The sequence below is a fragment of the Danio aesculapii genome, chromosome 12 (genome assembly GCF_903798145.1).
Source record: "Danio aesculapii chromosome 12, fDanAes4.1, whole genome shotgun sequence".
Taxonomy (NCBI): Eukaryota; Metazoa; Chordata; class Actinopteri; order Cypriniformes; family Danionidae; genus Danio; species Danio aesculapii.
In genome coordinates this window covers 14551371-14673962 of record NC_079446.1, presented here as the reverse complement: position 1 = coordinate 14673962, position 122592 = coordinate 14551371, and the positions used below count along the sequence as shown (strand labels likewise).

General features: G+C 35.6%; 5 protein-coding genes across 6 annotated transcripts; 2 read left to right on the top strand and 3 right to left on the bottom strand.

Annotated features, from left to right (window-relative positions):
* Positions 1–4099: 4099 nt before the first annotated feature.
* On the bottom strand, positions 4100–49716 carry drosha (drosha ribonuclease III). Of its 2 annotated transcripts, XM_056469650.1 has the most exons (32): positions 49585–49716; positions 44847–44932; positions 43819–44566; positions 38803–39109; positions 36517–36658; positions 35758–35918; positions 35286–35366; positions 34921–35007; positions 34714–34800; positions 34408–34479; positions 32952–33033; positions 32799–32870; positions 31561–31730; positions 25883–26007; positions 24972–25071; positions 24209–24316; positions 23920–24027; positions 22089–22227; positions 21939–21999; positions 18878–18937; positions 18603–18702; positions 16225–16327; positions 15473–15543; positions 13602–13646; positions 11513–11670; positions 10077–10182; positions 9424–9565; positions 9170–9252; positions 7974–8077; positions 7115–7207; positions 6525–6571; positions 4100–4403 (listed from the first exon to the last, which is right to left on the bottom strand). In XM_056469650.1, exons 3-32 carry the CDS (start codon positions 44553–44555, stop codon positions 4288–4290), a joined length of 3867 nt encoding a protein of 1288 aa, XP_056325625.1. In that variant the 5' UTR covers positions 44556–44566; positions 44847–44932; positions 49585–49716; the 3' UTR covers positions 4100–4287. The 2 variants fall into 2 exon arrangements, with proteins under 2 accessions (XP_056325625.1, XP_056325624.1); XM_056469649.1 differs by lacking the exon at positions 44847–44932.
* A 2765-nt stretch (positions 49717–52481) lies between these two features.
* On the top strand, positions 52482–59843 carry lsm5 (LSM5 homolog, U6 small nuclear RNA and mRNA degradation associated). The gene is made up of 5 exons (XM_056469381.1): positions 52482–52552; positions 53333–53428; positions 54762–54789; positions 55375–55447; positions 59428–59843. Exons 1-5 carry the CDS (start codon positions 52507–52509, stop codon positions 59458–59460), a joined length of 276 nt encoding a protein of 91 aa, XP_056325356.1. The 5' UTR covers positions 52482–52506; the 3' UTR covers positions 59461–59843.
* psme2 (proteasome activator subunit 2) lies at positions 59383–70248 on the bottom strand. The gene is made up of 11 exons (XM_056469380.1): positions 70107–70248; positions 69766–69798; positions 69609–69671; positions 69352–69438; positions 69208–69253; positions 65562–65659; positions 65403–65471; positions 63514–63581; positions 62646–62700; positions 61454–61540; positions 59383–60061 (listed from the first exon to the last, which is right to left on the bottom strand). The coding sequence occupies exons 1-11, from the start codon at positions 70152–70154 to the stop codon at positions 59981–59983; spliced, it is 735 nt and encodes a 244-aa protein (XP_056325355.1). The 5' UTR covers positions 70155–70248; the 3' UTR covers positions 59383–59980.
* Positions 70249–70735: 487 nt separating this feature from the next.
* emc9 (ER membrane protein complex subunit 9) lies at positions 70736–79254 on the top strand. Its single transcript, XM_056469514.1, has 6 exons — positions 70736–70904; positions 73117–73311; positions 78402–78478; positions 78559–78628; positions 78709–78803; positions 78876–79254. Exons 2-6 carry the CDS (start codon positions 73117–73119, stop codon positions 79054–79056), a joined length of 618 nt encoding a protein of 205 aa, XP_056325489.1. The 5' UTR covers positions 70736–70904; the 3' UTR covers positions 79057–79254.
* A 4073-nt stretch (positions 79255–83327) lies between these two features.
* irf9 (interferon regulatory factor 9) lies at positions 83328–106802 on the bottom strand. Its single transcript, XM_056469634.1, has 10 exons — positions 106689–106802; positions 105934–105990; positions 104905–105027; positions 101947–102127; positions 98044–98183; positions 97823–97895; positions 97662–97721; positions 95525–95929; positions 86474–86586; positions 83328–83851 (listed from the first exon to the last, which is right to left on the bottom strand). Exons 2-10 carry the CDS (start codon positions 105988–105990, stop codon positions 83717–83719), a joined length of 1287 nt encoding a protein of 428 aa, XP_056325609.1. The 5' UTR covers positions 106689–106802; the 3' UTR covers positions 83328–83716.
* Between the last annotated feature and the right edge of the window lie 15790 nt (positions 106803–122592).

Here is a 122592-nt window from a genome sequence, read left to right as displayed (position 1 = left end):
TGGCACCAATAAACATGCCAGGTTCAAAGTAATTTAAATTACCTTTCTTCCCCATTCTGATGCTCGGTTTGAACTGCAGCAGATCATCTTGACCATGTCTACATGCCTAAATACATTGATTTGCAGCCATGTGATTGGTTGATTAGAAATTTGTGTTAACGAGCAGTTGGATAGGTGTGCCTAATATAGTGGCCGGTGAGTGCATATACAGTATTTATACATCTATAGTATGCACAAAACATGATTTGATTTAGTGACTTATTTCAATGAACTTCAGACTTGACTCAGACTCAACGTAAAATGATATCAAATTTGACTTAAAAGTACTTGTGAATATTTTTTTAAGTTGAGTCTTTTATCCTATTTTTATGGTGCTGCATGTACGTTTTGACACTCTTAAATGTATACAAATACCATACGTTTGCAGATATTTAATAAATATGTTAAGTGAACATACTTTTTTTTTTTTTTTTAATCTGAGAGTCAGCGCTAGTCAGTTATTTTCCTTTGAAAATATGCATTCCATGTTGGAACGTTTGTCTTTACTTAGGTTTCTACAATTCACCCAATGCCAGATCACCATATTTCATTTCAGTCTTGAAGGCTGCCTTAATATGTGCATCTGTGGCTGAAAATGCGACCTCTGAAAGACAGTAGCAGCCTCCGAAATAAGATGCAGATCCAGAGTTATAAAAATTCACATGAGGTGGTTTTTAATGAGCAAATAATATAAAAATTACACAGTAAACATCACTGTAGCTGAGCAGGTTACATTGTTGTTTGGACACACATAATGCACAAGATAAGCAACTATGAAAAAAAAAAAAAAAAAAACTAAATTAAATTAAGAGGTCTCAGAATTCTGCCTAATTAAATACAGCCATTCAAGCACAGAATAGTGCACTGTACTCCAACAAAATGGTAAGATTTATAATCTCATTTCAAATTAAACCTCTAACATTATTAAAAGTACATGGTGAGTGACTGATACTTGTTGGTTTGCTCTGAGTCACAGTAATGTTCCATTTCAAACTATATATTTAATTTTTTTCAGCATTTGAGGTTAACCCTCTGCTACTGCTTTCAGTATGGCATCAAATGTCTTGTAAAAAGATATATTCAAACTAGTATTAGTAGCATTTAACACTAAATAAAGCACATAATCATAATAAGAGGGGATCATTTTCATATTAGTTTATGCTGTTGTTAAATTACAAGAAATAGAAACAAAAATTTAAGTGATGCCAAAAACATAAACTCCTATTAACATCAGGCAGGCACTCTTACTCCTCTTGGTGTTATCAATCTGGCAACCTGTGTTTGGCATGGGGTTGTAATCGAAGGGGCCGGGTGGAAAAATGTTTTGAATTTGGAATGCAATACTTAGTTAAACCATTGGGTGTCAATCTTATTATACATCTTGCACCTTTAACTACTGATATCATTAAGAGAGAATTCTGTGCATCATTGTATGCATTTATTACATGTGTGAAATTGATTTCTTTTTAGAGCTGGGCGATAAAATCGGTATCGATATTTATTGACCGAACCCTATTGTCAATATCAATAAAAATAAGATTCGGTATGAAGGCTATAGTTTTATGAAATGTGGCCGCTGAGCGCGCGCCTTGGAAGCAGTACCTATAAGCTTATAAGTTTGTCATTTCCAATGAGGAGACACGACTTGCACGACGCGATGTTGTGCAAGCAGCACACAAGTGGTGCATGCATTTTACAACCACCCTAGTTGAAAACATCTCAACTTTTCCGAATGCTGCGAGCGTAATGCATTTCATGCATGTAGAACTAACCTATCTGCTTCACGCTCTGTATGGAATATACACATTTCATTAACAGTAGACTAATTACCTGAGACAAGCGCAGCACACCCAAACACTGCAGTGCTTTTTGCTTTTCTCCATAAACTTGCATCAGAGCTGCAGCAATGGTTTCCGTTTGTCATCCTCTGAGAAGCTTGATAGGCGCCTAGTTACGAGACACCAGCGGAGCGTAAAAAGTGAAGGAAACCACACACTCGCGCCTGACACTTCAGGTCAGAATAACAACACATGCGAAAATGAGTGCCGTAAAGCAGCAGCGAGGAGAAGATTGTAAATAAAATAGCATCTAAGGATGTTGCCAAAGTGGCCTTTGGTTTCTTTTCTTGTGCATCCCAGCCACTAGCTCCCCATCTGAAAGATTTTTTTTAGCATTGGGGGTAATATAGTCTTTCAACTTCACAATTTGTAATGTTGCAATATGTATTTGAATAATGATGGTTAGTTCTTTTACTCAAACCTCAGATTTGATTATCATAATATGTTTTGTTTACAGAGTTTGAGGTTTATTGTATCATTATTATTCACACCTTACAGATTTTGATCTACCTAAAAGTTTGCTTTGATTTTTTTAGCATTTACACTTTACCACTGCACACACTTTGTTACATTTTATTTATCAAATTTAAGGGTACTTTCACACCTAGACATTTGTTTCGGAACCTGGCGCATTTGCCCAAGTAGCGCAGTTCGTTTGGCATATGTGAAACCAGCAATCGCACTCGGATCCGCACCAAAACAATCGGTCCGAGATCGCCTGAATGACCTGGACTCGGCTCAATTGAAACAAACTCTGGAGCAGATCGATTGCAGTGAGAAAGCAATACGATCTGAACCAAGCTATATCACATTGTATTATGATTATGTAACATGCATTTATATGGCTATATGAAGAGAGAATTATGAGTAGAGCAGGATGCCATCATTCCTACGGGTAGATGTGCATTTCATGTCAAATACGAAAGTGTAAGCATAGTTAACTATTACCGAGAGCTGTTTATCCGTTAGAAAAATAAACTGAACAGCAGTCTAGGTTTATCTGTTATTTATTTCTCTCTATAATGTAAAGCCTATAATGCATAAGCCAACTGCTCTGTATGAGAAAGTATTACCTCTGATTTATATTTGGTGAAAATGTCTGTGGGTGTCACCATTCAAAATTAAAGCACAGCTTTTCGCTTGTAATGTCTTATTGCACATCGTCATATATTTCAAAATAAGGATGCATGACAGCTGAGCAGGACTCTGCAAAATAATCCGTGAAACTCTGACCAATGTGAGAAGCGTTTACTCGCAAGTGACTTGTTTTAGCTATTTTGGTCCATTTAGAAACTTTGCTGCACAAAAGTGAACCGCACCAAGAACAGAGTGAAACATTGTAACAAGTTTAATCCCTATTTCGGAACAAAAGAATTGATTCACAGATGTGAAAGCACCCTCAGAGTCTACTTATTTTTATCTTATTATAAAGAGATCAGATATTTTTGAGTAAATATTTTTGTTTTTGACTATTAAATCTATTTGCCTTATTAAAGTTGGTAAATTAAAAAAAGTGGTTAAAAAAATTCTTAATATCCCTAAATGTATTGTTAAAAACATTCAATAATAATACATGTCAAATGATATGAAACATGATATTGTGATACTTTTTTTGCAATATTGCCCAGCCCTATTTCTTTTTGTCTCTTATGGTGAGAGACTCTTGTTATAGGATTTGCTGACATATATGCCTGCATATTGTTCAAAAACTCGAGAGTTTGAAATATATGGCAGGAGTCACCGTTCCTTATGTTGCCTTCCGTCCCTATGAATTTAGTTCCATAAATAATTAGGAATCTGGATCAAGAAGCGAGATGCACAACATCAAGAAATGACAACATAAATTTTCATTAAGAGCGCATCCAAGAATGTTTGTAATATTAACTGTAATGGCTAAGCAGTATAATAATGTGTCTTTAAACTTTTCTCATCATTTGTATAAAATACAAATATTTCTCTCAATTTGTGTGCTTGTGTGAGTTCATCAACATTAATTTAGTTTTATATTATTGATGTATACACCAAACACACACACATTCTTTTTATTCAAATGTGCACTCCTTTCATACAAGCACATTATTGCTTTTCATTTTGAAATTGATTTATAATTTTAACCAAACACAATAGAAGTACCAAGGCATAGTTTTGAATAAGAAAAGTGCATTAAAAAGCCAATGACCAAGACCAAGTCATTGCAACACACATAGACCAAAAAACTGATGGTTAGTTGATGTAAATTTTAATCTTTTAAAACCTCATTAATATGAATTGATTAAACAAACACAGATTTACACAAAGAATAACAAAATACCAAAATTAAAACTGCTTGCTTTCCTCAGCCTGCCGTTGTCTGATTTACTCCCTGCAACTCTACCTAGGGCATGCTTTTCCTCCTTCACTTTTAGCTGTTCTATCCTTCATCACTATCTCTCTCTTGTCTCTCCCGCTCTCTTCTCATCTCCTTCAGTTCTTGCCGGTACTTCCTTTCGATGAAGCGCTTCTGATGAGCCATCTGAGGAAAGTTATCTGTAGAGGATGAGGAAACGATCAGGATATAGAAGAAGAATTTCATAAATTTTAGGACTATAATGGCTGCTTCAAAGAATTATTTCCATATGTGGTGGGGGAAAAAACATTTCTCAGTGCATTGCAATCGTCTGTTCAAAGTTTCACTTGTATGAGCTAGAGTCAGCAGTATTTGTACTTACAGCCAATTACAAAGACACACAACATTGAAAAAGTACATAAACTTGATTGAAATGAAATTCAAGGGCAATTGTAGGCTTCACTATACAAGTAATGAACTTTGAGACAAGTGCTTTGCATGTACAGTGGGTGACACTTTAAAAAGGGCATTACTACCATGTGTGGTACCGCTGCCGCACTAGAGTAAGAACGTGTTTTTAGGCATAACTGCAGTTTGCGACTATGCCGCCAGGGGGCACAAAAAGACGGGATGCATACAGACAGAAATATACAGTAGCTGTAAATACCCTGCAACTTTTAAATAAAGATGAAACAATGAAACAAAGCATTATAATTCCTTCATAAGTCATTAAAAACTTGTTAACAAGCTTTAATACAATTGTAACCTTAAGTGAAATGAGGATTCATTTTCTAAAGTAAAATTAAAGAAATAAAACAACTAAAATGAACGTTAAAACATACATACAAATAAATAGGCCTAAATAAATAAATAGTGTTTTAGACAAGGCAATATTGACCTTTTTTTTTTAGGTTATAGGCTTTTATAGTATGCAATAATTTCGTTTTTACATATTGTATTGCATTCATTTGTATAGACGTTTTATTATATAGGCCTAAAATGAATGATTATTATCGAATGAGTTCGATTATAACCTATGCTTTTAATGACTGTTGTGGGTGTCTCAAAATACATTTTAAACCAATGTTTTCTTCTTATTATTATTATTATTTAATGAGAACGACACCTAATAAAAATTGAAATGTATTACACCACCTTATTGGAAAAAAACTGTATCAATTACAGTGCTTCCCACAGGAAGTACATGCGGTGGTAGCCAGAATGAAACAACATTTACCCACATTACATAAATATTTAACCATTTAACAGGGTGTGCACGTTTACGATTTGAGGTCATAACATCACCATGATGGTCAAAGAAATCGAAACATTCTTTTCACCCCAACACAACTTTATAGGGCACTATAAAGGCGAAAAAACTTGATTCTTATATTTGCTTTATTCTTATATTTGCCTAAGGCTATGCTTTTCACTATATATTGTTTCTTTTCTAAAACATACAGTATAGTGTAAAAGCATGTTTATTACTAAGAAAATCAAAACAGCCAAACAAAATTATACTTTAATTGAACACATCACATCACCTAAGGTACACGCAAGTACTGTCCTATCTCGTATTGTGAAAAGGCAAAGCTGAAAATCTATGGCTAAAGCGCCACCCACAGCAGCAGAGGGAACATATTGAAGTGGTGACATCTGTATGCTTTCACTTGGCGGTCTCTAATTGTTTTCCCGTGGAAAATTTGAGAATTCATGCCATTTAAATTGTACTACATTTTGCACACACAAAGCTGATAGACAACTGTTTATGCTTTGTGTGTATGTTCTTAAAGGGACAGTTCACAAAAAAATGAAAATTCCGTCATCATTTACGCATTCTTTAAAAGTTCAAGGTTTATTTGACTTTTTTTCTTGTTAAACACAAAAGATATTTTGAAAAATGCTGGCTGCAGGGACCAATTGACCTGTAAATTTTTTCCCTACTATGGTAGTGCCAGCATTTTTCAAAATATCTTCTTTTATGTCAAACAGAAGAAAGAAACTCAAAGGTTTAAAACCACATTAGGGAGAGTTTGGGTTGCAAGATATTGAAAAAAATCTGAAATTGTGATTTTTTGCAGCAATGTATATTGCCACATTGCGATATTGATGCTCAAACAATATATTGTGCAGCCCTAGGGAGAGTGAAAGTAATTTTTGATGTTGGTGAACTATCTCTTTAAGTGTGCTTGTGTATGCAGCAAATAAGGTCAAATGAACCTCTATATCAAAATTATAATTTTTTTTTCTAGTGAAAATAATATAAATACAATCACTTAGAGGTTAAAGAGATATTACTGTAGATATTAAAAGCTACTTACATTTCTCCAGAGCATCCATGGCTGCCCCCATCTCAGCTTGCTGAATACTGTTGGGATCAAATAGGACAGCATCTCAAACAATTGTGCTGACTAAAACCAGCATATATGAACCAAGTAAAAAGGGATTTTCATCTACTTTAAATTTTTAGTTTAAACATCTGACCTTTAACACTTCTATTGAAATTCTATCATACATTTACAGACAGAAACAAAGCACTTGTTACTGTGCTAATTTAAAGTAATATAATTATTACATTGTCACAATTACGAACATTGTCTAACAAATATATCACATCACCTTTTGCACAGTTACAACTTACATGTATATTTTTGTCAGTCAACAAGCACTGCTAAAGCATTATTAACCACTATGTGTTAAATCAATACATTTAGTAGTAGTAGGGTTTCTAAAATAGCCCAAAATGTACTATTTGGGATTAGATTGTGATTGGGTTAGTTTTGTTAAAAAGACCTGGCAACCCTGCACTAGTATGACATACCATCATGTTTTTTTCTATGGAGCAAGAAATTTAGAAGACATTATATGCAGTGATGTAGCAATGATATGGTTAAAGCATGTTAATTAGTACCTTGGTCCTTTTCCACAGCCAATCCTTTCACCTTTAAAATACACTGCCACTGTGTAGGTCCTGGCATGCGAGGGTCCAACAGTTTGAAGTGTTCTGTAAAATAAGATGCAAGAAAATAAATAAAAACTCACTTAAATGGCACAATTATATGGAACTATAGCTTTGTTATACTATTATTATATTAGATAAAAGAAACTAAAAGAAAAAAAGAAGAAAAAAAAAAGTAAATTATACTATCAAACACCTATCAATAAACGGTTTAATATATAACTTTGGTAAGACATTTCTTGGATCAAGAATAAAATCTGGAGTCACTGTCATGTTGGAAGGCCTCTGTTACTCTTAAATAAATACATTCAAAAATAACCAATCAATCAATAAATAAATAAATCACAACAATAGGGGATGCTTGCCTAAATTCCTTGGACTATAAAAACAAATAATCGATGCATCTTTTATTCAGATATGCATTTTAGACTTCTTATAGAATGTGAGCCTTTTCAAATTATCAAAAACTCAATAAAAATCTCAAATGGTGACCAAGGTTTTCCTTTTTTAAAAATGTAAAAGTTATCACAAATCGAATTTTGGTTTGTCATTGTGGGTATGGGGTGCAGATTGATGTAGAAAAGAAAAATAACAAAGCACAAGATAAAATGTTTAAACTCCTTCATACATAAATTAAATGGAGTTTAAACGCTTTCACAAGGAAAAAATGATTCCCTTGATGTGCATTCTCTAAGACCAGACAACTATATTCCACACACTTTTTGGGTTCATTGTAAATATCTTAAAACAGAAAGAGGAAAGAGATGAATACCAAAGAAATCATTGATGTTCATGGACACATGCTTCTTACTTGTATAAAGGAATATCTGGCTCTTTGCCTTCCGTCCGGAGAGTTAGACAGCACTGCTGCAGTTGTGATTTTGGATCGTTCCAATCCTGGTTCAAGATGAACTCCTGAAATAATAAATGAATTAAATAAACAGACGTAATTTATTTGTAACTTTTTTCAATGACTTCTAAGATAATTTTTTTACAGAAGAAAATTTTGTCTGCTATTTAGTCATATCCACTGTTCAAAAATTAAATGAAAATGTCTCAAGACAACTTTGAAAGTGTCTAAAGGGATAGTTAAACCAAAAATTAAATTGTACTTTTTATTTACTTAGCCTGAAGTGGATTCAAACTCTTATTAGTTTCTTTCTTCTGTTGAACACAAAAGAAGATTGATTCTATTCATAGGAAAAACAAATAGCATAGAAGTCAATAATTACTGGTTTTCCAGCTTTCTTCAGAATAGCTTCTTTTGTATTCAATATGAAATAAGTGAAAGAAGAATTCTCTGTTTTTTCAGTTTCACCCAAAACTCAGTGAAAACTTCTTTCAAAAGCAGATCATTAAATTTAAGAGAGTAATCATTTATATGAAAATCAGGTATGAAGAGTGTAAATGTGATTTGGGCTTAAATTTAATAGTTTATGACTTTGTTTTCACTATTACAAGAATAACATTAGCTATGGGAGAGGAGCAGGACAAAAAAAACTCTGCTTAATCCCAATTAATATTCCTCTCTTGAGTTATTACATACAGTATAATGGTTCCTTATAACCACAATAATTTAACGAAGTAGAATCAATTATTTTGGGGTACTTACTAATAATTATTCTTACTTAAAAATTACATTTAAATTGTATTATTAATATTATTTTTTCTTGAATGTTTTTGGTCTCTGAAGAGGTGAATAAGGGTCTGGCTTCAATCAGGAGTGCAACAACAAAAAAAAAGTTTAGCCTGGCTTCAAAGAAATCTTGAACATTTCTTAACTAACAAACAACTGTTAATCTAATTAAAAGTAAGTGTAGTTTAGTAATATGTAATATGTAAGTTTTGGGTGAACTTAGTGTAAATGTTCAGTTTTGGGTGAACTAACACTTAGTATAGTTCCTTAAAAGCACTGGCTTTGGAAAACATGAAAAAGGTGCCCATCTAAAAATAAAATAAAATAAAATAACCTATTTCTTAGTTGATCTCTATTCTAGTTTGACATACCTTGAGTCGTGGGAAGAAGCAAACGTTCATGAATGTGTGAACAAATTCCAGGTCTTTATCTATGTAAAGAGCTGCAATAAATGCTAGAGATAGAAAAAAAAAAAAAAACTTGATAAAAATCCACACAATAAGCATTATGAATTTCAGATTGATATAAACGCTGTACCTGAAATGATAATACTGTATAAAAGCATTCATAAATAAATAAACAAATGAATAAGTAAATAATTACACTGCTGTAATGTCACACTTACACTCCAACAAATCTGCTAAAGTCTTTGTCCGCAGGGCAACTGGTCGTTTGGTCTTGTCATTGGTGATGGCAAATTCCTGCATGCCCAACTCTTCTGCAACCTTCGCTTGAGTCCGGTTATTCACCAATGAGCTGCGCAGGAGCTACAATCAAACATTTCCAAAGCATTTTGAATATGTAAATACCTAATTCATCTATTTTATTTGCTAAAGATTCATATATAAAAATCACAATTTAACCGACTAAAAACAATGCTGAATTATTGAATATAAAATGCAAAATTATAAGAAATGATCAAAGCAAGATGATCTGGATAATACCACACATTGAAAGGATAAATAGCTTTTCAGGATCACTACAGCAAATAGGGAGTTAAAGGAATAATTAACCCAAAACTAACGATTCCTTTATCATAATGAGTTTTATTCTCCTGTTAAACACAAAAGATACCAAGAATGATGAAAACCAGTAACCATTGATTTACATACTATTTGCTTTTCCTACTATGGAAGTCAATGGTGACACATTTCTAACAGAAACTCATTAAGGTTTGAAACCACTTTAGTGTGGGTGAACCATTCCTTAAAAAGGTGACTGAAATAAAACAGGAACTCAAGCTAGGATGAAATGAAGAAATTATGTAGATATCCTCACTGTCAGATGTCCTTCGTGATGGTCTGGGAAGTGGATGAAGAGATATTCAGTTGCCACAAGCTGCATGATAGAGTCTCCAAGAAACTCCATCCTCTGGTTGTGACCTCTGCAGACAGAAATATCATCAGCATGAAGCTCTAATTTATAGTTACGACTTATGCAATTACTGGATTGCATATTCTCACTTGAAAGGTGAATAAATATTATGACTTGAAGTTGAATCCTTAATTAAGGGTTCTGGAAAGATACTCTAACCTACTATATAAGAAAAGTCACACTTAAATGTTTCTAATATTTAGAAAGAATGTAAAAGAGGCTACCACAACCCTAAATACAAGACAAGACATGTCACTCATATAGTTTTGAATAGGGAAAAGTGTAATGGTCAATATGGCGAATGACACCACGCCCACTAATACAGAAGCCAGTCAGCAATCGCCCTGGACGTTTCTCCAGGGTGAAGCTCGAACCAGACGTGTGCTTTTACGGCAGTTTGGTGGTCAAGCTTGAAATATATGCTTTTAAATGAACCAATTGAACTTGATAACAAAAGTTTTTTGGTTTTTTAATCTGTATGAAACAAACGTGAGGTACAGTCAGTCCTGTCAAACACACATCACATGACAGAAACTACTCAAATGACCACAAACTTGTAAACAAAGAGTCACTGTCATTTCTGGAGGAGATTCGCCATCAAGACCAAGTCAGGGCAATCTGACAAAGCATTATTCAGACGATGATAATGTGTAGAATGGCCATAAATGAGGTCAGTGTCATGACCTCCTTCTTTTCGAGTGCGCATGCCCATTAGCTTGGACAACCTGAAAATATGCCGATTTTGTTTGATTCAAACATTTAGAAACAAAACTTATGAGATGGTTGTTGTTTAATTTTATTGGTGGTTTTAAATATGTAATGTAATCATAAGTGTGGCTAACAGTTTTGGAGAATTTGATGTTTCCCTATTCAGATAGAATGCCCGAGTATACTGCCCAAGAGGTGTTTCAAAGATGGCCGCAAAGTGAAATGACTTGCCTTAAAGGGACTTTAGTTGGTGTCACTCATGAGCTTAAAATTTATAATGTTTTTAATCGCAATTTTTATGATTCTTTTTATGATTTTTCTTTTAAGCTGTTTTTTGTCTTTTAAAGAATTCTTTGTATTATACTTTGAAAGAATTATAAATGTTTATGTGTTTATAATGCGATTTAATGTTTATAATAGTGTATATGTATCTTTTTTTTTTTTTGCGGTCAAGTCTCCTGTGGACAGGTGTTGAGAATTAGCAAGTCTGCTAAAACACTTAATTGCCCAGTGTAATTGTGATGTCCATGCCAAAATAAACAAATAAATGACACAAAACCCTTTTTGGAGGCATACCCAGTACAGAAAGCAAATTATTATTCCAAAAATCACAGAAGGACTGGAGTTCTTACAGAGTGAGGTGGTTGAAGCCCACTGTTCGCAGAGTGAAGGCCCTCGCAAGGAGACGTACATGAGTGAACAGCACTCCAATAGCATCCTCAAAATTTGTGAGTTTCTGCAGAACTGGAGAGGATTCAATCAACTGCCTGTCGGTCAGGGGTTCTTGCACCTACACATATAATAGAACATGGAGTGTGTACCTTGATGCATTACATAAAAATAAATATTATCTTAGTACAATAACGTTTAGTCTGGGTGTTTTCTTTTATTAAAAAAAAAAGAATAAACAGCTGAAATGTCAGCAATTTATATTAAAACATAAAAGTTTGAAAAACTGATTACTTATTTACGCATCCTCAAGTCATTTATATTTATATATAAATATTCAATATATTTTTATATTTCCTTCATCCTTTTGTCAATCCACAGAATGTCTATAGGAAATCAAGATTTAGAAATTTAAAGCTGTATTACAAATTTCTTAAAGAAACTTATACAGACCATTTTAGTTCCAGTATACAAACTTCAATTAGTACAAAATGCAGCTGCCAGAGTTCTTACCAGGTCTAGAAAATTTGATCATATCACCCCAATTTTATCCTCCTTACACTGGCTGCCTGTTAAGTTTTGTATTGAATTTAAAATATTGCTTCTTACATATAAAGCTTTACATAATCTAGCTCCTGTTTATCTAACCAACCTTCTGTCTCACTACAATCCAACTCGCTCTTTAAGATCTCAAAACTCAGGGCTTCTGGTAGGACCTAGAATAGCAAAGTCGAGTAAAGGAGGTAGAGCCTTCTCATTTATGGCTCCTAAACTCTGGAATAGCCTTCCTGATAACGTCCGAGGCTCAGACACACTCTCCCAAAACTAGATTAAAGACCTATCTGTTTAGTAAAGCATACACTCAGTGCATCACTTAGCGGGTTTCCACACAGGTTTCTGCATCTTGTTTATATACACTATGAACAGCAGCTACTCTAATTATTCTCTTTATTCTCCATTTCCACCAGGGGATACTCTTCCCGAGGCCCTCAGACTATGCAGAGTCACTGATTCGATCCAAGACCAACGACGAGATGATCCCAAGGTTTCCATATCCTGTACCAGGCCGTATCCTGAGCAGCTACTGTGGTGGTCATGGAGGAGTGGAGAACATGAGACTGATTCCTGAGACGCTCCAGGGACAGACGAGTCTTCACTGAGGCCAGCTTCCAGCCTCCGCTGCTGAGACTGCAGCTCTGCACAAGACGTTTGGCCAGCGGAGAAATTAAAATGGTCGTGACCAACTGAGTCTGGTTTCTCTCAAGGTTTTTTTCTTCACTTCGCCAATTAGTGAAGTTTTTTTTCAATCTCCGCTGTCGCCACTGGCTTGCATGGTTTGGGATCTGTAGAGCTGCGCATTGTTGGATTTGCTCCTCAGTGTTTGGACTCTCAGTAGTGATTTTTAAACCACACTAAACTGAGCTAAACTGAACTGAACTTAAACACTACAAACTGAACTACACTGTTCCAATTTACTATGACCTTTTATGTGAAGCTGCTTTGACACAATCTACATTTTAAAAGCGCGATACAGATAAAGGTGAATTGAATTGAATATTTTACAGTGGCATAACCACATCATGTAATGAACTGTTTAAATTATTTTATCCAATATTTTATTAAAATACAAAATACTGCTTAACGTGCATACAGTTGGAGGCCATATTATTAGCCATCCTATGAAATAGTTATTAAATATTTAATATATAATTCTTAAAACATTTCCTAACTGCCGTTTAACAGAGAAAAGCATTTTTAGCTTTAATAACTATTTTAAGTAAATAATTTCTCTGACATGATGACATTACATAATATTTTTAAATATTTCACATAAATGGACAAGATATTTTGAAATTAAATATGTATATCATTAATAAAATTAGCATTTCTAACCATAGCGAAAAACACCAGTTTGTAGCACAAATAGTTTTACTGTTTACTGCACTCCATCATTAATCTTCTAGATAATTATTAAGGGACTAACACATGTGTATGTACATGTCTGTCTTACACAGCTACATGACAAGCATTTGAAGTCATATGTGCGCATACCTGTAAAGGATGAGGTGGGTAGTTGAGCCATACTTCCCTCAGGTCCTGCAGGACAAAAACAGAGGAAAAAATAATCTACATTAACAACATCATAGTCTACTTGAGGAAAATGAGAGTACACTAAGGAATCTGAAATAAGATAACAACCTCTTCAGTTCACAACCTTTTGGCAACAAGTGTCGTTTGTAGTTTTCTGATTAATCACTGTGTGTTTTTAAGGTTTAAATTAGTCTTTGAATTGCTGTTTTACTTTGTGAACTTACTGAATGACACTTTATATTGTACATCAGAAAAAAACATTTTAGGCTACATGTCCACTGAAGTATTTTTCTCAAGCGGATCATTTGTTTTCTGTCGTTGTCAATGGTAGGGCTTCGTTTTATGCTTCATTTGATATTTTACAGTCATTGCTGGGTGATCAAGGGCGTCACAGTGGCGGAGTGGGCAGCACAATCACCTCACAGCAAGAAAGTCGCTGGTTCGAGCCTCAGTTGAGCCAGTTGGTATTTCTGTGTGGAGTTTGCATGTTCTACCTGTGTTAGCGTGGGTTTCCTCCGGGTGCTCTGGTTTCCCCCACAGTCCAAAGACATGTGGTAGAGGTGAATTGAATAAACTAAATTGGCCGTAGTGTATGAATGTGAATGCAAGAGTGTATGGGTGTTTCCCAGTGATGGGTTGCGGCTGAAAGAGCGTCCGTTGCGTAAAACATATGCTGGATAAGTTGCCGGTTCATTCTGCTGTGGCGAATGAAGATTAATAAAGGGACTAAGACGAAAAGAAAATGAATGAATGCCAAGTGATATAGCTTTTTTTGGTCATTACAAGTTGAAAAATGCATGCTTATCAGTGTCGCTTTTGAGCTAGCAGTCCAAACACATTGGAGGAGAGGCGGGACAATACCACACAACTGTCAACAAATAATCTGCTAAAGATTTTCAATTTGTAATGGTACAGCGGGGATACGGTGTATCTGTACAGAAAAAAACTGATGCACTGCAAAAACACTCACAGATGAGCTTTTTAGAAATATCACTCGCATTTCTTCAGCGAAAAAAACAAAACAAAAAAAAAACCCTAAAGCCTCTTACACACCACATGTGCTAGCAGTGTGTAAGCAGTGCATGTTTTTTGGGCACCATGGTAACAGATGATTAGAACTTTCATAACACACACAGCGGAGCTGTAAATGCATCAATGCATCAAGCAGTAAATGCATCAATAATAGCCACAGATTTTTATATAGTGAATCAAATAAACTTGTAAAAGTAATAATGGTTCATGTTAGGCAGGGGATGATAACTAGTTTTAAAACAAGGTTTTAAAATTGCTAAGATTTTTTCTCCAGCAGAAAAAAAAAAAAAACATCCACATCCACAAAAGCTACTGGTCAGCCCACAATTCAGCAAACATTTGAATAACAAATTCACTTATGCACCAACATACAAGCATGCTATAGACCTGAACAATGCAGTGGCTTATTTATATCCATTCCAAAGAAAAGAAAGAAATCCAAAGATGCCTTTTCAAGTAGTAAAAAAAAATTAAATTAATTAAAACTATAATGAAGACGCCAGGTCAATGACTTATTTGAATTATTTAGCCTGACATGTTTATGGTTCCAAAATATTTGAAATGTTTCTTAAAATAAAATACAATGTGTTTAATGGGGAAAAAAGTGTTTTTACCCAGACATTTAAAAAGAATATATTTTAGAGCAGTAATCACAATACTGTGATATTTTTATCCAAGGTTTTCACTTCTTCATTTTATGTTTATAGTATCTAACAGGACCAATGTTGCAGATACATCTAAAGTTTACAAAAACAGCTTTAGTCCAACAAACACAAAATACACATGAACATAAAGCTCACCTCTGTGTTGAACAGTAGTCTTCCAAAGAGATCCTTTGCTTCCTCTAAACCCCCTTCTAAGTAAACAGCCCCTAAAACACACAACAAATCAATTTTAAACAAATTCAGGACCATTCAAAGGTTTAGGAAAAGAGTCAGCAAGTTTGGCATGAGACAAAAAAAATTATAATAAATTGCCATTAGATGGTGGGCCAAAACATAATAAAAAAAAAAACAATAGTTGAGAAAAATGTAAAAACAAATGCCGTGGACATACTAGTATGTTTTTTTAATAAATGGTATAAAAATTTTAATTATACTATTTAAATTGTCCGGGTATTACAACAGATAAATTAAAGCAGAGTACTGTACAGTTGAAGGCAAAGCCTGTGTCTTATTAAGCCCATTTTAGAGGGGTGTCTATGAATCCACACAAACTATTTTGAATGTCTTTCAGACCTTTTCAAAATAAAAGCTCTCAAATCATCTCAAAATAAAACATTGCTGCTAAAAAGGTGTTCTCAATCTTTTATTGAAAACAAAATTACTAAAAGACAAAGTTTTTGTGAATAATCATTTTAGTCATATGCTTTCAAAATTCCCTCTTAAAAGGAAGGGAGGATAATACATTTCCAATTTTTTATGTATACATTTATAAGTGCAAGCCCCAATGTATGTTGCAACATAAAAATCAATATCAACATTTTGAAATAAGTATGTGGATAGATTAATTAAACGAAACAAGGAGACAGACTTTATGAGAAAGAACAAACCTATAAGGGCTTCAAAACAGTTTGCCATGGCGTGCCGGAGGTCTGACTCTCTGCACAGATCAGGGCCGTGGGCATATAGCATGAAACGATCCAGTTCCAATTTCTGGGGATCCAAAACAATTATAATGAATAACAATAATAAAAAAAAGATTAAAACTCAAACATAAATACTTAAAGAAATGATGTGCTAAACAACACATTTATCTAACATTGGAAGGTAAATAAACTGTGTATGTGGATGGATGCGTCATCAATATGTTCTTGTGATCTGATGTGTTACAATACAGTCAGTATATCACAACTCATTAAACGTCCAATAGAATGAAAAAATGCATATATCTAGGCATAACTGAATAATAAGAGTTCAATAAATGGTAATGAAATTGAGTCTTAAACACCATTGTTTCCTTGTTCTCAACTTAATCCAATGAGCATAAAATCACATGCAACCTCTAAGTGGCCAATTGACTCTGACATCACTTACAGAATGATAAATATGCATGCCCCGAGAAGTGTTTGATTGCCTGAGCAAACACTGAACGTTTCCTAGTGAGATTACAATAATATATATTTATTATATTCTAAATTTATTATATTTCCTATGTATGTGGGACTAGGGCTGCACAATAAATCAGCATAAAATTACATTTGCAATTTAGCAAAAGCTGCAATTGATCCTTCGCTAAGCCCCCCTCCTTAGTTACTGTTGCTACGCCTGTCAAGCTTTCGTGCCTGGCACGTCTATTACAATATGTATGTGCCGGTGTCAGACATTATCAGGAATATAATTAGTCATTTTTGGCAAACAGTTGAGATATCCGAGAAAGCCATACAAAAAAGGACTGCAGTATGCATTACAGGGGCATACTCACAACATAATACGCAACCAATTAGAAAATAATTTAATCAAAATTGAAGCTAGGTTAGCCTAGCCGCCTCATACGCTGACCATTCAACAGCTTAGTTTATGCACAGCAGGATAGGTGAAATTTAAAAATAATCTAATTATAACAAATTAAACAGTGATTTTCTTTTTTTAGCCAAAAAGCCTGATAGACTAATTGTTGTGATAAATATAGCGTTACTAAAAGACGAGGAAACACGCATGGACAGTGGTTCTACATAATTAATTCATGGAAAGAACAGCCAGAAAGGGGAAATTGATGAATTTGTGCTGAATATTAGCATCATTGACCCCTAACAATGTACAGTACCTATAACTGTCAATATTTTTGTGTGCTTTTTATACAGTTTCTATTCAAATTTGCAGTTAAGTGGAAAAAATAAATAAATTGAAATGCAAATCAAAGTATAAATAGCAGAAGTAAACAAATAGATTTTCCCTACCAGCAAATATTAATCAGACACTAAATATAAAAGCAGACACTAACCTGCTATAACATCGTCACCAATGACTAAATCTCTAAAAGACCGACGGGAACATCGGTGAATTGTAGTTCTGACATGGACATGAGGGTTATAAATTACTGGAAAACAGCTGCGGGTGAACTATATTGATCGAAAATGCTCAGTTTGTGATCACATCTCGGTTTTGTTCTGTTGATATGTAATTTCAAATATTTGTAGCTTGAAACAGATGGAAATATGATTGCTATTAGTATGACTACTATTGCGAGGGCTTAAACGGAGCAGTGCTCATAATATCAGGCGAAAAAAAAGAGAAAATAACAGCATGGAAACATAGCCTGCTTTGTATTTTTTTTAGGAAACACAGTTTAGATCTTTTTTTTATGGTAAGAGGTGTGTGAGTTATTGCTGTTTATTACTAAATGTTCCAGGAGTATCGAAAAAAACAAAACCAACTTAACCCCACTCTTTTAGCGCCCCTTACACAGCTTGATCCACGCAGGCATTTCTTACCTTGGGTTTTAGGTTTTGAAAAGGGGAAAAAAAAGTTCCACCACCCCGTCCAAACTTTTAGGATACCAGGTATCAGATTTGCACTAACCATATGCACAACGCTTCGGCTTGTTTCCCTTGCTCGAAAGCTTGACAGACCTCATGTGCGTTGCTACAGGTGCTAAGCCACAATTGGTGTGTGGCGGTTTTCGGATGTGGCTTAGCGAAGGGTCAATTGTCTTGCAGATCTTGTGATGGAAGTACAGTAATGTGATATCTAAGTAAATCTGCTCCAAATGCCAGAGAGCAGAAACCAAGGAAATTCTTATAGCGTTTGATGAATAAACAGAAGATTGCTTTCATTAATTCAACATGATTACTAAACACACAACCACACAATTTTTTTATTACAGTTTTCGTTCATAGCTTTTGATTGTTATTCTGAGAGAGATTTAACGGCCATACATAATATTACCCTTTCTTTTCAAAGCACAGGGAACATTTAGGTAAACATTCACCTTGGCAAGCATGGCAAGATGCTGGTTCTGAACGATTGCGGTGCGATATGTGGCAAGTCCTCCTTCCTCTAGACTCGGAAATAGGTGGTAGAGATGCACACTGGAAAAGAAAGACAATAATAAGCTAATGAACAAACCAACAACAACAACAACAACAACAAAATGTCTGTATGAAAAGAGAAACAACAACTCTAAAATGAGAAGAAAACTCAGTTAGACATGTTCTGCATAAAGATATATTTAACGCAAACGTAACAGGAGGGCAGAGGTCTCACCTGGTCAGAAACTCAACAACTGCATCACCAAGAAACTCCAAGCGCTCATTATGATTGATCCTGTTTAACAGACAATTGAAAAAAAAAAAAAAAAAATCCATTTATATTTTATTAATGAACACCAAGGGTCACAGTTATTAACAGTCTGAGTATAATCCTTCTTTTAGTGTTAACAAAAAAGAAAAATTAATAATAATCTTAGACTTTACAATAAGGTTTCATTAGCACATGTTAACATGAACTACTAATGAACAATGCTTGTACAGCATTTATTACTATTAACAGTTTAACATTTACTAGTGCAGTATTAAAATCCAAATTCATGTTTAACATTAATGCACCATGCAGGAGTTAACATGATTAACCAACAATGAACAACTTTATTTCCATTAACTAACATTAACAAAGATAAATAAATACTGTATTGTTCTTTGTTTTTTTCATTATTTTTCATTGTGAAGTAAATACAATAATTAACAACCTTACTATAATGTTACCAAAGTATGCAGTAAAAAATATACAATTGAAAGGCATAGTGTTAATTTAATAGCTTCTATTTCATATATACATTTAATTAGAAGACAATAGTAAACAAATAATGCAATGTGATTTACTAAAGATTGCTGCTGTCCATACATAGATATTTCATACTGTGCCATTATTTTACACACCTAAAAAGCATGCCATAACTAGCGCCAGAAATTTTTTGCTGCTATTTCTGTGCGGAATTTTAAAAAAATCTGATTTATGAAAAAAAAAAAAAGTTGAGAGTATTGTAACGAAAAACTTAATATACGAAATAAAATATTTAACTTTTCACCTTTATTTAATGTTTACAATGCAAATCCAATTAGATTCACTTATTTCAATTCTAATTCAATTCAACTAAAAAAAAAAAAAACTTTATTTGTCCCTTAGGGGCAATTCAAGGCATATGGAGCAGCACCAAAAGAAAACAATAGTATTAACACACAAAACACAATATACAAATAGAGAAATGACAATAACAGCAATAAATATTAACAAATATATTAAATAAAAATATCTAAAATGCATACTGAAATTGGTAACAGTTAGAAAGTGTTACTTTTTGGAGTTTAAAAGCAGAATAGCTTTATGAACATAAGTGGCTCTCCTTCTCTGAGTTCTGCACACAATGCAACGAAACCGTCTTCCAGAGGGGAGCAGCTTAAATGCTGAATGGAAAATATGTGAGTGGTCCTTAATAACCTTGCTTGCTAACCTAAAAGTTTGTTGATCACATATGCATGAAAGAGATCTAACAGGCAATCCAATAATCCTAGAACACACTTTAACAACACTTTGTAGCTGATTTCTATTCTGTAGATTAATAGAATGGAACCAACAAGAAATGGAAAATGTGACAATACTTTCTATAAAAGAATAATAAAAAGACAAAAAAAATGTCTTTACAGACTTCAAAGGAGCCGAGTTTCCTAAGGAGATACTGCCGCTGCTGGCACCTCTTAAGAATCTCCTCAGTGTTAGAATTGAATTTCAGCTGGAAGTCGAAAATGGTTCCCAAGTATTTATACTCCTCAACTAGCTCCGCAGGTTTTCCATGAATGTAGGTGGTAAATGCTGTGGCCAGATCCCTCTGCTCACTAGAAAAGGTCACTACCATCTCTTTGGTTTTAGTTACTGTACATTCAAGATAAGCTGTGAGTAATCACACCATTCTACAAACTCCTGTAAAACTGGTCCATGACTTTGAGAAGAATCCGACAACAGGGACACAAGAACTGTGTCAATAGCATATTTGACCAGATGGCTATCAGGCAAAGTATTTGGTTAAAACAAATCTCTCTCATATAATATATCTACTAAAAGACAGAAATTACAAACTGTTTTGTAAATAAAACAAATGAACATTTTCATATTAGTAAATAATATTACTGATATTAATTTCAAAATGTATATAAATTTACACACATTTATACAATTAACGAGACTCGATGACAGGCTAAAAATCTGCAGATTTCTATGTGCACAGTTTCCGTGTGGGCCTAGTCATTAGTGTTGGACGATGTCGACCAATTTGGCATCATACGATGTCTAATGTGAAACATCGCGATGGACGATGGTATCATCGTCATAGGCGGAGGTGAATTAATTATTTATGAATAATTCATGAATAACAAATTAATTATTAGTAGCCTACCGTTTCAACTACCTGACCCGCATGGTCTTTGTTTTATCCATAAACAAATCATAAATAAATAAAGATAAGTTACACACAAATTACCACCTGTCAATCACTTTTTCCACGGGACTCTGGCATGAATAAGGAAAGTGAACTGTGTCCTTATAATGGCGTCCACAAACTTGGACGGTAAAAAAAGTGCCCAACCAACAGTATCTGAGGTTTTCATTAAAATTACTACTGAAAGTGAAAGATTGAAGCAGTGTACTGACGCTGTGACGTGTTTTACTGATTCAAAAGATCGAAGAGTCGCTAGATAGAGAGAGATTAATTAAATATCACATTTAACAACTATAGTGAGACGCAATCCAGCGGTACATCCTTGATAAACTGTCCGACGTGCACTGCTCTCTGGAAGCACATGACAGTGTATGTGGCTGTGTCTTGTGGTGATCACATAAAGTGCGATTTTAGCTGACAAAGGGCTGTTCAGAAATGCTAGGTAAAACAAAGTGTGGATGTGGATCATTTTCATTCTAAAATGCCATTTTAAAACTAAGACGTATTAGTGTAAAGGGACCTAAGTGTGTATTTTTCGTGAGCGGGTTTGCGATGGGGCGGACGGAGGATCGGCGATGCCGGCTCAGCATCGTGTTGTCTATCGGCCAGCGGCGACAGACGATGGCATCGTCTATCGTCCCAACCCTACTAGTCATAACCCACTTTGCACTTAAAGACAGGAAGTGTTTAGTGTGTAGTAAAAAAGAGAGGAATTTCTGCATTTCTGCTATTATGGGATTGCTGCCTTACATTAATTTGTTAAATTCTGTACATATGGCACCAAATGTTCCAAGTCACAAACTATAGACTTCAATAATATAATGACAAATGACAAACCTGGAAGGTGATGGGTCATCCTGGCCCAGTCGTGACATTATATTGATCAACGTGTTAATTCCTAATGAAAAAGAGACAAAAGAGTCAGTAAAATATACAACTTACTTTAAAAACATCTTATAACATACATTTACAAAAACATTTGCCAACCTTTTTTCCTCATGTACATATGATGCACTTTCCGGTCTCCATATTTAGGCTGCCGTATCCCACAGTTGGACAAAGAGTTGCGAGCATGGTCAGGATTCATCCCAAAATTAAGATGATGACTAGGGTGAGTCATTGCCAACTGAATAAGTAAGAAACACAAAGCAAGAATTTAAAAATAATGCACTGTATGATACTATGAAAACCATTAAAATGCTTCTAAGCAATGCTGTATTTTTAGAAATAAAAAGATAAATAAAGAATTCAAAATGGACCAGACACTTTTACTGCCTCTCTTATACTCGCTGCTGAAAATTGTGCTAATTTAAATAATTGATAAAATTGTCATTTAGCTGGCTAACAAAGACAAGGATGACAAAATTGGGGAAAAAAAAATTAGCATGATGTCTAGATGGTACTCAAAATGAAGAAAGCCATCTTGTGTTAAAAATGTAATACTTTTTAGATTTTTAAATTTCAATTATTTTTTTAGATTATGATGAGTCTTGCCTATTGTCATGAGGGAGGTCTTGATAGATTCCTTGAATCATCCACTGAATATTGATGGTAATTACGCCATAAATGGACAGACTTCCTGTCTGTCACTTTTATATGCCATTACATTTTGGGGGAATTTTTTTCTCAGATCAGATTAAATCATTTTCACACCTTTTAAAAACAGCTTTTGTATGTCAAATTCAATGACACGATGCTGAAATGGATCTCCACTTTATTTCTGTAAAGCTAGGCCTGTCAAAATAATCAAAATATAGACTTATCGCACAACACAAGGACAAATTTTCAATCATTTTTGGTGATGCAATATATATCACTCATGCATAAAAAACAACTGTAGCCACATTTAGCTGATTGCGGAACCTTTTTGTCTCTACTGAAGGTGTCAGTGTCAGTATGGTTAAAAAAACACTATAGTACTTACTATAATTTACTACAGTATATTTTCACTGAAAACAGATCTGTTACTTTTTTCTCTAGTTCTTTTTACCTTGCACAATTTATTTGTTTAGGATATAAGTTTTCACATTCCGATTCCAATGCCTAATTATTAAAATGACTATAATTAAATTAAATATTCTTAATAATAAAATATTATGTGTTCTTTGGAAGAGTGTACTTGGACTATGATGCAATTATAGTGTTAAAATTGTCTTGAAATGACAACAATATTGTTTTTCTTTGTGCTATACAATTTTTTTTGTGCTATATATTGTAAAATAGACATAACCTAAACTGAAAACTAGGTGGGACATATAATAGCTTCTCCCCTTTTTAAAAAAACAACCAATAGCATTTTGTTTTATTACAGCTCTGCAAGAGAGAGTGGTTGAGATCATGGGCATCAAATGAAAAGCAAATAAGAACCATCTTGAAGGGGGCGGAACATGCCAGCTACTATAGAGGATTTGATTAGCCAGAAGATTTGATAAGAAACTGAAATATGAGGTGAAGTCAAAAAAAGTTGTTGATCCAAGTGACATTTTTGTACTGTATGTTTATATTTCTTAATGCAAATTTGTCATTATTTTCTACTACTCTTGCTTATAGATATCCTTAAAACTAAAATCCTTTATTTTAATTTCAAGAGACCTTTAAAAGTCAACTTAATTTTGGATCAACACTGAACAGTGCAGATGTCATGATGGTCAGAGAAACAGAGATATACCTTTAATTTCATAAAAGGGACTGCCCCATAAATAACACAGATCATGTTTTTATGTTCTAGCATAGTGGCTTGACAACATGAAATAAAGCAGTGATAGCATTGCTTTTGTTCACACTGACTGATTTTCTGATTGATTTCTTTTTGTGTTACCTGCAGCAAGCATCGTTCCTTAAACATGTAACCAATCAACTTGTCCAAATGCATCAGGCACTGGTGATAGCGGATGTGATGGGTGAGAACAGGAAGCATCATAGCGTGCTGCAAAAAAAGAACAAATCCGCTGCTTTACAGAAGATAAATCTGTGGTGAACCACTTGTGCTTCACAAAATTATAACCCTGGTGTTGGTGGTTTATACTAAAACTCAACACACAGTAGCTAGGGCAGCAGATCAGACTATTCTTGAGATGTATGTGCTGAATGAGTACATGTTCACATGCCTGGCAGACGTCAGAGCGAATGCCAGTCTTCCAGAAACCCTGACTGCTGAGCTCCACTGTGACCTCCCTTCTCATCGTATTCTTCTGCCTGATCTTCTGTAGAGCTTCCTGCAAATCAGAACCATTAGACCAAAGTACCAGGGTTCCCACACATTCACAAACAGCAGATTCAATAAATTTTTAAAGCAACATTAATTTTAAATCAAGTAACTTTGGAATTCATACCCCAGCATATGTAGTGCCATGAAAGTCATTACCGTACTTAAAATTTCACTTTCAATGTGAGTATATTTTAGTAATATTTTTCAAACATCTTGACTGTTTTAAACAGTCATGTGCATAGAACTTTAATACAATTTTGATGAGTTCAATACTGGTGATATTCAAATGCAGTTTCTGGATTATTGATATAATGTAATTATTTGTCAGTGTTATTGTACAAGATTTAAATGTAAGATTTTTAATTTAAGAACTTCTCGTTTTTTTCGTTGTTTTGACAATTGAGTACAACTGTTGAAATAAAACTACAAACAAATTTAATTCAAGCACTTTCGAGGACATATGTTTGTTTTTAAGTACTTTCCAGGCCTTGAATTCATGTCTGAAATTGAAGTACTTTGGGAACCCTGAATGTATGTACACTCGATTTTCTCCATGTGTACTAGACTCTAGTTACCTTTAACAACATGCCCTTACTGTCATTGCCATATTTATTATTTTAATGCCAATTATTAGTATTTAAATCACATTTGTAGACACTTACTTCTCTTTGCATTAACTTCTGTTTGTCAATTTGTTTAACCTTTGGGCTGTTGGCCAGCAGGTGCCGCAACTTCACGTAACTCTTCCACAACTTTTGATACCTGCAATGAAAGCATATAAACAACTATAGACATATGCTGATAATCAATAATTTATTATATTGTGATAAAGGACATGCACAATATTGAAAGCATGGGCACTTCAAAATACTGTTATGTATTATTTAAAATTTTAGAGTATCTTAAGAATATTCAGACTGAAGACATATTAGAAGAATTATTTTTAAAGATAATCACTTTCATGTTAATCTGGACAAATACAAAAGCATTTATTAATTGTAGAATGTTCCTTTCTTAGTCAAAGTAGTAAAATCTAAAGTTGTAATCTTTAACATTTATTATTTACTCTGAACATGTATACACAAAGTATTTTTTTGGATACTAAACCTGTTAAATTAGTATTGTTTGCAGCTTAGGTCAATACCATGATGAAACTGTATAGCATGATGAACGCTTCAGATATGAATTGCAACAATTAATTGCAACAAGAATATCCAATAGCAGCACAAGCTTAAACTACTATTTCATCATGATTATTTTAACATTTCAATCATTATCAAGATATCTTTAAATGCTTAATCAAAACTTGAAATGGAAACTGATACAGCACAATGAAGTAGCATCTTCACAAGAGCTGCAATTTTTTAAACAATAGCAGCTAATGATCCAGTGTTTTCATGCTCTTGAAAAGGCTAAGATGATGAAAATTCCCTTTTCCGATTAGACATAATTTCTGTTTAAAATGTGAATGAAATTTGTTTAGACTCAAGTATAAGAACCACAGCATAAAACTCATCAGATGTTTCTTTAGCAAACAAACAAGAAGAGAAATGGTGAACGCTATCACACTTACTGCGGGTCTCCAGCATAGCTAAGCTGAGCAGGTCGGATACCAAAATGCACAATTATGGGGAAAGTAATGACACTGGAGTTGAACTGCTCGCGGTCCAACTGGTCGATCCTCACAGAGCTGGGTTTCTGTGTAAATGTACAAGCACAAGTATAGAAGTAGTCATATTTAGACAGTGGTGTAAAGTAACTAATTACAAATACTCAAATTACTGTGAATGAGTAGTTTTTCCTCAGGAATTGTAATTTACTAAGTAGTTTGAAAAATATGTACTTTTACTTTCCCTTGAGTACATTTTTAGTGCAGTAGCAGTACTTTTACTCCACTACTTTCCTTCAGCGCGCAGTCACTACTTTATTTTTTCTTATCTATGGGGATTAGAAATTTCAGTCCTGTGATTCCTGTCCAATGAAATCACACATAGAAGGTAAATCGCATCATACTTAACAAACTCAAGACATGGGCGCTTTATAATTGCAGCAAACTATTTGGAAGCATTAAAAGTGTCCAAGAAGATGTCCAAAATCTTTGCACTCATTGACCCAGAGATGCATGTCACTGATGAGAAGATGACGGATGTTTACTGTAGGATGACCGAAAAGGACAAATTGACATTGTACCCCAACGTCATGGAAACTAGGGCTGGGTATCGTTCCAAAATTTGAGATACCGATACAGATACCCTGAATTCGATACCGGTTCCGAACTATACTTTTATTTTAAGAAATGTATTTTAACAAGATTATTTTTTCAGGATGTTTGTGACACTTTTCACAGCAGGCTTATCTCTAAGACCAATAAACAAAGGAACAAAAGCACAAAATGAACAAAGTGTAGTTAACACAATATATTAGTGCAAACAGTTTTAATAAAGTTCAAGCAGTTTTAAGTGAATCAATTTTAAGTATTTGTGAGGCTTACTGCTGCTTAAAGGTTTAGTTCACCCAAAAATTGAAATTCTGTCATTAATTATCTACAAATGAAGATATTTTGGATTTAATCCAAGAGCTTTCTGATCCTTCCATGGATAAATCGTTGAATAAAGTTATTTTTGTTTACTTTGCGCACAGAAGTATTCTTGCAGCTTCATATAATTATGATTGAACCACTTATATCGCATGGACTTATTTTGACTGTTTTTGGTTCCTTTCTAGGCATTGAAAAATGCATATCCAGTAAATCTAATCTTTCTCCACAGTAGAAAAAGGCAGCAAACCTTTAACAATGAAATTTGTATTGGCCCTGTGGCATTCATCTTTCCTTTCTTTGTTCATTTTTACTTTTTCTGCCAGTGTAATTGGATTATCACTTGATGGTCTTCTAATTCCAGGTCAGCAGGGGCAGAGACTAAAACATTAATGTGAAGAAAACATAAAAGCTAAACTGTTAATGCAGCCAAGGATAAGGACATTTAAATTAGATAAGTTTAATATGAGGTAAACTTCATCATTTACTGTTAACCTCAAAGAATTTTAGTATCAACTTAGCCAGGTATTTAAACCCATCGAAACAGTACATAACGTTACACAGCGTACGTTAGGTCCAAAAAGGATTAATAAATTTACCCCGCACAAACTTAAACCCCGTTTATACTGTCAGGTCTTGATGCCCAATTCTGTATACATATGATACTGCCTATATCAGATTTTTTTGTCTGTCTGTTTACACGTTCTTTTAATTGTGACCCATATCCAAATCATGTCTTTACACTTGCCGTACAATTTACGATGCATGAATAAACGCGGGTTTTAGCATATGTGCCACACTAGCCACGATGGAAGAAACTGTCTTGTTTATAGCTCTGCAAAATATGTGAAGCGTAGTATAAGCAGTGAATAGTTCGGTCCAGATTTACCCCCACGCAGTTTACGTAATGGTATGGCCTTGATGTGTTTGTGTAGTTGAAGATGTAGCTGTTGCCTGTGTGTGCACTGGTGTTTTTGGAGAGAATAAAGTTGTTCTATGTGTAGCCCACAGTGAGTGTATTATTAGCGACAAAAAGCAAAAGTTACAACATGAAGTTCGCCCATCTTTAAAATGATTTTGAGGCGGAGGAGTATGATGTCCTCCACCATTCAGAGGAATGTGTGGGTATGAGAGAGATCTCAGGTCTGGTGGGAGCAAATTGTGGCGCCTGACCACTTTCCTCCATGTTTCCTCTGTTGTTGTTGTTTACCGCGTCGGAATCTCCACACACGCTCTTCCTTCTACATCATTAAACCGCAGAGCAGCACCACATTGTCAACAGAACACCTCAATAAATCTGATCTGCCTGTTTACATGACAGTCGCATTGTCACATATCCGATTTATATCCGATTTATTTCCACATATGAAGGAGACCTGAAACCGATCGCTGAATATCCGAATGCATGCATTTTTTTTTTTACACGGTCATAGAACAGATCCGATCTGTGTCACATATGAACAAAAAAAAAATCAGAATTGGGTCACATTTAACTGCAGTGTAAACGGGGCCTTAAACTTAACTTTAACGGTACACAAGCAAGAAGTGCTAAAAGTTAACTGATTTTGGATGTCTGTTTGACAATTTGACAAGCTCTGAGCGAGTGGGCGTAACCGCCGTAAACTATTCATTTTCAAGACAGCCTCGCTGCAGCCAATCACCAGCATTTGATCCGGGCACGTTAAGGATGCAGGTTTTCTCCAAGTGGTGCTCACTGACGTTGACAAGATTATACCCTTGGGTATCGAAATTTGGTACCGAATGAAAATTATTTTTTCGATACTCGATAGTATCGAGACGATTCAGTCGGTGCTTAAAAAGTATCGAACTCAATACCCAGCCCTAATGGATACATTGCATTTTGTTTGAATATGAAAATCATGTTGACGTCAGAACTCAACGTCAGGCCAACGTCCAACCTAAAACAAACCAAATATCAATGTCTTATGATCTTACAGCTTGACGTTGTGTTGACGTTACCACAATGTCTATCAGATGCTGGATTTTGGTTGCCATACCTGACGAATAAATGTCAGTATTTGACGTCAATATGACATTGGTTTAAGATGTTGGCACGACGTTGGATTTTGGTCACTTTCTAACACAACTTAAAATCGACCAAATATCAACGTCATTTGATGTCATTATTGGACGTCAAAACAATGTTGTCCTTAGATGCCGGTTAGACATTGAATTTTGGTCACCTGACGTCACAACCTAAGTCTAACCTAATATTAACATCTTATGGTGTCATGTGCCTGCTGGGCAATAACTAAATGCACTACAGAATGTTACGTTTACACACATCCACTAATTACATATAAATGCATCAGCTTTTTACAGCGTAATACTCACTACTCTTGAGTACTTTTGTTGGGGCTACTTTTTACTCATACTTTGAGTAATATTTACAAGAGATACCTTTCCTCTACTTACACTACATTTTTAGGCAAGTAATGGTACTTTTACTTGAGTATGATTTTTCAGTACTCTTTCCACCACTTTATTTAGAGCACTAGAACAGTGGAGATCCTCATGGAAAAACTCCATGTTTCCCTTTCTCCACAGGGAAACATATTTGAATTGGTAACATATCGTCATAGGAACTTCTGAAACCTATTTTTAATTTCTCAAGGTTGTCAGTAGTTTGTATATGTCATATATTGTCATCTTAAATGTTAAAAGTTGTATATTTCTATATATATAACAGTTAATGTAACAGTTGGATTGAGAGTTGGATTCAAAACTATGTAAAACTATGTTAAAGAGCCCATATTATGGGTTTTTGATAATGCCCTTGCATGTAGTGTGTAACATAGCTCTAAGTGAAGTGAAATATCCAGCTAAGGCTTAAATCTGAAAGTGTACAGTGTTTAAAACTATTGATTCATCTATAAAAGATAGATGAATCACACACACACACACACACACACACACACACACACAGACACCGGTCGAATGAAGTCACGCTGTGCAGATGGATATTATTGACAGTCTACTTAAAGATGAAACCTCAGCAATATAGCCCAGCCTTGAGCAGATCGAGTGCTTCTGGAAATAGAAGACTTCATCGGTTTGTAAAAGGGAGGATCAGTAAAGACTGTCAGAACATGGATCAGTGCATCATGGTTCAGTTTCTTCCCCCATTTCACAAGTGTAAGTACGTGCGATTAAAACTGTTGCCTCGTTTACTCTAGCTTGCAAATTATGCATTTAGTTGTGTTTTGTTACTTGTAACAGCGTGTACTGTATCAGGTTAACTCTTTATTTTCTCATATCACGTGTAAAACCACGTTGAAAACGCGACGCGTGCCCCTTTGTTTACGGATCGCCAGCTATTCCTACACACATGCAACGGTCAAGTTTCAAAATAGTTCAGCTCAGATTCAAGGGAGCTGTCTAAATTGCACCCAGCAAGCTGAACTGGCGCTCTAGTCTAGGCGAACGGTGAGTGTGTGTGTTGTGTGTGTGTGTGTGTGTGTGTGCGTGTGTGCATGTGTGTTGCGCAGGGCCGGTTCAGCAAGCTGAACTGCCGCTCTAGGTTAAGGACTATCACGCCGCCCTCAACCCGAAAGTGAAAACGAAAGTGACCCGTTAGCAACGTGAGGACCGGGGGGTGTCGCAGATATAACCGAGGACGCGGGTGGTGAAGGAGGTGTCGCGGACGTCTCCCTCTCTATTGGTGTTGGTCTTCTAAGGAGGAGGAGGAGGAGGTGTTTGCGTGTGTGTGTGTGTGTGTGTGTGTGTGTGTGTGTGTGTGTGTGTGTGTGTGTGTGTGTGTGTGAAAAGAGCAGGTGAAGGGCTCCTCGCCAGTTCTTGGAGTTTTTGTTCAATAAAATAGTTTGTCGTCTGTTTTTTTAAGTCCATCGTCTGTATTTACATTCACCCACTGGCAGCCACACCTTACACTATAAAGCGTGTATGCACTGTGACTACTTTTATATTGTTGATTAGCTGCTGGGCATTTCACTCTGTCTCGCGCTGAAGGCTGTCAGTTTCGACCAATCACAACAGGCTGTCATCGGTCCAATCAGCACAGATTAGCTTCGCGCTGAGGACTGGTTTGGGTACAAATGAATCGCTGAACGATTCATATGGGAGTCGCTGGGATAATTAGGTAAAAATAAATGCAGATTATAAGACCATCAAAGTGTTTTTTGACCTTGCATGCATATTAGACTGTTGTTGGAGACCCTTACAACCTAAATATGACCCTATTTCATGTATAATATGGGCTCTTTAAATGCCTGTTTACATGTGATCTCTTTACGGCAATGTATCTTTATTTCTCTGGAAAGGTCTGTAGGTGTGAAAGAGGCTAATGCTTTGCATTCCTTCTCTGCACCATTGTTGTCAATGGAGAATGAGGATTTGTGTTCAACAGATAAAAAAAAATTGATAACAGAATTTTAATTTCTGTATTAAGAAACCCCTTAAAATGAAATGGGATTACTTTTTGTAAAGAAAAAAAGAAAACGGTTGCACTATTTCACTCTGTTGACACCAAAAAATTTAATAAGTAAAATAATCACACAAAATGAAAATGTTTGGCTAATAATGTATAAAGATTCACACAGACTGATCTGTCAGGTTTTATTATTATACCACATCATTTCCTCACATAAAAGCTTCATATCTTCATTTAATTAATTATTATTTTAGAAAGGTTTTTGAGGCTTCTGACATAATATCGTGATTATGTAAATGTGTCTTACCATGCCAGGGTTGGTGACAATCATGCCCTTGCACTCCTCAGCATATTTCTGCCACTCCAGCTCCTCCCACTGAAGCATATTTGCAATCTCCTCTTCTGGAACCAGAGGTGTGCTGCTGTGTAACAGATAAAGCAGCACCTGATGCATTGACAGCACCTCCTTTCCTCCATCTGACAGACAAGCCAACAGGAAACAACATTAATTATACAGATATAAATTACGCCAAATGTTCAAACAATACTTAAAAGGAATTAATGAACATTATGACTCATAATAACCTTAGAAAGCAGTGTCAGCAATAAGCTACATTTTGATTCGATTATTAAATTAAATGACCAAATGGCTAAAATTATTTGTATAAATTTTATTTTAGATTGAACTGACATAAACAAGCTACATCTTACAATACTAAACCTTAGACTGAAAAATTAAGCATTTAAATCTTACTATCTTTTTTTTTTCTAAAAATTGCTGAACATTCTTCAAATGACTATAGTATCTACGTGTGTATCTGACACACACGTTAACGTTATTTTTCGAAAGATTTCATAATAAAGTATAATAAAGGGGATAATGAAATAAATCAAATGTGTCTAGAAGGATTTCATAATGAAATACGACAAGAAAATAAAAATGTATTCTTACATTTTCTCTGTGTCCTGAAAGAGGACATATACTATTAATTATACTAGCCCTTATATACAATTATAGAAGCCTTTTAATGCAAAAAATATTGTAACCTATCAATCAGATGACAGAAGGATTGTAGCATGCAATTGCTTTGTTGTGTAGTAAGATTTACTTTAATGTGTTACAATAATGTTTTTTCACAAAAAAAAAACTGTTCATCTAGTCCAGGGGTCACCAAACTTGTTCCTGGAGGGCCGGTGTCCTGCAGATTTTAGCTCCAACCCTAATCAAACACACCTGTATGAGCTAATCAAGGTCTTACTAGGTATACTTGAAACACCCAGCCAGGTGTGTTAAGGCAAGGTGGAGCTAAACCCTGCAGGGACACCGGCCCTCCAGGACCAAGATTGGTGACCCCTGATCTAGTCTATAAAACAGTATTTTATTCATTAAATTTAAGGAAGTTTTCACAAAGAAAATAATAAAATCTATTTTAATAAACAAAGTCAGTAATTAAATAATATGTCAGTCTTTGTATTAATCTGCATATTTGCTAAATCATATTTTCATTTTTTTTTTTATCAGCCAGACAGGCATTTAAAGCTCACCTGGTAGGAACCGAACAAACCGTGGCATGAAATGAAACCTCTGACAGCCTAATGGGCCATTTTCTTCAGGATCTGTAAAACAAAAAAATTATATTCTATGGCTATATGCTTATAGTGTGCTTGTGCATAATTATAGATGAATGTGTACGTTACCTGTGAGATTCCAATCATACAATTCCAAGATGTCTTTAAAGAGGTATGAGGAAAACAGTTCCAGGCCTTTAACACAGTAGTTCTGGAAAACACAACAGAACACAACTGCAGAGTATAAGGGTTACTTCACCCATGTTAGATGACCTAAATGAACTACAGTGTGTGCATAATCATAAAAAATAAGCTAAGCCAACTTAACAGTTCAAATGGATTTACTCACTTTTTTAAAAAGGAACACCTTTTCTAATCTAGAGATTAATGGTTGAGTTTTGCCATTTTTGAATCCATTCAGCCGATCTCCGGGTCTGGCGGAAGCACTTTTAGCTTAGCTTAGCATAAATTGAATTGGATTAGAGCATTAGCATTTCCCTCCAAATTTTTTTAAAAGAGCTTTGATAGTTTTCCTATTTAAGCTTGACACTTCTGTAGTTACATAGTGTTTTTCTAGGTTGATACAGCTAGTAACTACATTCATTCCAGCATAATCATCAAGGAACTTTGTTGTTGTACCTTGGCTGCAGCAGGTGCAATGCTATTCAGCAAAGCTCTAAAAAAGTAACCCCAGCTAGGTACCTAGGTAACAGTGTTGCTTGATATCATTGCACCTGAAGAAGGCCAGCAAACACGCCGTAGTTTTCAGTTATGATGAACACAGTTTCCATAATTATACTTTATTTATAGATTATTTTAAAGGTCTATAGTTATGCAAACAATTACTTTATCATGCTGGAGTATAAAGCTGTATAATTTAACTTCAGGATGCATCAATGCCATTCTGTAAGTCTATTGGAGACATTCATAAAAGTTTCCAGCAAATCTAATAAATGTTAGAGACAAAGTCGTTACATAAATGCACTAAATCGCACGACAGCAGCTTTTATTTGAGAGTGCACAAGAAAATCTGCACTTAAGCAGCGTATATTTGAGGGCGTGCAAGAAGATTTGTGCACGAACAATGGAAATCGGATCCCAAGCAAAGAGATTATCATGCTCGTATTACATAAATGCGATCAACTTAATCTTCAACTTAACAACTTCATAGGTTGTTGGAAGATCTGTGTAAAAGGCCTGCCACCACAGCTAAAAAAAAAAAATAATAAATCGTAGAGCAAACACTGGAAGAGTCAAGCTTTATATAGAAAAATGATCAAAACCCTTTTTAATTTTGAGCGAGATGCTAATGCTCTAATCTGATTCAGTGATTTATGCTAAACTAAGCTAAAGTGCACCTACCAGCCATGGAGATGAGCTGAATGGATTCAAATTAATATATTTCCAAAAAAGTCAACTTTTCTCTATTAAAGCAACAGTATTAGCTAATTAAAGTAACATCTCTTTTTACAGTTCATAAGTCCATTAAAATGTTATTAATTTCAATTAACATTACAAATAATAACCATCTAAATTAGATAAAATGAAAACAGCGTGAAATATAATGATGTGTAGCATCACAAACCTCAGGTGCCATCTCTTCTATGAAGTGGATGGTGTAATCAATGTTGAAGCGAATAACCCGACACAAAGGGATCTAAAAACACAAGGGAAAAAAATCAGTTCAGAGTATACGCAATACGAACATTCTTGTTTCAAGTCAAAATATCTAAACATTCTTAAATCAAGAAGCATTTTCTAGATAAAAATATTGTTTTGTTTTCAGAAATAATGTCAAAACTAAAGGTGTATTTTAAAAAATAGTGTAAGCAAACAATCTTGTTTTCGCTTTGAAATAAGATTATTTTGCACTTTAAGAGGGCTTACTTACACTAGTAAGTGGAGTGTGTGAAAAGCAAGAAAAGCCCTCAAACAGGTACTCATGGTCATCATACTCAATAACCGTTGGCCTATCTGTCTGAAAGAGGGGGAGAGAGAGAGAGAGAGAGATCAACATTCACATGATGAACATACAATATAAGAATACAAAACAAACAATTAGCTAAAGTGGATAAATTAAAATGCCACAGAAGCCTACCAGGAAATTGGTGGGTGGGGACACAGTTATTCTGTAGTGGAACAGTTTTCCAGCATTGTTGTTCATTGGCCGACACTGTTTTACTGGCTATAAAGAAAGAATCATCAATCCAATAAGTTTAATGTCCCAGAGATCTAATCACAAAGATGACATTTTTTTTCAGCCAAAGTATAAACAACATTTTATTGTTCGAATAAAACAAAAACTAAGACTGTGCAATTATAATAATACCGTAAATGTATTTATTTATTTATTACTAACATTATTAAATATAAATGTCAAAACAAGAAAAAAAAAAAAAAAAAAAGACAAGTTTTAAAAACTATAATAAATGGCAATTACACTGGGAATTCTAATATGTATACCTGTTCACCAGGGTAAATGCTGTGTCGGATTCCAGTTCTTCTGGCTTTGGCACTGCACTTGCATAATGGTCCATCATTCATCTGAGTTTTCAACATATGAAATAAGAACAAACACACGTTCATTTTAAGCCATAAATGTGTTAAACAATAAAAATAACAATAACAATAACAAAACAATAATTAAGCAGACATCATAAATTTAGAATGTGTTGACTTGCATTTAATTTGAATAACTAAAAAAATCAGTAACGATTAAATAGTATTTGATATGGATTAACACATTTTGTTCTAAAGAGAACACTGCAGAGCAACTTAGTATATAATACCAAAGTATATAATATTAATAAAATGCATTAAGTTATTCCACATTTTAAAGAAATATTTCAAACCGTTGATTTAAAATTTTTAATGTAGAATTTCCTTTTTTTTTTTTTTCACTACAGCCTCTTTGCTGTAATGGAAGGTGAAGCACCTGTCCAGGGTCATTGTACCACAGCTCGTCATGAAGGCGGTCTGGATGAGCTTTCTTCCTCTTGATCTCAGCGATGACATCAAACACCTCAGAGTCAGAGCTGCTGGAGCAGGTGCTACCACCACCATCAGACTCGCACTCGGATTCACTGGAACTCTCATCTGCACATAACAACACATAACAAATTGAACTTTGGAGTTTTAAAAATATTGGTGTTTTCTTCTATTTTTCTTTTGCTCTGAAATGAAAACAAACCATCAATAGATGAGCATTAACTTTCCCCGCTGTTGATGTTTACACATAATCTGATTAAATATTCAAATAAATCAATTTACTCTTTTCATTTCCATTCCTTGCCTTCACATCTCAAAGCTTGTTATAAATGTTATTATCTATAAAACCAGCATAATCTGACTCTCCAACAGGTGATCTAAGAATGCTTCTATTTTGTTTAACAGAATTAAGAGATTATCTTCACTCAACTACATTGCATTCAAATGCAGTCTCAAAACACTGAGTAAAAACAGTATTTCGCAGTTGCTTTACCTAACCTTTACATTAAATAATTATACAAACTATTTTGTAAGGGAACTACAAATAAAATTGTTGAAAGACTGATTGAAACCATTAAGTGTGATTAAAATTGAAGTACTCTATCGAGGTTTTAGTCTGCAATAAAAACAGGCTAGATGTACATGATGCCTTAATTACATTACAATACTCTACATATTTGAAAAAATACAATCTTGCACACAATACCCTGATCTTGGTCCAGTTTGGTCTTTGGTGGTTCCCATTTAGGCCTGATGGATTTGGCACGTTCTTGTCTTTGACCAAGTTCTTCCTCAAAACGCTCATACAGATCTCTCAACTTACTGGTTCCAACGACAGTAGAGTCGCCCTTCGGGTCAATAAAAACAGATGGAAGATGAGAAACATCCTTAACATTTTAGTGATTGTCACTACAAGGTCATTCCATGTCAACCCAATTAAAAAAATGTTAAACATGGTAAAAGAAATAAATTATGAAGAAAGCCAAATCATAAACCCAGTGGATTAATATTTGCTGAAAATAGTTTTTGATCACCAGTGCACAATTAAATTTTTGAAGCAAAATTAAAAAAAAATCATCTCCCTAGAACCTTCTAAAAAAACACAAAATTCCCCCAAAAATTAAAAATTCTTTTAAAGAACTAGGCTCTAAAAGGACATTATACCTGTAACTCAAAAAGTATCATCTTACAAACATTTGAAAAAAGCATTTTATCCAGATTTTCGAAATATCAATATTGAAATCACTATCAATATTTGTTCATTCTCTAACAAGATTCAATCAATCAATCTTTTACATTCTTATTACAGACTCAAGGTCAAACATCTTAAAAAATATCTCCATAACTATGGTGTCGAATACAAACCCTAATATGTGATAAACCCACAATAATCTCATTATTAGAAGCATTAACCTGTCTGATAATTTTAATTTCATGCAAAAATTATTCTTTAATATTTATTTGTTAATTTTCTTTTAGCTTAGTCTCTTTTTCAGAGGTCGCCACAGCGGAATGAACCACCAACTATTTCACCATATGTTTTACGCCGCAGATGCCTTTCCAACTGCAACTCAGTATTGGGAAACACCCATACACACTCATTCATACACACAATCATACACTACGGATAGTTTATCTTACCCAATTCATCTATAGCACATGTTTTTGGACTGTGGGGGAAACCGAAGCACCTGGAGGAAACCTACGTGAACACAGGGAGAACGACACTGCTAACCACTGAGCCACCGTGCTGACCATATTCCTTAACAGATTTTACTAAAAGTCATTTTGGAATCTGTGTGAAATTATAGTACTGACACTTCTAAAAGTTGTCTTCCAGTAAACTGGCCCACCATCTCAGGTTAAAATGATACATTTGGGCACCTTTTACAAAATAATGTATAATTTTTGTTTTATTAACAATTATTAACCAAATCACATATTTTAGCTGCAGATGTTTATGATATTTGGTTAATTTGACATGGAACAACCATATAAGAAAATCATTAAAAATGCCTGGTTAAATTTCAAGTGAAATAAAAATAATAACTAATTTCAAGTAGGGGGTAACACGGTGGCGCAGTAGGTAGCACGATAGCTTCACAGCAAGGTCACTGGTTTGAGCCTCAGCTGGGTCAGTTGGCATTTCTGTGTGGAGTTTGCATGTTCTCCCTGTGTTCCCATGGGTTTCCTCCGGGTGCACCAGTTTTCCCCACAAGTCCAAAGAGATGCAGTACAGGTGAATTGGGTAAGCTAAATTGCCTGTAGTGTACGTGTGTGAATGAGAGTGTATGGGTGTTTCCCAGTGATGGGTTGCAGCTGGAAGGGCATCTGCTGCATAAAACATATGCTGGATAAGTTGGCGGTTCATTCCGCTGTGGCGACTCCTGATGAATAAAGGGACTAAGCTGAAAAGAAAATGAGTGAATAAATGAATACAGCTTACTAAGGCTAACTTCCAAGATTTTCTGTGACTCCGCATGTCTGCCATCCGTGTTCAAAACTAAACCAAATGTGTAAATACTTAATAAGCTATTTAATTTCAAGAATTCTAAATTTCACATGCTAATCTCATTGAAAATTCCATTTATATGCCTTTTGTTTGTTAACTCTGTATAGTAAGTCTCTATTTGTAAATATCAGTTCTTTTACCTAAAGTCATAATGACAACTACAAAAGCATTTATTAAATGTTAGATGATGTTAATTTCTTAGTTATTGTCTAATAACACATTCAAACCATAATCATTTTATTCAATGGAGTTAATAACTTAAAATCAGCAGATTTTTTTAAATTAACTTGTATAACTAGAATAAGGCTATTTCTCGCTGCTGATTTTAATGCATTGACATTTACTGTTTTACAAGTATGTAACAAAGCAATACAATATACGTATTAACATTGTAGTAATATACCATTATAAAAGCTTCAGCAATTAACTGAAGCAAGAAAACCTGAAAACTAGCAGAAGCCTATTCACTACTGTGTTTACCACTTGGTCCATGGGATCATTGGAGTAGTAGTTCTCAGCATGTGTGCAGCGGATCCAGGCAGGTTTGTGTAGCTCCTCCGGTCCTCTTTCCTCCTCGTGGCGGTCGATGGTTACCTCCTCAGCATCTCTGCTCCTGCTGGAGTTCACAGACCTTTCTCGACTGCTTGAAGATCCATCTGTTCTCCTCTCTTTATCCTCTTCCACACGGCGGCGCTTTCTCTCTCGACTGGCTGAGCGATTGCGAACGTGTTTCCGATGTCTGTCTGAGGGGGGTGAACCTGGATCGTCTCTGTGCCGATAGCGTTCTCTAGTGGATGGAAATATATACAGCTGAAGTCAAAATTATTAGCCCTCCTGTGACTTTCTTTCTTTCTTTCTTTCTTTCTTTCTTTCTTTCTTTCTTTCTTTCTTTCTTTCTTTCTTTCACAATAATATGTTTCATAGACAAATATATAAAATATAAATAAATTAAATTCACAAAAATATATTCATAGTTAAAATATGATTTTTTTAGTTAAATTTTTGATAAATAATTTAAGATTCTTCCTGGTGGTACCTTTTAAAAAATGTCCATCAAAGTACTCTCCTTATAAAAATGTTGTCTAATTGCATTCAAACTTCCACATTCCAACAAAATATGTTTCATGGTAAGAGCAGTCTGGCAGTAATTGCATTTAGGTGGTGCTTCGTTATTGAGTAAATACAAATGAGTCAACCTAGACTGTCCAATTCGACATCTAGTATAGACCGTTTGATCATGCCTGGTCTCACAATTACAACTTGCTAAGTGTCTTTCATTTATTTTCAGGGTTAATTTCATGTAATTTATTATTTATGCAGTTGCCCCATTCCCTTTGCCATGTTTCGTTTATGTACAAATTAATCGTGGGTTTCAGGTTCTCAGGAGGAACTAAATATTCTGTCACTTTCCTTTTTCAAATAGTTCCCAAATTATGAATTACAAAGCAAGGACATTTTCACAGTATTTACTATAATTCTTTTGTTTTATTTCGGCTAGGATAAAAGCAGTTTTTAATTTTTTAAAAACATTTTAAGGTCAGCTTTATTAGCCCCCTTAAGCAATATTTTTTTCAACTCTCTACAGAACAGACTATCGTTATACATATTTAAGATCTGCCTTATTACCATAACTTGCCTAATTAACCTAGTTAAGCTTTTAAACTGCACTTTAAGCTGAATTCGTGTTTCTTGAGAAATATGAGAAAAAAAAAACAGGGGGGGGGGCTAAATTCAGAAGGGTTAATAATTCTGACTTCAATTGTATACATTACACTTTTCTTATTTTTCTATTCCAGTTAAACTAAAGGAAATATTTGTAGTTTTACCAACTGCTAAAGACAGTATTATTATTGCCCTTAAGATTTTTGGAATCTTTTGGAAGATCTAAAGATTGGCAATGTTTAAACGTGCTGGGCAACGTTTAAACAGTTTAATCTGAATACTAGTATCTTGCAAACTAACTAGTAAAATATTGGAGAATAAATTCCCATACACACACGCATACATACACACATATTAAGGCTGCAAAATATTGTTTTAGCATCGATATCTCAATGTAATCATTTGCAATAGTCACATCGCAGGATTTGCAATGTGGATTACAAATTACAATTCATCATTTGCATGCATTTTTGAGGCCTGTGACTGTTTAATGATTTTTAAAGCAAACAGGCAACAAGAAATTGTACTGTTTGTAACTATAATAAGGATTCATTTTATTGAATTATTGATAAAATGAAGACTACAACTATAAAACCATAAAACACGGTTTATTTATATCTTATTGTATTATGTATGCTTGCTTGTAGATTATTGTATTGTTGTTGTTTATTTTATTTTCTGCAGATGCACTGCCCTACAGAATCATCCCAATCAATCTAGAATTATAAATTATTTCTAAATAGATATAGTCAAGTCATCTGGTGAAACTGTATTCATATTGCAATGTATGCACAATAACAATACATACATCCATAAATGCTAGGCCTGCATGATATCGGAAAAAAACTGACATTGTGATATTGAGTTTTTCTGCAATATATTGCAATTTAAATAGAATTTCACTGGAAAGAATTTATCATTTTAGGGGAATGCATCTGCATAAAATATACAAAAATATGCCAAATAAAATTAAAAGCACAGATAAAAACAATAGAACAAAGAAAAAAATGAAATAAACAGAGCTTTATAGTTTTCTGTGGAGTCTAACAGCGTTAAGGTTGAGAAACTAATCAAATGTAAGTTAACACTGTATAGTCATTACGATTCATTTCTGTTAAAGTGGCAAACTTTTTTTGTGAATTTCTTGTGCCCAAGAAATGGTTTAAATTAGCTTGAAATCTAACAATCGCAAGGCCTAAAAATACTATAAAATGAAAGCCTTTTACACTATTAAAACCAATAGATTATGTCAGGTTTTATGTATCCCAACATGACATTGCAGATCCTGGAATGTGACTATTGCAGATTTGAACATTGTGATATCGATGCTGAAATGATATATTGTGCAGCCCTAATACACATACAGTTGAAGTCAGAATTATTAGCCCCCCTTGAATTTTTTTCTTTTTTTAAATATTTCCCAAATGATGTTTAAAAGAGCAAGGAAATTTTCCCAGTATGTCTGATAATATATTTTTCTTCTGGAGAAAGTCTTATTTGTTTTATTTTGGCTAGAATAAAAGAAGCTTTTAATTTTTTAAAACCCATTTTAAGGTCCCTTTAAGCTATATTTTTTCGATAGTCTACAGAACAAACCATCTTTATCCAATACCTTGCCTAATTACCCTAACCTGCCTTAACCTAATTAACCTAGTTAAGCCTTTAAATGTCACTTTAAGCTGTATAGAAGTGTCTTGAAAAATATCTAGTAAAATATTATTTACTGTCATAATGGCAAAGATAAAATAAATCAGTTATTAGATACGAGTTATTAAAACTATTATGATTAGAAATGTGTTGAAGAAATCTCTGCATTAAACAAAAATTGAGGGAAAAAATAAACAGGGCGGCTAATAATTCAGGGGGGCTTGAATTCTGACTTCAACTGTATGTAGTGAATTACAATGCAGTCACTTTAATAAAAATAACACATTCTATTTCTTTCTTAGCTATTTATTGAGACACTTAGTGTTTTCAAGGGTATCCATTACCTACTGTTTACAAGGGTACCAAACTGAATAAGGTACTGACGATTTATAATGTCCCAAACGAATAAAATGCTGGCGATTTAAAACTAATAAAGTGCTGATGATTTATAAGTTCGCAAACAAATAAAATACAGGTGATTTATAATGTTGCAAACTAGTTACTCAAGATTTATAATGTCATAAGCTAGTGAAAATACCCAAAATTCATTGTCGCAAACTACTGAATTACTTGAGATTTATAATGTTGCAAACGAATAAAGTACTGATGATTTATAATGTCGCAAACAAATAAAATACTGGCGATTTATAATGTTGAAAACAAATAAAGTAATGACGATTCATGGTGTGGAAAACAAATAAAATGCTGGCGATTTATAACGTCACAAAATAGTTAAAGACTCAAGATCTATAATGTTGTAAGCTGGTGAAATATCCAAAATTCATTGTCGCAAACTAGTGAATTACTCTAGATTTATAATGTCACAAATGAATATAGTACTGATGATTTATAATGTCGCAAAGAAATAAAATACTGGCAATTTATAATGTCACAAACTAATTCACTACTCAAGATTCATAATGTTGTAAGCTAGTGAAATATCAAAAATTCATTGTCGCAAACTAGTGAATTACTCGAGATTTCTAATGTCGAAAACAAATAAAGTAATGACATTTTATAATATCGAAAACAAATAAAATGCTGGTGATTGATAATGTTGCAAAACAGTTAAATACTGAACATTCATAATGTCGTTAGCTAGTAAAATACCCAAAATTCATTGTAGCAAACTAGTGAAGTACTTGAGATTTATATTGTCGCAACTATTAAAGTTCTGATGATTATGATGTCGCAAATGATTAAAGTACTGATGATTATAATGTCGCTAACGAATAAAGTACTGACGATTTATGATGACGGAAACAAATAAAATGCTGGTGATTTGTAATGTACTGATTCATGATGTCGAAAACAAATAAAATACTGGCTATTTATAATGTTGCAAACTAGTTAAATACTCAAGACTAATAATGTTTTAAGCTAGTGAAATACCCAAAATTCCTTGTTGCAAACCAGTCAATTACATGAGATTTATAGTGTCGCAAATGAATAAATTACTGATAATTATAATGTCGCAAACGAATAAAGTACTGACGATTTATAATGTCACAAATAAATAAAATACTGGCATTTTATAATGTCGAAAATAAATCAAGTATACTGACGATTTATAATGTCGCAAACGAATAAAGTATTGATGATTTATGTCACAAACAAATAAAATGCTGGCGATTGATAATGTCGCAAACTAGTTAAATACTCAAGATTTATAATGTCGTAAGCAAGTGAAATACCCAAAATTCGTTGTTGCAAACTAGTGAATTACTCGAGATTTATAATGTCGCAGATGAATAAAATACTGGCGATTATAATGTCGCAAACGAATAAAGTACAGGCGATTTATAATGTCGCAAACAAAGAATAAATAAAAATAAAGATAAAAAAGTACCAAACTGGATACAGTATATTGCGACTATTTTGTGTGTATTTGCTTATTCAAGAGCTTATAAAGGTTTATGAGTTTGGATGTCTTAAAATTCACTTAAATGTTCAAATTGCGAAGGCTTATCTGGTTATTTTGGTCAACGTAACCAAAATGATTTACACTTAAAAAGGCTCAAATGCAGCAAAGTGAACAAGACAAACTTATTTGAGCATCTTTAATAAAGGTCTATAGCATGTTTAAAGAGGAATCTTATGCGCAAGTGAATTATCAGATGACCCCAATAAAACAACATCATTCTATATCAATAGAAAATGAGAAAAATGAGAGGTGAAGCACATTACCTGCTGCGGTGTCTCGAAGGCACACGTCCTCGGTCATAGTCGGATTTACACCGCCGAGGACTGTCTGAGCGCCTCCGTTCTGAACTACACCCCCTGTCCCGTTTCTCTCCTCCAAAATCTCGGTTGTGTCTGCTTCCATATTCACTATAACTGTGGCCCCTGTGCCGGTGGTCATCATGGTGTCGTCTCTCAGGTGAACGTGAACAGGAATCCGTCTTGTATTGAAGAGGCGGGCGGGAACGTTCAGGTTTGAAGGAACCACTAGGCTGAGCATAAGCTGGGTTAAAGCTGGGTGGAGGTGGAAGCTGGGGCTGTGGAGGGTAGCTCATGGGGTATGATGGTGGGTAGGGCATGGAGGGTGGAACTGAGGGGGGCACAGGTGGCAGGGGTGGAGGAGGGATATTGGGCATCATGTAGGGATAAGAGCTCTGAATCGGCATTGGAGTTGAGCCATCTGAGCTATGAGGAGGAGGTGGTGGAAAAGGGGGTGGTTCTGTGAAGACTGGTGGACGCATGGGGCACTGAGGCAGGGTGTTAGAAGCCTGTGATGGTGGAGGGAAGTGGAACTGCATGAAGTCAGGATGAGGTGGCATGTAGCTGCTGCCGCCCTGGGGGTTATAGACAGGTCCGGGAGCAGCGGGAGGGTCGTAGTGATATCGTGGGGGAGCAAGACGATACATTTGGCCCGGAGCGGGTAGTCTACCCCTCGGGCATCCACGGCCAGCATGGAAAGACATCTTTAAGAAAGCTATAGATGTAAAAAAAAAAAAAAAAAAGATATAGACATAAACTGAAATATTCTTTCAAAGACATTAAAACATGGGGTCCACAATACTAATAATTAGGGCTGCACTATATATCGTTTCAGCATCGATATCGCAATGTGTGCATGCGCAATAGTCACATCAGTAAGATATGCAATGTCCAGTCTAAGTTATAGTTAACCAGGAGCTACAGAATTGTATTTAAATCACTGTATTTATAGGCAATTAATATGATTTATGCAAAAAAAAAAAAACATTTCTTACTTTGAATGTTTGTCTTGTTTTTAGTCCAAATATTTACATTTCAAAGTGAAAATGATTCTTTCCCTTGCGCACTGGCAGATCAGTTCCTTAAAACAAGCAAAAAACTCTAATTAATTTTTATATTTAGATTAGAAACAAGACAAATGTAGGAAAAGATTTTTTGCATTGTGATTATTACATTTATGTACCCAATACTGTTAGACTCCCCAGAAAACTGTCAAATAGAGCTATTCAAACCATCTTCTGAAACTATTGACCTTATTCTTCATAGCGGAAGTGTGCTTGTTTTTGCTATTGTTTTAGAACTTCCGATTAGGTTGCCTGTGGGAGAAATGACTAGGAATAATAAACGACAAAAAAAAAAAAAAACTGTCAAACTACTTGCTCTACAAACAGGCTAGTTCATGACAAACAAAGCAGAATAATATAATAAGAAAATATCAATTTGCAACATCAAGCAGCATAATGAGCTGTTTTTATTGTCTAAAAATTAATGGAAGTAAATGAGACCGCAAATCTCAAGCCAAAAGGATTCAAATGGCTGCACTCATACATGAAGAATAAGGTCAATATTTATATCGCAATATCAGATTTTTCTAATATTGTGCAGCCCACTAATACAGGGTTCCCACGTAAATATATTCTGATTTTTTCCTGGGTTTCACTGACTAAAAGCTGAATTTCCACAATCTATAATGAACAGAAAAACAGGCCACTGTTGTGCTGTGCATAATTTGAAAATGGTTTTATATTGAATACCTTTTTGCAGGAATTTAATAGCCACTATGAGTACAACAATGAAGAATTTACTTACATTTCCTTACTTACTTTTACCTTAATAAACTTACTTTTACACTTGCGTACTTTTGGTGTGGCAAACTTGGAAGTGGCCATTCCATAGCCAAAGCTCTCAAAATTTGAACTATCCTGACATGCTAGCCTATGTTAACATCTACAGTGAGCATGATATTAATAAAATTGAGATAAAAAATAGCCTAACCATAACAACAGATTGTGCACATCTTCATTCTTTTCCTCATATCTTTTAAAAAAATTAACAAGAGAGACAAATCCCAAATCCCATGGATGAATATTTGCTGAACATGGTTTTTGACCACCAGTGCACACTTTAAACACTTTAAAAAGTAAAAACATCTCTCTTGAACTACATAATATAAAATAAACTAAAACAGACATTCTTTTAAAGAACAAGAATCTAAAAAAAAATATTAAGATAATACTTTTTCAGTTAAAAGTAGTCTATACAAACATTTGAAAAGGGTTTTATCCAGATTTTCAAAATATCAATATTGAAATCACTATCAATAACTATTCCTTTAGGTACACGGATTCAAAAATCAATCTTTATTACAGACTCAATGGCAAAATCTACAAAAAACTAAAAATATATAATCCATAAAATCTAGCACAGACATACTAAGCCCTATTTGTGATAAATCCACAATAATCTCATTGTTTGAAGCATTAATCTGTCTGATAATTCCTAATTTTAATATTATTCCTCAACAGATTTTTATTAAAAAGTCATTTCAGAATCTTTGTAAAAATAAAAAATTCCAGTAAACTGATCTATAATGAACAGAAAAACAGGCCACTGTTATGCTTTGCATTATTTTAAAATGGTTTTTACCTTGAATATCTTTTTGAAGGACTTTAATAGCCACTATGAGAACAACAATGAAGAATTTACTTATTTTTTCCTACTTACTTATAAATTAATAAACTTACTTTTGCACTTACTTTTGGTGTGGCAAACGCTGAAGTGGTTATTTTGAAGCCAAAACTCTTAAAATCTTTATTATCCTGACATGCTAGCCTTTGTTAACATCTACAGTGACTGCATTTAACTTAAGTGACTGCAAGTAAATGAGCATGATATTAATAAAATGGAGATGAAATATAGCCTAACCGTAACAACAGGTGTGAAACATTACAATTAAAATATATATAGAATAGACGCATTACATTTTAATCAATGGAAACTCAAATTGAAATCCTTGAAATTCCATGACATGAACAATAAAATACAAATTCCTGACTTTCAATGTCTGGCTATATGAAACAGACCTTTTAGAAATCCATGATATTCTAGAAATTCCATGACCCATGACCCTGCTAACACAAAATAACTTCAAGACTAAAATACATCAAAGATCTTCTGGAAGACCTTCCAAGCAGTATGATAAATACATTGCAGATTATCCATAATGTGGCACCACAACTAGACACTCCTCCTGACCTCTTTGATGCTGCTTGTTTCAAGACTGCCACTTAGAGTAGATCCACCTAAACTGTACTATAATAATTATTGGCTCATTTGTGAATTGATTTCATTCATTCATACATTCTGCTTCGACTTAATCTCTTTATTCATCAGGGGTTGCCACAGCGAAATTAACTAAAATACTTATAAAAATTTGCAGCAAAAATAACTATTAAGTAATATCCATATTATGAAATATGATGACTTCACCCTACCCTAGATTTATATATTTTTATATTTCTCTTTCTTTATTGGATGTGGCAAATACTTTTGGTTAAATTTATAAGTCACAAAAATTTTTACTTCATCATAATTTACTTACCTTCACGTACTGTCAAAACTCTATGACTTTATTTCTTCTGAGGAACATACAATACATTTTTCTTCATGGAGGCCAATGTAAACAAAACCATTTGATTTTTTTGCATTATTCAAAAGTACGTTATCTATTGTGTTCCGCTGAGGGGCAGATTTTGTGATTTTGGGGCCCAAAAGCCCTAAAATGCACCTTTTGCAATTTTTAAAAAATATTATTTTTTCTCATATCGTTCCATTTCCTTTTCTACATTTTATCTTAATGCAAAACAATAATAACATGTAAAGCACCTTGTAAAAATCAGGGTATCTTTCATCCATTCCATATCTGTTTTCAAACAAAAAAAAGGAAAACTAAAAAACTGCAGTTTTTCATTATTTTGTTTGCTCACAAAAAAAATTTCTATTTTGGCTCGATTTTAGTTTTTTTTGATTCAGGGTAGGAAAATTGATAAACAACTTTAAAATTCATTATACACATGTAGGCGGTGTTGAAACGCCCAATAATACTGCTAATTGATCAAATGATAGAATATGTAAACTTAGTTTATTTATATATATACATATATATATATATATATATATATATATATATATATATAATTAAATAATAATAATTAAAAGGGGGCGACGCAGTGGCGCAGTGTGCTGCACGATCGCCTCATATCAAGAAGGTCACTGGTTTGAGCCTCGGCTGGGTCATTTGGCATTTCAGTGTAGAGTTTGCATGTTCTGCGTGTTAGTGTGGGTTTCCTCCGGGTGCTCCGGTTTCCCCTACAAGTACATGTGGTATAGGTGAATTGGGTAAGCTAAAATTGGCCGTAGTGCATGTGTGTGATTAAGTGCATATGGGTGTTTCCCAGTGATGGGTTGTGGTTGGAAGGGCATGCTGCATAAAACATATGCTGGATAATTGGTGGTTCATTCTGCTGTGGCGACCCCAGATTACTAAAGGGACTAAGCTGAAAAGAAAACGAATTAATAATTAAAAGGTTGGAGCTGATTTGTAGAGGACTATTATTTTGAGGGTGACATCACAAGCTCAGATTGGCGTTTCAGCACCGCCTACATGTGTATAATGAATTTTAAAGTCGTTTATCCATTTTCCTACACCAAGTTGAAAAAAAAAAAAAAAAAAAAAAAAAAAAAAAAAAAAAAAAAAAAAAAAAATCGAACCAAAATCTTGCTTTTTTTTAATGGATTTTTTTGTGAGCAAACCAAAAAATGAAAAATTGACTTTTCTTAGTTTTCCTTTTTGTGTGTGTGAACACGCATATGGAATGGACGGAAGATAACCTGATTTGTAAAACTTTTGAAACGATTTGTTTTCCTAAGATTTACAACTAAAAATAATAAATGAACTATTTTGTTTTTAAAACTAAATCTTTAATGATTTGACTGCTGGACTGGTCTATTATTGAAGGTTGTGGACACATTTGCACAGATGTAATAATTACATTCAAATTTACATTTTTAGACCCCCACTCTACAAAATATGACATAAAGCAATGTTATATATAATTTATAGGTATCATTTATATTTCTAGGTATTTATTTGGGGGGTCCTCGGATTTCCTGTGGTTAAATCCACAGGAAAGGATACCTTATTGGTTAAATCCACCTCTGATTCCACTGAAGAAATAAACTCATATCTAGGTTTGAAATGAAGTGATGGTGAGTTTGGAAGCATGTTCATGATCGTGTGAACTCTCCTTTTAATAAAATAACCTGGTAAAGTGTACAGCAAAATTTCTTCTGACATAGTGGCAAATTCTAATTATTTATGAGGCAAAAATAATACGTTTCTCGAATCACGGAATCAGTCATTTACAAGGGTCAAGAACAAAGGGAGGAGGTCAGCTCATTTTTTGACAGGCAATTGAAAATCTGCCTGTTGGCCCTGCATGTCTGCCTCATATCAAGGATCTTTGGACGAGTCACGTCTTGGCGTCTCGAAAACTGATTTGAAAATTTAGACATTATCCATGTCTCATGGATTTTTTCAACAGGTGTTACAACACTGAAAATGCATTCGAAATTAACTGTTATATCAAACAGTTACACTGCAGTTTTAGCATGTTCTATGACTGTGACTAAGACAGAATTTTAATTATGAAAGCAAATAAAGATAAAACTTACCTTTAAAATAGCTCTGCTAACGCTCAAGAGCTAAACCAACGATACTATTTAAAACGTTTAAACAATGTTTACAGCGGTAAAAATTCTTAGGTTATAATGCAGCCCATCAGCTCTTTCACGACGCGATGTGTGTTACAGCCAATCAGATTGCGGCTTCACGACAAACAGCCAACGAGAATGCGACAAATGGTACCTCGCTGAAATAATGTTCCTCGTGTTCATTTGGCGCATCACTGCCACCAACTGAACTGGAGAGTGAAGACCAATAAGCAGAAATTCACAACCTTCATGATGAAAACATTGTGCATATTTCCTGCTGTTATCGTTTATATTTCCTAATGACCCAGTTTGAATTCTTTTTATAGTATTTACATTGTTTTGTGCTGTAACGTTACAGTGGATTAATTTATTTAATGTTCTGCTTAATCTTCACAATAATCTTTAAACCCATTTGCATTATATTGCTAAGTTATATATACAGCATTTAAATCACAAAATCATTAATTTAATAATATTGCCTTTGTTCACCCTATTCTTCATGATAACACGCATTCTATGTATCACATCAGAGTTCTTTGGTAATGCTGATCCAATCCAGGCAACCAATCAAATTGGAAGAGGGTCGGAAAATGTTTTAAATGAAGTATGTCTTGGTCCAGACATTCATGATGAGCAATGACTTTTTTTTTTTTTTTTACACTTTGTCAGCAATTTTCCTATTACACTATGTGTATTTGTCCAGCAAATGCTCAAATTTGTCACCAAATAACCTACATAGCTGAAGCACAAATTAAATATTATTTTATTTAGAAGAAATACACCACTTTTTTGCACCGATAAGTGGCCAAAGAATAATCAGTTTTAATCAGTGGTGGAAAGAATGAAAAATCATACTCAAGTAAAAGTACCATTACTTGCCCAAAAATGTAGTGCATGTAGAGTTAACATATCTGTTGTAAATATTACTCAAAGTATGATTAAAAAGTAGCCTTTTTAAAAGTACTCAAGAGTAGTGAGTATTATGCTGGGAAAGATTGATGCGTTTACATGTCATTTGTGTGTGTAAATGTAACATTCTGCATAGTTATTGTTCAGGGCCATTTCGGTCATCATACTGTAAACATCCATTATCTTCTCATCAGTGACATTCAGCTTAACCGGTCATTGCGTGTAAACTATCTTCTTGGATACTTTAAACACTTCCAAACAGTTTTCTGCATGTCTTAGTTCTGTATGATGTGATTTACTTTTTATGTGCAATTTAATTGGACAGGCATCGCAGGACAGATTTGTCTTTTCCTAATAGACAGGAAATTAAGTATTGGCTGCAGGTTGATGGAAAGTAGTGGGGTAAAAGTACCAATACTGCACTAAAAATGTACTCAAGGTAAAGTAAAAGTCCACATTTTCCAAACTACTTAGTAAATTACAATTTCTGAGAAAAACTACTCAGTTACAGTAATTTGAGTATTTGTAATTTGTTACTGTACACCACTGGTTTTAATTCATTGACGAAAATTAGATAGACACCAGATATACATTTTTTCATCCCCCTGACTTAACCTTTTAACTGCCCCACCACCAACAACAACAACAAATTTGGATTGCATTTCTTAACTCCTAATTTCACTAGTTAACACACTCAATGCATTTTTTCAACACATTCCATCATTTCTGAAACATCAACCTCTATCAAATGGTTGATATGTTGGTTTATGGTAAAAGTACCGGAATTAATAAATATATTATGAAAAATCTGAAAATATGAAATGTAAAACCAATTTATTTTACGTAAATAATCAAAATAAAAAATTTTAGAATACTAAAAGATCTTTATTTTTTAAAGTATGTCCTAAAATAATTCAACTTCTCATATTACATGTTTTCTTGTTTATTTTCCAAATCAAGTGTAGTAGGCTAGTGCAAAGGATTATGTTTGTTTGATTTTCTTGTAAACCAACAATGCTGTGTGTAAACCTTTATTTAAAATGGTTTCTTTATATTACTTTAACAGTCATTATTTAAAACAGTCAAAACTTGGTCAACCATTTGGTAGAGCAGGCAGTTAAAGGGATTTATAGGTACTTTTATTTAATCAGCATGTTTTTAATTTTGACCTGAGATGTTTCTTTCAAAATATAAAAAGATTCAATACAATAAGCCTCATTGTGAAGATGTTTCTCAGCTTTCGTCATTACCAAATACCAGTGCAAAAAAAGTCAAGTTTGACCAGGCAATTTATTTTATAGTACTAATTACATGTTGTCTATTGATGTTCCAAATCTGAATATAACTGTATAATATTTGTTTTTTACCCTGTACGGTTATAATATTGTCAAGTTTTACAAAAAATATGAAACCCTATTGTGGATGTTTACTGTCTTCTGTGTGAACATGTTTTGATTACCAATTTGGTCCACCATTCCATCTGAGAAGAGAGACTAGGAGGTCCATTATGTCACTGGCCCATGAACATTTCCTGCTTGTTTTCAAACTATTTTAACAAATGTAACAAGAGGCAATTGAATCATATCCTAACGTTAAAACAGCTGTCGTAACATTATTTATCAATATGTGGACCTTTCAGGATTCTCGGAAGCTATGGAAATGAAAAATGTAAAACAGGAGATAAGTGTGAACCATTGTTATTTACATTCCTCAAAATGGTCTATAAAACTTTTGCAATTACCATGACATATACAGTTACGCAACATTTTGGCTCACACACAACACTCAATCCAATAATTATAACTTTTTTTTGCTCTTCGTAAGAAAAACGTGGGCAACCCTGCTCTAATGTTACAGCTATAGACTGTAAAAAAAAAAAAGCCAAGCCCCTCGTATGCTATCGATGTGTGCTGATATCGATTATCCATGCTTGTAATCGGCTTCCGGTTCCGATTATTCAGGTCTGTTATCAAAATGGCGGCAACCACAGCAACGAATCCTTCGCAGCTTTTACCACTCGGTTTGTTTCACTTTCTTTGAAATTACTTATCATTTACTGACACAACTTTTGTATTATTGTACGGGACAGAGATCCCAGTCCGTCGCGTTCGTAACTCACTATGTTTTTTTTATTTAATTGAATACACATGTGCACAAACGATGTAACCCTAATCATCTCAATGTGTTTTTATTTTTTATTATTTAATTCCATTGCTTTATACATCAATGTGAGATTGATTATATATGAACGGAAGCCAGTCCCTTCAGTTAGTGTGGGCGAAAAAAATAATAATTCACTGATATGTTTCAATCTGTTGGAGTTTAAAATATTGTAATTGTGACCTGGGAACACATTTCTCATTAATAATTTTCATAAAGATGTATTTACAAGTAGGGAACTCTGAAATGAGTTGTGACATTGGAGATATTTATTACACGGTTAAAAGCCACTTCACTCTAAATATCTATTATAGGCTACAATTAATTTGATATAATACTCGCAGGGAATTTCTTGAGTAAAATAAGCCTAAAATAAGAACTTTAAAGAATAAATTTGGTATAAACATGTTACTCAATCACATACCTAGTAGTACATCCAATTAAATACAGTTTTATTAATGTGGTTTTGTAAAAGTTTACCTTGGCTGTATAGTTTTATTAACGTCTATCATAAATGCTTGTAAAGAGATTTTTGAACTTGTCTACATGGTTTTACACTTGTTTATCCCACTGACCACTCAAAATGTTTCCTATCACAGTCAATGATTGTGTTTATGATTGTGTGTATGCTGTCTTTCAGAACTGGTGGATAAATGCATTGGCTCTCGTATTCACATCGTTATGAAGAACGATAAAGAGATTGTGGGAACTCTGCTTGGGTTTGATGACTTTGTCAGTATCCTTTACCTGCTGGGGTAAAAATAATAATAATATGCTGGCACATATTTGTAATGTTTATGATTAAGTTTTAGATTCAGGTTTATTCAGTAAATACTTGTAGATAAAGATGTAGTTCCACATTTATATTATTCCACATAAATTGTATTATAACAGTAAGACTCTCACATTTGGAGGGCAGTTAAATAATAATAGTGTTAATAAGTCCAGATGGTGACATATTTATGTATTTACATGATAAAGTGTTACTTTGTAGACATTTAATTCTTTACTACTGTTTATTATATAAATGTTAGATTCTTTGTAATAATACTATTAAATTGACTTAAAATCATTGGCAAATTTCAAAGCTGTCACATAAGAATGCTGTAGCGGCAACATCGGTGACTGAACAACAACGTTATGGAATCAGTTTGCCTAAAGAATGTTCAATATTCACAGCTGAAGCCTGTGCTTTACTTTTAGCATTGGAATATAAAGAAAATGTCCAACAAAAGAACTCTTTACAGACTTTAAATCATGTCTCCAAGTGATGGAATCTTCAAAAAATTATCATCCTTTGATTTGATAATATTTTAACTAAAGTTGATCATTTACAAAACCAGTTTTATCATATAATTTTTTGCTGGGTTCCTGGACATGTTGGGCTTACAGGAAATGAGCGAACTGATGCAGCTCTAGCAGCTTTAAGGATGCTTTGAAATAAGTAGTGAACGAATGTCAAATTCCTCATTCAGAGATGAAACCCTTGTATAAACGTTTACTTTTTAAATAAGTGGCAAGAGGAGTGGAATGCATGGGAAAACAATAGACTGTATGAAACACAACCTGAAATCTCGAACAGAATTAAAGACATTTTAAGACTAGAATTGATCTAGTGATTTTTACCAGATGTCGTATTGGACATACAAGATTAACCCATGCATTTTTGCTTAAAGGTGAAGACCCTACTCAGTGTTTGCACTGCACACTTTCTCGTAGAGTAAAACTGATTTTACTGGACTGTCCTGCTTTTAATGATTCCAGAAGGTTTTTTTTAAATCAAATGATCTCTCTTAAGGACATTTTTAGCAAATTGACACCAGGAAAATCTTAGAATTTTTAGTGCTAAGAAAGTTATTTAATTTAAGTATTCATTTGTTGTTGTTGTTTTTTTTTGTATATTTATTATTGAAATGTTCTTGCCATGAAAATAGCCTTGGTTGCTGACATGTCATTAAATAAAAAATAAAAAAAAACATTACATCACATGTTGTCAACAAAGAGAAATGTAAATGTTTATGTAATATTATCTTAGCGATGTTGTACATTTCCTTGATACTATAAATCAGACATGGTCCTTGAGGATGTGACAGAATTGTAAGTATATTTTCCCAAACAAAAATATCAAATATGTGCCTAATTGTCTTTACACAGTGTATTATCGAATTGCTTTGACTTAAAGCATATTTCCCTCAAGATTTTAAATTCTGTCAACATTTACTCACCCTTCTAAACTGTGTTTGAGTTTCTAACGTTCAGTATCCTGTTTCAAAAATTTCAGGTGTCTGTTTTATTATAATAAAATTTATTATTTTATTCTGGAGATTAACTAAAGCTCAAGTTTATACTATTAAACTATTTATACTGTATATATTTATACTATAAACTATACTGCATATAGAAGGCATTTTCTAAAATTTTTTTTTTAAAGTATGCCTAGTTAGAGGTCAATTTAAATAAGTAATCAAATTTAAATTTAAATTTTTATTACTATTGAAACCATTTAAAAATTTTGTGACATTATTATTAAATAATAATTCCTTAAATGTACACTCATGTATTCAAGATGTAAGTAAAATTAGATAATGAAGTATATTTTCATAAACATTTTGTAGATGTAGATTACATTTATGAACACTTGGTATTTCATATTTCTTCATCTTGGACTTGTTTGTATCACAGTGAAATCACACCAGAGGGAAGAAGAATCACAAAATTGGATCAGATTCTGCTTAATGGCAATAACATCACAATGGTAAGACAAAAAAGTCCATCTGCAAGTCACCTCATGCATGCAACAATGAACAATATTTACTTTAAATGTAATTTACATTTTAAAAAAAAAATTAAATGTAATTTTTAATGCAAGTTTATGTAAATATGCTGTTGGCGGAGGTGGTCTGTTTTGTTTACTTTTATTACTATTTTACATGTTTAAAAAAAAAAAAACGAAGGTTGCATCTGTAATTTTAATTTGCTTTTATGTAATTTCAGTGTAATTTATTCATTCATTCATTTTCTTTTCGGCTTAGTCCCTTTATTAATCTGGGGTCGCCACAGCGGAATGAACCGCCAACTTACCCAGCACGTTTTTACGCAGCGGATGCCCTTCTCATCTCTGGGAAACATCCACACACACTCGTTCACACTCATACGCTACGGACAATTTAGCTTACCCAATTTACCTATACTGCATGTCTTTGGACTGTGGAGGAAACCCACATGAACGCAGGGAGAACATGCTATTGGCATGTGTGCGCCAGGTTTATATATTTATAACCGCCTCAGAGAATATTGCAGGTTGTGAGTCACTGCCACTGTTATTTTCAAGTGGTGCTCACTGCAGAGCCACTTGGGCAGAGCTGAGCTCCAGCAAGGGGGAGCTTGAGCTCCAACTCCTCCTTCCTTGCACTACTTCTACGAGTGATGTCACTGGGGGTTAGGGGTGTGGTGTACGCATTAAAGCAGCTTACAGGAGGAGGAGCTCAAGCTCCCCCTCGCTGGAGCTCAAATGGTTCTGTAGCGAGCAGTGTCTCGTTGTTTTTCGCGGTTGCGGGCTGAAAAGTTTGGCAACCCCTGCTCTAGATCTGCCAATTTCTGACGGCTGAATGAATGTTTTCTCATATAACGGTTTGGCTTCATCATAATGGTATGAACAGTTATAGAGGTGGCCAAATGTATATTTATATTATTTATTATTTTAATAATATTATTATTGAAGATAAAGATCAAAACAAATTGTTTCTCACTATTTAAAAGACTTGACCCCGTGAAAATTTTGTTTTGACGTCCTTCTGGGAGGATTGAGCGTTAGTTAGGGCAATGGTCTCAAACTCAATTCCTAAAGGACTGCAGCTCTGCATAGTTTAGCTCCCACCACCCCCAACTCACACCTGCTTAATAGTTTGTAGTACATTTACATTTAGTCATTTAGCAGACGCTTTTATCTAAAGTGGCTTACAAATGAGGACAAGGAAGCAATTTACACAACTATAAGATCAACAGTGAATAAGTGCTGTAGGCAAGTTTCAGGTGTGTAAAGTCTAAGAAGCAAAGCATAAGTAATGTAAGTTTTGTTTTGTTTTTGAGAGAGAGTACAGTTAGTGGTGTAGCCAGAGTGGCAATTGCAAATTAGGAATGAAAGTGGAGACTAAATAGTTGAGTTTTTAGTCGTTTCTTGAAGACAGCAAGTGACTCTGCCGTTCTGATGCAGTTAGGGAGTTCATTCCCAAAACTGGGCAGATTGAATGCGAGAGTTCGGGAAAGTGATTTCTTCCCTCTTAGGGATGGAACCACGAGGCGACGTTCATTCACAGAATGCAAGTTTCTGGAGGGCACATAAATCTGCAGAAGTGAGAGCAGATAAGAAGGAGCAAAGCCAGAGGTTGCTTTGTAAGCAAACATCAGAGCTTTGAATTTGATGCGAGCAGCAACTGGCAGCCAGTGCAAACGGGTGAGTAGCGGAGTGACGTGCTCTTTTGGGTTCATCAAAGACCACTCGTGCTGCTGCGTTCTGAAGCAGCTAAAGAGGTTTGATAGAGTTAGCTGGAAGCCCGGCTAGTAGAGTTGCAATAATCCAGTTTGGAGAGAACAAAAGCTTGAACAATGAGTTGAGCTGCATGTTCAGATAGGAAGGGTCGGACCTTTCTGATGTTATAGAGTGCGAATCTGCAAGATCGAGCAGTTCTAGAAATGTGGTCAGAGAAGTTTATTTGGTCATCAATCGTTACTCCAAGGCTTTTTACCATTTTGGATGCAATAATGGTTGCCCCATCCATCTGGATTGAAAAGTTATGGTGTAGAGTCGGGTTGGCAGAAACTTTTCAAGTAGCGTTTGATCCAGGTTGGGTTTCTTTAGCAGTGGGGTTACCCTAGCCTGCTTAAATGAAGTAGGGAATAGACCAGAGTCAAGAGATGTGTTAATTATGTGAGTCAGTGTTGGTATGACTGCAGGAGAAATGGCTTGCAAGAGATGAGAGGGAATGGGATCAAGCAGACAGGTGGTTGCATGGCTCGATAGCACGAGATTGGACACCTCAGACTCAGAGAGCTGAGAAAAAGAGGTGAGTGTGTGTGGTGTTGGTGGTGTATCTTGCGTGTTTGTTGTAAGTGCAGCAAATTGAGCACTGATTTTTGCAGTTTTTGTGCAAAAGAATGTAGCAAAGTCATCAGTAGTAAGTGTGGAGAATGCGGGTGGAGGAGGTGAATAGAGGAGGGAGGAAAATGTTTTAAAAAGTAAGCGAGGATTGGTGCCACTGTTGATTTTCTGACGGAAGTTTGTGTGCTTTGCAGAAGTAACCTCAGCCGAGAAAGAGGACAGAAGAGTTTGGTATGTTATGAGCTGTTCAGGATTTTTAGTTTTTCACCAAATTGTCTCTGCAGCCCGAAGTTTTGAGCGATGCTTACGGAGAACATCAGAGAGCCAGGGTGCAGGAGGACTGGGACGGGCTGGCCTGGATGTAAGAGGACATAGTCTGTCTAGACATGATGCTAGTGTGGAGCAAAGTGTATCAGTGGCACTGTTCGTATCAAGTGCAGAGAGTTTGCAAGATGGAGGAAGAGAGTCTGAAACAATGGTGGATAGTCTATCGGGTGAGAGAGAGCGTAGGTTTCTGCGAAAGGCAACTAGTGTTGGAGTGTGTGGTGGCTCAGGAGTAATGTGGATGTTGAGAGACAGAAGGAAATGATCCGATGTTTGTAGTGGAGTTACTAGTGTTTGATCAGTCAAGCAATGTCGAGTGTAAATAAGGTCTAGCTGATTACCTGATTTGTAAGTAGCAGAAGTAGGTGCTCTTTTGAGGTCAAAAGAGGCAAGCAGTCTGGAAGTCAGCAGCTTGAGGTCTTTCAATGTGAATGTTGAAGTCACCTAGCACCAACAAGGGAGTGTCATAATCAGAAAAAGATGAGAGAAGAACATCCAGTTCATCTAAGAAGTGACCTAATGTACCCGGTGGGTGGTAGATGACGACCACATTTATGTAGAAGGGGTGGATAATGGTGACTGCATGGAATTTAAAGGAGCTGATTTTTGGCAGTGACGGTCTCTGAGTGAATTTCCATTCTTTGGAAATCAGTAGTAGTCTTGAACACCTTGATTAGTTGGATCAGCTGTGTTTGATTAGGGTTGGAACAAAACTGTGCAGAGCTGCAGCACTCCAGGAATCGAGTTTGAAGCCTTTGAATTAGGGGAATCAACCCCCCTGTAATTTGCTTCCTGGTAGTATCTTGAATTAGTGTACTGGATATAAAGCAGTAATGCTTTTGAGTTAAATAATTTTTTTATATGGAAATGTGCTCACATCTACATTATACTAAAATATCTAAAATGTTGTTTAGGGATGATGGATCATTCAAGCAAATCAGGGTTTTGAATTGAATGGAAATGTTTTCCAAAATCTGATAGAAATGGACTTAAAAGTTAACTCTAAAAGTTCTCAAACAAGCAGACCAAGAGACTAATAGGAGCAAGTTTTATTGCCTGCTTTAATATAGTCACCGTCAAAGGTGTAATCTGCAAGTTGTGGATTACAAAGTCTAGAGAAAGATTGGTTATTTATTGTTGGGTCATTTGTTATAAAAGCGTACATCAGTCCAAAATTTTATTAACTGGACCATATTTTCATCTTTTGTCTTTCCTGAAGCATGACACAAGGAAATTGCACATTAATAGAACAAAACACATGAGATTGCTTCATTTCAAATATATTATAACCATTTGTTTATTCTGTTTTCCAGCTGATTCCAGGAGGAGAAGGACCAGAAGTTTGAAAAATGTGTAGTGACTTTTCAAAAGTATACATTTTAAGTTTTCATTCTCTGAAAGAAACATCATGTCTGGTTTTCAAAGATATGTTTGTTTTTCACATTAGTTCTTTTATTACTTAACCCATCTAAAACATTTTTGTAAACATTTGTTTCATGTTACAATAAAACAAATACAATGAATCAGTGTTGGAATTAATTTTAAGTTGTAACAAAATTTGGTATGATATGTTATGAAAGTGAGGATAAAGAAACAGGATATTTTGTGAAATCATCGTTGCTTTTATTGTGGTTGTTTGCTTTAATAACACGTCCTGTTTGTAAATTTGTTGGTCAGTTTTGCTGATTTATTTTTTGTATATGCTGAAATAAATGCAAATTGAGCTGTACATCATCTCATCATTTGTACCACAACGCACTGTATGTTTATGACTGATTTATGTTCAGTAATGTATCTCTAGAAAGTCTGAAAACAGGTCTAAGTTGTGCTACTGCATGTTTATTTCTGTCCTGGTAAACATCTGTCTCAGTACATGGAGGGCTTCTCTTCTCCTTTGGGATTCGTCACCTTCTCCAGGTTCTTGCTGATGACGTCATACAGTTCCGCCTAAAAACAAAAAACAGCCATCTTACACTAAAAATCACACACACAAAAAAATTACAACGTGTTTTTATGTTACTTTAAATTTAATAACTTAATCAGGTTAATCAGGCTAAACAAACTACACTCACTGGCCACTTTATTAGGTACACCTGTCCAACTGCTCGTTAACGCAAATTTCTAATCAGCCAATCACATGGCTGCAGCTCAATGCATTTAGGCATGTAGACATGGTCAAGACAGTCTGCTGCAGTTCAAATTGAGCATCAGAATGGGGAAGAAAGGTGATTTAAGTGTCTTTGAACATGGTATGGTTGTTGGTGCCAAATGGGCTGGTCTTATTATTTCCGAAATTTCCAATCTACTGGAATTTTCATGCACAACCATCTCTAGGGTTTACAGAGAATGGTTAAAAAAAGATCACATCCCGTAAGTGGCAGTTCTGTGGACCCAAATGCCTTGTTGATGCCAGAGGTCAGAGGAGAATGGCCAGACTGGTTTGAGCTGATAGAAAGGCAACAGTAACTCAAATAACCACTTGTTACAACCGAGGTCTGCAGAAGACTGAATGCACACATGTTGAACCTTGAGGCGGATGGGCTACAGCAGCAGAAGACCCCACCGGGTGCCACTCCTGTCAGCTAAGAACAAGAAATTGAGGCTCAAATTCGCACAGGCTCACCAAAATTAGATAATAGAAGACTGGAAAAACATTGCCTGGTCTGATGAGTCTCAATTTCTGCAGCAACATTTGGATGGTAGGGTCAGAATTTGGCATCAACAACATGAAAGCATGGATCCATCCTGCCTTGTATCAATGATTCAGGCTGGTGGTGTAATGGTGTGGGGGATATTATCTCGGCACACTTTGAGCTCAAACGCCCCAACCTACCTGAGTATTGTTGTGACCATGTCCGTTCCTTTATGGCTACAGTGTAGGATAACGTGCAATGAGTTCACTGTACTCAAACGGCCTCCACAATCACTAGAACTCAATCCAATAGAGCACCTTTGGGATGTGGTGGAATGGGAGATTCACATCATGGATTTGCATCCGACAAATCTGCAGCAACCGTGTGATGTTATCATGTCAATATGGACCAAAGTCTCTGAGGAATATTTCCAGTACCTTGTTGAATCTATGCCACGAAGGATTGAGGCAGTTCTGAAGGTAAAAGTGGTTCCAACCGGGTACTAGTAAGGTTTACCTAATAAAGTGGCCGGTGAGTGTATATTTTTACTTTATTTGATTGATGAAAATTGAAATTACTAAAAATATAAATTTGATTCAACAACAAAAAAAATAGGCAGAATCTTTTTACAATGAAATCTACAGCTGTGTCCACAGTTATGGTTAATTCGTATTTTCAATTTATAGCAAATAATCGAAAGACTTACATAGAAACCGCATATATCAAGCACAATCACTCGAATCTCAGAATATGCTGCTTCATCCTTCTCATGCACCAGAGAGCGATAATCCATCTGTCAAAAAGAACAAGTGCTTCATATTACACAATGGTAAAAAAAAAAATCAAAGTTTTAAACATTATTTAAAATTATATTGTATTATTATATTGTATTAGAGTTACCCGCAAAAGAGTTCAAATTAAATAAAAATGTTATGTTATTAGTTAATCACCATTATGTAGTTTCAATCCCCTCAGACAACACAAATTAAGATATTTTAGACGAAATCCTAGAGCTTTGTCATCCTCTATAGACAGTAACGGTCATGAGGCTAGAAAAAAAACCAAAAAAGAACAAAAACACTAAAAACATTCTATGTTATTTCATATGAAGCTACAAGAACACTTTTGTGTCAAAAAAAAACATGGAAATGACTTTGTTCAACAATAACTTCTATTTGCTGTCAGGTTGTTTTTTGGGGGGGCACAAAAGTGGAGATTCTTATGATTACAGTTGAACCAGTGAAGTCCTATGTAATGGTCTGACAATGTTTAGGCTCCTTTTGGACTTTGAATGCCTTATGACTATTGCTGTCTATAGAGGACAAGAGAACGCGGATTTATTTTAAAATGTCTTAATTTGTGTTTCTAAGATGAATGAAGGTCTCAGTAGATTTTTATAACATGAGGTTGAGTAATTAATAACAGAATTTTTATTTTTGTGTAAATTAACCCTTTAATATTACATCATGGAACAATTATTTTATAGAAAACTTAAGACTGAATTGCGAATAATAAAATAAAATACACTTAATGATTAAATAAGTTTGACTTCTATGAACATTTTAATTTAAATTCTCTGTTCAGTTCACCATTAAAGATTCATATGTCTTCATTAAATACGCCCAAACCTTTCAGAGTACATATAATGAAAGTGATTATTGTTCTTGGTGGAGCTGTGGTTATAATTTACACATTAAAAAATGTGTATGCGTCTTTATTCTGACACCTTTATCAGACATTTTGAAAAACAATTTTCATAGTATTTATTTTTAAGTATTTGCACCATAGATCAAAGGGTTAACTGGCAAATGGCAAAATGAAAATATGATTTTGAAATCTTACTTAACTGTAGAAAGAAAGAAAGAAAGAAAAATACACCAAAAAGTTGATTCTCTCACCACATGGGTGTCTTTGGAAGCTTTGGCCACTGCATCACCTCTCTCTGAGAAGTACCTGCAGATAACAAATCTTATTACCAACATCACACTGTGGAATAAATGAGTGTACTTTAAAATATTGCACATCTATGTTCAGTAAGATGATCATTGAACTGAAATTGTCAAGAATTGCTCATACGTTATGCTAATTGAGGGCTTCTGGGAGAGATAACCCAACACTATGATTGACTGGGGAGCTAGCTGTCTCTGAGGATTTTGTAACTTCAAAAAAAAAAAACCCAGCTCACCAAATGATTCATTGTAAATTCATCTTTAAGGCTTTTGCTACCACTTGCCTGTTATTTAAAATGAAAAGAAAATCAGACCGTTTTTGTCACTTGTGTAACAACTTTGCACAAGGTACTAATATACATATGTTCTGGGAATGTCCTCAAATCGCATTATTCTGGTTCAGGTGTACGAGACCTATTAGATCTAATGAAAACTCAGATCCAATGTGATCCATTACTTCTGGATGATTCATCAATCTGCTTATCCATCAACCAAAGAAAGGATCTATCAGTTGTTCTGACTGCTGCGGCAACAAGATCCTGAAAATAAGGCTGGATCCATCTACTCCAATTGAACTTTCTCGGAAACTCTATCTATTGGACATTTTGCAATATACCACAGCCAAAATATATGGCGCCAGTAAGAAATCATCTCAGAGAGATACTGTATCAATTGTTTCAGTCCTGACTTTGTACCTATTATTGCACTATTACTGTTTTTTTTTTTTTATATTTGACTTTGCTTTACTTTGCTTTGTTGTATATAATTCAAAACCTAAAATGTTCAATAAAAAAATACATTTAAAAAAGCCTCATACTTGTTAATGTTTGTCTGGAATCCCTCCACTTTGGTCTTCACAGCAGTAATCCTCTCAATGATTTTTTCCTAAAATATCAAACAGTCATTTTAGCCACTGCTTATCTTAAAGTTTCAGAATCAAAAATGTGTCGAAGAATATGAATGCACTGCAAAAAATGCTTGTTTGTAGTCCAAATATCGAAAACAAAAAATTAAACCAGGAAGCGTTTTCTATAGACAAGCAAAAATTGTCTTGTTTTCAAAGATAATGCATCAAAATTAAGGATAGTATTTCCTTAAAACAAGCTGTATAATCTGCCAATGGCGTAAGAAAAATAATTTTCTTTTTACTTTGATATAATATAATTTTTCCTACCACACTGGCAGATTATACAGCTTGTTTTATGGAAAGTCACTTAAAGATGCAGTAGGTGATCTTCCAAAATGCTATTCGTTAGCATATCTTTCAAACACAGTCCCTCCACTGCCATCTAAAGCCATGCTTCCTGAAACACGAATGTGCGCAACTTAAAGATGACCATAGACAACCCACTAGATCATGTCATTCGCCAGTTAGAAAACTTTATAGTACTACAAATCAAACAAAAAACTGTAATATATCTAGCACGAGTTGTGTAGCAAGCAAAACTTTGTCATAATGTGCAATATTTCATGCATGCAAAGTTCGCTGGTCTCACTCTCTCTTGTGCTTTGTCCTAAAATGACTACTCTATGCTTAGTGGTTGGCTGATGGGGTGCAGGAATTACACTTATTACTAAGCCACTGTACTATCAGAATTTCAAAATCAGTCTCTGGTTTCTTTCCATTTAAAGATGTTTACTGAATTTTCAGCATCATAACAAACTCCGGTCAAAAGATTGTGTTGCTCAGTCTTTCTTCTTTTCACTTTTCTATATCGTAATATAACTCAAACATGTGTAAAGTGTACATAAAGTAGAGCACTATTAAGAAATTTATATGAAATCAAATTATGGCTCTTACAGCCATACTTACATGAAATTTCAGACCGAATATTCAAAGTAGCATGGTAAACAATATAGGGGCTGTGTCAAAGGTTGTCATTGTTAAAAAATTAACCAATGTGAAACCAACTTTACCTCAGTAAAACAGGCTTGGCGGAATAGCCTTATTTACTTATGTTTCGTCGTTAAAACTAAAAACTAAATAAAAAAAGGTTTGAAATTAAAAATATTCATATCAATCTTTTGTCGGAACACTTCTGTGCATATAGCCCAATCATAAGACGACAAAATCTACATCTGCTTTGCGTGACTAAAATAGTTTAAAATCAGAACATTACCTGTCTAAAAGAAATACTTCAGCCATGGGGTCATCTTTCCTCCAGCGTGCAAAACTAACTCCAATATTGATTCAAGATTTTAAAAAGTTTTGATTGAGCAATTGTTTTTACCTCTCTCTTGTGTGCACATGAACGCAGCACGCGTGCACGCACAAACGGCGGATCTGTGTGAACGGGCTGCGCAGATGTACAAATCTAAGTTTGTTGACAGACAGTTTGGGCTACTTATCAGAATTATGGGAATTGTCGGCCTAGTAAATTTTAATTGGATGAATATTTTTTAGTATTATGCCTTACCCAGAATATAAAAATACATATAAATATATTTAGATCATTTATTTTCATTACTATTAACCAGCACAACAAAAAAATGTTTATGAAAACAATCACCTACTGCACCTTTAATTATGATGTATCATTTCTGAAAAGAAGACAATATGTTTTGCTTGTCTATAACACGCTTCTTGATTTAAGAGTTTTATATACTTGGACAAGAAACAAGGCAAAAAACTTTAAGTAAGGAACACATTTTTAGCAGTATGTATATAAACCAGTGATCTTAAATTAGGTGTTAAAATTTAATAACCTGAATTGCAACTCCAAAGTCATTTCCATCTTCAATTTTGGGAATCAGATGAGCAATCCAGCAAGAAACCTGAAGAAGAAAAAAAGATAAACTACTGCAAAACGACTGTATATCTAGGAAAAAATCTGATAATTTTTCTAAAACGTTTTGTCCACTTACAGCAATGCAGGTCTCCTTCAGACCCATTATCTCTGGTTTCACAATGTCAAGTAACTTCACAATCCTCTCATTTCCTTTGATGAAACCACACTTTGGAGCTAAAAAAAAGTCACATTACAATTAATATTCCATATCTCCACAACATTTTACAATTATTATTGTTTAGCATGCATACATACAGCACACAGGTTTAAATTGTGAGCATTGTGATGAACACTTAATTTTATATGCTAAGCAGGTTCCTTAATTTTTTAGGTGTAACTTTTTTAACAAGGTTATTTGGTGCTGATACCTTGTGAGTTTTAAATATTAATTTAATTTTTGAGTTTTATTTGAACACACATAATGTGAGGTAAGAGGAAATATTGCAATGTCAATTTTATGGAATTTTGTTGTGCAGTCGTTTATTCACTAAACCCTGCTCAAGTTATTTTATAATTATTTTGTCATTTATCCCTTTCTTTCTGCTCTTTAAGGAATAGCTTACCCAAAAATTATGTACTCACCCTTAACTTGTTTCAAAGCTTTACAAGTTCTTTCTTCTGTTAAACACACATAAACTTTGACTTAGTATTTGTTTTCCTCCTACTGAAAGTTGATTGTTTGTTGCGCTTTCAGTTTTCTTCTAAATATCTTAATTTGTGTTCAACAGAAGAAAGAAACATAAATAGTGAGCAATTTTTCATTTTTGGGTGAACTATCCCTTTAAGTCAACCTCCCAGACCTTTAAGGTGTGTTCACGTTTGTAGTCGTCTTGGTTTGTATGGTCTGAAAAAATGAAATTATTAAATTTAGCCCTGGTTAAATTACCTGTCATTTTTGGGACTTAAGCTAAAGATAAAAAAGGAAAATATGTATATTTATTATCCATATTGTAAACTTCCTTTGTTAAGAACTTGTGAAGAGTTTACTACATAAAAAAACAGATGTGCTCAAGCATTCTGTTTCTTTTAGGGGTGAGAACCTTGTGACATTCTATCCTGTTGTTACATTCATATTCTGTAAAACACAGTAGAGTTTCTTTGTTTAGTGTGCACCAAGTTTCAGATGACAGTGTTCACACTGATTCAAATTAAATGTAGCACCAAGGTAATCACACCACAGTTTAACATTACATAGTTCTGAGCGTGCTTCACATGCTTTAATAAAAGTGTCTGCTAAATGAATAAATGTAATACGATATGCACTTATACACTAAACCATGTGCTGTATAAATTTAGTCGCTTTCCAAATGGAACACTAACATTTTTTAAGAACTCATGTTTGGACTGTGTTTGCCCAGTACCATGTGGTTGTGTTGTGTTTACTTCTCCATGTGCTCCATGTTAATTCGATTTAGGTGTGTTTGGTCATGTGGTTCCTTTTTCTGTTTCCCTCCTTCGTTATCTTGTAGTATGTTCACCTGTTATTGTCATTAGTTTGTGCATTAAGTTCCTTTTTTCTCTTCCTGTCTGGTCTTGAATGTCTACCCTGTGTTTATCGGCACTGGCTTGCTTGGTTTGGGACTTGTAGAGCTGCGCATCGATGGATTTGCTCTTCAGTGTTTGGACTCTCAGCCAGGGGTGTAGCAACCGGGGAGGACTGGGGGACTACGTCCCCCTCACTTTTAGAGACAGACCATTTAGAACCAGGTAATTAATAATTATATGAACGTATGATCTCATACAGCCGTCCCCCCACTTTTAAAATGTCCGCTTCGCCCCTGCTCTCAGCAGTGAAAATTAAACCACACTGAACTGAGCTAAACTGAACTTAAACTTTGAAAACTGCACTGACACTGTTTCAATTCACTATACTTTTCTATGTGAAGCTGCTTTGAAACAATCTACATTGTAAAAGCGCTATAGAAATAAACATGAATTGAATTGTTTATCCTCCTGTGCTGCGTTCCTTTTTACTCCTAGAGATACTGTTAAATTAACTAAGATGTATTATATATGTCGTTTTTTTTCAGTCAACATTTAATAGTTTCCATGAATTAGCAAGCTACCAAATAGTACCTGAATACAACCCCAGTCACCACCAGGAGGTGGTGTAAAAACTATTTTGCTTGCACAATTCAAAATAATTACTCTAAATTTCAGAGCTTGATAGTGCCTTCCATTCCACTAGCAAGCTGTAAGTGTTAAGTGCATAAAGTTTTTAAATTGACCCTTTGTTTCAGCTGAATAAGGCCCAATACCAATTCTACCCCTTAGTGCTTCTCCTTACCCCCCTTACTAAAGTTCTCTTTAGATTGAAGGCTAGATAGCCCTTGAAACAGAAATTTTTCGGGACCACACTCGGAACCAATGGGTACAAAAATTTTCCAGAATACACCATTTACAACGGCAGCTTGGCTGCACATGGATGTCAGGAGATGCACGAATTATTTTTTTTTTTTTACCAACAAACAAACAAGCATATGTTTTAATACATTCATAACAGCATTTGTGTTTTACCGTCATGCTTTTTAAAAAACGATAACCTCCAACCCCCACCACAAAATTTTCACTATCTATAATCCATAACAATAAATCCTGTATAGTAGTCCCACAACATACATTCACATCTGTCACTTGAATACCCTGTCAGAAAAGTCTGGTGACTGGAAATGAACTTTTTACAGGGTCTACCACTGGAATAACTACAGCAGTCGCCATCGATCTCATGAAGTAAGAAATCATGACAACATATGATAACGTGTACAGGTGCTGTAATGGTGTCCCAATTTTTATGGGTAAAATTTGAAGCCTTTCCCTTTCACACTCAGTTTCAAGGGTCAAGGGAAAGTGGTGGGGGTACAAAAATAGAATTGGGATTGGGCCTAAGTGCATGATGCAGGTATTTAAAGTGTAATTTTTCTAGAATTTACAGTGTGGCTGCACTACTCACAATATCTATACAACAAAAGAACTGAAAAGTGTGTATTTGTGCAATTTGGAACACACCAATTTATTTGGGGAATCAGACAAGACTTACTGGTAACTGACCTTTGGGTCCCTGACAAAACTTTGCTGACTGGTTTTGACTATTCCTACACAGATCCTATAAATCTACATTGTCATCTAACACCAGAAACAAAACATTGTCCTTATTGAGCTCACATGACCAGCCAGATACAGCTGTGTGTGTGAGTATTCTTGGCTGTGTGTATAATGACATAGGTATAACGAAATTAACATGGTTTAACTACAATGTTTGACGAAAAAATAATTGCAAAATTTGATGCTCATTCTTGCAAATATTGCAACCGAACATGCTTTTCAAGAATTGGGCTCTGTAATCACAGCAAGTACTGTAACCCAGCAAATAAAGGTCCCATGGTATAGATTACATTGTCTTACAAGATAGAATGATGCCAATAATTAGTTAAAGACATATGGTTCTAAGAACTAGCTACCAATAGCAAATGCAGTTAACATTAGCTTTTAGTACTGTATGTGTGTGTCTAGTAACACTAAAATACTGTGCCAGTTTTTTTTTTTTTTTTTTGCATGTATTCAGCCAATCAACTTACACTTACATCACTGGTAGTTCCTATTATTCCTCTACTAAAAATAGTTTGTAGTTCATGTAGTGCAAACATGCTGAAAAGTAATAGTTGGAGAAACTGTGAAGAAGTTCCTCTGGTGTGAAGCCTTTTAAGTGTGTGTGTACACATTACCTTTCTTCTTTTTCTCATCATCTTCATTTTTATCTGTCTCCATCTCCTATTAAAATATTTTATATATATTGCCATAAATTCTTTTTTAATATTATTGTTATTTCAGAAAGCATCATTATTATGAATATTGAGCTGGATGCCAACCTCTTCCTCTGGGGCAGGGGGGTCAGGAATGGGTATGTCCAGGGGTGCATGGAGAGATGAGAGGTCAGTGATACTAAACTCATCCCCCTAAAACCACACACACACACACACACACACACACACACACACACACACACACATAAATAATAATGCAGCAGGAACAGGGTATTGATGAGTTCATTTAAGGACACATTTAGCCTAGTGCTGATTTGCATGTAGTCACATCTGCCAAATGATTAAATGTACGCAAAATATACCTTTAGCAGGTTGTCAAGCTGTGAGATCTTCAGCGGTATGTAATTAGAGAACAGGTCTTCTGCCTGTTAACAAAAGAACTATCAGTCAACACAAACAACAGTGCAGCAACAAGACCAAATATAGCCCATGTTTGAATTATCTGAAGTAAACTCATACCTGCTTATACAGTGACTGGCGGTAGTTTTCTATCTGGATGAAGATAACACAAATGTTCAATTACAATTCATTTATCTTAGAAATTCTTTGTTCTACAAGCATGGCGCCTTCAGGTAAAGTTACTTTCACTTTCACTGTGGATGAGGAAGTGTGACTCAGGATTTTTGTAACAAATAAATTGAGATATTAAGCAGTTGGTACGCTCGATAATATCCATACATTCGACAAAATGACCTTTAAAACGCCCTACAGGATCCAAACTCAATGCACAGCTCAAACAAACGGGTTTTACTTCGAGTTTGTAGACGGAGAATATATAAAGATTATAAAGATGAACTTACCCTCAATGCATTATCGGAGTTTAGCTTCAGTACGTTAGCTTTAGACATAATGAAAGCAATTTGTCTTAATAAGAGAAGCAGGTCGCAAGCAGAGAGACGCAGACGTTTAGATGACAAGTTTCCCTTCGCGATACTTTCGATTTCTAAATGACGCCCACTAAGTTCACGTCAGGACTCTGGGTAAGTACCGGTGAACTATGCATTTCCATATTACTGTAGAAAATGTTACAACACCTATTTTCTTCTGTTTTGATTTATTTTCCTCTCAGAAATGCAGTAATATGAACATTTAATTTGAAATAAGAAATCATTTGTCAGTCAACCAATGCCTTGATAATTACCATTTTTACAGCAATAATTAGCTTTGTTAAACATTATGTTTATGTAAAGGCAGAGACAGAATACAAGATACAAGTTTAAAGAGAAAAAAATCAAATAAAGTCTGAGAGCCACAAAATCCTAATGGAATATGTCCCAACATATGCACTATTATTAATTATTTATAATTATTATTGATTCTTTAACATTGATTACTGTTATGATGGCTTCTCTTTTTCTTCAAGCACGGTGTTTTTGGAGAATATCACGCCCTGCAGGCGGCAGTAATGCGTGACTTGTGCAAAAGCACGACCATGACGTCACGAAGAAGAAACAACGCTGCAGTCATCCTCAATGTCCGTTCGCTTTTATGAAGTGTTTATGAAGTAAACAGCAAAATATTTCTGTTTTAATGTGTTTGATTTAATCAGTGGAGTTTTTTTTTGTTTGACTAATACGAAAGGGAAGAACAATACAAGGGTAAGTGTATTCTTACCTAGCTTTATATGAGGAATAAAACGTTTACTGTTAAATTAAATGATGTCTTCGGTTGACATAATGAGCCCTGATTTGCTTTCGTATATTTTGATTTTATTAGGCATTTTTTTGTTGTGAAATGCTTGGACTTTTTGCTATTTTCTTTTCATCCTCCATATAAAACGCTTGTCCTAAGGGAATGTCTGGGATGCTGGAGTTTATCCGTCGTCCTGGGCTGAAGGCTGGGAAATATCCTGGTCAGATTGGCAATAAATCACTAGACTGACGTTATATCAGACACATTCACATTTCTACACACGAGCAATTTACTGTTACAAATTAATCTAACCTTCACCTGGAGGAAACCCACTTCAACATAGGAAAAACATAAAAACTTAACATAATAAACGGGCCTCGAGTCAGTTTGCAGTTAAACTAGGCAAAAGATCACCTTGATATCTGAAATAACATGGTGTAAAAATTTTTGATTAAATGTTCAACAAGCACCTGTTACTGTTAATATCTGAAAAAAATATTTTCTTGACAGTTCTGACATACAAACCCAAATGACAAGTCTAAAATTAAATGTGAAACATTTGTTTGAAACAATTAGTTTGAAGCTCACAACAAGAAAATGCAGTTTTTTTTTTAAAGAGCAGAGTTAATTAAAACAGTAGCTCCACAAAAATGGAACAACAACATTGTTAGGATAAATTTGTTAAAAAATATAATTTGTATTGCATTTTCCCACTTTTCTGTTATTCAGACAACAATGATATACAAAACCTACTTAAAGACACAATATGCCTGCCATGTACACAAGCATGCTGTCACAGTTTTCACAATTTGGGATTTAGTATTTTAAATGGTTTCATTTTCAAAAACCGTGTATAAATTGAAAGTTCTTACATCAGACGTTTTAACAGCTATAGCTGTTAACACCCCCTTAGAAATTGCTCAAATTCAGCCTAAGTGCAATAATTTTTCTGATCTGTTTTAAACATTTAGCACATAAAAACACCAATCCATAGAATTTTTAAAACAAAGTACATTATTGAAGGTTAGAGTAAAGGTTAAGTGGTAAAAAAATGGTAATATTACTATGCCTATGGAGGATAAAACCTACAAAAACAATAAATAAATAAATATGCAGATATATAAATAAATGAGTAAATAAATGAAACATTAAATAAATAAATAAATAAATGTATATAAAAATTATATTATAAAAATTATGTAATAATTAATAAATTACACTAATGTTGGGGGAATAAGCAAATGCTAAAATTAAAGTTTATTTTTTTCCCCTTTCAATCGTTTCTTGAACATATGCATATTTACTTTTTCTCAGGTCAACATGCTAATGAGAGGGTGTCTGTCAATCATCAGAAGCCAGTCAAAAAATCCTATGCAAAATTTCTCTAACGATCAACCAACGATGGCATAAAGGTCGCCTTCTACTGATTGACAGACACCCTCTTATTAGCATGTTGACCTGAGGAAAAATATGAAACTACGTTCAAGAATTAATAAACATTTGAAAGAGGGTAATAAACTTTCAGTTTAGCATTTTCTTATTCCTTCAACATACATGTAATTTATTAAATTTTTACCTGCCTGCACTATTAATTATTTAAATATTTATTTATGCAGGAATTTATGAACTTTTTAAAAAATACATTTATTTATTTATTTGCATATTTAGTTATTTAATGTTTTATTTATGCAGGAATTGATACATTTATTTACTCATTTATTTATATATTTGTGTATTTATTTATTTGTAGGTTTCGTCCTCCATTCTTGCCAATTTGATAAAGTATTGTATAACAATTGGTAGATTTTCCTCAGATTTTTAGTCACTCAAAAATGCATTTTTTTTTCTTCCCAATGGAATTTAATTTCATGCTGCTGTCTGTTGTTACCAATATTTTTAAGCCATACTTTAATGAATTATTAACAAATTTTTCAGTTTATCTGCCATATTCATTACCATTTTATGGACTGTATATACATACACACAGTCCACACAATCAATCTCTGTATATTGGTGCAAGTTAACAGTCATGCAAATACAAAACGCTGACAAAAACTGTATTTACATGCAGAAAATTCCTACATTATGTGGCTAATAGTACTTCACACTCTCCATTCAGATAAGTGTTTTTACTATTTTATTGTTTTTTTTTTTTACCTTTATCTTTTTTTACCCCAGATGGGCGAGGTGGAGCTATCCTGTTTGGCTTATGCCAAGATGTATCTTCATGCCAGTCAGTTTCCACGCTGCAGTGTGAATGGCCTGCTGTTGTCCTCCAATACAGCAGTTGGAGCTCTATGTATCACCGACTGTGTGCCGCTGCTCCACTCACACCTGTCTCTGGCTCCAATCACACAGCTAGCGCTTACACAGGTAACTATACTTATGTATTCCCAGTGGACAGTGAATGTGCACAAGAACAGTGTTTCTGCATCTGCAAGTTATTGGTAGGTTGGCTTGAAACTTGCCTTTTGACCAATACAAATCATCATGCACTGTATTAGACATTCTTTCATTAGACAACATTAGTTTCAAACTTTTGCAATTAATCTGGGCACTTCTCATCTACTTATTTAAGAAAATAAACACATCTTTAAAAATATAGACCACTTGCATATTTCATTTCAAATTTCAGGTACTGTTTTTTACATGTTATGAGCCCTTGTATAGATACAGATAAAGAAACCAATATGTACAAGTGTGTGTGAAAATACTTTTCCCAAAGCTTTTATATTGTTACCATGCTCCTGATTTACCAAACAGGGCAATTTGAGAGTGCAATCCCATTAAAGAAATTATGGCAATGGAAAATGTTGTGTGTGATCTACTTACCATTTGTGAAGGGGGTTTATGCACGCAGACCTTTTATTTTTCAGTCAGCCAGCTCAAACACTTCTGGTAAATTCTAGTCATGCCATTACAAAAACACAACATTTAAGATCTGATTTCTTTAAAAATCAATGACTATGTTTACATGGACATCAGTAATCTAATTATTTGCCTTAATCTAAATAATACACTAAAATTATTAAGGTGTTTACATGAGTTGCTTTTTGAATGTTCCCTTCATGATCCTGTTTTACATTTTATAGCACATAAATCCATTAACGTCATTGTGTCACCACGCTATCCAACATTTTCTCTGGAGTTTCATGCCATTTCTGGTGTTTCATTTTAATTTTTCGACTTTAACTGCAGTTTGGAAGTTTCACTTTCATCCAGGAACATTTTGAACCGTGATAAATTGAGGTATTGGATGCGAGGATGAAGTTAGGACTGGTGGAAGAGTGTTGTTTTAATGTAATTTGATACCGCAAACAGAATGAAAAAAAAAAACACTGTCTCTGTCTGTGGTCCTTTACTAATTCGGTAGGAGCAGAGAATAGTGTGTGTATGGAATATCCTGTCGCACAATGCAATGAAAAGTCCTACATGACTGTAATGGTTTACATGTCTGTACTGCACTTCAATAATGCAACTAAAATCAGCATACTCCACAGGTCTTAATTCAATTTTTGTCTATGATTTTTTGAGGATTAAGTTCCTCAAAAATCACTGTTTACATGGTATCAGAGTATTGTCTTAATCATATTAAAATCGGATTATTGGTATCAATGTAATCGTACTAAATGCCTGATTGAAATACAATATAAAAAGTGTTTCAGACCAGAAAAGAAGCAGTGAATTAAATTCCATTGTTCCACGCCATGTCTTTAAAATATGGAAATTTACTTTACTACAGTATTTTCTATGAAGTTTCAGCACTCGCCTGTTGCTTATGATGTCACTTGTGTTTGTCTTTTATCTCGTTTTATGCTTAAACAACTAAATTAATGCTGAAGTCTAGACTGAGTCTACTTTAATTACATTACAACATCAATACTATAAGAGAGGAACTTTATGAAATTAAAACTAGACACATAAACCTTTCACCAGATGTTTATTGCTGCAAAAATTAGCCCATTAAAGAACACCAACAGAAAAGCTCATTTGCATATTGTCTAATGCAAGGCATAAACTAGTGCAAATTTAGCAGCAAACAAGCAGAGCCTATGGTGATAATATTTGTTATCTGCTAACAGCAACAACACAGGCACAAAATGGGTTACGGTTTTCTTTATTTTTTTTGGGTGGGGCATTACATAATGGTGCACATACCAGTAAACTGACTACCACAGTTGCATGAATCATTTAATGAGTTTCTTTCCACACCTATTCAGCAGTTTTATCAAGCATTACTTTAGTAAATCCTGACAGTTTTTTATTGCCAAAAGAAGGTTAGTGTTGATATCTATATATCTTAATAGGTTGTTTCGCACAAAATTGCAGAATTTACAAAATTTACTCTCCCTTCTGTTGTTCCAAATCCATAAGACAACCCCATCTTCTTGCCTGCATCTTCAGAACACAAATTAAGCTACATTTAATACTTTCATCATTTTTGTCCAGCTGTTGAAAGTCAATTAAGTTGCATTTGAAAATTCATTTTTGTACTTAAATGCAGGGCTGGGCGATTAATCAGCAAGTAATCAAAAATTCGGAACCTGTAATCAATCAAATTTTTCCAGGTCAATTTTTTCAATTACTTTCCCTACTGTGTGTGGAGTCATGTGACCCCACTCTGTTAAGGCTAATTTATACTTATTAAATTAAGATTTATACTTTATTACATTATTCTGATATTATACTTATGCCAAGCGCATGTGCATGGTCCAGTGCAGCCTTCGCATACCTGCACACCTTTAAAAAAAATATAACTACACGTCACAAGGACATGTAGCGTAAGCTTTGTGATTGGTCAGTTAGGTTGGGTGAGCGGCACAGAGAGCTGCGTTTTAGGCAATGTGTGTTTTAATTTTAGTTGTCCAGCGTTTATTTTCAATAAATAATCATAGATAGTGTGTGTTTCTTTCAATTGTTTTAAAATCAAGTAATGCTTCCTTCATTCAAAAACCTATTACTTGTAATATGTGAGTATATTTACTGTACAAAACCTGTCGGTGAACTATGAGGGCAAAAACATAAAATAAATGAATAAAAAAAATCGTTCTTTGATCATAATTGAATTAAAATGTCCAACTAACCAAGATTTTGGTTTTAGGCCAAATCGCCCAGCCCTACTTAAATGATGGAATGTAACTATTCTGTTATTACAGATAGGGTTGCCATCTTACATCCTGTAGCTAAAAGTAAGCTTAGTCAGAGCACTAAGGCCTGGTTTCACATACAGAGTTTAGATGTAACCGGGATTAGGCTGTAGTTTAATTAATTAATTCATATTCTTTTCGGTCGCCACAGCAGAATGAACCGGCAACTTATCCAGCACGTTTTACGCAGCAGATGCCTCTCCAGCTGCAACCCATCATTGGGAAACACTCACACACTCTCATTCACACACATACACCCCAAACAATTTTAGCCTACCCAATTCACTTGTACCACATGTCTTTGGACTTGTGGGGGAAACCGAAGCACCCGGAGGAAACCCACGCCAACACAGGGAGAACATGCAAACTCCACACAGAAATACCAACTGACCCAACCGAGGCTCAAACCAGCGACCTTCTTGCTGTAAGGCGACAGCACTACCTACAGTGCCACTGCGTCACCCGTATTTTAATTAGGAAATTAAAATATCGTTATAAATATGCTTTGTATGTTAGAGACATTTAGAGACACACAAAATAAAACATTAAAATACTTTAAGATCCGTTAGTGCAGGTTTCTTTCAGTCGAAACTGCTCAGGCTTGCATTTTAATCTGGGATTAGGTACCTCTCAACCAGTGTTGCCAGATATAGTGGACTTTTTTCAGCCCAAAAGCTGTCCAAAGCCCGCCCAAATGCACAAAAAAATGACCAAAATATAAAATTAGATAAATATTTTATTTAATTTTAATTGATTTAAATCGAAATTAACCTAGTTACTTTAACGGAAATATTTTTTTTTAACCATACAGCAAGAAACAGCAGCAGTCACAGAACCACAACATAACCGGATCACATCGAAACACTGCACCCCTCTCACACACACACACACACTACACATAATGTTGTGTAGATTAGAGTATGTTTTACTTTCGATTTGTATATTAGAGACATTTAGAGGCACACAAAATAAAACATTGATATACTTTTAAGATCCATCAGTGCAGGTTTCTTTCAGTTGAAACTGCTCAGGTTTGCATTTTAATCTGGGATTAGGTTTAAGCCTTGACTGTGACACTGGTGGTATAACATTTTATTTAGGTAGTTAGTAGTACTAAATTGTTGTTAGTACAACATTTGTTTAAAAAATTTATTTCAACTGAATCTAAAGTGTATATTTTTGTTCTCAAACCAATAGTGTGTACTAGAATTTTGTCTTTGTACCGTAACTACAGTAATTGGTAAAAATTGGTACCAGATTCTGTACTAAAGCAAATAAATGATATCGGTGAGTTGTTAATGTTTTAGTAATAAGTACTGAATGCATTAAAACTGCATGCAGCCTTCAGATAGGCAGTTAAGTAAGCATTACATTGAAAGACACAAATGAAAATTTAGCACTGCATTAAGAGTCAATTGAAAGTTAGTAATACAATAAAAAAAAAAAAAACTGAATACAGGTAACAGAACAAGTGGTAGAGCTTTTTTTATTTCCCTATTGTAATGCCACTCCTGAAAATTTGAAATAAAAATTCTGAAAATAAAATAAAAGGTTTTTAAAGGAATGTTACAATGTGCAATCAGATGGGTTCTATAAAAGCATAAACAGTCAATTAACAACATTGTTAATTAAACAGTTAGTTATTAGAACTGTTGCTGTCCAGGAAGGGTCAGATAGCTCTCGGAATTAATCTAAAATATCTAAATTTGTGACTCCAAATAGGACTCCAGGGATTAGAATAACATAGGTGTGTAATTAATAACAGAATTTAAATTTTTGGGGTCGAGTGAACTAAAACTATGGAACTAATAATGGAAGAGATTAAGTATGGAAGCCTGTTCTCACCACTGGAAAAAAAAGTTATTATAAAGTCACAATGATCTGTTTAAAGATTTTATTCAGTGGTGGGAATGGGCTTCCATATTTAAGTTTAAATTTCGCTGTTAAAAATGAGTTTCCCTATGGAGATTTTTTTAAAACTTCTGTTAATTTAGTAGTTTATATATATATATATTTTTTTACCCCTGGAATTAGATGTTTTTAGTGGACACTTTTTTTAACTTTTCCAACAAACATGCCTGTGATTGGCCCCAATGCTGCAAAACACATTGTAAAGAGAAGCTTTGACACTTTACTGAGTGCTTGTGTAATCTGAAAGCAATGCAAACAATCATGGGAGCATTTGCCTATCGCCACGTACCCGTTTATACATTTGACCCTGTTCAACTTCTCGATTCAGTGCTGCAAAGAGACTGGTACTTTTTTGAAATTTGACATGCTTCTTCGATTGAATACAAATGGTATTTTCTATTCTAGGTCGATGTTTGGTGTTCACAAACACAACAGAGGATTGTGGGGTATTATCAAGCTAATGCTTGTGTGTCAGACAGCAGGTATTCCCTTAATCTTTTTTTACTTATGTTTGAGTTTATTTTTTCCTCTTCATTTCACTTTCTCTTATTGCCTTTTCCAGCCCTACACCATGTGCATTGAAAATCGCAGAGAAGATCTTCGAGCAGTGCAACAATGCTGTGTTACTCATGGTAATTTCGAAAACATCACCAGGATACCAACATTTCTTGGGAAAAGCCATTTTGTAATTGAAAAAAATTTTATGTCTTAGATTGATGGAGAAAAGATGTTTCCAGGCTGCCGAGTTCCTCCAATCGTGATGTATGAGCGCAAAGACACCCGCTGGGCTCTCAAAGACAAACACACGTAAGGAAACTTTGGACAATGCGTTGACAATAATGCTGCAGTGCAGTTAGTAATGACATTTTTTTTCACTAGAATAATGCTTCGACAGTGGGAGGAAACCTGCTCCATAGTTAATCAATTGTTCAGCTCTGGCGATCAGGCGTTATTGGTGGATTTCGACAGCCATTTGGATGACATCACAAAAGATTGGACCAATCAGAAACTCAACGCCAAAATCATGGAGCTGGTCTCCCCAGCTAATGGAAATGTTTAACAATATAGACTAAATCAGCTCACGTAATCGTTTTCCAACTCACAAGTCTAGTGTTTTTAAGATTTGAAGCATTTTCTTACTTTGATCATGTTACATCTGTCATCTTTAGTCATTTAATAACAAGCTATTAATTATTTAACATCTATGTATCTGTCTAAACGTTAAATAAATCTGTAATTAAACTATGTTGTTCCCTTAGTTGCTGTGAGTATTATAAGGGGCCGACAAAAAAAAAAAGTTGCTAGGCAACGAGTCTCTCCTCCATCTTTAAAAGTCTTCGTAGTTCTTTTGACAAAACAAACACTACAGTCACCTCAACGGAAACACCACCTCTGATTTCATTTGATTGAAGAATGAAAAGACGTTACTGAATTAACACCTTTTCTGCTCAGATTTGACTTTTTTCAACTGCGAGCGCACAGCGTGCAGCGGCAAAAATATGAGGTGCAGCAGATGGTTAAGGGGCCAATCACACCGAATGTGCTTTTAAGTTCCAAAATCGCAGTTGGTTAAAACGCGAGAAACACAGGTGGCATTAACAGTGCGCAAAGCGCTCACGGCTGTTAGTAAATCATTTTAAAAAGGCGCCACTCAACGCAAAAAACGTGTTCAGTGTGATCGGCCCCTAAAGCGCGAGGCATGCAGGGCACATAATGAGCGTGCAAAACGCTTGCGGCCATTAGTAAATCATTAAAAAAAGGCACCTCTCAACCAGTGTTGCCAGATATAGTGGACTTTTTTTCAGCCCAAAAGCTGTCCAAAGGCCGCCCAAATGCACAAAAAATGCCCAAAATATTAGATAAATATTTTATTTAATTTTAATTGATTCAAATCGAAATTAACCTAGTTACTTTAACTGTCATATTTTTTTTAACCATACAGCAAGAAACACCAGCCGTCACAGAACCACAACATAACCGGATCACATCGAAACACTGCGCCCCTCTCACACACACACTACACCTAATGTTGTGTAGATTAGAGTATGCTTTATTTTGAAATGGGGAGTAAATTCATCCTATTTGGAGTTTTAAATTCTTTTGAACATATTTGGGTGCTACTTGTCAATCAGACAATGCTTCAATGTTTGTTCTTGCTGTCAGTTGCTGAAAAAAATTATCGATAAGTGTCATGAAAAACTTCCGAGTTTAACTGCAGGCACTGCGTCATGCGTGTGCACGCAAAGGGGAGTCAGATTTTGATACAATTTACCTTCACCTCTTGTGGGTGCGCTCACGTGGTTTGGGCTATGCACTGGTCAATACTAACTGAATGGAGTAGGAGCACACAGTTATGTTTTGCTAAACAAGTTTCATATAATATTTACGTTTGAAACTGCCCAAATTTTGTCAACCCGCCTATGCCATTTTTACCCGCACAATCAAATTCAAAACCGCCCAATCTGGCAAAACTGCTCTCAACAAAAAAAATGCGTTCGGTGTGATCAGCCCCTAAAACCCAAGGCGCGCAGGGTGCATAAGCAACACGCTCGCGGCCATTAGTAAATCATTCAAAAAGACACCTTAAAGCCAAAACAGACCGTATATAATTGAACAGAACACATACATACAACTGGGTTGATTATTTTAAATTTGACTCATGTTTATATTAATGGAGCGATAACCACAATCATGCAGTGTTTTATCAAATCAGAGTCATTCTTAATTTAAATAGATATGTCTAGTGGTGCATCTCAATCAGCTACCTAGCTTCAGAGGTCGTGGATCATTTGGTCGTGTACATGAGTTCGGTCGCTGGTCATAAGGGCATGTAAGGAGCTTGGTTCACTACACATTAGGACACTGACTGGCGTGAGAACATCCTTGTTGTACATAGGCATGGGACGATAACAGTTTTCAAGGTATACCATGGTTTGGAAAAGTCAACGTTTTAAACCGCCAATTTACCTATATGTACGTTTTTTTTCATGTTTTGTTTTGAGCTTTTTAGGACAACATTATCTCCAGCAGAAAAGATATCCAAAGATGCCGTTTTAAATTGTACAGAAATCTGTGTTTTTGAAACTAATGAAGACAGCAGAAGTCTGTGATTCATTTAAATGATTTAGACATGTTTACTGTTCCAAAATATTTTAAAAGTTTCTCAAAATAACATACATTGTGATCAAAGTGAAAAAAAGTTTTTATTTTTTACCCAGACATTAAAAAATATATTTTCAGAGCAGTAATCACAATACCATAAAAACGTGATATTTTTATCAAAGGTTATCATACCGTCAGAATCTTATACCAGTCCCTGCCTAGTTGTACAACATCGAAACTGGAATTTATAAACAGCAGAACTATATTTTAAACTAAGTTTTAAAAAGTATATAATAACTAATTTGATTGGTTTATACAGTTGAAGTCAGAATTATTAGTTCTGTTTAACGGAGAGATTTTTTTCAACACATTTCTAAACATAATAGTTTTAATAACTGATTTAGTTGATCTTTATCATGATGACAGTAAATTATATTTTACTAGATATTTTTCAAGACACTTCTATATATCTTAAAGTCACATTTAAAGGCTTAACTAGGTTAATCGGGTTAACTAGGCAGGTTAGGGTAATTAGGCAAGTTATTGTATAACGATGGTTTGTTCTGTAGATTATCAAAAAATATATAGCTTAAAGGGGCTAATAACTTTTAACCTTAAAATGGATTTTCAAAAAGTAAAAACTGCTTTTATTCTTTATTGTATATCTTTATTGTATTGTCTATACTTTATTGTAAACTTTAGTTATTATACCTCTTAATATAATCTTTTTTTTGCAGCTCAGCGCAATATCATTATGATACATTGCATTAAGAATATTTGATACCAGCATAAAGTGACATTTAAAGGCTTAACTAGGCAGGATAGGGTAATTAGGCAAGTTATTGTATAATGATGGTTTGTTCTGTAGACTATCAAAAAATGTTTTTAAAAAATTAAAAGCAGCTTTTATTCTGGCCAAAATAAAACAAATAAGACTTTCTCCAGAAGAAAAAATATGATCAGACATACTGTGAAAATTCCCTTGCTCTGTTAAACATAATTTGGGAAATATTTTAAAAAGAACAAAAATTTCAAAGGGGGTTTAATAATTCTGATTTTAACTGTAGGTCCCAAGGCATTTGAGACGTTGAGGAATTTGGTGTCCAGTGAGGACTGTCTGTTCTTTGTTTTGCTCTAGCTTTCTTGTGGCTGTCCTCTTTTGGAATATCATGAAACTATTGCACATGGATCTGCTTTTCAGTTTTTCCCTTCCTAAATTGTTACACTACACTTGAGTTGGTGGTCATACTCTTCAAATGCAGAAAAAAAACAAGAAAACAGTATACACACTACCTGACAACAGTCTTGTTGTCGATCCCAGTTGTAAGAGCAACAAATAACAACTTGACTTCTAGTTGATCATTTGGAAAAGTGGCAGAAAGTCAATTTTTTTCGATTAATCATCTGATGAAATGCATCCCAATCATCACACATACTGCAAAGACCTATTGGAACCCACATGGACCCAATATTCTCATAGAATTCAGTCAAGTTTGGTGAAGGAAAAATCATGATTTGGGGTTACATTCAGTATGGGGGCATGCGAGAGATCTCAGAGTGGATGTCGACATCAATAGCCTGAGGTATCAAGACATTTGTGCTGCCCATTACACTACCAACCACAGGAGAGGGCAAATCCTTCAGCAGGATAGCGCTCCTCATATTTCAGCCTCCACATCAAAGTTTCTGAAGGCAAAGAAGGTCAAGGTGCTCCAGGATTGGAGTCTAGTCACCGGACATGAACATTATTGAGCATGTCTGGGGTAAGATGTAGGAGGAGGCAATGAATTCAAAAAATCTTGATGAACTCTGTGAGTCCTACAAGAACGCTTTCTTTGCTATTTAAGATGACTTTATTAATAAGTTATTTGAGTCATTGCAGAGATGTATGGATGCAGTCATCCAAGCTCATGGAAGTTATAAACTATTCATTTTCTACTGCACCATGACTTCGTATTCTCTACTGTACATTCTTTCTGTTAAGTGACAAGACTTTTGTCTAAGCACATCAGACCTTACTGTCCTAATTAAATAATTAAAAATCAAGGCATGATTATATTTTATTTTGGTAAAATAAGCATAATCTAGAGGCCACATATAAGCCACTTCTGATACCAAATGATCAACTAGAAGTCAAGTTATTATTCGTTGTTCCTAAAACTTGGATAGGCGACAAGACTTTTGTCAGTGAAATAAAAAAAACATTCAGGCAATCAGTCAAAAAAGCAGTTGGATTCAGCCGAGTGATACATTTATTGATACATTAGCGTTGGATGAAAATGTACCGTTTAACTAACAGTCCATTTGTAGTAAACTGTGTACATTGCTATTAATGCATTTAATGCAATTAAATCTCTTAAAGCACAGGATTTGTATAGTGCTACAAATTACAATTATTGAAACATACAATGTTACACTGACTAATGACATTTTGAACTACTTATAAATAGTGCGATAGGATTATATATTTATATAGTTGAAGCAGCTAATAATTGTAGCATTTACACTCACTACCACTGGACAGTGTTCCTTCTAGTTGTCCCAAGTCATTTTGCTTGTGATTTTGATCCATAATGTCAAGAATGCAATGCAGTGTTATCCCAGAGGTTTGTTACTGGTTATTCCGATACTTCAACAAAATTCAGTGTCACTTCCCCTGTAGGAGACTGGCTGGCCAGACTTTTGAGAATTGCAATGGACTCTCTGAAGGCCTTGACCTCTTCTATCTGTGCCTCAGCCCAAGGGAGAGAGATCTGGAAGAAGCAAATAAGGACATTTTCTTTCAGTTTTACCTTCAATTTGGTCCAAGCTCAACATTTATTCAATTTTTAAGTTTAAATATTAGATTTAGAGATACGTAGCAATGATTAACACAAAAGAAGATATTCCTCCATGAAGTTAAGGGTTACAGGTTGTCAGCTTTCTTCAAAGGCCCAATCCCAATTCTATTTTTTTACCTCTACCCCTTCACCATGGCCCTTGAAACATAGCATGAAAGGGATGAGCTTTAAATTTTCTGCCTAAGAAATGGGACAGCACTACAACACCTGCACACGTCGTCATATGTCATCGCAAGCTCTTATTTCATATGAGGTTGAAGACTGTGACTGCTGTATTTATTCCAGTTTCATTATTTTTTGTAATTTACTGTATCTTCAGGAAATCACAGAAGACAACAAAATCATGTTATTGTAACAATGTAATGTGGCAATAAGATCGTAACAGTACTGTGTATTTACACCGTGGCCACATTCATCTATATAAACACACGAAAACAACATTAACATTATAGGCACAGAAAAAAGGTCATTCCCAGCCACTAGACTTTTCTGACAGGGTATTTGAGTGTTATCAAGTGACAGATGCAAGAAGTATGTTGTCGGACTACTATACAGGAGTTATTATTAGGGATTATAGATAGCGAAATTTATCTGTTTTTTTTAAATAATTTTTTTAATGATAAAACTAATTGTGTATCTCCTGACTTCTGTGTGCAGCCATTTTGCCATTGTAGATGTTGTATTCTGGGAAGTTTTCTTAGCCCTATTATACACCCGGTGCAATAAGGTGCAAGACGTGTTTGGCATGATGTGTTGTTATTTTGAGACCAGCGCAACCCTAATTTTCCCATTTTGCTCCACGATGTTTAAATTTGCACAACTCATGGATGTGCCGGTCTAGAAAGGGGGTGTGTTAAGGCGCATTGTGGGCGCGTTGCTATTTTGAAGAATTAAAATAGACTGCAATTGAGCATGTTGGTTGTGCACCTTAAGCGCATACACATTGCTCAATACACAGAGGATGTACAGCTATACGCAAATATATTTACATATGAAAAATAATTAAAGGATTAAAATATTACAAGTATTATTTTCTACATAAATATAAAAACCCCTGCCTCCATCTCGTGGGGGGCAGTATATTAGCAGTATTATTTATTTTATGCATATTTATTCATTCATTTGATTTATTTTCAGCTTAGTCCCTTTATTAATCAGGGGTCGCCACAGTGGAATGAACCGCCAACTTATCCAGCATATATTTTACACGGCGGATCCCCCTCCAGCTGTAACCCACCCCTAATTCATATTTTTATTTGTTTTAATAACAACAAGCTTAGATTTGTCCACCTGTCGGGTTTTGGACCATATGGAGCATAGGACATGTGTTTGGATATAACCCAGACTACACTTTGTTATTATTGTTCACTTATTCATTTGCTGGAAATTAGAACTCAATTTAGAAATAGCTATTCACCCCTTACCCTTAGCCCTACGCCTTCAAGTTAAAGAGAATTGGGACACTCCTACCTCTTCATGGGAATGCGCAAGGGGAAGGGCTAAGGGGTAGAATTGTAATTTAAAAAGCCTAAGCTTTTAAAAACTACCCCAAATTCTTTGTATTTAAGATAGCAGTTTAAGCATTAAAGGGCACCTATTTTAACCCTTTTTTCAAGATTTAAGATGAGTCTTTTTTGTCTCCAGAATGTGTCTCTAAAGTTTCAGCTTAATACACCTGCTTGTGCCTTTAATACCTAGTTCTCCCCACCCACCGTTCCCACGTGCCTGTCAGAGTGTGCCTCAATCTCGGCGGCATCAGATAAACAGCACAGTGACAGACATGAGGGCGGCAGATCTCACATAATGTTTGTGAGTAAGAACTTTCACAATGATTAGTCACACACAATGTCATTACAAAGTTCACACACTCACACACACACACACAGCACACGCGTTTAACTCTGCGCTGTTTTCACACGGCAAATGTGACAGGATACACGTTAATATCCACAGCTGTATGGATATGCGTTATGTTGATGTACAAAATAAACCTGTTTTAACGTGCACAAACTTAGATTGAAGCGTCTTCTTTTATAATTGTACTGACATGTGGCTGTGGTCATTATGTAAAGACTGTAAAATCGCTGTAATCATTACAAACATGTTTTCAAAACGCTATAAAATTGTAAAACTTATTCTTGATCACATTTAATGATGACTGATGACCACAGCATGCTGAACAGATCTTTTAATCCCAGTTGCTTTGCGCAAGTTATGATATGATATGATTATAAGTGTTACTATGAATACATGTTAAAATGCGGCTGTCAATTAATTCAGCGAGGAAACTGCACTCCAACATCACGTTGCGGTGGGCCTCAAAATGGGAGGGTTGAATCCTATTTTAACATCAGGAAATGTAAAAAAAAAAAACTTATTGTCTTTATATCACCCCAATATGACTGTGGACACACTATACCTGCACACAGTTCTGTCCAAACAACTTACAAAAGATGATTTTCAACATAGGTGCCCTTTAACTTAAATGACAAATGCAGCATATGATCTATATATGTACATCTATTATGCATTTACCTTAATGATGATGTGTTTATCAGAGATGTTATCTCCCTCCAAGAGCTCTTCTCCAAAACACAGAATGATCTCACTTTGAGGTTGTTTTCCTCCATTGCGGAAACATTCCAACTCTGAGAAGAGGAAAGACATTTCCAATTAATACTGTAATCATTTATAAATTTGGTATTATACAAAAAGGCTTCTAGTTTTAAGAGACAGGTCTTGCTAACAATGCTAATGTTGCCGACAATCTTGTTAACATAGTACGTATTAGTATGTCCTAATTTTCTACCAGTGTCCACAAATTGCAAACATAATATGGCTGGGAAATGTCTCTTACCAGTAAAATAATCAAGGAACTTTATGTGACCCTTATGTGTTGGTTCAGTAATTTTGCATTTATGGTGATGAATATGTTATTTCCGTTGCCTTTAAAGTGAAATAACTGAATATAAACAAAGGAGGCTGAGAAAACTGCTAATTTTAGAAGAACATTTCAGATAGCACTCTTCTACTGGAGATCAATAATTGACACCCTTTCTGTGGTTCTTCAATATTGATTAGAACCAGGACCATTTGTGGCATCATTTGGAGTTGCTCCAGAGGACTCATGTTTATCTGTGTTAAAGTGAAAGACTCTTGCCTTCTCTTCTTTAATAGTATGCAGACTCGCAGAGCAATTTTTGCTCAAATGGAAAGATCCCCCTCCCAACCCACCTTTACAATTTCATAAGATATGGCACCCTTTTATTGATTACGTTGACCATATTAAGTAATGCCCTACTAATATTTTAATTTTATTTACTTCATTTATCTTTTTTTCTTTATTTGTATATATTTACTACTACTATAGTTATTTATCTTTGCATTGTTGGAAAGTGTCTACATGTATTTATACATATATATTTTTTATTGTTTCTCTTTCTTTTCATTTATGTATTTATTTCTTTTATCATTATTATTATTATTATTATTATTATTATTATTATCATTATTATTATGTCTCAGACCGAATTAACTGACATCTGGAAAACTATTGTATGTTCTATTCTGGGTAAGGACTGTGGGGTTTGTGAATGTGTATACTTGAAAATCAATCAAAAATATTCAAACAAGATATTTTAGATTTCATCAGCGAGATCTCTGACCCTCGATAGACAGCAACAGTCCTGAGATATTTAAAGTACAGAAAAGAAAGAACACTTCATTCTGACTTCAATTGTTATCATATAGAACTCCAAGAAAACTTTTGTGCACCGGCAGCTAGCTCTCTGCAACTCTCACATGGTCTCCCACTGAAGCTAAGCAGGGCTATGCCCGGTCAGTACCTGAAATGATACAAAAAGAATACCACTTCGAAAATTTAGAACTCTGCAAAGAAGAAAAGGAGAGCTAAGCTCTTTCTGTCGTCGATTTAAGGAAGCTCTAATGTTTCACATTGAGGAACTAAAAGAATAAATAATATTATATTATATATAATATAATATTGAACCTCTATGAACTATTTTCTACAAAAAAAAAAAAACTTTTAAGTACTCTTCACATTAAAGGTGCAGTAGGTGATTGTCTTCAGAAACATTTTTTGTTGTGCTGGTTGAAAGTCTCTTCACATTCCAATAGTAATGATTAAAGTAAATAATCTAAGGCATAAGACTAAAAAATGTTTATCCAATTAAAATAGTGTCAGGCCGACAACTCCCATAATTCTGATACGTAGCTTAAACTGTCTGTCAGCAAATGCAGAGTTGAGCTACTGCGCACCTGTTTGTACACAGCTCTGCCGTTTGTGTGTACACGCACTGCGCGTTCATGAGAGAGAGAGAGAGAGAGAGAGAGAGAGAGAGAGAGAGAGAGCGAGCACGAGAGCGAGCAGTAAATGCATGCTGTATCAAAACTTTGAATCAGTATTGAGTTACTATTGCACGCTGGAGGAAAGACGACACCATGGCAGAAGTATTTCTCTTAGAAAGGTAAGGCTATGTTTTAAAACTATTTTTGTCACACAGAGCTGATGTAGATTGGGTTATATGCACAGAAGTGTTGTTCAGCCACTGAAATCTTCTGGCGAAGATTGCTGTGACTTTTTTCAGTTTCATAAGGGACCTTTTACAGCATCGATAATGTAGACTTTATATAGTTTAAGAACAAAACATCAGTAAATAGCGCTATTTCGCCTAGCCTGATCTTTATTTCACTAGTCCAATTGTAATTTGCGGTATTACAACTACAAATGAGACTGACATGCCCTATATCGACAATAGCCAATCAGCTTTCTGTTATTGAACTTACTGCGCGCGGCGAATGTGACGTCATCGCTGTGTTTGCAGCTTTGCGGAGATTCGCGGTAAAGTATAGAGATTTGAAACCTGCGACCCCGCCCACTAACACAGAAAAAAAGTCTGGACACACACTGTAACTTAGGAGACGCCGGTTAAATGAAGTCACGCTGTGCTTACATGGATATTATCGAAAGTCTCTACCCGAAGATAAAACTGTGAAGAGTCAGTGGTTGAGGTTTATTTTTGCAAAAATACCTTAGCATTATAGCCCAGCCTTGTGCAGTGCTTCTGGAAACTACATGCTTACAACGAAGAATTCATGGGTTGTTTGTTAAAGGAAGGATCAGAAAAGATTACTAATGTAAGGGACTATGTCAGAACATAGATCAGTGCATTATGAATCAGTTTCTTCCTCAATTTAACAAGTGTAAGTACGTGCAATTAAAATTGTTGACTCGTTTACTCTAGCTTGTAAATTATGTATTTAAATGAAGCTCGCGTTCCATTGCCGTTTGTAGTTGCTATGGCCATCGTAAGCTGTTCCTACACACGTGCAACAGTCAAGTTTCAAAATAGTTCAGCTCAGGTTCGAGGTGAGGTGTCTGAATTACACCCAGGGCTGGACCAAGCTGAACTGGCACTCTAGGCGAACGACGATTACACCGCCCTCAACCCGAAAGTGCATTCTATGTATTCTGGTTTTGAATGTTTTTGTTAAGGACTTTTGTTTTGGTGTTGTGTCCTCTGAGGACGAGTGTAATGTGTGTGTGTGTGTGTGTGTGTGTGTGTGTGTGTGTGTGTGTGTGTGTGTGTGTGTGTGTGTGTGTGTGTGTGTGTGTGTGTGTGTCTGCGTGTGTGTGTGTGTGTGTGTGTGAGAAAAAAGAGCAGGTAGAGTGTGACGGGCTAGGAGACTCGTGTCGATCTTGAAGTTTTTGCACAATAAAATAGTTAGTCATCGGTATTTTCATTCACCCACTGGCAGCCAAAATCCACACCTTACACTATGAAGCGTGTGTGCACTGTGACTACTTTTATATTGTTGATTAGCTGCTGGGCATTTCACTCTGTCTCGCGCTGAAGGCCGTCAGTGTCGACCAATCGAAGCAGGCTGTCATCGGTCCAATCAGCGCAGATTAGCTTCGCGCTAAGGAGGGGTTTGGGAACAAATGAATCGCTGAACGATTCATATGGGAGTCGCTGGGATAATTAGGTAAAATTGAATGCATATTATAAGACCATGAAAGTGTTTTTTGACCTTGCATGCATATTAGACTGTTGTTGGAGACCCTTACAATCAAAATATGACCTTATTTTATCTATAATAGGGGCTCTTTAATTATTTACCCAAGGTAACATCATGTTTCTTTGATTTAACACATATTTTCAAAGTTGTGGTATTCTTTTTGAATCACTCTGTAAATGTAAGGAATTATCATTAATTCATTCATTTTCGTTTCGGCTTAGTCCCTTTATTAATTTGGGGTTGCCACAGCGAGATGAACCGGCAACTTATGCAGCATATGTTATACGAAGCGGATGCCCTTTCAGCTGCAACCCATCTCTGGGAAACATCCATACACACTCATACACTGTGGACAATTTAGCCTACCCAATTCACATGTACTGCATGTCTTTGAACATGTGGGGGAAACCGGAGCACCCGGAGGAAACCCACGCGAACACGGGGAGAACATGCAAACTCCATACAGAAACGACAAACTGACTAAGCGACCTTCTTGCTGTGAGCCGAACGTGCTACCCACTGCGCTACCGTGCAGCCTGGAATTATTACTATTATTATAAGCCTTTAATTGTTTTTGTGTTTTATTTTGTTTTGTTGAATGATTATAAAGATAGCACATCATCCTCTTTATTATGCAAAGAACTAGAACTAGAAGGAGTCATGATGCCTGTCAGAACAACAAGAGTTCTCTCTAATACAGTAGGAAGAATTGTTTGAGCGGTGTAAATAAATTATGGAGTGTGTACATAAGGACATTTATGGTGCACTATATAGCAGGTATGGTTATGCAGCAAGTTTCAGCACAAGGTTGTATAATGGAAATGTCTCATAACTTGCCTACTCTTCAGCTACATTAGCCTACATACTAATGTAGTTATTCTTCACAAAAAGGAGCATTCAAGCAGATGGACTGGGACATAACACAAGTTCAAATTAAAGGGCTTTTTATTTATTGGTAATGGAAATGCAATGTAAAAATACTACTAAAACTATAAGTACACATTAGGAACCACACACAAAAAGAAAAACAGTGCCTTGTCAAGAAATCTCCTAAATACCAGTATCACTAAGAGTTCTCATAAATATCAGTAAAAAAAAAGAAAGAATTGGAGCTAGTTTTTTTCTCAAAACCTATTCATAAACCTGAAGCTGAGGCAAAGTCTAAGGGTGGGGTTGACCTGGTTGGAATGGATGATGTCAGCATGTTTACTAACTTTGGACACATTGTTGCCTGATTGGGAGGAAAGGAGAGAGTGCAATATTATGTGGCCATATTTAAACAAAGGTTTCAAGAAACAAACACATTGACACATTAAAATAAAGATTTGAAATGCACACTAAGAGAATAATAACATTCTATAAAGTGTGTTACTTGCTTTTAATCCTTTAGACATTAAATAAAGAGTTTCTTCCATCCAATCTTACAAATTCCTATATGTTCTTAGAGAGAATATTCATTCATTCATTTTTCTTCACATTAGTCCCTTTATTCATCAGGGGTCACCACAGCAGAATGAACCGCCAACTTATCCTGGAATAATTTGCCTCTCCATGTTCGGCAGGCCGCAACCCTTTCTGTTTTTAAATCTAGTCTTAAAACCCATTTTTACTCGTTGGCTTTTAATACTAAATGAGAGTCATGCATGGTTTCCGCTACATTCATTCTTCCATGGTGGGGCGCCACGACAAAATTCATCCCGCCACGGCTACATTACAGCTTCTCATTCAAAACATTTAATATTTTTAATAGCGAGTTATAATCGCACCAAAACGTATCAAAGGGTAAGTGAATTATAACAGCGCAAACTTTTCTGTAACCGTAGTAGTGTTGTGCGTTATTTGTTTAACCCTTTAAGGTTACGTGCTAACTGACTGACTGACTGACTGACTGACAGGTGCGTGATGCGGGAGACCCAGCAAACATGACGTATAGCCGTTTCACTTTACTTCAAGATGCATTAATACTGCTCTGTAGGTCTATTGGAGACATTCATGTAAAAATCTATCTATTGAATCAATCAATCTTTTTAAAAAAATGTTGGCTAGAATTATGCATTATAGACTTATATCTCTATAGAATTAGAGAAAGAAATAACAGATTAAGCGAGACTGCAGTCAGATCATAAAGCAGATCAATGTTGATCTTTCTTTCGAGGTGCCAGTGCAGAAATTAACAAAACAATAGGCCTAATACAAAATATTATAAGATTATATAAGATTATATGCAGTAATTTCTGTCAATTTTCCTAATGGATAAACAGCACTCTGTAATATTTCAGTATGCTTTCACTTTCAGTTTTTCTCGCATTCGACATAAAATGCACAAATGCCAGTAGGAATGACATCCCCATCCTGCCCTACCCATAATTACACTGTTATGTAGCCTGGTTCGTTAGGTTGTTGGATCATTTTGCTTTCACACTACAATCGATTCGCCCCAGAGTTCGTTTCAATAGAGCCGAGACCACCTCATTCAGGCAGTCTTGGACCTATTGTTTCGCGTTGATCCAAGCGCAATTTCAAGATTCACAATCCCAAAGTTTGGAAGAGTGTACTTGCATTGTGATGATATTATATTGTCATTCTGGCACGCATTTTATATTGAAAGGTATTAAATGGACTTAAAATAACAATAATATTTTTCATAGAAATATTTTGGTGCAATATATAATACAACAAAAAATAGATATTGTGACAGGCCTATTTAAAATGTTTTCTTTATAAGGTATATTGCTGAAAATAGAGTTTCTTTAGCAATAAAACACTTTGGAAACACTTTATTTTGATGGTTCATTTGAGTATTAGTAGACTGTCTGCTTAATATCTGTTGATACTGCTCCTTCAACAGACATTTAACTGACTATAAGAAACTTTGCAAGTACATGTCAACTTACACTATCCCTAACCACAACCTAACAGTCTACTTACAATCTAATGAGAATTAGTTAGCATGTAGATGCAATGTAACTTAAATTCAACAAACGGACCATCAAAAAAAAGTGTGACTAACACTTTGGCAACGCTTTGGCAAAACTAAAGTGCTACTGTTTGGCCCTCCGAGTGTCTGGGAATCTACAATTAATCAAGTAGATTCGTTTAAGCCTAAGGTCCACAGTCACGCAAAAAAGTCTTGGAGTTATTTTTGACACTGAGTTAAAGTTTGACAAGCAAATAAATTAAGTCATCAAAAGTGGTTTCTATCAATTAAAGAACATTGCCAAATTGAAGCTTTTTCTGTCTTTTAAGAAGTTGGAAACCACCATCAATTTTTTTATTATGTCCAGATTGGACTACTGTAACTCTTTGCATTCAGGAGTTTCGTATGCTTCAATTGTATGCCTGCAGCTGCTTCAAAATGCAGCTGCTAGGCTTTTAACTGGGACAAACAAAAGTTCTAGTATCTCACCAGATTTATCATCCCTTCAATGGCCCCCAGTCCAATTTAGGATTCAATACAAGTTAAAGACATCACTCTTAGGTGCAATTTGCTGTCAAACTATTTTTACAGTTCAGTTTTAGCAATCTTCATGTTTACAATTGTGCTCCCTTCACAGTGCACTTTGAAAACATTGATGTCTTTTTGAACACAGCTGAGCGGAATTTGTTACGTCTCCAAAGCTAGTATATTTTTTTACAGTCGCTGCTCCAAAACTTGTGAAAACAAAAAAACAAAGCATGCGTTAATGCTTTTTTTATAGTAGGTTATTTATTAAGAAATGTAACCTACTGTATATGACATGGGTCTGTTGGTTAGAACATTGGTAAGAACAGTGGTTTGCATGTGTCAAATTGTAAAAGTAAACTTTTCAAAAAAAAAAAAAAAAAATTAATAAAAAATATCCTACTTAATCATCATCATCATCATAATTATCATCATCATTAATATTATTAATTTGATTATTAAAGTAAGATTTTTTTCATTTCATAATAAATAATAAATATAACATTTAATTTCTTAATAAATAACCTCATTATTTATTTATTTATTTATTTATATGATTTATATATGATATTAAAATGTGTTAGCTTTTGTAAGTGATTTTATGTTTTAGAATAGAATATGTAATATTCTCAATAATATTTGTAAAGGAAACATAGGCCCTATATGTGGCAATTACGAGTGCACGTTTGTACCAAAACTAATATTGGATTTTTTTCAATGCGTGTGCGTGTATATAATTTGCAATACAATAAAATTTGCAAAACAATATAATTTGCACAAAGAAATTATGGGGATTCTTCTCTAAAGAAGTAGTTACTTCACCCCGTTTAGAACATCATTATGGGCGTTTAACGTTATAACTATCGAGGTTCAAGCGATGGATCTGCGACAGAGAAACTACAGGTTTTGGAAAACACTCGTCAATACATCGTTCTTTTCCCAAACGATGCATCGTACCATGATAGTTCAGCCGTGAGTTACGTCGTTGTTTGGAAAACGCACCAGGTCGGAAAATTAATTAATTTTAATGTTATACATATTTTGTTTATATATATATATATATATATATATATATATATATATATATATATATATATATATATATATATATATATATATATATATATATATATATATATATATATATATATATATTAGCCCCCTTTGAATAGTTTTTGCTTTTTTAAATATTTCCCAGATGATGTTTAACAGAGCAAGGAAATTTTCACAGTATGTCTGATAATATTTTTTCTTCTGGAGAAAGTCTTATTTGTTTCATTTCGGCTAGAAAAAAGTAGTTTAACATTTTTTAAAAACCATTTTAAGATCAAAGTTATTACACCCTTTAAGCAATTTTTTTCCGATAGTCTACAGAATAAACCATCGTTATACAATAACTTGCCTAATTACTCTAACCTGCCTAGTTAACCTAATTAACCTAGTTAAGCCTTTAAATGTCACTTTAAGCTATATAGAAGTGTCTTGAAAAATATCTAGTAAAATATTATTTACTGTCATCATGGCAAAGATAAAATAAATCAGCTGTTAGAAATGAGTTATTAAAAGTTTTAAGTTTAGAAATGTGTTGGAAAAAAATCTTTTCTCCGTTAAACAAAAATTGGGGAAAAAATAAACAGGGGGGGCTAATAATTCAGGGGGGTAAATAATTCTGACTTCAACTGTATATATATATATATATATATATATATATATATATATATATATATATATATATATATATATATATATATATATACATATATATATATATATATACATATATATATATATATATATATTTATATAGTATAGATTTTGTATGTTGTAAAGCACTTTGGTCAACATCTGTTATTTTTATATGTGCTCTGTAAATAAATACTCTTGCTGCAACAATGTGTTAAATTTAGAATTGACATGCTCATTACTATTCTGATTTTCCTCTACGGTAGATGATTTGTGAATATGACCCCATATGAAAAACCTAGTATTCTGTAAATGTTTTTATTAACCTTTAAGCCAACGAAAAATAAGAAACTTATTAAATAATACTTATTCTAACTTTTTGGGGTTTTATAATACAAAATATATGCTTGTGAAACACTTACCTTGTTGAAATGTCTCCCGATTGAACAGCTGGGTTGGCGTGCCTGATCTTTCCATTTTACAAGGTCCTATGGTGGTACTATGTGGTCCTCTCCAGAAGACCCGTCCCTGGCAAAAGCGCTTGGCATAGATGCCTCCTGGAAAGGAGGTCAGAGCTACTCCCCATTCCATGAAGGGCAGCAGTGATTTAAGAGCATTCAAGCGTGGGGCGAGACTGGAGTCTGTGCTAATATCTGATGGGGGGTCCGGGAGAGGAATTCGATGGAAGTTGGAGCGACTGAGAGACGGTGGAGATGGAGGGACTGGTGAGGGAGGTAGGTAAGAGATCCGGACATCGTTGCTCATTACTTCTCGCCGCAAAACCTCCTGACCAATGTAGTGCACGGTTATGTGGAAAGTGTGCAGTGCTGAAAGAGCAGAGGACTTTTATGAAACTATTGGCCAATGAAAACAATGACATGTATTTGATTACCAAATCAAACACAGTTGAAGTCACACATTTACAAACACAGTGCTAGTTATTTTAACAAAATAAGAGAGATCATAAAAAAGGCATGTTGTTTTTTTATTAATGACATAACAAAAAGTAGACCTTTCAAAAGTACTTAAGAGTAGTGAGTATTATGCTGTAAAAACCTGATGCTTTTACATGTAAGTTGTGGATGTGTGTAAACGTAACATTCTGTAGTGCATTTAGTTATTGCGCAGCAGGCACACAATGTCATAAGACGTTAATATTAGGTTAGATTTAGGTCGTGACGTCATGTGAACCAAAATTCAATGTCTAGCCAGCATCTAAGGACAACGTTATTTTGATGTCCAATAACAACGTCATATTATGTTGATTTTAGGTTGTTAAAAAGTGACCGAAATCCAACGTCATATTGATGTCAAATACTGACAATACTGACATTTATTATCAGGTATGGCAACCAAAAATTAATCGTCTGATAGACGTCATGTCTGTAACGTCCACTCAACATCAAGCTGTAACATCCTTAGACTTTAATATTTGGTCGATTTTAGGTTAGACATTGACGTCAGCCTGACGTTGGGTTCTGATGTCTACCTGTCATTCATTTCTAAACAAAATGCAATGACCCCACGACATTGGGGTACAACGTCAATCTGACATTATGTTGACGTTTTGTGCCTGCTGGGTGTTTAGGCCATTTTGGTGATCATACATTAAACATCCGTCATCTTCTCATCAGTGACATGCATCTAAACAGTCTCTGGGTCAATGTGTGTAAAGATTTTGGACATTTTTAACACTTCCAAACAGTTTACTGCAATTATAAATCATCCTGTCTTGAGGTAGTACATTTACCTTCTATGTGTGATTTGATTGGACAGGAATCACAGGACTGATTTTTCTAAGTCTACATTTTTAAAACTACTTAGTAAATTACAATTCCTGAGTAAAAACTACTCAATCACAGTAGTTTGAGTATTTGTTATTTGTTACTTCACACCACTGCAAAATAATAGATTAATAAATAAGCTATATTAAGAAGTTTACATACACTTGATTCTTAATACTGTGTTCCGACCAAGCAAATTTATATATAATTTACATTTGATTGAGGTTCAAACATAAACATCTTGACTAAAGTATGGTTCGTAAGAGAAAATCTAATAAACACCTAAAAATAAACTAAAAACAGACTAATATAAATGTAATTAATGTGTAGTCATTCATTCCTTTGTATTTGATGACAAGTCTAGTTTTGGACTATAGTTAGTCGTCTATGACAGCCTATGTTTTAGACAAGACGTCTATGTATTATAAATAGATGTCTATTAGACGTCTCTGACATTTATTCATCAGGTATGGCAAAAATAATCCGTCGTCTGATAGATGTCTTAGTGGTAACATTCACACAACGTCAATCCGTAACATCATTAGACATTAATATTTGATTGTTTTTAGGTTGCCTTGGAAAGTGACCAAAATACAATGTCTGTCCAACATTGGACACTGACATCAATTTGACGTTGGGGTCTGAATTCAACTGATTTCCATTTCCACCCAAAATGCAACATCCCACGATGTTGATGTACAACGCCAATCTGATGTCATGTTTACATCCTGTGTCTGCTGGGTTATGAAAAATAAAACAATATTTTTTTAATTACCTTTCTTTTCAGCCAAAGGTACAGCTTCAATGGTGAAGTTTAACTGGATATCTTCTGTGTCTTATAAAGATCAAACAATAAAAAAACTTTGCATTAATATCAACATTAACCACAAAAGAACAAATATAGTTAAAATTCATAGAATCAAATCAGATGATTACTGTTATCACTCTTCTCCATTCCTGTTTGAATTGTTATCGCACTTCCTGTATTTATGACGATTTCCTGTGCACTCTGTGAAAATCAGAACGAGAGATTAAAGGCAGCAAAAACTGAGTGCAAATTTTATCTCCATGCACAATCTTGATCGAATTATGCATATGCAGGGCAAGTTTTTGTGGTTTGCATGATGTTGCAATATACATGAGTAAGGCATGCCCACCATGTTGATGGCCTGTGGTGCAACAATCTCCTCTTTGATCTTTTTGCCTTCAGTGTCCTGCTCATTCTCAGATTCGCTGTGTTTCCTCTTGCTGTTTCTCACTGATTTCTGACCATTCTCTTTTTTTACTTGGACAACTCCTATAAGATAAAAAGAGAAAACATTTTTACATGCTCATTGCAGTTTTCACAGGTATCTTAACTTAATTTCAACATTTTCATAATGGATAAGTTAAGACATATTTAACATTTTTAAACCACCAGAGATGCCTTTAAAAATCAGTTTGAAACCAGCATAATATAATAAAATTCTATTTTCAAAGTTTTCAGAATTTTCCTTTAATAGATTTTTATCAAGCATAAATTTTCCCCTAATATTCTGCAAATATACATAAATAATCTGTTAGTAATTGGATTGCATTTACATTTACATTTAGTCATTTAGCAGACGCTTTTATCCAAAGCGACTTACAAATGAGGACAATGAAGCAATTTACAAAACTATAAGAGCAACAGTGAATAAGTGCTATAGACAAGTTTCAGGTGTGTAAAGTCTAAGAAGCAAAGCATTAGTAATGTATATATATATATTTTTTTTTTTATTTATTTATTTATTTTTTTTTTGAGAGAGAGTACAGTTAGTGGTATAGCCAGAGAGACAGTTAGGATTAGGAAGGAAAGTGGAGACTAAATAGTTGAGTTTAGTCGTTTCTTGAAGACAGCAAGTGACTCTGCTGTTCTGATGCAGTTAGGGAGTTCATTCCACCAACTGGGCAGATTGAATGCGAGAGTTCGGGAAAGTGATTTCTTCCCTCTTAGGGATGGAACCATGAGGCGACGTTCATTCACAGAACGCAAGTTTCTGGAGGGCACATAAATCTGCAGAAGTGAGAGCATATAAGAAAGAGCAAAACCAGAGGTCGCTTTTGGGTTCATCAAAGACCACTTGTGCTGCTGCATTCTGAAGCAGCTGAAGAGGTTTGATAGAATTAGCTGGAAGCCCGGCTAGTAGAGAGTTGCAATAATCCAATTTGGAGAGAACAAGAGCTTGAACAATGAGTTGAGCTGCATGTTCAGATAGGAAGGGTCGGACCTTTCTGATGTTATAGAGTGCGAATCTGCAAGATCGAGCAGTTCTAGAAATGTGGTCAGAGAAGTTTAGTTGGTCATCAATCGTTACTCCAAGGCTTTTTACCATTTTGGATGCAGTAACGATTGCCCCATCCATCTGGATTGAAAAGTTATGGTGTAAAGTCAGGTTGGCAGAAACTTCAAGCATTTCCGTTTTCGTTAGGTTAAGCTGAAGATGATGACCTTTCATCCAGTGTGAAATGTCTGACAAGCAGGCTGAGATGCGAGCTGGAACCGACGGATCATCAGGGTGAAAAGAGAGGTACAGCTGGGTATTATCAGCATAGCAGTGGTAGGAAAATCCATGTTTCTGGATGACTGTTCCTAAAGATGTCGTGTAGATGGAGAGGAGAAGTGGCCCAAGAACAGAGCCCTGAGGTACCCTAGTGTTTAGATGCTGTAGGTTGGACACCTCTCCCATCCAAGACACCCTGAATGACCTGTCAGAGAGGTAAGATCTGAACCATTGAATAACAGTGCCTGCAACGACCAGTGACTCAAGCGTAGATAGCAGGATCTGGTGGTTTACAGTGTCAAAAGCAGCTGATAACTCAATCTGATAACTCAATCGATGACTCAATTGAACTAAAAAGCCTTCATGTAAATACCTATATGTAAATATATTAAGCCGACTGAGCTACATCCAAATTTCAATCAGATTGTAATGTTGTTGTTTTTTTAAACCTGTTCTGATCTGATTTAAAGGATATATGAGTACTTGACTGAGCTGTGGATGTGAAAATTCATGTGACTAGGGCTGCAAAATAAATTGAAAAATTATCGTTATTGCGATAGTAGTACTGTATATGCAATATCCATATCGCAAAGAAGTGTAATAAATTAATTACATTTTGTGTGCAAGGCATTTGTGTGCTACATGCATAGGTTGTAAAAATAAATCTGACCAGATGGGGCATTTAATATCTTTATCCCTACCTAGGTGCTGTTAAGTGAACCTACAGCTGAAAATAAATACTAAATAGTCTTGTTAGGAATTGGGAGACAAGAGAAAAAAAGGCAATAAGGATCAGAATTTCCGCTGAGGTTTTCTGTCATTTGTGGTATTTTCAAGTCGATGGGCTCTATTTTAAAGGATCTAGGTGCAAAGTCTAAAGCGCATGGTCTTTCAGGGTTGTGCTTATTCTCTTAATTAAAATGAGTTATGATTGAGTTTTGAGCATTGTGCATTAAAAGTTAAACTCCATTCGGCCTCTTTACTTTCTCTTTACTTTTAATCTTTACTTCTTTACCTTCATGGATAAGGAAACGATGCTGTACGCAAACACACATCCTATTCTTATGCCCTGTATAGAGACGCATCCATGTCCAAAACCTAAACTTGTTTTTTATTATAACAATTATAAATATGCATATAATAAATTATTCAAACAGCGTGGTGCAAAACGTGAAAATTACTGTTGCGCTCGTCTGAAAATAGCAACAAATCACGCCAAACACATCTTGATCCTTATTGCACTAGGTGTATGACCATCATACATAAAAATTTTTTTTGTTTTTTAATTCGCTCAAAAAATATATTAAATGTTTTTTTTAGTGTGATTATAACATGAATAAATTCTATATTTTTAAAATTGCTGCTGAAATAGCATTTTGCAAGTTAGGAAAAATTATATCATTATCGTAACACTCAACAACAATATTGCATATTTTCGCAGTATTGTGCTGCCCTAGTTCAGACACGCTCTCCAGATTTAAATCTAGATGAAAAATGTAACTTTTTAGCCTAGTTTTCACACGAAATATCTTGTGACACTCTACTGTGCAATTCTGTTTCAACCTCGGGATACGTGTGAGGTAACTACAGATTATGCAGCTCCAGTTTGAAACAAGCCTTATGTGAGGATTTCAGATGAGCTGACACATGTAAAATGATGACATAAGATGTGAGAACCTCATACTTTGCCAAGCTTAAACCACCTTATAAAACTTTCAGAAAGTAATCTTCACTTTCATCATGTTCATCTTGCTTGAATACTATCATTACTTGAATTATTATATTATCCCAAAACTGAATTCAGCAGTAGTTTCTTAGTAGTTTCAGTAGTTAATATGTACTTCTGATAACCAATATATTTAATACTTCACTTATTTGATAATCTACTTAATTTGCATTACAAGTTATGTTGAAAAATAACTCAGATCTATGCAAATAATTGTGCTCTTCCAGCTAAATTAGATGCTGAGTCCTACTTAAATTATTTAAAACATAAGCTAGGGTTTAATGATTTCACTCACTTATTCACTTAATTTCCTTCAGCTTATTCCCTACCTTATCAGTGGTGGCCACAGCAGAATAAACTATTGAATGCCCTGCACAACACTCTCCCATTCACACACTATGGTCAATTTAGTTCACCAATTAACCTATATCGCATGTCTTTGGTCTGAGGGGGAAACTGGAGCACCCAGAGGTAACCCACATAGACAAAGGATAACATGCAAACGCCTCCTGAAAGGACCAGCATCCTTGCAACCATGCTAACCATGTAGCTACCCTTGGAATAATTCCATTTTAATTAAAACAGTAGGTATCCATGTAAACATACAGCCATTGCAGAGCACTATCTACACCTAGCAGAAGAAAATAATTTGATTCATTGTAATGCTGTTGCTTTAGACCAGTCATACTTTGAGTTGTTCTGTTATTTTGTGAGAGAGATTAAGAGCCTGAAGAAGAATGAGAAACATCCAGAAAGTATGACTTAGAAAAACTATTAATATATCAAAAGAATCTGTACCACATGTTGACTACCTTGTTCTTCTAGTGGTACAAGGCGATACACCTTGTAGGGTTCTGAAATATCCAGCTGTGACCTTTCTGTGACCTCACTAAATTCTGGACTTTTGTTGAGGGCACAGCGAAGGCGTGTTTTCCAGGATGCAGGGTCCGAATTTCCATTCTCCAAAAGCTTCCCTTTAAATGCCGCCCAAGCCTTTGATTGAAAAAAAAAAAAATTACTATTTAGATCCATTTCAAATTAATTATAATGTACTTATTATTAGTATGTAATTACTTAAGAGATGCTGGCTTAATAAAGGCACAGTATGTAATTGTTGCAGTTAAAGGGCATGAATTCACAACAAATAAGGGCATGGTTTGATGATGCTGTCATTAAAGGCTGGTTTATACTTCTGCGTTGAGTGATCCGTGTGACCCACGGTGCCTGCCTTGGGCGTAGTCGTGCATTTATACTTCTGCATGCTGTTTGTGTTGCTCTGCAATAGCACTTCCGAAACGCTAGCTGGCAGTGAGTTTATGTTCCTCTGTGTCGAGTTTATTCACGGGTGTATTCACCTTAATGTACAAGTAGCTAAAACTCACTCATTCAATGGTGGGAACTGGTGGACATGCAACAACTTTAATCATAAGGTAAACACAAGACAAGAGTTTCCATCTAGAGCTCCTTCACAGGACTCGACACTTGTAAACACTCGCTCCAACGGGTTCGCACAGCTCTTGATCCCACCCACACTTGTTGGCTACCAAGCCGACCAATCACAGAGCTCGCACTATGCGTCGTTGTGACGTGTTGTGACATTTTTTCAGAAGTGCGCATCAGCGCCAGCCACGGCGAGGGCTATGTGACAGTGTGACGGTCATAGTGTTCATGTGTACTATTAATTAGTGTCCACTAGATGAAGGTGTTCCGTGATCTGGTGTTCCTCTGGAGTGTTGAACAGGTGCGGTGTTTTGCCTTAATTACGTTTAGACCAGGTCCAAAGTGTTACCTGTGATGTGCGTTTGGATAAAGACCAAGAGAACAGGACGTTCATCCTTCCCTCTTCAGCTTTGGAGATTTTTTGTTTTCTTTTCTTTATATTTATGTATCATTTCACTTAAATTTTTGATTAAACATGTTTAAGTTGATTTGATTTCTGGTTTGGATCTTTATTTGGTTTTTGTTACTTCATTCTTGAGCCAGGAGGTTGTAACAGACAGCGTAAAGCATACGCTGAAGAATACACGCGCGCTTGACACAGAAGTATAAGTCAGCCTTAAGTGTCGAATCAAAGAAGCTGAAGTATTCAAAACTTATTAACATGAATCAAACTAAGGCTGAAAGCCATCAAAATGAGACCACTGAAGCAATTGTTGATGTGCGACTTTAGAGCTTTTATTACGTCATAGTTGGCTTCTGGTTCTTCCAGTGATGGTAATGTGGGGAAGAAGCAGTAGTGTTTTATAGTATTAAATACACAATTGCACAACACTTAAAGCTTCGTTGGTGTTTCCCTGCATTCTATAACAGCGGTTCCATATTCCACACACCTGCTAATTCCACGTAAACACACCTGATTCAGATCATCAACTCATTACAGAGAGATACATGAACTGATCCTTTTGTATCAAATAAGACACATGCAAAATATGTATGGCAGGGTGTCTCGAGGACTGGAATTAGAAACCATTGTTCTATAAATCGAAACCAGTAATCAATAGCATTAGTATGATGCGACACACGGTCCATGTCACTAGTTAAAAATACTCAATTTTCTGTATGTTAACATTCTTTGAATAATTTGGGATAAGTGACATAAAAAATCCATAATATAAAAACCGTTCTATTGTTTTGTAGAGTTGTCACAATACTGGAATTTGGTATCAATCGGTACTGAAATTTTAAAAAACGCCTTTCCCGCTAACATTTGAACGTTGTTGACCACAATCTTAAACAGCAATGATTTGCTATTGTGTTCACGTGCTCAACAGAAATGACTGTGATTGGCCATGAAGGTAATCAGTTCACTGAAATCACCACTGTTTACTGAGTGTAACTACAGATGCAGGGACACTGGGGCGTTTTAAAGCCACAAAGATCAGCTGGTCTGTTTATGAGTTGACATAAATCAACTGATGGCTTTGAAATGCTCCAGTGTTCCTGTATCTATAGTTACACTCAGTAAACAGTGGTGAGCTCAGTGAACTGATGACCCTCATGTCCAGGGCTTAATTTGTGCTGGAACACGCAGGATCCAGCACATCTGAAATCTTATCCGGCACCTCATTTTACTGATCCCCCTCCTCAACCACCCTCCTTCGCCGTCCGCTGTTCACTTTCTTCCACAACTCCCCAACCCTCTTTACTTTCGTTGCGACAAATCCCCCCGTTCTTCACTTTTCATCCATGACACCCCTCTCCCATCTATCGGCCTGTCTCACCCCTAACCAGTCACACCAACGCTTAACCCCCTACCGCTCTTTCGTCCGTGCCAACCCCCCCCCCCCCCCACCCCTTTCCACTTTCGAGCATGGCACCTCTACATCCTCGAGTAACACCTGTCACCTTTACCCCGACCTGTTCCGGGGCCTCGCAATTCCAAAATTAAGCACTGCTCACAGCCAACGACAGTTATTTCTGTTGAGCACATGAACACAATGGTAAATCAGCACTGTTTCCGGATGTGCTCAAATGTAAACGGGAAATAGACATTTTTAAAATATCAGTACCGAATGGTATTGAATTCCAATATCGTGACAACACTAGTGTTTTGTATATTTTATTGAAAAAATTTTTACATATTGTGCCTTCAATACAAACTTCTTGACTCATAGTCATAAACTGAGCAATTGATTGCACTAATTGGTGAATTATAGATATATAACTAGCGCAGGATAGAAGGCAAAGCCAATGAAACTCCAAATTAACTGTTGTCTAACATGAATTCCATAAAGGCAGGAACAAATATAGAGAAAAAAACACATTTGCACCTTGAAAATAGCTGCATCTTCCTCACTGCGAAAGTCTTGTTTTCCTGCATGTTTCCATGGTATGCGAAACATGGTCTTCTCTGGGTTGTCCCAAACCAGGCCGAGATACTTCCCACTATTCACCTACATCCCCAAGCACACACAATGATAAAATAAACCCATCAACAACAGCAAGCTAGAGCAGAATTAGACAGCTTTCTAAGAAATTAATTGCATGATTTGTTGTTTAAACCAGTAAAAACATCTAAAACTACTTCTCAGAATGTGCTACTTACTGAGGCAAGGTTTCGAGGTTTGAATTTGTACGTGTTTGAGTGACATAATCAGTAATAGCTCAAACAACCACTCACTATAACTAAAGCACTATATGCACAACTCGTCAAAACTTGCAACAAATGGGCTACAAAAGCAGAAGATCACTCTGTGTGCCAATTCTATCAGCTAAGAACAGGAAACTGAGTCTACAAGCCACATAGGGTTACCAAAATTTAATAGAAGATTCAAAAAAATTTGCCTGATATAAGGTTGGAATTTGATGTAAACTACACAAAACATTTCTTGTATCAGAGGTTCAGGCTGATGCTGGAGGTGTGGTGGAGGTTTTCTTGGCACACTTTGAGCTCCTTTTAAGCACCACTAAGCAACTTACATGAGCATTTTTTGCTGACTATGTCCATCCCTTTGTAAACATAATATTCATACATGGCTACTACCAGAGTACATGCCATGTCAAAAAGCTCAAATAATGTATAACAAGTAGCTTGAACATGCTAATAAGTTCAGTTGACTATACTCAAATGACCCCCACAGTCATCAGATTGCCATCTAAAGAATACTGGTACTGGTGTGTGGCGGAATGGGAGATTTGCGGCATATAGCTTCAAAACGGAGGGATGCTATATGTTATATTAATCATTTATCATGTCAACATGAACCAAAATGTCTGAGAAATGAACTGCCCTTCTTTCTAACTTATGTAATTTACATGATTCTATAAACTCAGATCTGTTGTTCACACTTCATACACACCTGTTCCACTATCCAGGAACGGAGACGGCGTGTGGAGCGTATCCTTGCAGATGCCATCTGAAATAAAATATCATACAATGACAGCTCAAGCTAAGGTATGCTAATTGTAATATCTCTAACAATAAAATGCCACGTATCTGCTTAATTCACCACAAATATCTAATAATTTAATAAATAAGCGCTTTGATCATTTTGAATTAGGATTTTCCAGTTTGTCTAAGTAATTTAAGAACTGATCGAAATGGATTGTGAATTACTTTTTAATCGATACTTTCAGCATCTATATAACAATAAAGAAATCTAAAACTGAGCTGTCAAAACTAAACTAATCACATTTCCTTTAAACTGCGTTTACAACTTACACTAATTTATTTTTTCATTTACTTTTGGAAATCAACAGAAACATCGATAGAATCGCCGTTTTTTCCTACTTTATAGTGCCTTAAGAAGCCTGCGCACTCGGTGTAATATAGGGAGCGGCGGTACTAAATTAGAAACACTTTAACTGCAATAAGTTACCATAGTATGTTTGTAAACAATATAGGCTACTACAGTTACATGTTTAAAACAATGCGTGAAATTGAAATCTAATAAAAATAACGTTACCTGGTATTTAGTTTGTTGAACTTTTTTCTTTTAAAAACATTTACATCAAATAATTGCAGCATAATGCTGTACGTGAGATTCGTGACAAACTGTAAGTTTAGATTAAGGTAAATTAGACAATAAACATTATGTACTTTGTTTCTAATTACCTTTAGTGTCGGTCCTGTGCAGTATCAATCGTTCTGTAGTTCACAGTCCGTCCAGCCCATCGCACTAAACATTCCTGAAAGCAAAAGCAGTGGAGCGGCCCAGGCTGTTAACGCCTACGTTAAATACTTCAGTTTTGAAGGGGGCGCTCGGCGACTCACGGTGCTAAATTATTATTATTATTATTATTATTATTATTATTATTATTATGCCATTTCTTCAAGTATCATTTATTCAGATCAAGGCATACAATAATAACATTGTCAATGTGTGCTGTAAAATTCTTTTTAAAATGATTTTCCTCGTCCGTCTTAAACGATTGTGACTGCATCGACTTCACCAGCAATGAGAAAAGTCTACAGTTCCACGTGAACAGCCTTCAGCTATTTTTGCGTATTCTTAAAGTACTGGAACATAGGCTTTATATTAATATATTCTATAAATTTATACTGATATATTATACTTTAATATTATGTTTGTATGACCTTTAGTGGATAAGTCGAAATGCCTTTATTGCGTAAGGACTTTTAAAATCACACCCACTTTAGTACTCACCCTGCCAGTTTCCCTTCTGCCAGTTTCATTCATTTAAAAAAAAAAAAACGCCGCTCTTCCCAGAAATCACGTGATAGCACGGATTTCTTGTTCAAGCTCTGGTTTAAGCCTACACAAATATAAATAAATAATAAATAAATAAATAAATAAAATTTTATAAAGGAAGAAAAAAGAAGAGGAACACAGTAATTGGCATGTAACAAAGAAAATGTAGTAAAGCTAAGAAATATAAAGTATTCTGTGATCCAGCGGTCATTTACTTATATCCTAGTGTTTTAATCCTTACTGCCTAACACAAATGAAATGCTTTTAAATTTTGATATAACTTTCAGAAATTTCAGCATATAAAGAAGATAGAAAGTATATTTTGAGAAATATACGAGAGAGAGAGAGAGAGAGAGAGAGAAAGAGAGAGAGAGAGAGAGAGAGAGAGAGAGAGAGAGAGAGAGAGAGAGAGAGAGAGAGAGAGAGAGAGAGAGAGAGAGAGAGAGAGAGAGAGAGAGAGACTAAAACAATGATTACAGTATAACTGTGAGGATAGTGTTTCTGTATTTCCTTTTCCTTTGTGTTAGCCTATCACTGTCTGTGTTATTTATTAAGGACGACCCCTGCTGGTGTATAAATAACGTACATGTATCTGCCCTTAAACCAAATCTGAGCTCGTGACGTCGCCCTCAAAATAAAAGCCCTGCACGCAGCCTTTTAATTATTATTATTATTATTTAATTATATATAAACTACGTTTACATATTCTATCATTTGAACCAAACACAGTTAGCAGGCTTACATTTATTGCGTATATAACAAATGGTACCATTTGTTTCTATTGAATTTCCTCCTATTTTAATTATATATATATATATATATATATATATATATATATATATATATATATATATATATATATATATATATATATATATATATATATGCTATTGGCCTATTGTAATTATTTATTTGATAATTAATACTATTTTATTGCAACGCCAAAGTAGGCCTGTCTTATTAGTATTTTTTGTTATTATTTTTTTGTTGTTGTTGTTGTTGCTGTTACTATTATTGTAGCACGCATTGCCCTGCACACAGCCTTTCAATCTTTATTATTATGTAATTTTATATAAACTAAGTTAACATATTCTGTCTTTTGAACCACACACAGTTAGCAGGCTTACATTTATTGCGTATGTATAAATTATTTATAAATTAAATGAAAACGTAAATTAGTAGTATTATTAGAAATTTGTTATTAAAATAAACTCATACTGAAGAATAAGACGAATGTGCACCAAAAAGCGGCCTGCTCCACAACCACCTCTGAGCCCACCTGGAAGAGCCCTTCGACTTTTGCCACACCGCCAGGGCCCAAACAACGCCCCATCTTCAGCTGGTGAACACAACAGCTCTTAATGATGTGTCTCGGGTGCCTGCTTAGATAAGTGTCTTTATCATTGTTTACAGAACAAGCAGGAACCCAGTGTGCCTGTAGCTTTCTCTACACATATATGTGTTTTATTACATGACAGAAAACCAAAGACTTCTTCAGGTCGTATAGCAAATCACTGAAATCTGGTGTCTATTAAATGTAAATCTGAGACTACTGTAGTATTTTCAGCTAAAACTGTTAAGTTAGCACTTTTAAACATCCGATCACTTTACAATAAGTCACTTTTAGTCAATGATTTTATCAACACAAATTGTCTTGATTTTATGCTTTTAAATGAAACTTGGCTAGATGACAGTTGTAGCACAGCAGTTCTGAATGAAACAGCTCCTTTAAACTTAGATTTTTTGAGTGTTTGCAGAGCTAATAGAAGAGGTGGAGGCACTGCGATGTTTAAATCAGACAAGCTCGACCACAACTTCAGAAATCAGACATTAAGTCTGATTTCATGGCAATTAATGGTAAAATCTTAGAAGAGATCATGCAAATTATGAAAACATCAACCTGCAGTCTTGAAACGCTCCCCACATCATTCTTAAAAACTGTGTTTACTTGTTTAGAAATGGATCTTCTAAAAGTGGTAAATGCTTCACTTCTCTCAGGGATTTTTCCAAACTCACTTAAAACTGCAGTTATTAAACCCCTCTTGAAAAAGAGCAACCTGTATAACACCCTATTGAGCAACTACAGGCCAATCTCAAATCTCCCTTTCATTGGCAAAATCATTGAAAAAGTTGTTTTCAACCAGGTTAACAAGTTCTTAAACCTCAAGGGGTGTTTAGACAAGTTTCAATTTGGTTTCAGATCACAGTACAGAGAGCTCCCTTATAAAGATAATCAATGATATACGCCTAAATACAGATTTGGGTAAACTAACAGTGCTGGTACTGCTCAATCTCAGTGCCGCATTTGACACTGTCGATCATAGCATACTTCTGGATAGGCTGGAAAACTGGGCTGGGCTGTCTGGGACAGTCCTCAAATGGTTCAGATCTTACCTTGAAGGGAGAGGTTACTATGTCAGTATAGGTGACCATAGGTTGAGTTGGACACCCATGACATGTGGAGTCCCACAAGGCTCGATTCTGGCACCTCTCCTGTTCAAGCTTTGTATGCTTCCTCTGAGCCAAATAATAAGAAAGAACCAAATCTTCTACCACAGCTATGCTGATGACACTCTATCTATCGATCTATTTAGCCTTACTGCCTAATGACTACAGCCCCATTGACAGCCTCTGCCAATGCATTGATGAAATTAACAATTGGATGTGCCAAAACTTTCTTCAGTTAAACAAAGTGAAAACTGAAGTGATTGTTTGGGAACAGAGATGATGTTCTCAAGGTAAATGTGTACCTTGGCTCTAAATGTCAAATAACAAAAAATAAAGTCAAGAATCTTGGTGTGATTCTGGAGTCAGATCTTTCAGCTACTATGCCCCTCGCTGCTGGAATCAGCTTCCAGAAATGATCAGATGTGCTCCAACATTAGGCACATTCAAATCAAGACTGAAAACGCATCTGATTAGCTGTGCCTTTACTGAATGAGCACTGTGCTACGTCCGACAGATCGCACTACTATGTTTTTCTCTTCTTTTTCATTCTTTTATAACCTGTTTTAACACATTTTATCTGTTTTTATCATTTTTTAATAATTTTTATTATTTGTTTTTATTTTTCTTATACTTGTCTCTTTTATTCCTGTTTATGTAAAGCACTTTGAATTGCCACTGTGTATGAAATGTGCTATATCAATAAACTTGCCTTGCCTTACTTACACATGCTTATTCCGAATATATGTGAAAGACACTTGCCAGATTTTATTTTAAAGAGCAGGTGTGAGGCTCAGCTGTATGCTCTTCATTTTTCTGTCTGATTCAGGCAGCTAATGCTGCTAACAGCTGCTCTGACTGAATGTTTACACAGCACAAAAGCGCAGGTTTGTAGGGGCAATGACATGGAGCCAATCAGCGAATCACAGCACATTATGTTAGCTGACAGTCAGAGCCTCTTGAGGCCAGGTCTTTCGGAGGAACCTGGAAATATGACAGTTGTTTTCATGTTCGTTGAGTAGCTAGTAAGTAAGATATATGAAAAAATAACATTGTTAGCGTTACTATTGAGTGTGCCCTCACACTGCACATGTCATGTGTTACCTGCATTCCATATTTGGACATATGCAAATAAATGCATTCCGGTTCAGCAGAAAACCGAGGAGAGAAGTGTGTTATATTACCTCCGTATAATTTAAGATTATTTACCGGTTATCATACATGAAATGGCTGCGCCAACAGGATATGGGCCCAGGAGAGATGTGAGTAACCGATCGAATAGGTTGTGTTTCAACGGAGATAAGAAAAACTATGAACTTTGGGAAACAAAGTTTTTAGGACACATGCGCTTGCTAGGATTGAAAGAGACGGTGCTATCAGAGGCCTCCGCATGTGCTGCTGATGATGTAGGAGCTGATAAAAATGAAGAAGCATATGCAGAATTAATCCAGTACCTGGATGACAAAAGTTCATCTCTTGTCATGAGAGATGCCGCCGATGACGGTAGGAAAGCTCTGCAGATTTTACGGGCCTACTACGCTGGTAAAGGGAAGCCGCGAATCATTTCTCTGTATACCGAGTTAACTTCTCTGCAAAAGAAACCAAGTGAGAGTGTCACAGATTATATTATAAGAGCGGAAACCGCAATGATGTTGTGGACCTATGGTGTAATGTCTGCTGCAGCAATTCGCAACAGGTGCTACAATAGCCATATACACCAAACCCATACTATGCATTGACTGGGAAGGAACCTGATCTCTCCAAAATGAGAATATTTGGTTCAGTATGTTACGCATACAAACACGACAAAAAGAAGCTGGATGCTAGATGTGAAAAAGGGATTTTTGTAGGGTATGATAAAAACAGCCCTGCATATTTGATTTATTATCCAGACACAGAAAAGGTTCTGAAGCACAGACTTGTGAAATTCATAAAAAGATGTGTTGCTGATCATCAGACACAGGCTGAAATCACAATGTCAGATGATGATTCTCATGGAAAAAGATATGTATCTCCCCAGTCAACACATAACATTACTGATCAGATTCCAGAAAAGACAACTGAGACAGAGAATCAGAGTTGTGCTCAAACTGAGAGTGATGAACAATATGCGCGTTATCCTAAGAGAAATAGGAGAGCCCCACAGTATTTGACTGACTATGTATCTGATGTGGAGAGTGATGACCAGATTCTAACAAATGTTGATTACTGTTACAGAATGCGCGATTTACCACAAACATTTGAGGAAGCTATGAGTTCCAATGAGTCTAAGATGTGGGTTAAGGCCATGAAAGAGGAAATTTGCTCACTACAAGAAAACCATACATTTACCCTAACTACACTACCAGAAGGTAAACATGCAGTGGGGGGTAGATAGGTCTACTACTCTATTAAGAGTAATATAGAGGAGACAGAGACGTACAAGGCCAGATATGTTGCTAAGGGCTATAGTCAAGTGACGGGTGTAGATTACAAAGAGACTTTCTCACCAACAGCTAATATCGCATCAATACGAGCCTTGATGCAAATGGCAGCACAATATGATCTTGAACTTCACCAAATGGATGTGAAAACAGCTTACTTGCACACTCCGATAGATTGTGAGATTTACATGGAGCAGCCGAAGGGATTTGAAGTCAAATCAAACAGTGGTAATAAACTAGTCTGTAAACTGAACAAATCACTGTAAGGTTTGAAACAATCAGGAAGAATTTGGAACAAAATGTTACTTGTGTTTCTCAGTGAAAATGATTTCGTACAGAATTTTGCTGATTACTGTGTGTACAGTAAACGAAGTGGAAAAGACAGAGTGATCATAATAATCTGCGTAGATGATCTCATCATTGCTGCCAGTGACAACAGTTTACTGAAGGATGTGAAAGAAATGCTGACATCAAAATTCAAAATGAAAGATCTGGAAAAGCTCAAACATTTTAAGGGAATTGATTTCGATCAAAGTAAAGGAACTGTAAGGGTAAACCAGAAAAGATACAGATTGAGAATACTGGAGAGATTCAATATGTTAGATTGTAAACCCAGATCAACACCATGTTTGCAGAAATTGGATTACAACAGTGATAGCGATCCTATTGATCCTAAAAGGTATCGTGAGGTAGTTTGATCTATCTAATGACATGTACTAGACCTGATCTAAGTTGGGTTCTTAGTAAACTATCTCAATATCTGTCCAAACCAAATGAACAGCTCTGGTCTACGGTTAAACATGTCATGAGGTACTTGAGGGGTATAGTTAATCAGGAGCTATGCTACAAGAAAAGTGATGAAAAACTCAAACTCATGGCATATTGTGAAGCTGATTTTGCGTCAGATCTAAATGACAGAAAAAGCACAACAGGGTACTGTTTCAGCCTTTCTGCAAATGGTCCTTTGATCTCATGGAGGTCAAAGAAACAGTCCACGATAGCTTTATCGACATGTGAGGCAGAGTATATGGCACTGACTGTAACCACACAAGAAAGCATGTACCTTGTACAGTTGTTGGTCAGTATGGAAAATGACTGCATGTATATATGCCTGTACAGATCTTTGAGGACAACCAAGGTGCCATTGCACTATCAAAGAATCCAGTGTGTCGTCAAAGATGCAAACATGTGGATGTATAGTATCATTACATTCGATCGGCACTGAGCAATGGAAAAGTGACTGTTGAGTATTGCCCCACAGAAGAGATGGTAGCCGATGTCATGACTAAACCAGTGACAAAGTTCAAGCTGGAAAAATTCAAAGGTTTCTCTTTTGGTATGTAAATCCAACAACAAAAAAAAGGGGATGTAAGTGTCCCGAATTGGCCAGGCTCTTCCACCAATTCCACACAGCTCCCATCATCACCTAAGTATTAATCACACACAGCTGGACCCTATCACCTTGGCACTATATAAGCACACACCTCACATCACTCCTTGTCCGGGCTCGTTTATACGAAGCGGACCCATAGTAGATACTCTCCCAGTATTTGCTATCCTTACCTTGCCACTTGTTACTGACCTGATCTCTGTTTGTTTCCAGTCTGTCGAGTGTTCCCAGCGTCCTGTCAGAAGTGTGTGTGTGTCTTCAGTCTGTCTCCCTGCAAGTCATCTGGTGTGTGCATTCGGTTTTCCTCTTTAACCATCATCCCTCCTGTTAAGGAGAAGGACAGTAATATCATCCCGGACTCCATTCATATTCCCCTTGTTATCCTTCTGTTGCTCTGCTGTTTAAATAAACCTTCATCACTATTTACTCACCCTGTTTGTCCGTCTACTTCCCTAACAGAAGCCCGGACCAAATACAGTTAACAGCATGAGCACTCCCGATCCCATTCAAGAGCTGGTGGACTCGTTGAAGAGAGTTTTGTTATCATCTGCACCACTTCCCAATGCACCACCAGCACCGAGCACTTCTTCCCCGTCCACCAATTCATCCAGTCCCATGGCTCGACCAGTGCCCTACTCTGGCGGGGCGGAGGAGTGTAACGGATTTCTATTACAATGTTCTCTCGTATTCACCATGCAACCTGCTTTATACCCCACAGATCGATCTAAAATAGCATTCATCATATCGCTTCTCTCTGGATCTGCCCTCCAGTGGCCTGAGACCATTTGGCAACAAGCTGGGCCAGTTACTAATTCCATTCAAGCTTTCACTAACCATTTCATTTTGGTCGATCTGATGGAGAGGTAGCAGCCGGAGAACAATTATACCATCTCAACCAAGGGACCATGTCCACACAGGACTATGCCCTTCGGTTCCGTACTCTGGCTGCTGCCAGCGGATGAAATGAACGATCTCTCCTCACCGCTTACCGGTTCGGATTAGAACCCAAATTTCGTCTACAGCTAGCAGCACAAGATGATGCTATGGGTTTGGAAAAATTTATCCAACTTTCACTTAGATGTTCTGATCGTTTGAAGGTCTACCATCACAAACCAGATCCAGAACCCCAAGCACTCCTCCGTCCATCTGAGCCAGTAATCCCTCCAGAACCAGAACCCATGGTCATTGAAAATGGAAGATTCACGGTCGCTAAGCGACAGAGGAGGCTGACCCGGGGTCTGTGCATGTACTGTGGTGCCGGAGGTCATGTCAGGAGGGACTGTCCTCTCCGTCCCTTACGCTCCTTGGTGAGTGTGTTCAGTTCGGACATTGAGAAGATGCATCCTCTCACTACCAATGTTCAGTTAACTATTCACTCTTCCTCTGTTTTAGCCACAGCCCTTATCGACTCCGGGTCAGCTGGAAATTTCATCTCGCTTGCCCTCTGTTGCCAACTCCAGCTCCGCACCGAAGCCTCGACACACATTTACTAGATTCAACCAATAACCAACCATATCAAATCACAGGCACGTATCTATCGTAAATGTGAGTCCATCAATCTACACATCGGGCTGCTACATCAAGAGGAGATTCAATTCCTGGTTCTGGCGGGTGCCACCATGGATATCCTCTTAGGGTGCCCGTGGCTGGTGAAGCATGATCCCATTCTCTCTTGGGGTACTGGAGAGATAAAAAAATGGGGTGCAGGATGCACACTAGGCTGTTTTCCCAATCTTCCTGTACAGCGTCGTAAACCCCTATCTATCTATGTCACGTCAGTTGAAGCCCCGTCGAGAAAAGATCCGTCCAGATTCCTGAAGATTATACTTCGTACAAGGACGTGTTTTGCCCCAAGAGAGCTTTCCAGCTACCTCCACATCGGCCATGGGACTGCGCCATAGACCTGATTCCAGATGCTCCAATGCCCAGAGGTAAAATCTACCCATTGTCGCTTCCGGAGACTAAGGCCATGGAGGAGTACATTCAGGAGGGTCTGAGTCAGGGGTATATCCGTCCTTCCACTTCACCCGCAGCATCCAGCTTCTTCTTCGTGGCAAAGAAGGATGGAGGGCTGCGGCCTTGCATAGATTACAGAATACTCAATCAAGGCACAGTCAAGTTCCGTTCTCGTTCCTGCGGCCCTAGAACAACTTCGATCCGCCAAGATCTTCACGAAGTTGGACCTCTGCAGCGCATATAATCTGGTAAGAATACGTGAGGGGGACGAGTGAAAAACCGCGTTTGTGACCCCTACTGGCCACTACGAACATCGAGTCATGCCCTATGGTCTGGTCAACGCCCCCTCCATATTCCAAAACTTCATTCATGAAGTCCTCCGGGAGTTCCTCCATCACTTTGTCATTGTCTATATAGATATAGATATCTTGATTTACTCCCGGAGTGAGGCCGAACATCGCCAACACGTTGCGGAGGTCCTATGAACCCTCAGGAAACACCATCTGTACCTTAAAGCTGAAAAATGCTCATTCCATCTACCCTCTGTTCAGTTTTTGGGATACATTATTGATCATAAAGGGGTTCGTATGGACGAAGGAAAGGTCACTTCTTCTGTTGTTTCCTGGCCAGAACCCACGACAATCAAAGAACTTCAACGATTCCTAGGATTTGCAAACTTTTATCGACGCTTTATTCATAACTACAGTATCGTCACTGCTCCACTCACCAACCTTCTCAAAAGCAAACCCAAAAAATTATCCTGGCCTCCCGAGATCGCCGCAGCCTTTCAAAAGCTTAACCTGGCGGAGAGGAATTATGACATCGGGAATCGAGAACTTCTCGCCATCAAGCTCGCCCTGGTGGAGTGGCGACTTTGGCTGGAGGGTGCCAAACATCCCTTCCAAGTAATCACAGATCATAAGAATTCACAATATGAATTTAAAAATGTTCCTTACAAACATATTTTTGTCGCATGTTACAGACCACTGTAATACACCCGTGAGTCCAGCTGTGCTCTCATAGCAGGGAATTGAAAGACAAAACCTTTGTTGCAGAACATTTATAAACGCAACACTGACGACCCAAGTCTCCAAACAATTCTTCTTCTTCCACTTGTTTCAATTACGGTTGGCAACACAGCGCGGCACCTCTCTGCCGTCTGAACATTGTAAAAGGTAAAAACAGTCTTCGAAGCTATCATGCATATTAATGAAGTTGCGCCTAGTTCACAATAGACCGCGCTGATTGGTATGAACCAAGTCTATCTCTTGAATTAATGATAATGGTAACCCAAGCTAATGTGCATGCACTAAAAAGAAACGAGATCACGACACCAACCTCATTTATGGCCGTTTAACACATTATCATCCTCTAGAAAATGCTTCGTCAGATCGTACTGCTCTTCTGATTCACACCTTGGTCCTGATGGCGAATCTCCTCCAGAAATGACAGCCACCTTTTGTTTACAACTTTGTGGGCGTTTGAGTAGTTGCCGTCATGTGATGTGTGTTTGACAGGACCGACTGTACCTTTCATACAGATTACAAAACCAAGCCAAGAGCCAAGAATTCCAATTTATGAGCAGGGTACTTGGACTCTCTACTTGAAAGACCCCTGCTAGCATAGGCAACGATTCTGACCTGTCCATCCTGCTCCTGATACAAAGCAGCACCCAACCCTAATGTGCTTGCATCAGTGTGCAGAATGTATGGCAACCTGGGGTTGGCAAAAGCCAGTACTGGTGCGGATGTGAGTTTGTTTATGACAAGGTCAAAAGCATCTTGACAAGCTGTTGTCCACCTGCCATTAAAAAGGTCTTTGGGGTTTTGGTAATTGGCATTATTATTTGACTTAACGTTCCAACGAGAAGAGGGGTACCCTGTGGTTAACTCATTTAGTGTCTTTACCTTCTTTGAGAAATCTTTGATAAAACGTCGGTAATACCCGATGAACCCAAGAAAGGAACGAAGTTCCTTTAGGTTTTTAGGAACCGGCCAGGTCTTGACAGCAGCCACCTTTTCAGGATCTGTCTGCACTCCTTTGTCTGACACTATGTGGCCAAGATACCTGACAGACGTTTGAGCAAAAATGCATTTCTCGGGGGAAAGCCTGTTTAGCACCCAACTAGTCTTTCCTCATGCTGCTCCAAATCCTTCGAGAAATGAACACAATGAATTGTCAATGAACACAAGGACCTCGCAAAGGTTTATGTCTGCCATACACTTTTCCATTATTCGTTGGAATGTGCTCAGAGCGTTTGTGACTCCTTGTGGCATGCGATTGAATTCATAAAATCCTAGTGGGCACACAAAAGCAGTTTTAGGCTTGTCACTTTCTTTTACCTCAATCTGATAATAGCCTGACCTAAGGTCAAGTACCGAAAACCACTTGGACCCTGTGAGAGTCTTCAAGTTTTCAAAAGTATCTTCAAGTTTAAGGAGTGCATACGCGTCCTTGATAGTCTTCTGATTTAATTTACGATAGTCAATACATAGTCGGATGTCACCACAAGGAGATTGAGACTCACGTATGACTCCTGCGTCAAGCAACTCCTGAAGATGACGTTTTACAGCTTCCAGATCCTCTGGGTGTATTGGTCTTGCCCGATGTTTGAAAGGTATTTCATCCACAAGATGAATTTGATGCTAGAGCTTATTGGTACATCCAAAGTCCCGGGAATGTAAGGAAAAGACTTCTGGCATGTCTTGAAGCCGCTTAGTAAGTCGACTTTTCCATTCTGGCGGCATAGGAGAGTCCCCGAAATTAAACTCTAAAGTGTTGTCAGTCAGGTCAATGGGCCAAATCAGAAAACTCAAAGTTCGGAGTCAAAGTACACAAACACACACACTCAATGCAAAGTTTAAAGTGTTATAATTTTCCGTTTACTGTGGTGAATAAGAGAAAACTGATCAAATAAAATACAATTTGTACGAGGAGAAAAATAAACAAAAACAATAACCAACAAAACTTTTTTTTGCAAGAAACAAATGAATCAGATAAATGTATCTTTCTCTCAACAGGTAAGTTACAATGTCTTTTATCCCCAAGTGTGGACATGCATGTTTTAATGAGTAGACCACTAGGCAAGGGAGAAAAAGTAGGATGTTCGACAACAACCCACTTATCTAAATGGGATTTAACAACAGTGGCTGTCCCGCAAAGAACTGCACTGTGGCCAGCTGGAATCACCTGGGAATGACCCACAGGTAGTCGAACTAACTCTATATTCCCTTCAACATTTTGCTTCTGCTTGGGTTTTAAGAACTTGCTTATACCCATATGAAGGAGAAAAATACCAGGTTCCTTGTTGTGAGAAGTCTTTGTACAGGTTGTCCAAAGTATTGGTGCCAATCAGAACTGAAGGCTGAGAAGTAGATCGGAAGATCTGGAACAATCAAAGCCAGAGTAAGTACCTCTGTGTCAACCCCCACAAAGTCTTTGGGTAAAGTGATGGTCAATTCAACGTAACCAAGATAAGGAACGATTTGACCATTCGCTTCCTCAACCTCTAAAAGGTTTCCTAAAGAATGAATTTGCTGATCAGACAGGTTGTCGTTGTAAAAAGACTGGGTGATGGTAGTGACCTGCGAGCCAGTGTCAAGCAAGCAGTCACAAAGAAACCCTGCAACATCTACTTGTGCAGTACATTTCGCTCCAACTAACCCCTTGGGTAAAACTGACTTTTGTGTCTTTAATTGTGCTTGAGCTGTCAGCACTTTAAAGGGTTTGGGACTGTTTCCCACAACAGGAACTGCAGTCAGTTTAACTACACATTAGAACCATCATTCCTCATGTCCCATTCACTCTGTCTTTTTGCAAGCTCATCTTTTTTCTCTGACACCAAGGCAGGATTTACGTCATTTGAACAAGAACTGGCAATGTGCCCATCTTCCCCACACCTAAAACAATAGCCAGGCTTTGGCCTAATAGGGTGAGATTTGTCTGTTAGTCTGGGCTTTCTGTTGGAACCATCAGTACCTTGTTTTCTTGAAGATTTAAGAATGGTTGATTTGGGGTTTGTTTTATCTTTGGGCTGATTAGAAGTTAATAATGCAAGCTGGTTCCGAAGGTCTGCAATCTGACTTGCCAAATGCGCAGTAATGGGACTATGCTCAGATAGATACATTCCCAGTAGTAGATTGAGACTGCACAACTGCACGCTGCTTAACACTTGCCAGATGTTGTTTCATGCGAGCATTTTTGGAAACATGTTTACTTTCCTCTGTGCGCAGTAAAATCATTAACTCTGCAAAAGTAGGAGGGAACTGTTTCTTTCGCTCTAGCTGTAGCTCTGCAATCAAAGAACTTTTCCAACATCCTCTGCAGAATTGTTTAAGCAGGTGCTTGTCCACATCAGAATCAAGAACTCCTCCTTGCCTCATGGCGGACTGTAACGTTACATGCAGACGTTGCAAGTAAGCAGACGGTTTCTCTCCTGGGTTCTGAAAGATATTTAGGAATTTGGCATTACCATCCTCAATGGTGGCAAAAGCAGAATCAAGTAGTTGAAGGTAAGTGAAAGGAGATGCTGTTAAGCCAACAGACTTGATGATGTCGGCTGCTGGAGAAAGTAAACTCAGAGACTGTTGGGTCCTGCAACAATAACTCAACACCAGTGCGCCAAGTCTCATAGTCAACTTCGTTGGGTGGATGAGGGACACGTCCAGATAACACTCTGAGTCGTAACGGTGAGTTTTTATGAACAGTTAATTCAGTGCTATGCACAAGATGTTCCACTACAACTTTCTGCACTCCAGGTGGATTAAAATTACTAGCAGTGAGGGATGGAGATTGTGGTCCTGTGGCTGCTGTGGCAAGTGGGACACTGTTATGAGCAGATTCTGTCATTACTGGAGACTGCTTGGATGTAAAATCAGTCAAAGATGGGTTTTGCGGACTGCACAGATGAAGTGTCATTATCTTTGGGAAGAACAGGTGAAAGACATGGCTGTGGGACCACCATTTCATGCATATGAGCTAACATCCCCTTCAAAACATCCTCAAAACTTTTACCACTGCGACTTGCCAATTCTTTGAGTTCATTCAGATAAGTTTGAGTTGTATTTCTCCCAAGCATGTCAACATAAACATTAGAAAAAGCTGTCACGTGGAAAGAAACATCAGGATTATTTTTCGCTTGCTGGACATATGGAGGTACTGTTTGAAGTGTTTGCACTGCTTGTTCAGAGTTGAACTCAACTATCAAGGACTTCTGAGATTCTAAATTAGGATCACTCATTGGGATGAGTCTATTAACTGATCCATATTGTTTTACAAAGTCCAATATTTCTTCATCCACTTCTGTCTCAGTAATGCCACTGATTAAGACTCCATTAGGAACTTGAACACCTTTCTCTTCAATAATTTCCATTATGGCACGTTCGTTCTGTTGTTGTTTAATTAGTTTCTGCACTAAAAACTTACACTAAAACTACACAAAAATACAATTATTTTTATTTTTAGTTTAAGAGGAATTTAAAAAATTTTGATTATTAGTTAGTGTGTGTGTGTTTCTTTGTTGCCTCCTGGCTCTGGCTCGCCACTTTTGTGTAACGCTTGTAAGTGTATATTTTTCCTTTTTGCAGATGCTAACTAAACGCTACACAACTAATATCTTGTTGTCAGTCAGGTCAATGGGCCAAATCAGAAAACTCAAAGTTCGGAGTCAAAGTACACAAACACACACACTCAATGCAAAGTTTAAAGTGTTATAATTTTCCGTTTACTGTGGTGAATAAGAGAAAACTGATCAAATAAAATACAATTTGTACGAGGAGAAAAATAAACAAAAACAATAACCAACAAAACTTTTTTTTGCAAGAAACAAATGAATCAGATAAATGTATCTTTCTCTCAGAAAGAAAAACAAAATCAAATTCAACTTCAAAATAAATAAACAATTTGTTCTTTTATCACCAAACTCTTCAACTCAAATTTTAGATTAATGTATCTTAGATAATTATTTGTTATTTTAGATTAAAACCCGATTTAGTTTCAGTTTAGATTGAGCTCGGGTTATTTTCCTCTTTTCTTATTAGTCTTTTTGTAATTCAAACTCCAGTTTAAACTTCACTCAATTGTATACAAAAACATTATAATCATTCACAGTCATATAAAATTATTATACAGTCCAAATAACAATTTTTTGGAAATGAAAAGTAAGACAACTTGAAACTGAAATTCACACTACAACTTTTGATGTGAATTGACCTCAGTCCTGGATTTTGATTTCAGAAAATACCTCCAATTCTTAAAAGTTTCAACCGAAAATAATCACCATCAGCCAAAAAGAAGATGAGAATCCAGAAAACGAAATGTTGAGGGTTCAAAGTCTATGGGTGGCTCGCCATCATCCTCTTCTGTCAGCGCGAAATGTTCAGCAGAACATCCAAGTTTAAATGAACGCAACAAATCTGGCCTGAATACACAGAATAACATCTCTTAAAAGCTTATATAACTCAAGCTAACCCATTATTTACGATACAAATCGTACTTCAGGTGCAATGAACATAAAATTACACATACATAGGAAATGTCACACAATTAAAATGTTACACATAAAATTAAACATTTAAACTCACCAATTCCTCTGAATTATAATTAGGTCAATACACCATGAACTCCAACTCCAGCTTCAACTCGAAACTTCAGATCATCTAGGTCTTTTACCAGGTAAGTTTAATCACATAGCTCAAACTTTTGACTAGTGGTTTAGTTGTGAATAACTAATAAATTATATGTGTATGCTCAGTTATTTTTCTATTTAAAAATAACAAATCTTTTCCTCTAAATCTCTTTGCTTTTCATACTTGTCTGTGTTCGCTTTTTTTTTCTGCTTCTCCCACAACTTCGGTGGGTGGAGCCAGCGTCGTTCTGAAAACTCTACCCATTGGGCAATTTTTACCTGCAGTGCTGATTCTTTCTTCAATTGGATACATTTTGGTGCAGTAATTTGCATATCACTTACATGCTTAAAGGAATTAAAGGCATTTCTCTCTCATTTTCAGTGTCTGTCTTTTTTTCTTTCATGTATGACATATTGACATATGTTTATTACATCATAGACATGTTATAAACTTTTTTCTTTATCCT

Coding starts and splice junctions, on each gene's coding strand:
- irf9 (XM_056469634.1), bottom strand. CDS start 105,990: ATGGCATCTGCAAGGATACGCTCCACACGCCGTCTCCGTTCCTGGATA. Junction 102,128..104,904: donor AAGATGCAGCTATTTTCAAG/GTGCAAATGTGT, acceptor TTTCAATCAAAG/GCTTGGGCGGCATTTAAAGG. Junction 95,930..97,661: donor ACCTTTGGCTGAAAAGAAAG/GTAATTAAAAAA, acceptor CTGCTCTTTCAG/CACTGCACACTTTCCACATA.
- psme2 (XM_056469380.1), bottom strand. CDS start 70,154: ATGTCTAAAGCTAACGTACTGAAGCTAAACTCCGATAATGCATTGAGG. Junction 63,582..65,402: donor ACTTTGGAGTTGCAATTCAG/GTTATTAAATTT, acceptor TTGATATTTTAG/GAAAAAATCATTGAGAGGAT. Junction 61,541..62,645: donor CTTCCAAAGACACCCATGTG/GTGAGAGAATCA, acceptor TCTTTTTGACAG/ATGGATTATCGCTCTCTGGT.
- emc9 (XM_056469514.1), top strand. CDS start 73,117: ATGGGCGAGGTGGAGCTATCCTGTTTGGCTTATGCCAAGATGTATCTT. Junction 78,479..78,558: donor GCTTGTGTGTCAGACAGCAG/GTATTCCCTTAA, acceptor TGCCTTTTCCAG/CCCTACACCATGTGCATTGA. Junction 78,629..78,708: donor ACAATGCTGTGTTACTCATG/GTAATTTCGAAA, acceptor TTTATGTCTTAG/ATTGATGGAGAAAAGATGTT.
- drosha (XM_056469650.1), bottom strand. CDS start 44,555: ATGTCTTTCCATGCTGGCCGTGGATGCCCGAGGGGTAGACTACCCGCT. Junction 25,072..25,882: donor AGCTATGCTGGAGACCCGCA/GTAAGTGTGATA, acceptor CTTTCATTGCAG/GTATCAAAAGTTGTGGAAGA. Junction 18,703..18,877: donor GTTGTTGAGTTTCTGACCAG/GTGAGACCTCTG, acceptor TTTCTTTTCCAG/TGTGCATCTCTACCACCTAT.
- lsm5 (XM_056469381.1), top strand. CDS start 52,507: ATGGCGGCAACCACAGCAACGAATCCTTCGCAGCTTTTACCACTCG. Junction 53,429..54,761: donor TGGGTTTGATGACTTTGTCA/GTATCCTTTACC, acceptor ACTATAAATCAG/ACATGGTCCTTGAGGATGTG. Junction 55,448..59,427: donor ATGGCAATAACATCACAATG/GTAAGACAAAAA, acceptor TCTGTTTTCCAG/CTGATTCCAGGAGGAGAAGG.